General features: G+C 41.1%; 2 protein-coding genes and 4 long non-coding RNA genes across 13 annotated transcripts; 5 read left to right on the forward strand and 1 right to left on the reverse strand.

The window, feature by feature from the left end:
* Positions 1 to 3236: 3236 nt before the first annotated feature.
* Positions 3237 to 5759, forward strand: LOC117552396 (protein ANTAGONIST OF LIKE HETEROCHROMATIN PROTEIN 1-like). The gene is made up of 4 exons (XM_034225769.1): positions 3237 to 3332; positions 4137 to 4627; positions 5368 to 5440; positions 5573 to 5759. The coding sequence occupies exons 1-4, from the start codon at positions 3286 to 3288 to the stop codon at positions 5757 to 5759; spliced, it is 798 nt and encodes a 265-aa protein (XP_034081660.1). The 5' UTR covers positions 3237 to 3285.
* A 2405-nt stretch (positions 5760 to 8164) lies between these two features.
* Positions 8165 to 10769, forward strand: LOC117552382. The gene is made up of 3 exons (XR_004569955.1): positions 8165 to 8258; positions 8977 to 9307; positions 9406 to 10769. It is a non-coding gene; the product is annotated as an uncharacterized LOC117552382 (long non-coding RNA).
* A 21384-nt stretch (positions 10770 to 32153) lies between these two features.
* Positions 32154 to 33278, forward strand: LOC117552385. 2 transcript variants are annotated; one of them, XR_004569958.1, is made up of 3 exons: positions 32154 to 32244; positions 32489 to 32654; positions 33200 to 33278. It is a non-coding gene; the product is annotated as an uncharacterized LOC117552385 (long non-coding RNA). The 2 variants fall into 2 exon arrangements; XR_004569959.1 differs by having other exon boundaries at positions 32160 to 32244; positions 32467 to 32654.
* A 141-nt stretch (positions 33279 to 33419) lies between these two features.
* Positions 33420 to 36563, forward strand: LOC117552397. Its single transcript, XM_034225770.1, has 10 exons — positions 33420 to 33453; positions 33720 to 33761; positions 34256 to 34657; positions 34772 to 34873; positions 34963 to 35195; positions 35386 to 35561; positions 35638 to 35731; positions 35856 to 35985; positions 36208 to 36428; positions 36516 to 36563. The coding sequence occupies exons 2-10, from the start codon at positions 33755 to 33757 to the stop codon at positions 36561 to 36563; spliced, it is 1413 nt and encodes a 470-aa protein (XP_034081661.1). The 5' UTR covers positions 33420 to 33453; positions 33720 to 33754.
* Positions 36564 to 36794: 231 nt separating this feature from the next.
* On the forward strand, positions 36795 to 37554 carry LOC117552384. The gene is made up of 3 exons (XR_004569957.1): positions 36795 to 36851; positions 37225 to 37342; positions 37446 to 37554. It is a non-coding gene; the product is annotated as an uncharacterized LOC117552384 (long non-coding RNA).
* Positions 37555 to 72853: 35299 nt separating this feature from the next.
* LOC117552376 lies at positions 72854 to 93218 on the reverse strand. 7 transcript variants are annotated; one of them, XR_004569945.1, is made up of 10 exons: positions 93166 to 93218; positions 81752 to 81885; positions 81043 to 81142; positions 79919 to 80122; positions 79569 to 79635; positions 78309 to 78416; positions 77099 to 77206; positions 76247 to 76354; positions 74575 to 74685; positions 72854 to 74018 (listed from the first exon to the last, which is right to left on the reverse strand). It is a non-coding gene; the product is annotated as an uncharacterized LOC117552376 (long non-coding RNA). The 7 variants fall into 7 exon arrangements; XR_004569950.1 differs by lacking the exon at positions 93166 to 93218 and having other exon boundaries at positions 79968 to 80122; positions 81752 to 82040; XR_004569944.1 differs by lacking the exon at positions 93166 to 93218 and having other exon boundaries at positions 81752 to 82040.
* Positions 93219 to 144179: the final 50961 nt, after the last annotated feature.

The following is a 144179-nucleotide window of genomic DNA, read 5'->3' on the forward strand; positions in this document are numbered from 1 at the left end:
ACCAGCCTCTCCTGTCTCCCTCCTCTTTGAGGCAGCAGCAAAGACTAGTTTTAAAAGTGTATCTTGCCTTTTTTCACCTAGTTAACTTTTTTTAATTCATGCATATTTGACTAATCACTACCCCCTCAAATGGAAATATGTGTTTACATAAATGGTTACCAAACCGTTTGAGACCCACTGAGAACTTAGACTAAGTTAACTATCTAAACACTCAGAGTCCTTTACCTCACCTGAGCTGAGGTTATCCCGAGCTTGAATGACACACAGAGACCAATCAAGGGCTTTGATTTATGATCTGTATGACAGTGGCCATGTCGGCAGGCCACATCATGTAGACAGCCAGTCACCCTGTGTGAGGCAGACCCACATTTGCGCAGCATACAATCAAAACACAAACAACAATACATACAATAAAAAAATCCTCAGGCCAGCAGGCTACTTAACAGGCCAGGCCATCGGGAAAACCCCCGGTCCTAAAAATAAATGGGTCGTGAAATATACTTGGGCGGCCGTTAGTATACCTGGGCGGCCCGGAAACCCTGTAGTCGCACCGTAAGTCTGAATGACCTGACATTTTGCACACTTATCTGTATCGACCTGCTCTACAAATAATCCTCTTGGACCGCCAAGCTCCGCCTACATTTATTTTTTAATTAGCATAATTTTCAAAACAGTGAAATGTTAACTTCAATTTTTGTTTTTTCAACACCAAACTTATTATACAGCATCGGTGGAGGGTCAGACACATTACCGTAGAAAATGAGCATGATAAATATAAAGATAAATATTGCCGCCATGAGTCAAAACTTACTCGCAAAAAGGCGGGGCTTAGAAAGAAATACTCATAACTCATCAATAATGTAAATATCACAGATTTTGCTGGATAGGTTCAGTCTGTCTTTGGGAATAGGTATACAAAAGCATTTTCATTTTGGATTCATTTTTGCGCCAAAAACACCACCAATTTATAACTCGAGAACGGATGGACGAAATATATATATATTTTTAGACATACTCTGGGGGTGACTACGAACTAAGATTTCAAGTGTTGCAGAATGTGGGCGTGGCCTATACTTTTTTTTTTAATTACGATAGCATAAAATGAGCTTCGGACGCAAAACTTGGGACACATGAAACGTAATTTTTTTTTAATAAACTGCTCAGTAGCGCCCCCTATTGCATCGTAGTCACATATAGTTTCTCCGAACTTCACGAATTTTGGCACAGACATTCCTCAGGAAATTACGGACATATTTCTAATTAGCTTCCATTAGCCTCGAGAAAGTCGGACATTTTAAGGACATTTTTGCAAACTCCTCCTAGGGGAATGATCGGAAAAATTCCAATCCAGGACAAGTTCAGCCCATATTCAATGTGATGCTAAATTGCGAAGAAAATGTTTGATAGCTCAATCGTGGAGATCGTAAGCTAACGGAGAATATACAATTTGACGATTTACATGTCGCAAATTACTACAAACTACTCGCATACAGTTTTACCGATATTCACAAAACGCTGTATATACATTGCTCTTATGAATCTGGACATATTTCAAATTGCCTTCCATTAGCCCCGCCCCCCAGAAAGATTTGCGTTTTTCATGCATTTTAAGCACATTTTTGCAAACTCCTCCTAGGAAAATGTTCGGAAAAATTCCAATCTAGGACATGTTAAGCGCATATCCAATGTCATGCTACATTGAGAAGGAATAGAGAACCGCAGTGCAGTCCTAAAACCCGGAAGTAAGTTAGCATTTTTACCACGTCCGGTTCCTTCGATAAAAAGCAATGCAATTTCTCCATAGGATTTTGGAAAATAGCTCCAAATAAGGTCTGTGTTTGACACAAATTGAAGAGACAGATCACGTTTTGTTCTACGACATTAAATACATCAGCAGTGACCCCGCTGGTGATTTTTGAAAAACGATGGTTGTTACCAAGTGGCTGAATAGGACTACAGAAGTTGTCCAGGCCGTTTTACGTCATTACACCGAACACGTAAAACACTCCCGCTAAGTTTGTTTGCCCTGTTCTGCTTGAAAGCAAGTACCTGCCTCCTGCAAATTGTTAAAACCAACACTTCAACTCGTACCATTTAGAATCTGTATGTTTGAATATGGATCTTAAGTTGGCGTGACGTTGAAGCAGCGACCCTGCTGTAGTTCCTTTATAGCATAACGTTAGCATTTTGCGACTAGATTTATGCTTCGAAAATTATAAAAGTAGGGTAGACATGTGGATATTATCCGGCTGAACAAAACGTGATCCGTCTCTTAAATGTGTCTCAACCACAGACCTTATTTCGAGCTATTTTCCAAAATCCTATGGAGAAATTGCATTGCGTTTTTGACGAAGGAACCGGAAGGAGTTTACATCCGGGTTTTAGGATGCGTCACTGCGGTTCTCTATAGTCCTTTGCTCAATCGGGGAGCTCGTAGGCTAACGGAGAATGTACAATATTTGAACATTTATATGTTAGATAAGCTACTGAGACCTGCCTGTCTGCCTGGCACATCAACACGCACATCAACACACACACACACACACACACACACACACACACACACACACACACACACACACACACACTGTTAGTCCAGCAACGCCCTTTGCTGGCGGCATATTCATTACAACATACACCTATACATTCCACAACACACAGCATATCATAAATATCGGGCTACAGCCCTTGTAAATGTTATTATGTGAAGCACTATATGGCTTCATGAAAAATATCTGTGAAATGTAGGCCTGTTACATATATTCTTGAGCGATATATATTATACACACTGTTCTCTTTTTTGCACTGACCTCAGCAGCTGTTCTCACTGTAAACATCGCGTCACAATGAAAGCAGTTGTATTAAAAAGCCTAACGGCCCGTCTACACTACAGGCTTCGAAAAAGCTTGAAGCTGGGCGTGTCTGAGGCTTGGCGCTTTCTCGCGCCCAAGGCGACCAACAACCAATCAGGAATCTCCCGCCCGCCCCCAGCATACAAAGCAAAAAAAAGCCCGGTTCTTCTACACTATTGCCAAAATGGATGCCGGTTTTGTAGCAACGGTAGCGTTGGTTTATGCAATGTCTCGCAGGAGGCCACGTATAGTGAGTCGCTGTTGGGTACATACAATACTCAGAAAACGTCTGCAACGGGGGGAATACCACGTTCTTGTCCAAGAGCTCCGCCTGGATGGTGTACTGTTTCAGCAGTACTTCAGGATGAGCAAAGACGCGTTCGACGAGTTGCTCTGAAAAGTCGGTCCACTGATTGCAAAGGCAGACACCCGTATGCGTTTGTCAATCGGACCCGCCGAGCGACTCGCCATCTGCCTACGGTACGTTTTGTGTATTTCTACTTCTTTAATATGACTCTGTATATAAAGAGAGAGAATGCATGTAATGGATGAATGAAGTCTGTGATGTAGTTAAGATGAATGACATTAATTAAGATAGCTAGGTAAACACAGTATTGCTCCCCTGTGTGTGTGTGTGTGTGTGTGTGTGTGTGTGTGTGTGTGTGTGTGTGTGTGTCTGCCTGTGGTGTATGTGTGTGTCTGTGGTGTGTGTGTGTGTCTGTGGTGTGTGTGTCTGTGTGATGTGTGCCTGTGGTATGTTGGTGTGTGTGTCTGTGGTATGTTGGTGTGTCTGGTGTGTGTGTCTGTGATGTGTGTGTCTGTGGTATGTTGGTGTGTCTGTGGTGTGTGTGTCTGTGGTGTGTGTGTCTGTGTGATGTGTGTGTCTGCCTGTGGTGTATGTGTGTGTCTGTGATGTGTGTGTGCCTGTGGTGTGTCTGTGATGTGTGTGTGTGTGTCTGTGGTATGTTGGTGTGTCTGGTGTGTGTGTCTGTGATGTGTGTGTCTGTGGTATGTGTGTCTGTGTGATGTGTGTCTGTGGTGTTTGTGTCTGCCTGTGGTGTCTGTGATGTGTGTGTGTGTGTGTGTGTGTGTGTCTGTGTGATGTGTGTGTCTGTGGTGTTTGTGTCTGCCTGTGGTGTGTGCCTGTGGTGTGTGTCTGTGATGTGTGTGCCTGTGGTGTGTCTGTGATGTGTGTGTGTGTGTGTGTGTGTGTGTCTGTGGTGTGTGTGTCTGCGTGGCGTATAACTTTTTTTTTTTAAATCTTGTATATTACTTTTTTCTCAGGTACCTGGCAACCGGTGACTCGTACAGGACCATAGCATTCAGCTATCGGGTCGGGCATGCAACAGTGGCTGTCATCGTCAAGGAGGTTGCGGGTGCCATGCCGGTACCACAGACGGAGGACTGGAGAGCCATCGCTGCTGGGTTCCAGGAGCGCTGGAACTTTCCAAATTGCGTTGGTGCCATTGATGGGAAGCACGTGGTGATCCAGGCTCCGGCAAATTCTGGGTCCCTGTACTTCAACTACAAGTGCACCCACTCCTTGGTACTACTGGCTGTAGTGGATGCCCAGTACCTCTTCAGGGTAGTGGATGTCGGAGGTTTTGGAAGGAGCAGCGACGGTGGGAGCCTGCGGAATTCCGCTTTTGGAGAGAGCCTCAGAGATGGCAGTCTGCAGCTACCACCTGACACCGTCATCCCAGGAGCAGAGCGGCTGGGCCTTCTTCCCCATGTGTTTGTTGGAGATGAGGCTTTTCCGCTGCTGGACAACCTGCTGCGTCCTGTTAGAAATTAAAATCAATGTTTTGATGGCATAATGTACCTTAAATGTACCTTTAGTTTAAATGCTGTTTTATACTGAAAAACCAGTTAAGCTTTTATTCTGAAAATCCTTCACCTCCGGTTAGCATTTAGCATGAGGCTAATATACCATTTCCTATAGAGGTGAATTTAGCAGCAATATGATATGATGTTGCACACCGAAACCTACTGATTTCAACACTACAACTATAGACGTCGAGATATTATTATTGTTGGATATTAAATGAAGGTACAGTTTATTTGAGTACGTTATCGTTTACAGATGTGGGTAGCATGTCACAACATTCGGAACGACCGGAAATCAAATTGCTGTGAAGGAGTATTGATTACAGCGTTTAGAATGTGTTAAATGAAAAGTCATGAAAGAGTTAAGGAGGAGAAAAGGCGTGTTTAGATATATATTGAATGTACAATGTCTGTATCTTGTGATATGCGTAACAACGGATATTAAATACGCGGAGAGCCGGCCCCCAGGGAGGAGCCAGGAGAGGCTATATAAACAACGAAACCTGAGGCCTCTTTTCTCTGCTAGCGGGGAGCCAGAGGCAGCTGCTTTTCTGTCAGAAAATATCCTGTTTGTGACTTTACCGCGCCTTTTTTATTAATTAAAGTACCAATTTGAAAACATCTCAGAGACTCCATTTAGTCTCCTTTTTAAGCTTCTCTTTCCTGGACACGAGAATAACCATCACAGTTAACAGTCCGTTCCCCGGACGTCAGCTCACGCGTGAAAGGAGGCTGTTCAACTACCACCTCAGCCGGGCCAGGTTGGTGGTTGAATGTGCGTTTGGCATCCTCTCATCTCAGTGGAGAATGTTCCGGCGTGTCATCACCACCAGCCCGGAGGTAACAGAGTTGTGTGTGAAGGCCACCTGTGTGTTGCACAACTTCCTCCGCAGGAAGACAATAGGAAGGTCATCACGCACACCTGTCGTCGCAGAGTCGAGTGATGAAGGTCCAACCCTGCGCGATGCACCTATGATGGGCTCAAACAACGCCACACACCGATCCATCCAACTGCGGGAGACCTTCTGCTCCTATTTGAATGAGGAGGGTGTAGTGTCATGGCAGCATAAAGTGGTGTAGGGTCACCATGGCTCCTCCAAACCAAAAGCTCTTTTAAGAGCTACCCATTTTCTTTAAAGAGCAAATATTCCAAATGAGCCATTTTAAAATCAAACATTCCTAATAAACATGTTTCTTGAATTGATATTATGATATGACTAACAACCTTTTTCTTTCAGCCCTGTTTTTACTGATAAACCACTCATAATTTCAATAGGTTTTCACATAACCAATTACAGAAGAAAGCACATTATATATACCGACATACATGAAGCTTCTGGTATGTTGCAACTGACAAACCACATGAACAAGTGAAGACACAGTATAGCCATAACATACTTGAAATAATGTTTTATTTGGTGAATTTGAGTGAAGTGTGTGTGATGAGTGATGAGTGTAAAAAAATGTAATGTGGATCAGTATGTGTGAAAAAATTATTATTTTATAAATTGTCCTGCTGGTCCACGTCAAAAATTATCTGGTGTACCCCGAGGCGGACTCTTGCCCTCTGTGCCCTTGTCATCTGCCTCATGGTGGGCAAGAGGCTCTTAAAACATTGCAAGTCCTCGTCCTCCTCCACCACTGGTGGGGTTGGCTGGGCAATTGCTGGGTAATTGCTGACAGCAGACAGCAGACTTCGTTCAAACGGGGACATCTCCCTCCCCCTCCCCCGTGTTTTGCCCCGGACCTCAGCATTCTCCTCCTGGCTGACTGCTGCTGGCTGACTGGCGGACTGGCTGGTGGACTGGCTGGCTGACTCACTGTCTACCTGGCTCTCTTCCTCTGCCACCAGGGTGGATGGAGGCAGGGTCTGCCGGGGGACATTGCTGGACGTCTCACGGTCTATGATGAATGGGGTTAAAAACCCCATCACTGCCATGAAACGCCAGGGCTTGTACCCCCCTGCAGACCCTGCCCCGCTTCTTTTGGCCTCCTTCTCCATATTATTTTCCTTGCGGAACCTGTCCCTCAGACTCTTCCATCTCTTCTTGCAGACATTATCTAATAAAATGAAATGAAATAATAAAGTTAATAAATAATAAAGTGAATTTCTTGAATTTACTAAATTATTCCTCCATTAATGAATGCTATTTTTATGCTACATTCCATGCTGGCTAAATATACTGTCTATGCTTGATAGCTGTGAATCAAATCAAGTTTGATTCATATAGCACATTTATAAACGATTTTTGGTCGAGCCAAAGTGCTGTACATATAATAAAATTAGCCTACAGTAGAGACACTTTACAGCAAATACAACAGCACAGATTGTTCAGAATATCAGTATGAGAAAAACGACACCCTCTGCATGTATTATGTTATATATTATGCTTATACTTATTATATTATATATAATATTTTTTTATTAATATATATTATATGTTATGCTACATTACTAGCTGGCTAAATATACTGTCTATGCTTGATAGCTGTGCATGTATTATATGTTATGTTATATATTATGCTTATTATAATGTTTTTTTATTATTATATTAATATATATTATATGTTATTATGCTACATTACTAGCTGTCCATTCAATGCTAAAACGAAGTAAACTGGATATAAACTCCCCAAACAGTTGAAAACCTACCAGTTTCACCAACTGTCTCTGCCACCTCCCGCCATGCCTGGTTCCTCCGGTTCAGGTCCCGGTAGGTGAACAGAGTACAGTCATACAGGACTGGGACATTTGCCACGGCAATGATTAATTTGTCCTCCATTTGATGACATATGGAAAATAGTCAAGACGCGGTTTGATTGGCTAGCGCTTGTACTGGCGGGAATTGCAAAAACGGGATTTGATTGGCTGACGCCAGCTTCGAGAAAGCATCGAGCCTCAAAAGTTGAACATTGTTCAACTTTTGACGCTCGCGAGGCTTGCAACGCCTTGCCAAGCTACCCACAATGCAGTTCGGCGAAGTTTGAAAATATCCTACGTCACCCCATTCAAATGAATGGGCGAAGCGTTGAAAGCATTTTTTGACGCCTGTAGTGTAGACGGGCCGTAACTTCCAGGGGAGATGTGATTAGTGAGTAAACAAACGGTAAAGAGCAGAAACTCTGATGCACATTTCATCATCTTAAATAACTTATAATCACAACGGGAACAGTTTGCAGAGCTGTGCTTCGTTGACAGAAGTCCAGCCATGCGTCACGCCTCTTTTAAACATCACTGTTGGCTGAAATCGACTCCGGAGAATACATCAGTGTACCCTCGGTTATAGCTCCTCTCGAGACACTCCTCTCTCCTCTAAATCAGTGTATCCTCGGTTACGGCTCCTCCTGCAGTGTTGCCAACTCCATAGTAAGGAAAGTAGCTATTGGCTGTCCGAATAGTCGCCAGAAGTCGCTAAATGACGTCATTGCCTAATTTGCATATCATGTAATGGCGGCTGTAGGAGAGAGCATGGTAGAGGGGAATACAAAAAACGTTCCCAACTCTTCAGGGATCAAAACTTGAAACCACCCGAGTTAAATCCAGACGACAGTAGATCAGAAATGTCTCTATTCTGCAAGGTAAAATTACTTTTTTGCTTCCCCGTCTTAAGCAGAACATAACTCAGAATTCTTGCTAGTACTCTTTTCTTTTTTTAAACATGTTTAGGACTACAAATTACCTTTCTTCTGTTGATTCTTTTTATATCTTTATTTTGTTTTTGCCATTGAAATACGCCTAATCTCAACAATTATTTAATTACTTTAATGGTTTGTCTTGACCCGCATTACATAAATCACATTTGTTCCAATGTTAAATGCTAGAATATTCAATGGTGGAATTGCTAGCTATACATCCAACCCTCTTCTTTTATCCGGGCTTGGGACCGGCAAAGTGACCCAAAAGAGACACTCTGGCAGAGTTACTTAAGTTTTTTTCATTTTTTTTTTCTTTTATAGTTTTTTTTGTGTGGGTTTTCTTAAGTTTGGTTTACTTTCTAACCATATGCTCCACTTAAGAGCATAAAACAAGTCAGAGAAAGACATGAACACTTTTGCCATTACTATTACATTTTTTTTTTACTTACGTTTTTTTAAAGTTTTATTTGGGGTTTACAAACCATATGCCCCACTTAGGTGCCTACAACAAGTCAGAGAAAAACATGAACATTTTTGCCATTACTATAACGTTTTTAAAAACATTTTTTAAAGAGTTTTCTTTGGGGTTTACTAACCATATGCTCCACTTAGGAGCCTACAATACACTAAAACTTGAACATTTGTTGTTGTTTTTTTTCAGACCCCCCTCCACTCACACTGTGCTGGCTCACAGAAAGAGCATGTCATCATTTTGGTCAAGGCGTTCTATGGCAGGTTCAGCAACTGAGGGAGCTGACTTAAATGAGTAAGCAGATGATGTGCCAAAAAGCTGCAAAACGTCATCAGGCAGCTTGTGCTCATAGCAAGCATCACCAGACAGCTTCAGACCATATCGGACATAAAGGATGGAGTTCAGGGTCTGCAAGGACATCCGGTTTCTGAGTTTGCTTTTTACCACACTCATCTGGCTGAATAGTCTCTCGACTTCAGCATTCGAGTGTGGCAAGGACAGCACAGACACAGCAGCCATGGTAAGTTCATGAAATGGATTGTTATCAGCTGCATCCCTGAACTTCCAAACCTCAACCCAGAAGCCCAATGTGTTCTTTGTTTCATTCCACTTTCTCAGATGGATGGAACGCCACTGCTGGACAATCTTGTCTATATCTGCAGGAGAGTAGCCAAGGAGCTTGGCTATTTTTTCGATTTCTCCCAGGCTCTTACTGTGGTTTAGAGTTTTCTCTACATTGAAAACGGACATGTACTGCAATGCCTCAATATTGTCTGGCAGTCTCAACCTCAACTCGTGAGTGAGGGAGATGGTGAAGGCAACACACCGCTTTCGGACCTGGTTCTTCTCCTCAGGCGCAAGAAGGAGCTCAGCTGCCTTGGACTCAAAAAGGTAACCAAGGTACGGTGAGGGACTGATGTATCCATCAATTGGCTCTTTGAGAACATCAATATTGGCAAGTGGATTCAGCACCCTGCTACTCACAGACTTGATCAGGCTAACCAAGCTGTCAAGTAGCTTCAAAGGATCCACCTGCTCTCCCTCAAAAGCCTTGATCGCCAACTGCACCTCACCCAGCACCGACTTCAAAAAAGTGAGGTACAAAATGTTCTGAGGATCACTGTACATGGAGTGTAAAACCTCAGCCATGTAACAGTGTTCACTGGACTTGGTGACTGCAAAATGCAGTTTAAGCGCCTCCCACTGGTCCAAAATGCGTGTAACCGCTGGTTCAATGGAGAGCCAACGTGTCGCACACACCTTTGTTATTTGTAAGGGCTGCTCCCCACAGTTGATGGTCTCATATATGGCCTTATAGGCGTCCCTGCGCTTTGGAGACACCGAAAACCAGTTATAGGTCTCCCGTACCAAGTACTCCACACTACGGGGGAGGGTGTCATTGGAAGCATGAGTTACAGCAAGTTGCAGAGAATGACACACACAGTGAATAAGAACCAGATCTTTGATGCCATACTCCTCCTTCAGCACTTTATGGACCCCATTCTTATTCCCCGTCATAACTGAGGCATTGTCAGTCCCTATCCCCAGGAGTTTCTCTTTTTTGAGACAACACTTCTCCAGGAAAGCCACAAGAGCTTGGGCTATAGATCTGGCATCTCCTCCCTCCAACTGAACAAGCCCCAGAAATGTTGAGACAATTGTTTGTTTTGTGTTACTAAAGTACCTTATCACAACCCCCAGGTACTTAGAAACACTGACATCAGTGGACTCATCAAGGAGGAGGCTGAAACGCTGGTCACCCACATCTGCGACCAACTTTTTCAGGAAGTATGGTGCTCGAACACCATTTATCATCTCGGTGCACTTTGTCCGATGCATTTTGAAGTGCTTAGCAGCAGTGGAGTCCGAGAAAGAAGCTTTACATGCCTCCCCAATGTGATCACATGCAGCATTGAACAGTGTTCAGCCATAGCTAAAGCCATGATGGCTTCAGCCTTTTTTGCAGGGTCAATTGTTTTAGTTTTAAATAATGGCAGCTTGCTTTGAGTGGCTTTGCCTTTTGAGTATGTTTTTGGGTTTTAACATGCTTCTTGATGTCAGACAGTTTTGCATAGAAATCCCCCTTACAATAAACGCAGTATGCCCGTGTGTCATCTCCAATAAATGGCTTCAACCATCCTTTATACTCAGGGTTTGATTCCCACTCCTTTCTGTATTTTTGAGAATACAATTTAGACTGTGCCATGATGTTTAGCTTGTCACAGAGAGGCACACACACAGTGGACGAGGTGATTGAGTGACTGAGGCTGTGTGAGGCAAAGCAAAGCAAAGGCAGTTATTTATTATAGTGTGAAAGTGAGTGAAGAAACATTTACATTCAACATTTAAATCCCGCTCAAAACCAGGACGGCTTGGCAGTTGGCGCATGCGCAATTCATTTGCAGTCTCGACGCGGGGGAGTGTGGTTGTCTCCTCTCTGCTCTGACTGCAGCAGCAGCTCTGCTGCGGCCAGGCAACTGTCAGTCTGAGCGCCTGTGAGTACTATGGGAGGGAGGCGGGGCTCACGGCAGCACCCGCGGCTCGTTAACTGCAGAACAATGTGAGTCTCCAAACACCAGAAAAGTCGCTAATAACACCATTATAAATCGCTAGATTAGTCGTTAGTCGCTATTGACACAAATAAGTCGCCGGAGGGTTTGGAAATCTGCCAAATTTAACGAGAAAATCGCCAAGTTGGCAACACTGTCCTCCTGACAGCCTCCTCGATAATCGATCCTCGACGAGCCTTTAGAAAAATGTGTTTTCCTTCGAGACGGCACGCCGACATCCGTTTTCGGGTCGCTGCCGGAGGACCTGGGAGTCTGGGACACGAACATTTGAGAAATGACAAACGGCTCATTTCGGAGGACTCTGCTTGACACCGGGACGACCGGCTGCCCTCCCCGACAGGCGCACGGACGTGAGGGCCCGCTAATCACTGCGCGCACTTCTGTGACCACAGTTTTAATTTAAATTGTTTTACTATGTTCAATCTGAATTTACTTTAAAATAAAAACATTTCTATTGATTCTGACTTTTCTACATCCAACTCACAGGTTTATCATTGCTTTGACAAAAAAGATGATTAATTTACCCCTTTTAGAAGTGAAATTATAGTCATTTGTTCTGGGAATGTCATTTTTGAGCCTGAGACCTGACAAACAGGCTCGAGGCTTAACAGGTTAAAGGCCTGCTGTTGTGCTCCTATAAGATAATTAAGCAATAGCTCACGACAGGCCGTGGTATATATGCTCATTATATCACAGCTAAGGGGCGTGGTTCGGCCCGACGCGAAGCGGAGGGTCGACAACCCCTGAAGTGAGCTATTGCTTTTATAAAACGGTTACCAAGTGTGGCAATATGAAAGAAAAATACACACTCTAATTTAAATAGTTTGTATTAGTAAATAATGATGTTCAAAATAAAATAGTCCCTCCGTTGCCTTCTGCACGAAAAATAGTGCGAGGTGGTTGCTATGCAACAACACTAACAGCTAGCGAACATAATATAGAGAGCGTTGATCCATTATTTGACTATTTATTTACATTCATTTGTATGTTGCCGTTTATTGTGCACCCACTGAAAAACTGTCCAGCATCAGTAGCATGGCTTACGTGGTTACTTGTATAGGTTGAGGTTGTTCAAGGCTGTTGCTTGGCGTGGCGAGAATATTGCTCCACTTTCTCCGGTCCCCGAGATTTGGCTTCCAGTAGCTCTGGAGAGAGCTTTCGCACCTGTGGCCACTAACGGTCATAATTTCTCTGCTTTGTTTCAAGACCCGCATCAGAAAGCTTTTGAATGGTGGTACTTTTCCAGTTGGTCTACCTGCTCTTCACGTAGCTCTTGTTAGTGTATTCTATAACCCCGAAGGCAGGAGAGACTGCAAAGAGTCAAGGGAAGCTTATAAAAGTTAACAGCATTTAATTACACAAAAGATGCGGTGGTGTACAGAATGAAATGTGCGAGTGGAGGCGCTCTCCTCATCCGCCCGGTCAGTCCAGGTCAGCAGGTAGCAAGAGGTCAATCCTTGGCTTGCTCTTCCTGTTGTCATCGGAGGTCTTCTCCTATTGGCCGGCGTAGTCGGGGGCGGGTCCAATGCAATTTCTGCCTTTTTCTGTTGTTAAATTATATCATTCTGGTGTCTGTGGTTATTTAAACATTCCCTAATAAACGTTATTCAGTGGTAATAAATGAGTGCTAAACCCAGTGTGCTCAGTGTACAACATCACATGTCATTTCACCTTTGATTCACGGTTTGAAAATGCAGCATTTCGCCACATGCTAATGCTAACCGGAAATGAATAATTGTCAGAATAAAAGTATTAAGTTAAGTTAGTGAACTTCCGGTTTTTCAGAATAAAACTGATTTAAATTAAATAGTGTATTTAATTCAAATTACGCCATACCAACATTGATTTTAATTTCTAACAATCCCTCCTTACATACCCTTTAAGGTATGTAAATAATATTGAAATCAATTAGTTCTTCATCCGAACATTGCATGGTACATAACTCATAAAAGTAAAAAAATACAAATAAGAATACATATTCATCATAAATATGAAGTTTTTCATAACTTCTAGCTTAAACCTTTAATGTCACTTTGTAAAATAGCAGCAATTAGCTTGGTATGGAAAACGTCTAACTCCCTCCTTTCACATCATAAATCATCTTCTTACTGTATCTGGTGTAAAGGCACTTGTTCTTTTACAAAGTATAAGAAGGCTTAAACTATCTGAAAATAGCTAAATATGACTCTTTATTTACTTTTACTGTGTCTCTGGTGTAATTTATGAATCTCTGCTGGTTCTAGTAGATATAGTTCTCCCCATCCACATTCTTGTTGGTTGTGGGACAGAGGAATAATAATTCAGAACCTGCTGATATTTCAATCTTACTACTGGGCATATGTTACAAACAAAAAACATCTTCATGGTGAACTAAATAAAATCCTTGTAATATTTCTCAAATCTAAATATAACAATGAACTATTCCTGTTTGTGGTAAAGACACACACTAACGTTATGTAATACAATTTCATTATGGATTCAAAAACAACTAAAGTCATGATGCTGTCAGAGTGAATGATTTCCTGAGTGTATCTGTCCTGTAAGGTACGTCATTCTCTGCTTGGATCGTGTGCAGAAATCCCATCGATTGCACCTGGCAATACGGCTTCTACCCGTCTATTATCAAGCTGAAAAATGAATACAGAATTCCAACATACTGTCATCAAATGTCTTTCCATTATGAATTTAAATTAAATGTATATCCCCATAATGAACTAAACAATAAAGTCTATGGCTTTTACTTCTAATTCTTTACCAGGCTAGTTACAATATGTTGTCTAAATTAAATTCGGTCTCATTACATTACTATGTTTTAGCTTAATTTAACTGTAATATGTTCTTTCTACATTTCAAACCTCAGTTACTCTAATGTCTGTTAAAATATTACAACATTGTTTCATTATCACAGGTCAACTTCTTCGGTATTCTATTCTGGAATTACATCTCTCACAGTAGCCCCTTGGCCACTGCTTCTGTGTTACCTGTTATAATTCAATCAATATTTAGAAACATCTCAACATTCATCAAACAGTATCTTATCCCCAGATATGGAGCAGGTTAATTATAAAACTATCATTCAATGCTCAGTTTGAACATCTGGGTTGGGGCGGAAGGTTTCTGTCAATCCTTAAAAGAAAAATTTAAATTGTGAATTTTACAGCCATGTTGACATTTATACATTATACACACTTCCCCCTTTTACACATGAACTCATGTGTAACAAAACCCTGTAATGGGGAGGGGAACAAAAAACTGTCAGGTAATTGGTTAGGGACATAACGAACATTGTTTACAATTTGACATCCATTATCATTATTTCCACACTTCAGTGAAAAGAAGTGTTCCTCTCCGTCCTTCAGGCCTAAAAGAAACAGAATCTTCAGATTTTAGTTTGACATTTGCAAACCGCCAACTCATGTGGGAGTAAAATATCATCAAGTAGATTAGAAACGGGTCACATGTGCGGTTTCCCCTTTTTGTGGAATTTTTAGGAAACCTCTCGTTTCCCTTGGAGCTCCAAAATAATATGTTAGTCCAAAAAACATGCTTGGTTAGTTATTGTTTTAGAATCATGCAGTTACACTGATCACATGCCGGCATTCATTCACACTAACACTGTCTGGTTGTCATGTCAGGTTTGGTCAGGTACACGCCAGAGTCAGTCATGGACAGTGCTTTTGTCACACTGTCAGTCAGGGTCAAAGGTCATTTGGTCTCGGTCTTTTGGCCATGTCGTGCTCTGCAGAGTCTTTTCGGAGGTAATTCAGCATAGGCAGGTACCCTTTATCTACAAAAATATGTCATATGTGGAGCGCCATTCCTTATTCATTCACGATTTCAACTATGATTTTCAAGATGATTCTAACTTTTCATTGGGACTTCTGCCTCCCACCTTTCCTGAAACTTGGTACAAAACTCACTTCCTTAGAGTACTACTACTACTGCAATTCATTTACACCTAATTAGTATTAAAATGTCTAATGATCTATTTCAGAAACTTGTGTACATAACTATTATCTTGAGTCAAAACATTACTAGGATCTGTGTAGCTCTGCATTTCATAGCTCATTATACTCATTTATCTTTAATTCTGGTCTACTTAAAAAACAATGTTAAACTCTTTAGCAGTGTGTGGAACCTTGGGTGTCCGAACATGCAACAATTACTCCCTCCTTTATCAAGGATTTAAAACAGAAGTCGTTTTATATTTCCATCTTAAAGCCCTCCTATGGTAATAACTATGCTACAATGGTGAAATCAATACTTTAGATTGGAACTTTATATGTGGCTTGGCACCAGCTCTCCCTTTAACCTTATCCATACAAATAAAGATTTGTCCTATAGAGTGGTTCCTAAAACTATCCTTTTAATGGTGATCAATATTGTAACAAATGAGATCACTACTTTATTCACACGTGAATAAAAATCTCTTAAAGAATGATTTGTTAACATGATGAAAAGATTGAAGAATATGGTTCTACTCTGTCATGTCTTCCCCTTTATCCCTCAGTGTGTTTTAGGATGATTCTCATTTTACTTTAATAGTTTCCTCTTTACTGCTATTTTTAATTTACCAATTGATTAATTCATGGTTAATAAATCTTTCTGTCTTTACGTATTTATGAAGTTAATTCAAGTTATTTAAATGTGCGTTTTGTGAATAAGTGTGTTTATGTGTAAACTCACTTATTCCCGTTCTCCTTTTCTCCTCCCCTGGTTTTCTCAAGCCGTGAGCCCGGCCTCCTCACTTCTAATCGACCATGCCAACTCCTCTGATTCTGTCTTCTCTTCAGTCCATCAGCTGTTGAATCCATCCGCTGTAACTTTTTTAGGCAGCCATTGGCCCAGTTACATCTGCAGCCCCATCATGCCACTGTTGTTGCACTGCTTTGCATTTCATCTCCTCCTTTACAGTCTCTCTGCTGTTTTTATGGAGGGCGGCTTCTGCTCTTGTGTCCCACACTCGGCTCTTGTGCCAAATCTCGTGGCTCAGCTTGGAACTTCATGCCCTGTCTGAGGGGCTGATGAGAGTATCTCTCTGTATGTCAGCATGCTGTTTGGTTCTGGATGCCACAGGTGGAGATAGTTCTGGCTGCAGTATTGTTGTTGTTGTTGTTTCAGCTCTGGTTCTCTGTCTGTTCGATGGAGAACGAGGAGTCTCCTGAAGGGTTAGGTCTTTTGTCTGCTTGGAGAGTCGGGATCGTAGCCTTTCTAACTCAGAGGGGGAGTCCAGGTCTCGGGACGCATTACCTATAAGAAGTCTAGCACACTGAGGTTAAATAAATCCAACCCTTTCCACTCTGTCTCTTTCTAATCATACCATCTGTCTTAGTTGTTAAATGCCATCTAAACAACATAATTAATGTCTACTAATGATATTACAAAAACTCACTCTAAAAATTGTTTCATCCATTGCTACATATTTACCCAACACAACTCCGAAATACTTACATGTTTCCAGCATCACATATTCCACACACTACGAAAGAACATCTCCATATTTTCTCCAATATTTTAAATCCCACTGTTATTTAGAACAATAGTAAACCTGCAGAGCACACCAATTGGATCACAGTAATGACATTTGAATCAAGTGTAGGCCTATGTCTACTTTCCACCATACTTATTACTTTTGCTGAACATTTATTTATATTGTCTAAATTCCTTGTCTATGATGTGCAAACAGTTCGAGTGTAAAATGTGTTTTTCTCAATGTATTTACACTCTACAGATTCTTGAGTTTACTCATCTCCTGGTGCTGTCGTTGTAAAAAATGTTCAATTCCTTATTGTTTTTTGTACCAGTTTTCCAAAATCAGTTCTAACTGCCGTGCCGTTTCTGGAAAGGTGGCGGTACGGCTACACAATGTGTAAGAAGGTGCCAACATGTTCCTTTTTTAACTTTGATCCGGAGCGCATCTGCAGTGCGTTCTACAACTTCCCATGGTCCACTCCATACAGGTTGCAACAAGTTCATCTTGTGGATTTTTACATTTACCCAATCACCTGATCCAACAGAAATATTCGTCATGGCCCTGGCATATGCTTCCGCTTGAATGTTTCTGATATCTAACACTGGTTCTCCTCTGTATTGTGAGGTGCTACCTTGTGGTGGATATTGCTGAGTGGGGCAATCTCTGGCCAGATGTCTACAATCTCCACATATGAAGCAGCCATCATCCCTTCTTCCTCTTGATCGTTGCTTTCCTCTCCATTGTCCCTTTTGTTGATGCTGTATGGGAGTGTATACCTGTGCTTGCGGCTGTACTTGGGTAGGAAGATACACAGGTATTTGCTGTTGAATATACTGTGGTGCTTGTGGCTGTACTCTCGTAGGAAGATACACAGGTGTTTGCTGTTGAAGATACTGTGGTGCTTGTGGCTGTACTTGCGTAGGAAGATACACAGGTGTCTGCTGAACCTGGTTTTGTGGACATACACTTCCTCCTCCGCTTTGTTGAACTGTTGGAGGTGTCCGCCCTGCCTTCTCTGCTAGTATGGCCATCTGATTTGTCGATTTCTTGTTTTTATTAGCTTCGGCATCTTTCTCAGCTACTTGTATCTTCAAAAGTCTTAGTTTTAGTGTTTTAATTTATTCATCATTTTCCCCCTTTGTTGCCTGGTATTTCATATCGTGGTGAATGAGATGTAGTCTCCATTCTTCAATGGGTTTAGCGTCTAATCCCACCACGTCTCCCAGGCCTGCCTGCACTGATCGGGGAAGGGCTTTAATGACAGTGTTCTTCCAAAACATTACAACAGCCGGAGAAACGTCATGCCGTTCTCCAGTGCAGTCCTCCCACACTCCTTCACATCTCTTCAAGAAGGCATGCATTTCTTCCCCCGGTTATTTTCTCAAGCTGTTGAGGGCATGTAAATTGCGTGTTGTCGGGTAGATGTGACGAATAGCAGCCCAATAATTCGACCTGATATTGTTGAATGAAGTTTCATCTGGGTCGTGCGTGCAATTGGCCTCGGAATCTACTGCTCTTGCCTCTAGTCTTCCTTCTATCCGTCCAAGCAGGGCCCTCATGTCTCCCAAGCACAGGTGGTCTTGGACAGTGTACTTCTCCAGATCAGTAACCCACTTCTGACCTCCTTTCGTGAGTGGAGGTAGCTTTGACACTAATGCTTCCATGTCCCTGTGAGTCCATGATTGGTATTGAAATCCTCCTCTTCCAGCCGCTATCAATGGCATGGAGGTATTTGCACCGGTCTTGGTTCTTTTAATTGTCTTGGTTCTTCTAGTTGTCTTGGTTCTTCTAGTTTTGGGGCATGTCCCAGGGTAATGTTGCTCGTTTTCGTCACTACTATTATTCTCAGGAGGAGATGCAAAACTGCGTTGTTGCTGTGACTGTTCATGTTATGAGGAGTGTCTACTGGTTTCAGACTGTGTACCGCTGTCGTCATATTCATCTCCCCGTCCATTGGAATAGTCAGGAGAGTAGTTTGTTCTGCGTTTTCTTTGAGTTCTTCGTTCTTCTTGTTCTCTCCTTTGTCTATCTGCCATCATGTCCTGGAATCTTACATCGTCTTGTTGCCTCTCCCCCAGAAGTAGTTGGTATTTATCTTCCTCCCTTTGTCTTTCTGCAATAATGTCATTATGGGCTTCAACTGCCTTTCGTCTCTCTTCCATTCCTCTGATGAGTTCTGCTTCAATGCTTCTGTTGAGCTCCTCTTCCATTCTTCTGTCGAGTTCCTCCATTCTTCTGTCGAGTTCTTCGTGTCTTCTGCCGAGTTCTGCTTCCATTCTTCTGCTGAGTTCTGCTTCCATTCTTCTGCCGAGTTCTTCCATCAGCTGGTTGACACTGGATAGGATTCTTACCTCATACGCCAATTCTTTCTCATTTGGGGCTTGAATCGAAGCTTGGTGAGCAGGGTTGTTCTCTGATATGTCTGGAGGAGACACTTCGGTCAGGCTTGGACACTGCTTTGGAGTTTGGATAAGTGGAGCCTCTTTTGTCATTTCTGCTGTGTCTTCATTTACTGGCAGATCTTCTGCGATGGATGTCAGATGGATTAACAGACATGTAACCCTAACTTTTCTTTTTTCAGCTTTTTTCATAGCGCTTTTAGCAAGTCCATACCAAGGGGTTTGTATGGCTTTGATCCATGCTTTTTCCTGTTGTAGGTATTCAGCATTCTCATGTTCAACTACAGCTTTTCTATGGGCTTCCGTTGGTCCAGGTTGATCATCTGCTGGAATCAATCCTCTTGTTTGCCACTGTTCCAACAGTTTCTCTATTTGGTTCCATGTCTTCTGTCTATGACTTGGACACGTTAAAGCATCTGATCTGATGTTTACTCTCACCTTAATATCTGCAGTTGTGCCTGGCACTGTGAGTGCTCTTAACTCTGGCGACATGTTTCTTAAGTACACGGATAATATTATTAAGTTATCAAAATGAATTACTAATCCTCTGAATAGTACCCTTGTATTCTTTATAAAGATATCCTATGTCATCTGAACTTAACTTTAAAATCTGGTAATCTTTTTTTTTTTTTTGAAAAATAAATTTAAATGTTGTAAAACTGAGATTGGAAAATCTAAATTAGACAAATTAAATTAAAATTTTGAAATTATGCAAATTTTCAAAATCTGAACAAATAAATAAAAATGCACAGTATATGGTTTTGACTTTGTAATATGAAAATAGGAATATGGTGCAAATCCAAATAAACCGTGGACAGTGTATACTCAAGTTGAGTTCATGAAATTATGCAAATGTCATAAAATGTGTTAACTACAATACTTCAAAGAAACCACATGTAATCTTTATCTGTGTGGTGAAGAATGTATTAACTGTAATACTTATTATGTCCGCTAGGGGAGCTGTTTTATTTGTAACTCCTCTCAAATGTATCAACTAGTACTTCCGGTTCATAAACCTACTTCCTGTTTATTTCAAAATATAAAGTTCAAAGTACTTTCTTTGAAAAGCATGAAAAACAAAACAACTCAATCTACTCTCAACGTTCATCTACACCAGGGGTGCCCAACCAGTCGATCGCGATCGACCGGTCGATCGCGGGGAGATTTCCAGTCGATCGCGAGATGTGTCTAAAAATAGAACAACAATAATCTGTTTTATCGTTAACATCCTATAACATAATCTTCCTGTGCCAGAATAATGCACATGAACGCATCAAAGCTTTGTGATTGGCCGGCGTGACCCCATGTGTGGGGGCGTGGCTGGTGGACAGTGGGCACTAGTTCGCTGACGTTGTCCGTGTCAACAGGAGTGACAGTCTGCACATACACAAGACCGCAATTATGGCAGAAGCAAAAAAGCCCAAAATATATAATTTTCACTCCGAGTGGGAGGATGATTATTTTTGTATCTATTCCAATTCAAAGTCCATCTGTCTCATCTGCAATGCGAGCGTGGCTTTATCGAAGAAGGGTAATTTAGGAGCGGCATTTCAAAACAGTGCACAAACGCTACGAGACAGAATTCTCTCCTAATCTGCCCTATGCTCCCAAAAGGGGAGGGGCCTGAAAGGACAGCTAAATGCACAGCAGTCCATTTTCACCAGGCCCAACAACAAGAGCAAGGCTGCTACCAGAGCATCTTATCGTGTCAGTCACGTTCTTGCGAAACACATGAAGTCTTTCAAAGATGGCGAAGTTGTGAAAGAAGCATTCCTGGAGGCTGCCAACGCGCTTTTTGGGGTAACAGTAGCATTTCAACAGGTTTTTGATATAATAAAAACTCAAGTTAGATACCGTTATTAATCAGCTGTAAGTTTTAGTTTGTTTGAACTTATTCATTATAATTATTATACAAAATGGTATAAGAATGCACACATTAAGATCTGTTCTGTTTAAATTGATTATAGTCTATTATCAATTCAGGTTAAGAAACTAGAGTTGCTTGCATCCTATTTTAAAGGCATTTATTTGTATACTCTACTAAAATGCAACAAAAAAAGGGTTTGATTCTATTAATTTTGTCTTTTTTATTGCACTTTGGCAGCAGATTCATGTGTAGCTTGAGATCTGAGTTGTCTTATTAGTAAGCCTAATTTATACTTTTGTATCAACACTATTTTTATATAATGGCAAAGAAAGGGTTCAGAGTATTTTCTTTTTCTCCTGTGTCATATGTGGCAGCACTGTTCAATGTTTCTTGAAAACATTACCCACTGTAGTGACGTGTGAATAAACTCCAACTCCGTATCAATAACACTGTTGTGTGACTTCAGTTAAATACTTGTATTTGTGTAGATTAGAAAGAGGTAAAATAAAGGCTCTGCAGTATGTTATGAAGTATTAATCGTACAAAGGTCAGTTTTATACAAGTAGAAGTGTGTATTTATACCTGGTAGTAGGCTGTCAGTAATGGCCACGCCTCTCTATTTGGACTGGTAGATCTCGGCAGACTGGCAACTTTAAAAGTAGCTCTCGGTTCAAAAAAGGTTGGGCACCCCTGATCTACACCATCCCTGTGTATTTAATCAGTAGTTACCGGTTGTATCTTTACTCGAAGTATTTCACCATCTAGTAATGCTAACTGGCTAGCTTAGCAGTATAGCATTAACCGCATGTGACTGGGGGAAGGGGAACAATGGAAACACTAGACATCTGCATATAAATAACCACACTGATTGACAACACAATCTTCATTTATCTTAGCTCTAAATTATATAGATGCTGACCCTAAAAGCCGATCTCATACCAATCTTGTACACAATCGTTTCGGCTTAGAAGATCACACAAAAATATACTTTTTGGCTTAAAAACTCCACACAATATACGTTATTAAACCAGACTACGCAGGTTTAACACATCAAACATATAGACTAACATGAATGGACCCAGTCCAGTGTAAAACAGATCAGGTCTGGTACCTACCCAGAGGTATTTAACACAATGTGAACCCTATCCCAGATAAAATTCTGCCTCACCAGAAGGTCTTAATATGTAATATTCACATTATCGGGCGGCGCCGAAGATACAACAGAGACGAATAGAAACACTATATACAATCTCCACACCACTCGCAATCACCACGGAATTAAACAGGTAACTGTCTCACCTTTCGTTTAGGCCCAGCCAAAAACTCATTTTCTGCAGCCTAGTGTGATGCTAGTTAGCTTGCAGCATTCCCCTCTTTTCCAGCTCTATCCCGCTTCAGAGCCCACCCAGGGACGCCATGTTAGTGTATTCTATAACCCCGAAGGCAGGAGAGACTGAAAAGAGTCAAGGGAAGCTTATAAAAGTTAACAGCATTTAATTACACAAAAGATGCGGTGGTGTACAGTACAAAATGAAATGTGCGAGTGGAGGCGCTCTCCTCATCCGCCCGGTCAGTCCAGGTCGTCCGGTAGCAAGAGGTCAATCCTTGGCTTGCTCTTCCTGTTGTCATCGGAGGTCTTCTCCTATTGGCCGGCGTCGTCGGGGGGCGGGTCCAATGCAATTTCTGCCTTTTTCTGTTGTTAAATTATATCATTCTGGTGTCTGTGGTTATTTAAACATTCCCTAATAAACATTATTCAGCGGTAATAAATGATTGCTAAACCCAGTGTGCTCAGTGTACAACATCACATGTCATTTCACCTTTGATTCACGGTTTGAAAATGCAGCATTTCGCCACATGCTAATGCTAACCGGAAATGAATAATTGTCAGAATAAAAGTATTAAGTTAATAGTTAGTGAACTTCCGGTTTTTCAGAATAAAACTGATTTAAATTAAATAGTGTATTTAATTCAAATTACGCCATACCAACATTGATTTTAATTTCTAACAACACATGACTTGTTTAAGACATCCTTTGTTTTAATGTCATTTTATACAGGGAATTGTAGTGTCAGTGTAACACACCTTAGCTATGAATGAATGAATGGGTTTATTTTCGGGTCTGGCCATCCCTCAGGGATCCCGTTTTCAGCATTATTATTATTATTACACTATTATATATTTACAATATACATATTTCTTATCTATATTTTTCCATATGTATTGTTGTTATTTGTTGCTATATATTGTAGTACAATGCCCACTACATACTTAATTCTTATTTCCTATGTTTCTTTTAACTTTTCTATGTTTATATATGTATGTATTTATTGTAAAAGGGAGCAACTGTAATGTAACCCAATAAAATATTTCTGATTCTGGTTTGCAAGACAATTTTTCCACTTTCACAATTATATGTGTAACACACATGGTAAATATCCAACTCCACATAATTATTACAAAAAGGTTTTGTAATTTTTTTGCTGCCCGTCATTTTGACGGACAGGATCGTAAAACTTCCGTCAAAATCCAGAATTACCCGTCGGCCTTTACACAACTCTGACGAGGGGGGGGACAGTTCACATGCGCCGTGTTATGCATGGCTGCTGCACCTCGCGGGAGCGTGCACAGCGCCAAAACTCACAGAGATTTCAATGATTTGTACGGCACAGTTAGGTTTGGAAATGGTATGATTTCCTTTTTAAAGGGCATGCATAACACCGGAGCCTCGCTGCGGGGAAACTTTGGCGCTGTTCCGAGTTTGTTCTAATCCGTCAAAATGACGGACTGCTTTCAGATTTGTCCGTCATTGTTAAAAAAAATCGGTCATAGACGGAAAATATTCGGTTAACGCGACTTCTGATTCAGTTATAACTGCCAAAACAAACATTATTTACACTATTATGGCCCCTGTTAAAAAAAATTGTAATGTTATCTACTGTAAGTTGGTCGAACGAATGCCTTCTCATCCGGAAGCTGACCGAGCAGACCCGAGCAGCAGTCGAGAGGAGCCGAGCGCATCCGCGAAGCACACAAAATGGCGACGTCAGAGTTCCCGTTAGCCGGCAAATCTAAATATCTTCGGTCAAAATAATTTCCCTTTAGCGCAATACCGCTTCAGTTGTGCCACTTATGTGACAGACAAGAAGAGTATGTGACAGACAAGAAGAGTATGTGACAGACAAGAATAGTCAATTCTAATGTCTAACACGTAATGTGGAGAAAGAGATGTCCTGTGTGGGTTGATTGTGCGTTGATCTGTTGGTAATGCCTCGGGGTTCCGGTGGGCATGGAAACAAATGCTATACTTTGTGGCCTCACCCAGTTGCATAGCGACACTTATTGTTTAGGTGTCTTTTAATAAGCAGGTAGTCCTATCATTAGCTAGAACTACGGATCTGATCGATATGGACATAAACGCGAGTGAAGTCTAATCTGACGGGAGAGAGAGATCAGCTGCTGCTGACGAGTCGACACGCAGCGGTGAGCGGACAAAACACACACTTTAGGTTAGAATATCACACGTAGTTATTTTAATTACCTCTCAAACTACCTAAACTAGTTATAGATATGTTTAGTTTTACTGTCGGGTCACTCATTACTGGATCCGCCAGCTGCATGATACTGGCATAATAGATTGCCCGATCGGGCAACCAGCAGGTGAGGCTTCATTGCCCGAGCTAAATACTAGATGGCCCCGGGCCATCGGGCACTCGTTAATGTCGAGCCATTTTTCTTGTGAAGTAACTAAGGGCTAAGTGCCTTACTCAAGGGCACACTAGTGGTGGTGTTCCAGGCGGGATTTGAACTCACAACCTTCCGATCTTCACCCCACTATCCATTAGACCACCACTACCCCTATTTCACTGCCTTTAATGTTCTGTGACAATCGAATCTTCATCAAGTCGAAAATCATTAGTCAGTGTCATATAAGACGGTAACATTACCCAAACATATGTGAGAAATCAGGACAATTATTTAAAAAAACCTACATTTTTTTCCACCCTGCACCTTTGACCTATTGCTCCATGATCTGGCCTTGTGCCTCCCAAAGAGAGGCTTTCCTTGTCTTCTGTGACACCTGCACCATATGGGGCCCAGATTTGTAGAGCACAATTAGAGTACAGTTGAAGTGTCAACAATATAAATGCTGTGTCAGTCATAAAAGGAGCATACAGATAGTCATCAGCAATTAAGAAATATTGCTATTATAGTGGATTTTGAAAACTGCTTAAATACTGAAGCAAATGTGGAAGAAGATGCATTCCAAATATTAGTGCCCTGAATTTACATGAATCGCTACAAACCTTGTGCAGCTTCCTCCACAGAAGTTGATGCTGGCTCTCCCCCATTCACCACTTCCACATCATGGCTTTGAGATTCTACATATCAGAGCCACAAGAGCAAATTGAATTTGACCATACATATTTTACGATAGTAAAATAATTACAATAATTACGTTTTGAAATCAATGTGTCAGTGCCAATATCACTAAGTACCTTGCTCTCCCTGTCCCTCTGCATTGGATCTGTAATCCCCCTCTTCGACCACATCAGTAGCCTCCACGACCAAATCAGTACCATCCACAGGACAGAGATCAAGCACCACAAATTCAGTTTCTGTTGGAGAGAAAAAAATGCTCAAATTAAAGGTAAACACATGGCTGTTGTTAACTGTGATGGTTATTCTCGCGTCCAGGAAAGAGAAGCTTAAAAAGGAGACTAAATGGAGTCTCTGAGATGTTTTCAAATTGGTACTTTAATTAATAAAAAAGGCGCGGTAAAGTCACAAACAGGATATTTGTCCGTTGGAGAGAAAGACTGCAGCTTCCTCTCCCAGGTGCCGGCCGTGCAGAAGAGAGCGTACAAGCATTCGTCCTTCCCGCTTCCTCGCTGTTCGCTCCTCCTCTCTGTGAGCTGTAGTGACGTAAGGGACTTCCCCCTCTCGTTCGTCTGTGTCCGATATCGCGTTAAACAGAGGATTTCGACATTTTACATTCATTGCTTACTTCCACATGCCTTTTCTCCTCCTTATCTCTTTCATAACTTTATATGTAATACATGTTAACGGCGTCAATAGCCACTTTAATGATACTAATGGGCGGTAGTCCCGGATGTCGTCATGAAGGATTTTCAGAATAAAAGCTTGGTATTGAGAACTTCCGTTTTTTTCCAGAATAAAATAGCATTTAAACTGTCGGTATGTTTAAGGTACATTATGCCATAAAACATTGATTTTAATTTCTAACACTGTGCATTACAATGTATTTAGACATGCTTCTGCCCCACATAGCTACTCGTGGAATAGTCATACGTAGTTGAATGCAAATCTAGATCACAATAATAATACTAGTAGAAGAAGGAGTGGTGGGCAAGACTCCTGTAAAGCGCACACAAATGCCAATTTATTCAAGGCTCAATATTACTGAATTAAGGGCATCATTGGTTAATAAGCAAATTACCTTTAATCTAAATGCTTGCTTCCAATACATGGAAACAATAGTCATGAAGTCAAATTTTCCCCATCACCTAAACTGTCCAACAAAACAGGTCAAGTTGAAAAATGTCAACACTTACTCAGATCTGTCCCACAATCTTCAATGGTTCCTTTTTGATTCTGAAACCTTCTGAAGTGCACTGCGGTATGAAAACATGAAAGAATATAAACTTTAAAAAAAATGTAAGCTCCAATATCAGATTTTAAATTACTTTCAAAGAAATCATCAATACAGTAAAAGATACTCACACTTTAATACTTTCGCATACACTGATTTGATATCTTCTTCCAAGCAGTCATCCAGCTTCATCTGTATGCTACTGAAGACATCTGCTGTGTAGCCATTCTTATTCTTTTTCCCCAAAAGCAAAAGTGGAAAATACCCCAGAGCAGCAAGCCGGTCCAACTGAAATGGTAATAAGTAAATGCAAGTCATAAAGCCTGAATTTCACATCAGAAAAGTATATGATCCATGTGTTTAAAGGTCCCATGTCATGGCCATTTCTACTGATCATAATTCCATTGTTGAGGTCTACTAAAATAGATTTATATTGTTCAATGTTCCAAACTCACATTGGTTTCTCATACAGCATCTCTGTTAGTATGTGTAGTCACTCTCTGTCCAAAACGGCTTGTTGGAGCCCCCCCCCTTCCCTGTGAGCCCAGTGGCCTTCTGCGAGACAGCGAGACACAGCTAAACTCAGCCCGAAACCAGCCCGAACACACACACACACACCCGCAGCCTGGCTGGGAGTTTGTGTGTGTACTCAAACACCGACTCACAGCCTCGCAGCGTCCCGTCGTCTCAGGGAGGAGAAATCGGCGGAGCTGCAGCTGAGAAAAGATTGAGTGTGTGTGAGGAAGTCTGCAGATTGGTCCATTTGGACCAATCTGCAGACTTAACGTAACGGCTCCGCGGACGTAACGTAACGGCTCCACGGATTGTTCCATTTGGGAATGGGCACGTCACCATACCCAGGAAGAAAACAATGGAAAAAGAGAAATGTCCAACGAGGTGTTCTGGGGCAGCATAGACAGGTATTTTCTGTGTTAGAGTTGTACTCGCTACAGTGTGTACTTTGAGGGTTTTTGACTGCAGACCTTTTACATGCAGAAAAAGCTACATAACACACAAGGGGACGGGTGATAACCAGAAAAGCATGACATGGGACCTTTAAGAAAACATGATGAAGTATGTTTTATTTACCTGTAGATTGAACGTAAATTAATAGGAAGTATATCACTCTTTCAATTATCAATAGTTCTGAGTCCTTTATAAGTTTTATGAGCATTTTAGCCTGTGTTTCTTTCTCTAGCAGGACACTAAATAAAGAAGCCTTAAATTGATGAAACACTAAATATGGGGCCGATCAGTGGGCTGCTTTCCGACTATTTAAAGATGCATGTAGTCAACAAAGGTCCAGTGTATAACGTAAGTAAAAGTTAAAATATTTAAAGTTGTGTTACCACTTGTGCTTACCATTTTGAAGCTGGAGTCTAGGACATGTGCGCCGTTGCAGTTTTTATTTATTCTTTCTTTCCACTCCTTTTCCTCAGCTGCAAACCTTTTTCTTTCTTTAACCAGTCTGTCCTTGTGTGGCTGTTGGGTCTCACATTTAGGACATTTCTTGCATGCAACAAAAATCTTGTCCTGGCATGCCACACATTTCTTGACATTGCGTATCCCCGACATGTCTGCAACAATAGGATGAAGTTCACAGTTAGCTAGTTCTTGATAGTGACTTTAAAACATGAATGTTAGACTGTGTATTTTGTGCAATATGGTGCTGGTCAAGTGTTAGGAGAGCTATTTCTTGTATAGCCTATAATATTGCATGTAAAAATGTACAGTTTTTGTGGGTAGCCTAGCAACAAGTTATATTTACAGGTAACATAAATGTACATAACCCTTCTCTGTGAAATCTCCTCATGAAACGTCTGTATCAAGATGGACCGATTGCAAACACAACTAATGTTACTATCTAGCTCATATTACGTTCATACAATAAATGTCTTACCCGTTGACGTTCTGTAGAGTCTGGACATGCACCACAGTCCGCCAAAACTTACCGCACTCCGCCGAAAACTTACCGCAGACTGCCAAAAATGAGCAACGACTGTATAAATCCCGCGTTATTATTTATTTTTTCCTGCGGCTCTTAGGAAATTGTAGTCTTTAAAATATATTTGCGTTTTTAAGTAGCCTACTGAATTGAGAGTATTCTGACAAATCTAAGGGGATGGTTAAAACATTTGCAAATCACATTTTAAATGTCCTATTGTAAAATGGGGGATATTGAATTGTAATCATATTTGTGTTCTTTGTCTCCCTGTGGTTGCTGTGTGTCTCCTTGTAGTCATGTTGTGTCTCTTTGCAGTTGTTAACCATCTCTCTATAGTTGTGCATCTCTTTGTGATCGCTGTGTGTCTATGTGGTCTCTTATTGTCTCTTGGCAGATGTTTTGCATTTATTTTTTGTTGATTTGGTCTCTATGTAATGTTTTTGTGTCTCTTTGTAGTTGTTTGCTATAAATTGAAGCATTGATATTTCAAATGTATTCTGTTATTGATAAAAGTGTAATATAGAAAAAACTCAGGCAAACAATAGTAGCACAAACGGACAAGATATAAGTGATATCAATTATTATTCATGTTTTTGATCACCACAAATCATTATTTAAATGTGTATTTCTTAACTTAATTAAAACTGTTTTTGGTTTACTACATCGGTTTACAGACATGGGTAGAACATGACCCATGTATAAGTGTGATAAAAATGAATTAAAAAAATATATATATAATAATTATTTTGGTAAAAATTATTATTTTATCAGTGATTTGGACCAAACAATATATTTTATAATTGAAATATTTGTCACTTTGTCACACTCACACTATCATATATCATACAACCGATAACACTGATATTTAACTGTAATTGTTTCTGTAGTGTAACTATTGATCTGTGGTGAATGTATAAAATGATTGAATAAAAGGAAAGAAAACTGATTGCGCCAATTGCATCTCAGTGCAGATGAGTAGAACTTTTCTTGAAGAAATTTTCAGTATAATACTTGGTATAATACAGTATAATAATAATATAGTGTAATGTTAGGGTGTGGACACTGACTCAGAACAGTGTTTCAATCTGAATGAGTGTGTAACTAATGTAATGTAATGTAACCTCATGTGGAGGAGAGTAGTGGACTCTGCTGTTACTGTAAGGCATGTCTGTATATGGAGCTCTCTCTCTCTCTCTCTATCTCTCTCTCTCCTCTCTCTCTCTCCTCTCTCTCTCTCTCTCTCTCTCTATCTCTCTATCTCTCTCTCTCTCTCTCTCTCTCTCTCTCTCTCTCTCTCTCTCTCTCTCTCTCTCTCTCTCTCTCTCTCTCTCTCTCTACTCTGTGTACAGTAGGCTATGTGTGTGTGTGTCAGGTTGAACGAAAATGCCACTTTTAGGTTAAGGTTAATTATTTTTCACATTGCCTGAAGCTAATGAGATGCAAGGTTACAACTAGGAAAGAGACCAGTCTCTCCTCACTTGATAATGAACTTTGGTGAAGGTCAAGAAGCGGTCAATGTGACGTAACGCCTCCAGGGCACGTGTGTGGAAGTATGATCCCGGGGTCTGATAGATATTAATATGAGGATGTGCAAAACAGACAAACTAATAAGGCTTAATTTAAACATTAAAGAATACTTTAGGTCAAGGTCTTCTTTTGAATAAGAAAAAAGCTTTGGGGGTATAGAAGAATAATATGGAGGGATGAATCCCTCTTTAATGGTCACACAGAGCACACAGCACACACAGTGACATTTGTATCTACAGATAAATATTAAGCCTGACAAAGTACTTAACGTCTAATATATTGCTTTCCTGCAATGTTAACTATGTTGAAGCACTTATTTTAACTGATATTATACAGATGTATGTAGATAGTATAAGAAATGTGCAGAATATGACAGTTTAATGGTGGAGGTATACACACATATTGATAGATGTCTTGTGGACTGTTGAGGAACCTGCAAGTTTTTCATTCTGCACTGTAGTTGTGATATGTCAATAAACCTTAGAAAATCTTGAAAGGGATGTGCAAAATAGTCATTATATACAGTCTTTAACTAACTATTAGTAGAGAATAACGAGTAATGAATATATTTTATAGGGATCCTATTAATATCTAATAATAAAATAATAAAATTAAATAACATGCTTTAACCACCAGGTGTCCCTTTATATCAGCTGTGCACCGTTATGGTGTAAATACAGCCTATTTACCAATTGGATCAAATATAAAAGTCAGCCAAATTAGTGTTGATACTGCAAGGAGACGTATTGTGTGAAAAGAAATGTAAGATGTTGTTTAATTGCTTATATATTTATGATCCACGTCACGTTTTCAGTTTTGGCGGCAATTGTTCCTGTTTGTCTAAGTGTTCTCATCAGGGCTCTATAAATAGAGAACTACGGCAGATATGTAATATTTAATGCAGCCGAACCGTGTATTACAATGCCGTTGTGTGATGAATTTCAAGGAGAAAAGCAAGCACACTCGGAATAAAGTATTATTTTATTTTTTTTAAATGTTTTTGGATTTCACATCGTATAAACACCAAATCCCAGCGTGCATTGCGGCTAAACCATACAATCATCGAGCTGAGGATCTTGCGTAGGCCTAAATCTGTTTCCGGTATTGTTAATGACGGATGTATTTTGTTATACACACATTCCTTCACATTTACATTAAACTATTTTGTGAGGCCTTCTAATATAACATGTTTTTAAATATAACTACGGTTATAAATTAACATGAACCGAAGCTGTTGCCTGGCAACGCAATCTCACAATGTCACGTCCGTTAATTCCACATCCACACCCAACACGCATGGATTAACATCGATGTAATACATTGATGTAGGTAGCCTTTGTTTCTGCTAAAAGAGGTGTCGACCAGCTGGGGCAATAAGATAATCGGCGTAGTCGAGTGTGACTATTACAAAATAAATCATTATTATCTAAATATTGACAATAACAACCGACCGTCGGGGTAGCATTTCCGGGTATTTCTCCACTGGTTAACATGGGTTAACAATACCGTGTAACTGTCACTTTTGAAGGGACGAAATCGTGACAGCATGGTAAATCGTCACATGTTCACTTCTTGCCGTGATGCCGGGTTGATTTCGACATAGACATGAAGTATCTCCCTCACTACTAGTAATGGATGACATGGTCAAGTAATGTTCACATTTTATGTAGGCCTACTGTTATATTTCACAAGATATCAAAGTAATTTGTTGTAAAGATAATTACAATTAAAACTCACTCGGATCACTTTTGACCCATGTTGTGTATCAAAGGGTTAAAAGACAATTCTATGCAAATTATGTGTGAGAAAACTGGGCTACATATGCCCAGAAAATAAACATATTTAGTCAGAGGTTTCAGGGGGAAAACAATCCATAGTTTTATTATTACTTATCAGAAGTGTACGTATGTCGGATTTCTATGGTTACTACGTTATACACGCGTGACGTTACGTATTTCCTCATCCTGAAGGTTCCCGCCCCGTTGGAGGTGAATCGGACTGTAGAAGCAATATTTTAGCGGTTTATCTTCTTAGATACATTCCGAACTGTCTTTATCAGAAGTAAGTATGTATGTTAACAATTCTGTCATTCAAACCAACGTTAAAGGACGGTGTAATCAGCATTAAATGTGTTGTCTTTGAAGCTAACCTACCTGTTATATTGTTCAAGGTAAAGTTAACGAAAAGAGAAAGGAAACATAATATTTTTACCGTTAGATTTCTCTTTTTTGTTTTGTTTTACTTTGTACAAACATACTAATAATACAATTGTTTGAAATGCAGTTTCTGTTTGTGCTACCAACAGATACCACAGACCAAGCTTGATTTGTGTCTTCCTCAACGAAACCATGGCTGGGCGACAGGCAGCTCGAAGGACCTCTCTAAACTGGGATGAATATGATACTGATGAAGACAAGGAAGAAATCGACAAAGTTGAAGCTAAACTGGGTGAAAAACTACAAGCTAAAGAGGTTAAGTAATCCTTGAATTGATTGTTTATAAGATACATTCTTGGGTTTATGCAGCAGGTACTTTATGTAATATGTCATCAATAATGTTTTAATCAATGCTTTTAAATCCGTTGTGTAATGTCTGAATGTACAGTACTGCTCTAACTAGCTTTTATTGTAACCCCTGCACACACACAGTACAGTATACACATGCCGTAACTTGTAACTTTCCAACAATCTTTGTCCAAAAACATCTACTACAAATGTCCACTTTGTCTAATAGAGATTAACAAATGCCAAAAGTAAACCTATTCACGTCTGCAAACATCCTATTAATTTCACCAATACAGTTGTATATTCCAACTGTATTTGTGTTGGATACAGGAAACAAAAAAGTTTAATCTAAAGGGAAAATAGTATACTATGTCCATGGACATCTCTACGTAATGGTCTATATAATGACGAAATAATTAACTTAGTTTCAGTATTCAGCACAGTTTAATGTTCCATTTAAATGTATGGATACTTCTCTTTAACTCTCTTCTTTGTATTACCATGCTAAATAGGACCGTCAGCCTGCAGTAAAATGGAGAAAAAGAGACCAATTTGGGCGGCTGATTCTAAAGAGTCGCAGTTCTTCAAAACGTATGTTAAGCCAGATCATACTGTTGCATCTGTGTTTTTCTGTTGTTTCTTTTTTGAAAATGTAATTCTTTAATTACTATTCTTGTCTTCCTAGTGCACGCCAAACGTCAGAAGAGAACTGGTCAGTTGCAGTTACCAAATATTTCTGCAGAATATGTTGCAGACAGGACAGAAGGTAAGCTCTTTTATCAGTGTCAACATTTTGCTACAGTTTGTCCTTTTTTTTAGGTGTTTTGCATGTGAGTATGGGGCCGTATGTACCTGGCACATGTGTCACTTTGAGAGTAATATGATTTTAAATTAAGTACTACATGTATTGCAATGAAAATTATTCGTATAGTGCTAAATGAACATGGAAAATAGGGATGCAATATTGAGTCAACGGTCACAGTTTAAGTCAAATGTAGTAATGATGAATTCCCTCTATGTTTTGATATGCAGGCACAGTCACCTCTGAGGTGCAACAGACCCACAATATGATTGGTAAGATTCTATATCAAAATAGTTATGCCACCATTTCCGTTACTTTTATTTAGATAATTGTATCCATTTAATAAACTCATACTTACTCACTTCAGTGTACATCACAATATATTTAGTTTAATTATAATTTCATAAATTGAACAATAATATATTTCTGCAAGACATTTTGCAAGTACATTCATAAAACTTAATTTTGAGCAATTGTATTGTTCCTTAAAAATAATTTGGTGAACATGACATTACAGTTTTTAATCTCACTCAATTAGTTTGTTTACATGGACATGAATAACACATTTATGAGGCAATATTGTGTTCACATGTGCAAACACATAAACAGCATACTCTAATAACCCTATTATAAACGGGTTATTCATGCCCATGTAAACACAATCAATTTTAATAACCACCTGAAATTTTAAGTTGTTTTCTGACTCTTGAGGCTTTCTTTACCATCTATTCTGTCTTGCTTACACCTGTTATCCTCATTTCCCAAGACCTTCATATACAGGAACTGCAAAAGATGGTTGATGCAGTTGAGGAGGATGTTGCCGGATGTTCAAATTCCACAGAAGCCTCATCTGGTCGAACATGGACAGTACGTCAGGCTTTATCTGATGAAAGATGGCGGAAAGCAAGACCTCAGCTTCTTGAAGCCATGCTTGAGGCAGGAAAGATCCCGAAGGGTCTTTGTCAACTGTGCAAAGCTAAAGATGCAGTCATTTGTTGCACAGACTGCCTTCCACAACCCTTGTTGTGCCCCAAATGTGACATAACTGTACATCGGAAGTACAGTTTGCATAACAGATGCCTATTTGTAGGAGATAGTTACAAAGCTCTTCCTCCTACTGATATTATCACTGAAGATGCTAGTGGTCAGCCATCACCGTGTGAAGAAGGTATATACTGTATCGACCTTTTTGACTAAAATGACTTTTCAATCCCATCATAATGTATGATATACCTGTACTTGCCCAGTAGAAGTAACCATTATCCCTTTATGTTTTACATAGTTCGTCTCCTGCCATTTGCTTTGCCCAGAATGATTTGCAGCTGCAATGCAGACAATGTGTCATTGAGTGGTGGGCAAAAAGTAATCTTCATCAACATAAATGGTAACATATCTTTGAACATTTGTAAAAGTACAAATACATTTTCTTACCTTTATTGTGACTTTGATTTGACTTGGTGCTTGTCCCAACAGGTCGTTATGACCTCTCTGTTCCTCTGCTGACCTGTGAGAACTGCCACTGCCAGTGGACACCACAGATCAAAGATTTGATCTCAAATGGATACTGGCCTGGAACAATTGAATTCCAAACAGTTTTTTCCATCGATCTTTTTGCCACATATGAAGATCTCAAAATCAGTGCACCTGGTCTGAGTAGACACGCTTTCATTCGAATGCTGGAAAGTCGCTCAGTTCGTGCTGGCAGGGTAATGCACATTTTGATACATTATACAAGTTGTGTATTGTATTTTAGATTTGGCAGATAAAGTGAATTTGTGCAATAATTTGCAAAAGGACTTGGAGGAAAGATAAAGAGATATTATACTTAATCCATGCTTTATAGTATTTGCATGTTGACATGTATCTAGCATTTAATTATGAATTCCTACTTATTAGGCTTGGATAACATCTGGTGACAATTTCCAAAGAAGTTTCTTGGAATGGACATATTGCCGGCACGAAATTGATAAACTTCTTGGAGATGACCATTTCTCATGTCCTGCCTGTGGTGATGACATGGTCGCAGTGTCTCTGGACGGCAACAGACAAATGTATCGCTTCAATCGTCAGGGGTAAGTAGCAAGAAAGCAAAATGGGCTATTATCTTTATATACTATATTCCCCAATCAAATGCTTTTTTCTTCATAGGGCGGTCGAATGCCCATACTTTGAAGGAACTTTCATTGCCAAAGACACAGATGTTGAAGGATTTGTGCAAAGGATTCGAGACAAAGTAAAACCTGTGAGTTTTACTGTGACTTGTCTCATAGCATGTTCTATGTGCTAAAGTTATTGTTGTTTTGTATGATCTAAAATGCATGAGATGTAATTACTTGGAATGTGTATTGTAATGCTTTTTTCAATAGGCACCTGGACGCCCATCCTGCGGTAAATCCAACTTCAAAGCGGGCAGGGAGGCTACCAGAAAGTCAGAGGCCAGACTGGATGAAGAGGGAATGATGACATCTGTCTGCAGACACTGCATTCTATTTAGTGGTAAAATAATGTATTTTAATTGAAAATCCATTTACATATTTGTTGTACTTACAAAAATGCCATACTAAAATGGTCTTTAAATATTTGAATACCAGTTATGATTCACAAGTAAGTATGCACTTTCATGACAGTAATAACTTATCTTTGTATTTTTAGAATATCCATTAATATAGTAATGAAATAAACCCTTTTCAAAGAAATCTATCTTTGTTTTGGTTGCAGGCCTCAACATGTTTCGTGGGGAAATCTTTGCCTACCCTCTCTACCTACAGCAAGATCTTGGAAAAGAACACAAGATTGAGTTTGTTTGCACTGACGTCATGTGTAAATACTACCCATATATACAGAGGGTAGTTGAGTCCTTTCCAGAACTGCAGTATGTCCTGCAAATGCGGCCATTTCTGTCAGTGATGCATGCGAAAGGTCACTCGACAAAATACGAGGTATAAATGTAAATGTAATGTTTTTGGTTAATAGGGTATTTTAATGTCTAAACTGACATAATTCAATTTATTGTTGGTTATTCTCAGGTGGAGTGGAGTGGTCGCAACCAGGAAGGGGCAGGTATGTTACAATGATATTCTTTCGGTAATACAAAAAAAAAAGTAAGTGTCTGTTTCAAATTGCTCTAGGTTTGACAGTTGGAGAGGAAGTGGAGGCTGTCAATTCATACCTCTCTCGTGTGGCAACGACCACAAAATACATGTCCAAAGTTGTTTTAACATCTTATTGTGGCTCAAGTACAATTCTAAAAAGTAAAACAATATGTTTCAGGACGTACTGACATGATAACGATACATGCTCGTGGATGGAACTTGAGGAAGAAGCAGAACTTGCACAGATACCAGTCTCAACGATATGTGAAGGTAAATGTATCATGTAATTTAATAGCTTTTTTCCCAATATACAATACAACAATGTGCATACGTTTTGGCTGCAACTCTTTTCTTAAACATAGACTAAATATATTCGGTTGCTCGACAACAGCTTAGTGAAAATGTTTTGACGGTCATGCACTGATGTTGGTCAAACTATTTTTGATGCTTTGATGTCCTCGTTAAGTCCTGTGAATGTGTTCATTGATGACCTAAAGTATCTGTTAACTTTTAATTGATGCTGAAACTTCTAACTGCTACTATAACAACTCAAATTGAACAGCCTACTTTAGTGACAAAGAAAACACTAGTGGTAGGTGTTGTTTTCTGACAATGATACAAATGTAATGTATAACATTTTCAGACCAAGAAAAGGACTGATGAAATGGACAAGGACATTCAAAACCTGCAAACAAAACTGCAGACAACAGAGGAGGGAATGAAGCAGTGGGTGAAGGAGGTTGAGGAGTGGGCTGCATCAAGTAAGATTTTTCCTGTAGCTACAAAATATTAACTGTCAACTGTTTGTTGACATTTTACATTTAAGGAAATTGTGTTAATTGACAATTAAATGTTTACATTAAGGTCCAAAATCCACCAACTGCCAGGATCAACAGGGGCTGCAGCGGGTCATGGAGGGCCTCGCCCTCAAAATCAAACAGCGGAAAATTGAGCTGTACAGAACCATACAGATGTAGCGCTCCATTTCAGACGCCTACCCGTGCGGGTCCGTGATCGGCACTGGGTGGGCCCCTGCTGAAAAGGAAAACCCCCCCGCAGGATTTGAAACGCCCCCTTGATAAATACATTTAATTATAATGAAACCAGCTGCAATGGATCATGGATCCACCAGGGGGAGCCGTGATTAAAAAGCTGCCACACTGGAACTCATGTGAAATAAACAGCTGATCTACAGGTATCTGATATAGCGGATATTTGTTAAGATCCATATGTCACGGATAGGATCATATTCTGTGCTAAATAAGAGACATGTAATTATTTACTAAACATCTCCATGTTTTTATTTAACAAAATAATGTTTAATTCACGTTGGCGTAAGTACAAAACCATCGCTATGTTTTTAGATCAGGAAATGCATCCAGGCTCAAACAAACGATTTTCAATCATCATCCTCACGATCATTTAATGTACATATGTTCGCGAGTTGAAATGAATGCACTAAATGTAATCCACGTGAGTTTACAACAACAAAAATAATCGCTTTGTTTTTATATCACATCCGACCGGAGGAAAATGCAGCACGGGTCTCACTACCGATCATCCTAATCCCACGGGCAAACAATAATATGTACAGTGTTAATAGTTTACTGTATTATTAGTGTCTAATATTACTGGGGATTTCGGAATGGTAGTCTACTGGATTTTGATTTATTGTATCGGCTTCATATTTAATCATTCATACAAAATCATATTTCGTTTCTTTTTAACGAAATAAATGTGGTTTAATCCACATAATTTACTGTGTTAATTGTTTACTGTAGTATTGTGCACATTACTTTTCGCTGCTTGTTGCACCTGGTTAGAAGCTAAACTGCATTTCGTTGTCTCAGTACCTGCAATATGTGCAATAACAATAAAGTTTAATCTAATCTTGAGCAGGAACAAATGTATTTAGGCTACTTAGTACATATCTGACATAAACGATTAAACACATTTGTGCATTCTTTAAACCGAGTCAAGCCGAGTCCGGAGGTGGCGGCACATTAAAGTGTGCACCTGATTGTTTAACTTGAAGGTGCCTAATGACATTTAATCATTCAAACTAAATCATATTTTGTTTATTTTTAACGAAATAAATGTGGTTTAATCCACATAATTTAGGCCTACTGTGTTAATTGTTTAGTATTATTTAACTTGAAGGTGCCTGATGTGAACATTTCCAGAAGAACTCTAGCTTGAATGGCCTTTGTATGTATACAGTAGGCCTACACATAGGCGGCGCGTGAGGCTCAGCTTTGGGAAGGCTAAATAACTTTTTTGTTCATCTTACGCTGCCCGCCTCCGGTGTCTATAGAAAAGAGATCAACTTAGTGAAAGCACCATCTGCTGACCGATCAGAGCTCAGTGTGCGGAGTTTAAATCTATCAAGTCATATTACAGGAAAAAGGAAATGCAGTTTAAACTGCCGTATGCAGAGAAGACGCCGACGTGTCGCACTTATCATTCATATCACACTGACATCACATCATCAATCAGATCATCGATCTCACATCGATATCACAATATTTCCTTATCTGAGTCAGCTTCTCGAGCCGTATCTGGCCGTGCAACACTTAGTTACATTGTCACATATACTGTATGCAGACGTATTATTTTAAGCAACACATTAAGTTGACGAAACACTCAACTCAAATGTAATAAAGTCAGATCCCCTCGTGTTTTAGATGGGGCAGTATAATAAAACTGTTGTACGCTTTCAAACACTCGGTAGTTTATTTTTTAACGAGTTGTTCTGTATTCTCCTTGCAGGTGCAACTATGTGGCTTGTATCCTGGATTATATGTTTAAGTCATCATGGATGTTTAAAGTTCATATTTGTCTAATATTAGTTTACTTTTCATTAATGAAGTATGATGTTGCGCTGTCAGTACACTTGTCCCTGTTTGTGATTGGTCAAATGTAGCTAACCCCGCCCCTTTCACGTGAACGCGTTCTCAGCTGGAGAGAGAAACCCTGGCTTGATTTACCGAGTTGATAACCAGCGCCGTAGGACCGTTTAGCGAGATCGCGTGTGTTAGGGTTAGTTAAGATAACTCAAGCATATCCAGGGTCTGTTGAACTGGCTTTGTGGTACAGGGCACAGGTGGCTGCATAGCAGCGCTAATGTCAAAGACATTATATTTTTATTTTACCAGGATGCAGTTACACACATATTTGGGAAGGCTTAGCCTTCCCTAGCCTCCAGCACCCGGCGCTCCTGGGCCTACAGTATAGCCCAACCATGTACACCTTCCTTTTTTCCCGTCCAAAGTTTGAATTGGATAAAGGTAATGGTTATCGATGGTGCTTTTATAGCCTATTGTATAATAACTGTGTGATTTATATTGCTTTTCAAATGCATATGGCCAGCCATTTACACTGCTCTTCCCGTCAAGAATATGAATAGAACTTAGTTAGATCACTTTACATTTCTGCAAATTAATTTTTAATCACACACGTCTCCCCGTCCCGAAAATGATAAATAAAATAAAAAGAGGAAACCATTTTCATGTTCAGTTTTCAACGTTTTATTTAAAATGACTGACATAACACAGACACCATACTGTAGGCCTATCTGCTGCGGAAACGAGGACGAGCTATTTCGGGATCTGTTTTTCGGGGGCTCCTCAGTCTCTCATTTACCCGGCTCCTGATTAGGACACATCCTGGGGATTGTGTTTACAAACATTGACCAGACCGTTCACCAGCCCCCACCCCCCATGTTGCCCATGCTGTCCTGTGTTGCGAACTCTTTGTTTAAAACGAATTGGCCATCGGAATGTGTGGAGGAATTCTCCCAAGGGTCACATTCCACAGCTCTCCCCCCCCCCCACTCCTGTTATCTCCCATCCCCCAGTCTGTAGGTTTGTGTTTGCATATTTATATGCCGTAATTCCTACTGGTCCTCTCACGCACATACATTCTCCTTACAGTATACATACATAGGCTATATGAGTCTGTGTATCTACGGACCATTTGTTTTTCTTTATTAAAAAAGTAAACGGAAGAGCGTCTGAGAGGCGTTTTTGCCCTTTTGCTTGTTACCTTACTAAATGGTCTAATGGTCAGTGGAGCGAGGGGGGAGGCCCGCGAAACTCGCGGAAGTGATTTCAAAACAAAAAGCACTCGTTTGCTTGGAACAAAGAAAACGGCCAAGACACACATTGAGTCCAGAAAATGAATGTTATTAAGGGCTGTAAATATAATAAGCCTGTGTCTAAAATTGACAACAGGCTTATTATATTTACAGCCCTTAAGATACACTTTTGTGTTTAACAGCTGACCACTACCATGACATACTTTGTTTTAGTACATTTCGCATGAGAGCAAAATGTATAAATATGAGCATTAAATTATATGAATATGAATGTGTGAGTGACAATATATGAATGTGTGAGTGACAATATATGAATGTGTGCATTGAAATATGATAATATGAGAGCAAAATGTATGAATGTGTGAGTAGTGTGTGAGAGTGAAAATGTATGTATGTAAAAGGAGAATATATGTGTGTGAGAGTGAAAATGTATGTATGTAAAAGGAGAATATATGTGTGTGAGAGTGAAAATGTATGTATGTAAAAGGAGAATATATGTGTGTAGAGTGAAGATGTATGTATGTAAAAGGAGAATATATGTGTGTAAGAGTGAAAATATGCTGCATTTTGAATGTCCGATAGTCCACCATTTCCACCGGAAATATCAAACATTTAATAAAAGTGAAAAACAATGAACAAGACTTAACGTATTCATCATAATTAATTATATTTATTTCGTTTGGATGTAGGATTTTTGACTTTGTTTAGAGCAGTGATCTTCTACTATATGAACATTTTGGACCCAAAATCACACAAAAAAAACGTAAAAACAGATTTTGAAAATTATATTATTTTTCATAGGTAACACAAACATACACAACGAAACCATTTAAAAGCTGGAAATGGATGTCACTATGATAATGTGAAAGTTTGATTGAGGTAGCATGGGATTTCATTCTGATAAGGCAAAAGTGTTATTATAAATATAATACAAATATATATATATACACATTATGTACAAAAATCCGTTTTTTCTGTCTTTATCTGTGCCACGCTTCAAAGCGGTTTCTGTCAATACGACACAGAGGGCAACATCACAGGTTCCTCCTCCTCCATTTAAAAAAACAAGCTTAAAGCTTGACTCACGTTCAGAGTTCTCTTCATCATAGTTGAATCTTCAAAACTCTAAATCTATCTAACTATATCTAAATTCTCAATGTTTGTCTGTCACTTTGCTTCAATCGCAGTCTCCCGCCGTCTCTCTTCGTCTCCCGCCGCCTGTCTTCGTATATCTTCGTCTCTCTCATTTCCCGCCGTCTCTCTTCGGTTCCCGCCGTCTCTTTTCGTCTCGTTTCGTATCACTCCGTTTACCTGATTACCTCACCCCCTCCCTGGTAAATACATCCTGTTGAGCAGAATCTACAGTTTCCAGTATTTTCCGTTTCGTAAAATTATCAAATACGGCGAAGATATTAAAATATGTGCTTCCATTATTCATACTTCTGAAATATATCTGTATTAACTTTATATCATCGTATGTCCGTGTTTATTTGTGTCTGTTTATTGGGTCTTTTTGCATGAAACAAAGACTGGCATATAGTTTCAAGCCAGTACTTTGGACAGAAATACACATATACATCCTGTTGAGCAGGATCTACAGTTTCCAGTATTTTCCGTTTCGTAAAATGATCAAATGCGGCGAATATATTCAAATATGTGCTTCCATTTTTCATACTTTTGAAATGTATTAACTTTATATCATCGTCTCTCCGTGTTTACTGGGTCTTTTTGCATGAAACAAAGACTGGGATATAGTTTCAAGCCAGTACTTTCGACAGAAACACACGGCAATGTTGTCCGGACTGTTGTTATTATGCGGCACAGGTCATGTGATCTGATCACGCCGGCGTGACGGTTGACTCCAAAGGGTTAATATTAAATACATATAAGTATTTTTACAACTTGTATTTAGAAATACTCTGTTGTAATTATTGATGCATAAATGTGTTCATCCATTCAATGTGGCATCTGCTATAATGGGGTTAATGTATGATATTACTTAATAATACAATACATTATAATATATGATATGATAATTATATTTTAGTTTTATTCATTTCTTATTTCATAGTTTCTCATTATTATTATTTTTATCACTCATCTTATTTTTGATTTTATTAATCTGTGTGAATCTGTGCTGTCCTGTTTTTCACTCTCACCCTGTTGCTATTTGAACTACTGAATTTCCCCATGGGATTAATAAAGGTCCATCTTATCTTATCTTAATGTATAAGTTGATTTACTTCAATCTACTGTACTGTGTAAAAACACCCCAACAATATTACAAGAAATATACTGCATAAAGCAAACTATATACTTTATTTGATCTAAAATATTGATGTTTTTTCATTATAGTAGCTTGTGAAAACCATACAGTAACAAATAAGTGATTAAATGCTACAGTATTCAGCAAACACAACTGCAGAGCTGTAAACATTGCAAACAGTTGTCTTTGTGTATTTTGTGAATGAAGCGCCATCTCATGGTTAAATCCTGTAATTGAACAAATGGGGAAATTGGGCAACGCCCTCTAGCAATTTGGCAACACCCCCAGCCGCTGGCATCCGCTGGGCTTTTGACTGGGACACACCCACCTGAGTCTGATCTGGAGTGCTTCATCTGTAGGTGTGTTAATATTATTATTATTGTATTATTTTTGAAATAACGCTTCTCTTGTCACTTTCACGGTTACAGTAATTTGTGGCATGTTCGGAGTAAGAGAACAAATTATTTTGATATTTTTTACGTTTGCACTTCCTGTCATTTATAGACAATATCAAAGACCGCAAGCCCAAACGGGATATCATTGCAAAGAACAAGCGGAAACTGGAGGAGGCGATTGCAGTTTACAACAACCTTGTGCCAGACACAGAGGCTGTTGATACAGCAGATGCAGTCCTAAGTCAAGACTTCCCTATTTGGCCATGGGATTCTGGTACATGCATTTTTCTGCACTTAACAAAGCGGGTATTTTTATATCTTTGCTGTTTTTTATACTGTTTTTGTTTGACATGATCAGTCATGCAGTCTATTTAAATCTTCCACACAATTTTCCATATGCTATTTTGTCACTTGTTCTTAAGGAGTAATATAAGTTTTAATTTATTAACAACGATGGAAGTTTGTTTTCATTACTGTTCAAGAAACTCAACATAATCACTTATAGCATCCATAGTCCCCCTCGAGACAAAAAAAATGGCCTTTGACAAAATCATGCTGCTCTCTCGACTTCGAGAAGAGGATGGGATTCTCATCAAAAAGATGAAGAACCATTGCCGCTACCTGACAGGATCTTCCAGAGCTGTGCAAAGAGAGATCCAGCAGATTGAGAAGGACCTGTGTAAACAGAGTAGGTATTTCACTGGAATATAATGATCATTATCGATATAATATTAACCCTTTCCTCCTTTTAGGCTGTCCTTTTGCCATGTCCTTGGAAGCATATGAGGGGCTGAAGGATTTATTGAAAAAAAGGCTCCAGGAGATGGAGAAACAAATGGAGGAGGCCTTCAGCACATACAGGTGAGTATTTATTTGGGAGAAATACGCTGAATTTAGTTCTTGTTTTGAGTAGAATTAATTGAATTGATGATTGATTGATTGCAATCTATCTACACATGATGCGCATATAGATTGAATGGAAACAATGTCACATTAATAACTTCACATCAATATAAACCAACATTGATGTTACATATGTATATTCTTATATGTAGATATCCTTCACTATTGCTTGTACGACTGAAAGAATATTCTTGATAATCCATCAAATGTCTGTAGACAGACTGCAAACTATTTATTGACATTTTTAAATGTATTGAACTTTTTCTGGTACAGGACATAAATACTCCATACCAGACTCTACAACATAACAGACCATATACAGTATATACATTGAGTTAATTGTACATACTTACTTACTGTACACACTTACTGTATATATATCAGGTCCAACACTTACAGAACATTAGATGAAGATTTTAGTACTCTTGATATGTTTTTATTTTTTACATTTATGCAAGTTAATGCAATGTTTACCTCAACATTCCTTAATGTTACCTCGAAGGTATTTAAACAATTTAGATGTGTCTAATGTGAAACTTTCCAATGCTGTCAGTACATAAAGACTAAGAACCTGGATACTAACCATGACAATAAATAATGCTTTTATATGCAGGAATGTTTTGATGGACCCCACTGCCCTACAGGAGGAAGACAATGAAGGAGAGGAGGAAGTGTGGGATGCGGAGATCTGTCTCACCCTTGATGACACTGACTCCTCTGATGATGAGAAGCAAGATTAGCCTCTTCCACTACACTAGGATGCCGACGTCCTCGGCCGACTTTCCTATCTTGACAGGTTAAAAGGTTAAAGGTTGATGTTCCAGGCAAAAATGTGCATAGTAAAGTGTAATGGTTTGTTTGTTGTTGATGTAAACATTATGACTGAATAAAAGCACACTGTTTGATTATGTATTTGTTTTTATCTTCTGTCAGAATAAGTATTGCTATTGTTTTACATAGTATATCCTTTAACAGCCAGAATTATTTCTCGAAAATGGTGAAGGTTTGTTTAAGAGAAGGCTGTTCCTTTAATGAGAGTTCACATTTATGCTACATTGAAGGGTGGAATTGACTACACATCTTCAGAAACATAATTTGCTTCAGATATAACTCATAGCAATATGTTAACCATTAAAAAAAGCCAACTGCATTAGTTAACAAACACTAGGTAACGTATTTTCCTTCAGTAATGAAGATGTAATTCCAATGTAGACACACCTGGGGTCGCTGTTCAGACTGTTAGGCTGAGCCATGCATTGTCTGGACCGTAAAAGTGACGAAGAAGACAAAGTGAAGTGACGTACTTCCGGTTGAAAATGAAAAATATTCCCAGTGCAAAATCCATCCATCCATCTGCTCCCGCTTATCCATGGTCGGGTCGCGGGGGTAGCAGTTCCAGCAGAGAGCCCCAAACTTTCTTTTCCCTGGCGACATCAACCAGCTCTGACTGGGGGATCCCAAGGCGCTCCCAGGCCAGCGAAGAGATATAATCCCTCCACCTGGTCCTAGGTCTACCCCTTGGTCTCTTCCCAGCTGGACGTGCCTGGAACACCTCCCTAGGGAGGCGCCCAGGTGGCATCCTAACTAGGTGCCCGAACCACCTCAACTGGCTCCTTTCGACGCGAAGGAGGAGCGGCTCAACTCCGAGTCCCTCCCTGATGACCGAACTTCTCACCTTATCCCTAAGGGAGACACCAGCCACCCTGCGGAGAAAACCCATCTCGGCCGCTTGTATCCGCGATCTCGTTCTTTCGGTCATGACCCATCCTTCATGACCATAGGTGAGGGTAGGAACGAAAATGGCCCTGAAGACAGAGAGCTTTGCCTTCTGGCTCAGCTCCCTTTTCGTCACAACGGTGCGGTAAAGCGACTGCAGTACCGCTCCCGCTGCTCCGATTCTCCGGCCCATCTCACGCTCCATTGTTCCCTCACTCGAGAACAAGACCCCGAGATACTTGAACTCCTTCACTTGGGGTAAGGACTCATTCCCTACTTGGAGTGGACAGTCCATCGGTTTCCTGCTGAGAACCATGGCCTCAGATTTGGAGGTGCTGATCCTCATCCCAGCCGCTTCACACTCGGTTGCGAACCGATCCAGTGAGTGCTGAAGGTCGCAGACCGATGAAGCCATTAGAACCACATCATCTGCAAAAAGCAGTGGTGCAATCCTTAGTCCACCGAACTGCAGACCCCCTCCCCCATGACTACGCCTCGAAATCCGATCCATGTATATTACAAACAGGATTGGTGACAAAGCGCAGCCCTGGCGGAGGCCAACCCTCACCGGAAATGGGTCCGACTTACTGCCGAGGACCCGGACACAGCTCTCGCTTTGGGAGTACAGAGATTGGATGGCCCTGAGTAGAGACCCCCTCACCCCATACTCCCGCAGCACCTCTAGGGTTGGGAACCGAAACTCGGTTCCAGATGAGAACCGATAAGAAAATGCCGGGTACCGGGTACCCATACAAAATACACAATTTCGGTTCTGCTTAACGGTTCCTAAACGCGGTAGACCCTGTATTCCAGCGGGTCCGTCTGCACCGCGGTGCTGCGGTGACCCGGTGGAATACAAGGCGGACCTGGAGAATCACAGAACGGCCGGTCGTTAGCGGGCCGTTGACGGCCGGCTCGGTACGCTGACGGCCGGCACCGCCCTTCATTTTTTTAAACGGCATCATATAAATTGCGCTGACAGAGGTCCACAGTTGCCCCGCAGCGATGCTCCCCCGCCCTCCCGTAGACATTTCACGAGCTCAGTCACTTCATAACACCAAAGATAGGTCGCGGTAAACACTCTGAAGTGAGGCTCCACTACACTAAAAAAGAAAAAGAAAAGGCAAAGTGTAATGCCTGTTAATAGCTTGCCACAGGCATAGCTCAGTTAAAATAAAGCACAGCTATTGTGCAATACATTTGTATTGCATGTATATTTTTTAGTAACAATTTCAGTTAAAGCTTTTAAGAATAAATATATTTTTGTTATCTAAACGTTTGACCTCTTTATTTTACAATTTTGGAATCGAAACGGGGAATCGATAAGAACCGGAATCGATAAGCAGAACCGGAATCGAAATCGGAATCGATACATTTCAAACGATACCCATCCCTAAGCACCTCCCACAGTAACTCCCTGGGAACTCGGTCATACGCCTTCTCCAAGTCTACAAAACACATGTAGACCGGATAAGCGTACTCCCAGGCCCCCTCCAGGATCCTTGCGAGAGTAAAAAGCTGATCCGTCGTTCCACGACCAGGACGGAATCCGCATTGTTCCTCCTCAATCTGAGGTTCGACAATCGGCCTGACCCTCCTTTCGAGTACCTTAGAGTAAACTTTCCCGGGGAGGCTGAGTAGTGTGATGCCTCTGTAATTGGCACACACCCTCTGATCCCCCTTTTTAAAAAGGGGAACCACCACCCCGGTCTGCCACTCCTTCGGTACTGTTTCCGACTTCCACGCAACGTTGATGAGACGTGTCAACCATGACAGTCCCTCAACACCCAGAGCCTTCAGCATTTCCGGGCGGATCTCATCCACCCCCGGGGCTTTTCCACTGTGGAGTTGTTTGACGACCTCAGTGACCTCCCCCCGGGAGATTGGTGTTGATCCCCCGTCATACTCCAGCTCTGCCTCTAACATAGAGGGCGGAGTTGTCGGGTTCAGGAGTTCCTCAAAGTGTTCCTTCCAACGCCCTAACACTCCATCAGTTGAGGTCAACAACGTCCCATCCTTACTGTACACAGCTTGGATGGTTCCCTGCTTCCCCCTCCTGAGGTGTCGGACAGTTTTCCAGAACAACTTTGGTGCCGCCCGAAAGTCCTTCTCCATGTCTTCTCCGAACTTCTCCCACACCCGCTGCTTTGCCTCGGCCACGGATGAGGCTGCTGCCCTTCGGGCCTGTCGGTACCTTGCAACTGCCTCGGGAGTCCCCCGGGATAACAAATCCCTGAAGGCCTCCTTCTTCAGTCGGACGGCTTCCCTGACCACCGGTGTCCACCAGGAGGTTCGAGGGTTACCGCCCCTTGAGGCACCTAGGACCTTGAGACCACAGCTCCCCGCCGCGGCTTCGGCAATAGAGGCTTTGAACACCGACCACTCTGGTTCAATGTCCCCAACCTCCACAGGAATGCCCGAAAAGCAAAATCAAATCGCTAAATAAAAAGATAAAACACTGGCATGTAATTTACGTTAGAATACATTTAATGGTTTTGAATAAGCCACAGTGCCTTAATGTACCAGCGAAAGAGGCTGTTTGGATGATAACAATTTAAAAGTGTGTAGTTATGACATGAAACGACTACAAACAATATGGTGGTTATTTACCCATTAAGCAGCATAATAACGGATTTGGTAAACTGAACAGTGAGCCGCCAGCCCGAAAATAAGTTTGCTCCAAAATGATATTAACAAATTACTATTATCATTATTATAAGCAAGACAATAAATGGCAAATATATAGAACATAAACGTATTTGAGATACGTTCATAACAAACGTTACTGAGAGAAAATAGGTTTCTAGAAGATATGTAGAACTTGAACGTTTTTGAGATACGTTCAAAACAAACCTAACGTGGGAGAAAATACGTTTCTTCCTAAACGTAATTGAGAATGCAGCATGAAACGACTACAAACAATATTGTGATTATTTACCCATTAACCAGTATAATAATGGATTTGGTAAACGTAACAGCCAGCCCGAAAATAAGTTTGCTCTAAAATGATATTAATACATTTCTATTATCATTATTATAAGCAAGACAATAAATGGCAAAGATATGCAGAAAACAAACGTATTTAAGATACGTTCATAAAAAACGTAACGTGGGAGAAAATATGTTTCTAGAAGATATGTAGAAAATAAACGTATTTGAGATACGTTCATAACGAACGTAACGTGGGAGAAAATACGTTTCTTGCTAAACGTATTTAAGAATGCAGTTTAGTTCTGTGGGAACGTAATTTTTAGGAGACAGGGTTGCGTAAAGAAGTGAGTTGCAGTAGTCGAGGCGGGAGGAAATGAAGGCATGGATTAGTCGTTAGGCTGCGGGGCGGGTGAGAGAGGGTAGGATTTTTGCAATATTGCGGAGGTGGAAAAATGAGGTTTTGACTGTTTGGCGGATGTGAGGTTCGAGGGAGAGGGTGGGGTCAAAGATTACGCCAAGGTTGCGTGCCTGATTGGAGGGGGAAACAATGGTGCCGTCGATGGTGAGTGTTATGTTAGTGACCTTGCTGAGGGTGGATTTGGAGCCGATTAGGAGGAGTTCTGTTTTGTTGCTGTTCAGTTTGAGGAGGTTATGTTGCATCCAAGTTTTAATAGCTGTCAGACAGGAATCGATGTGGGTAAGAGGTGGGTTATGGAGGGATTTGGTGCTGAGGTAGATCTGAGTGTCATCAGCATAGCAGTGGAAGTCCAGGTTGAAGTGGCGGAGTATCTGACCGAGGGGGAGGATGTAAATGATGAAGAGGAGGGGGCCAAGTACTGATCCTTGAGGAACGCCTTGCGTGACTGAAGTAAGGACTGGATAAAGCGTTATATAAGTACAGTCCATTTGCTATATGTGGCAGATCACAGTTATTGTTAAAATATAATTGTGTTTTATAGTACATACTAATGATGTCTTTATTCTTGCAATTCCAATAATAATAAGTTACCGTAGCAGTATTGTTATGAGTTACTGAGAAGACATTTCATATTGGTTAGTCCAGGGTCAGGTTAGGTCAAATCCACAGTTGCACATGGTCCAAATGACACATTTGAAAATGGCACAATTGTTGTGAATCAGATTTGTGTAATTTGCTCACTTTAATGACAGGATCTTGCTGATTAATAACATATCTAAACAGTTTCTCCGAAAAGGAATTCATGGTACACTGAAAACAACTTAAACCTTGACTTTAATTACATTTATTATGTCAACAGATTTCACTAAAGTTTAGTTGAAAGCATTAATATTAAGTTTAAATACAAAATATGAGGAACAACTTAATATTATTGCTTTAAACTAACCTAATACAGTAATGGGAAACTTGTCGACATACATTTAATTAAAGTCAACGTTTCAGTTTTTTCAGTGTGGTTGCCTGCAAATAGTAAAAGAGTATAAAGAGAAAACTAAAATGCTTTTCTTTACACATCCCAGAACTGGTCAACCATGCATGAAGTGGGCTTGATGTCAGACAGTGTTTCAGAACTTGTTGAATTGAGCCCCTTCCCATTTCAGCTGTTGGACAGTTGGGTGTGGACACTGCTGGATGGTGCGAAGCAGACGGAGGCCCTAAAGTGTACCTTTCCTCTGCTTCTAACTCTGGGCTATGACATTTTGTTGATTTTCACTGACCTTAAATGCGATTACTGTAATGTTTTCCCACTTTAAAAACCAATCTTCTCTAGGTTTCCACGTGGACAAATCAATTGCCTTTACACACTTGGCCACCAGCTCGCTCAGACACTGCACACATTTCTGAGTGCTCAAGTACTCGTGAATGGCACGCTGGTCTGTTGCCTGCAGCCGTCTGAAGGCTCTCCGGGGCGGTAAATAGATATTCAATCCAACATGTCTTTAAATGTTCAGCAGCAATGACTCGTTAAATAAAGCCGGCGTACGCACGACACTGAGGCAAACTCACACGTTTCTTTATTGTTCAAGACAAGTTAATTATGCAGCAAAGAGAAAATGTTAGATAATAAGTCATTATTCTGATTCAGAATTATAACATATTAACTATTAAATAAAGTAGTTTTAAATCCTGAGGTGTCACATCTAATGAATGAGTGTGGGGAGCAGTTCTTAATTTTTACCAAATAAGCAGCATGGCTGCACTGTGATGAGTTACTTTATGCTAATAAGCACAGTCCCATCAACCACCACAGTAATGATCATAATTGTCAAGTGTCAGAGCAACACATCCTCACTCCCAGGTCGGCCTATGTTGACGTTATGTCAAGTCCCCTGTCGGCTTTTTCCAACGCAAGGGGGGGGGGGCCTTAGCGTCCATTTTCAACGCAAGGGGGGGGCCCTTAGCGTCCATTTTCAGCTTTCCGGGATGTCCATATGCTTCTATGGACGCTCATGGAATCACGGCGTTCGTTTGTGTCGGCTGCCCTTAAAGGCAATGTGAGCGTCCATTCTCATTGGATAACGGAGAATTGTACACCCGGAAGTAAGTATTCCTCTTACTGTCGATTGATTTTACAGTGATATCTGCACTACTCATCGACTAAAAAACACCAGATTATCCTTGTTAATTACACAACATTGATTGGTTTAAATTGTGTGCAATGCTTTTGTATTTTTCCCCTTCGATTCGGAGAAACAAATATTTTTTCGGAGTAAAGGATGGCAGAAGACACTACACTACCCAGAATCCCCAGCTATCGTTTGGACTACACCATGTGCTCTGTTTGACAAACCCCGTGATAGTCCTCAAGCTCTGTGATTGGAGAGTGTGCTCCGAGGGTTACGCCGAGCCTCGAACAGCACTTGAAATGGGATGGAATCACGGTAGACTGTCCAAAACTGGATTTGAACGGGTCCACCGCGTCCCTCCCTCCCCCACCCCGTCCCCAGAACTACACATGCTGGCTATTCTGTTTCGCAACATGTTCTCTATCTATGGCACGTCTCTACTGGGAGTTGTAGTTTTAAAAGACGTTTTCGTATTTCCCATAATAAGAAGTTGCCAGTATTAAACTGTGTACATCCCTGGAGGTTTAGGGGATAGGAAACACTCACATTTAAAACATATAATTAATAAATGGGTGAAAATTGCTTGTGCCCATAATGGGCAGCATTAATATATATACACACATGCCAGCTAAGGTCAGAAGAGCTTTATTTAACAGCTGGTCTTATGTTTGTGACCCCTGTTGTTAATTGATAACATTACATTACATTACATTAATTGAAAAGCCTGAAACATGCACTTGTCAAGGTTCAGAGGCACATTTTGCAAATATGGCAGTAGCCATCGATCAGATTAAGATAAGATATACTTTATTGATCCCAAGTTGGAACATTTGCGTTACATCAGCATGTGTAACAGTTAAATATGCAGTGGTATTTATTTGTAAATCATTTAGTATAATCACACAAATTCTGTGTTTTATATTCAACAATTCTGTGTTCTTTATTTATTGATTGTTCAATACCTGACAAGGCCGGAGATGAAATATCTGCATACATCTTATAAAAGTATAATACATATGTATAATATCAGTTAAAATAAGTGCTTCAACATAGTTAACATTGCTGGAGGTATGCACAAATATTGATAGATGTCTTGTAATGCACTATTGAGGAACCTGCGACTCAAGTTTTTCATTCAATGCATAACTACACCATAGTTGTGTGGGCCTATATGATATGTCAATAAACCTTGAAAAAAAAATCATGAAATCTTGAAAGGGATGTGCAAAATAGTCATTATATACAGTCTTTAATTAACTATTAGTAGAGAATAACGAGTAATGAATATACTTTATAGGGATCCTATTAATATCTAATAATAAAAATAATGAAATGCAATAACATGCTTTAACCACTAGGTGTCCCTTTATATCAGCTGTGCACCTTTATGGTGTAAATACAGCCTATCTACCAATTGAATCAAATATAAAAGTCAGCCGAATTAGTGTTGATACTGCAAGGAGACGTATTGTGTGAAAATAAATGTAAGATGTTGTTTAATGGCTGATATATTTATGATCCACGTCACATTTTCAGTTCCTCATGTTTGTCTAGAAGTCTTCTCATCAGGGCTCTATAAATACAGAACTACGGCAGATATGTAATATTTAATGCAGCCGAACCGTGTATTACAATGCCGTTATGTGATGACTTTCAAAGAGAAAAGCAAGCACACTCGGAATGAAGTATTATTTTATTTCTTTTAAATGTTATCGGTCTGTTTCCGGTATTTGTTAATGACGATGTGCCGTGATATGTGAGACTGGAATTGCACAGGGGAAAATAACGTAGGCTATCTTTAGATGCGGATTTTGTTAAACTAATATGTTTTCGCTGTGGACCAACACTATACATTGACGGGGAAGGGGGTAGCAATAAATATAACACCATTAAACAGTTACACAACATAACAGAAATAATATCGATAGCAGCGTCCCTAGCAACCACCTTGGTAACAATGAAAACCTTATGGACGCAATTTCCTGAAGTAATCTTCGTAATAACTAGCAAACTAAAGATCATGTACATCCACTGCACACATAATCTGAAATAACAACTCATATTTCTTGCATCAAATGACATCAAAACGCATTTTAATGGCCAAACTAACTTTAAAATAGGCATTTTACATCGAGAATAAAACGAAGTTCGGCCATGTTTTTTTTTTCTGCAGGGAGAAATTTGAAGATCACGTGACGTCAAACAGAGCACATGGTGTAGTCCAAATGATAGCTGGGGATTCTGGGTAGTGTAGTGTCTTCTGCCATCCTTTACTCCGAAAAAATATTTGTTTCTCCGAATCGAAGGGGAAAAATACAAAAGCATTGCACACAATTTAAACCAATCAATGTTGTGTAATTAACAAGGATAATCTGGTGTTTTTTAGTCGATGAGTAGTGCAGATATCACTGTAAAATCAATCGACAGTAAGGGGAATACTTACTTCCGGGTGTACAATTCTCCGTTATCCAATGAGAATGGACGCTCACATTGCCTTTAAGGGCAGCCGACACAAACGAATGCCGTGCTTCCATGAGCGTCCATAGAAGCATATGGACATCCCGGAAAGCTGAAAATGGACGCTAAGGGCCCCCCCCTTGCGTTGAAAATGGACGCTAAGGGCCCCACCGCTTGCGTTGGAAAAAGCCGACAGGGGACTTGACATAACGTCAACATAGGCCGACCTGGGAGTGAGGATGTGTTGGTCAGAGAGATTAATAGCCTTTAATCAGACAATGAAATGTCACACCTGCTCAGATGATTTCTTCATTGCTTGATTTATATGTTGTGTTTTATCTGATGCTGCTCTCCTGCTGTCTGTTCTCCAGCAGCCTCTGACACCCTGAGCCTCTTTAAGAACATGTATATTTTCTTCTGGGGTGCTAGGGGGCTCTCAGATCTTACTGTCACATTAGGCTGCCATTTTTTGGTGAAGGGTAAGAATGGAAAGCTGGCGTCATGGCAGATCTTTTTGACAAGTAGATTTTCTTTGTAAAATGGTCTCCTCCCCTGGTTTCTTCAGTATTGATCCAACACAAACCATTTAGGAATTTTCTTGCATTCATTTCTTTAAACATAGATGTTTCTTTTATATAAAGTTCAGAGTGGAAGGAAAACTTGTTTTCAACTGTTAAAATGACAATGTAGTTTGTGAGTTGATATGTTTTATCTCTTTACCTAGATACTGGCTGTTTCTGAGTAGATTTTATATTTAACTAGCTCAAGAATTTCACAAGGTCACATGTTACATTTTATCAGTATACCGCTTTATAATTTATTTTGAATGGCTGCTATCTCTTAGTTAGACTATTCAAATACTGTAACACAATCTGTAATAACTGTGCAACATATACTGCTATCTGGCTGCCATCACACTACTTCTACAGGTTACACTTATTTTATTAAAAAATATACTTTTACTGTACTTATTGTACTTAATTTGTGTAATTCCTATCTTTAGTAATTTAATTTGTATTTATTTATAGAAGCACCATGCATACAAAAACATTAATCTCAGCAAAGAGAAGAGATGCAATATGCCAGATTATAGCTAATAGCTCATTTCCATCTGTGGTCCTCAGGCAGGTTCATAATAATCAATACACAAATAATAACATTGCATGATCTCTATCAGTCAAACCATTTTAAAACCTGATTTAAGTACAGCTCAATACATTAATACATAGTACACTTGAAATACACTTACATGATCTCGGTCACTCAAATAATTATAAAGTCTGATTTAAATACAGGTTATTAACATAATACTTAGTACACTTCAAATACACTTAAATAACATATCTAAGATATAGTATGACAATACAGTTCAAATAAAAAAAACTCAGATTACAGTGTAATTAATGTTGGCATGACTGGTTGCTTAATATCATTTTGTTTGCACCATAGGAAAACAAGTTACAATCAGTACAGGTTTTAAGTTCAACTGGAAGAGTATTCCAGTGCTTGATGGCTGTAAACGGAAATGCTGATGGTCCAAAGGCAGTGCGCCTCAGAGGGATGATTAGATCTGCATTTGATGCAGATCTGGAGTTTCTGCAACTCTGCTCACGGCGAAACTGAAAAAAGCTCCTCAACGGTGGTGTTGTAGAATTGTGAATGATTCTGAATACCAATCGAACTCGGGAAAGTAGAACAAGACTATCAAAACTGAAAAGTTTGTATTTGGACAGTATATTGCAATGATGGTGTTTTAATGACTTTCTATCCATAACTTTTAAGGCTTGTTTATAAAGAACCTCAAGTGGTCTCATAGCAGTCTTAGTTGCTTGGGACCAGCAGGTTATACAGTAGTGAAAATGTGATAGTATCATGGCATGCAAAAATGTTTTCAATGCTTCTATGGTTAATGAGTTCCTAATATGTTTAAATTTGAAAATGTTATATTTCAGCTTTCTAGTCATGCTTCTAATATGGCTTTCAAAAGTCAAATTGGCATCCAAGATCACTCCCAAGTATTTGACCTCATTGACGTTTTCAATTATTTTACCATTCACACGAAGCTGTGGATGCGTGGTTGTTTTTGTCTTATTCGTGAAATACATTGTCACTGTTTTGTTAGTGTTTAAAGTAAGACACGAGTCATTTAACCATTGAGCAGCGTCGACGAGAGCTTAGAGGCAACCTGTTCAGCATCTTTCCCATGAGTGTAAACCACCGTGTCGTCAGCATACATCTGGACGTCCACATCCTCACAAACAGATGGGAGATCATTAATATATATGCTGAACAACAGCGGTCCAATAATTGAGCCTAGTGGCACTCCGATTGAGCATGGCTTAGTTTCTGACAGCTTATCATTTATACGGACGGACACATTGAGAACGACCAGCTAAATAAGACCTGACCCATTGTATTGTGCTAACTGACAGGTTGAAATAGTTGAGTTTTGATAAAAGTTTGGTATGGTTTACTGTGTCAAATGCTTTTCGCAGGTCAAGGAACACTGCTCCAACTATCCCTCCTTTGTCTAACTTAGCCTTGATTCCTTCCACTAAATAGCAGCATGCAGTCTCAGTAGAATAATTGGTCCTAAAACCAAGCTGCATAGGATGGAGTAGGTTGTTGTAGCTTATGTGTGACACCAGCTGTTTCGCGACTACTTTTTCAACTACTTTGGACACAACAGGTAGAATGCGGATGGGTCTATAGTTGCCTACTTCTTTCTTGTCGCCACATTAGCAGTTTTAAGAGCTGATGGAAATATATTATCTTTTAATGATTGATTTGTAATATAGGTGATGGAGTCCTTTTTTTTTTTAAGTCCTTTTTATGATTTTTTATAAATACTGTGTCTAGTCCCCAGTGATCTTTAGCCTTAGAATTTTAAAAGGTGGAAATTATTGTATTCACTTTAGCCTCATTTGTACAGTTGAGTTTGAGCACTTTTGTATCGTCAGCTAATGCAAGAAGCGGTTCTGTTACATTGAAACTGTGGGCCAATTCTGAAACAGATTCAATAAAGAAAGTTAGATTTATGCATGCCTCTTAATTTTGCCACTTTACTTTTGCTGTAACAATGTTTGAGCTGTATATTTCCCTCTGTTGGACTAATAAAGGTATTCTAATTCTAAGAATGGCACAGCCTAGTGAATTATTTACCTCCATATGTATCCAGGGCCCTAATGAGTTCTGCAGTTGTATACAACACAGTGTACAGTTAGCACATCCTAATGCAGGGGTTCCCAAACTTTTCAGCCTGCGACCCCCATTATAACAGTGCCAGTGACTGGCGACCCCTGTCAACGAGGGGGGGGTGCCAGTGAAATAATTATTTAATTTAAGTTTTCCGCACTCTCGTGGGAATATCTCCGCAATGGAGCGAGTTTAAGTTTCGATTGCATGATATAGCCCAGCGGAACACCTTCGTCACTGTTATGTGTTTGTGCCCTGATCAGGGGCTCCTAGTGTGATGTGTCATGTCTAGCTGTAGTTTCCTGTTATGGTTTTGTAGTCCTTATCGTTTCCCCTCCAGGTGTACCCATTTGTAATTAACCCAGGTGTGTCTTGTCTCGTCATTACCTCATGTATAAGTATTCTGCCTTCCCCTTTGTCTGGTGCTGATCCTGTCTGTGCAGTATGTGTTCTTGTCTGTCATTACTTTATATTTCCTTTGTTCAACCATGGTGGTAATTATTAATTAAATTCTTTTTTTGATTACTTCGGCTACCGTCTCCTTTATTATGTTGCCTTGACTCGACATTGAGCCTGCTAACAGTCAATGGTAACGTAATATGGGGGCTCGTGCCAAACTGATTTGAGCAGGAATTTGGTGGTGGCCGCTGAGCTTAGTCCACACTTTGAATTATGGTTGACAGTGTCGTGTGTGTGGCCCATGTTTTATACCCTCTTGGTAAATAATTCTCCAATAAGGAGCGTTTTCATCCAGCTAAGGCAGCTGGACCATTTTCTATGGTTCCTTCCTTCGCCTGGTAGACATACCGTCTATGCTGGTCGGGGTAGTAGGAAGACCCTGTCAGGCTCCTCCTAGGCCGGCGTATGTCAGCTAGTTAGTTATATAGGGGGTCTGATAGTGAGGGATGGAAACGTTTAAGGGATGGGCTTTAGGGGTTTTGTTTTTTTTGAACACACGACAGTTGTTAATCTCTTGCGAATAATTTTGAGTGTGGATGCTTCAGAAGGTCATACCGGTGCTCTTCTCTATTTAGTGTATAGCGGTAGGGGAGCGGTGGCCAGAGTTATTAAGAACAGACTGTACAGACGTGTAGGGTGAAGCCGGTTTTGTTTTGTTTTTTTGTGTATATGTTAATTGGTTGGTCGTATATGCTGGTGTAAGCGGGGTTGGTTCTTTAGTTTATTCCTCCCCCGGTGCGACGGTACTAGGGCAGGTATGCCTGTGAAGGTATGTGATTTTGTGGCTAGGCCAACTGTCAACTTGTTGGGCTTGTGCACTAAGGAGGAATTATCGGGGATAGCAGAGCATTACGGTGTCAGGCTTGCCCCGAGCATGAAAAAGCAGCAGCAGCGGTTAGCGCTGGTGGAGGCTTTGACCGCCAAGGAGGTTATGGAGTGCTCTGTGGGCAAATCTGAGGAGGAGGAGGTAGTCACATGTGACCCGGTTTCGGAGAACCAGGTTTTGCTGAGGAAGATGGAACTAGAGTTTAAATTCGAGCAGCTGAGACATGCAGAGCGGTTATGCGCTCGGGAAGCGGAGGAGGCAGAACGTGGGCGCGTGCATGAGCTTGAGCTTAGAAGGCTTGGGGTAGAGGCGCGGGCAGTGCATCTTGAAGCTAGGTTCGATGCTACTAGGCACCTACGTCTGGTCCCGCAATTTTCAGAGAAGGATGTTGACAAATATTTTTCTATGTTCGAAAATATAGCCACAACTCTGAAATGGCCTAATGACCAGTGGACATTACTTCTCCAGAGCGCACTCACCGGGAAAGCACAACACGTTTACGCGTCACTTTGCCCAAACACCCAGGATTACGCCGTGGTGAAGGCTGCTATCCTTAGGGCTTACGAGCTTGTGCCGGAGGCATATAGGCAGAGGTTTCGCGCTCTTAGAAAGAACAATGTGCAGACCTACGTGGAGTTTGCTTACGAGAAGGAGCTGTTGTTTGATCGTTGGTGCACGTCGGAGAAGGTGGACACTTTGGTTAAGATGCGGGAACTCGTGCTTCTTGAGGAGTTTAAGTCCTATTGTTTGCCCGATAATGTGGCGATGTACATTAATGAACATAAGGTGACTGAGTGCTCGGTGGCTGCGAGCCTTGCGGATGAGTTCGTGTTGACGCACAAAGTGCTCTTTGACAGACCTAATTATCCCGTGCGCAGTGTGGAGAGTAGACCGAGGTGGGGCTTGGGTGACAGGCCTGTGGCCTCTGGCGGTGGCAGTGTGGGCGAGGTTGCTGAGCGGGGAATGAGGGGAGAAATGCGTGAGTGTTTCCACTGTGGAAAAAAAGGCCACATAAAGGAGAACTGTTTTGCCCTTACCCGTCCCAGTAAACAAATATCGTTGGTAATGACACCCACACACACATCTCTGAGTAGGGATGCCCAAAGGGGTGAGGATATGAAAGCTTACTTACCGTTCATCAGTGAGGGGTTTGTATCCTTGTCCGGTGAAGGTTCCTGTGACCATATTAAGGGATACGGCTGCGTCCCAGTCATTTATTCGGAGAGATGTGCTGCCTTTTGACAGTGGTTCAGAGGTGGATCCTGGGATAACTGTCATGGAAGTTCCGCTTCACACTATCCATCTTACATCTGAGTTGGTGTCGGGGCCAGTGGTAATTGGGGTGGAAAATTGTTTTCCTGTCGAGGGCGTGTCATTAATCCTCGGGAATGATCTGGCAGGGGGTAGGGTCCTCGTGAAGGCAGATGTGACTTGTGTGCCAGCAGAGTCTGGGGCGGTGGACATCCTGGTGGATGCGTATCCGAGGGTGTTCTCCTCATGTGCAGTCACGCGGGCCATGGTTATTAAGGCTCTGGCCGAGGAAAAGGACGACGTGGACTTGTTTGATACCATCATAGCGACTGTTAACAGGGTGCCTGAGTGTCGTGACCCACTTATGGATAATCCCCAGTGTGAAGTTAAAACTTCTTTGCAGCAATGTTGAGCGCATCATCAAATGAGGGAAACTGGACTCGCCTGTCAATACACTGATATTTATTGAGAGACAGACAATTACACACGGCCGGGAGATCATCCTAGTTTCACACTGTCCTTGTGCTCCACCAAGGTAATCTCTGAACCAAAAGACACAAAACATCTAACCAACACGAGGAGAGGCGGGCTCCCAGAAAGCCCGCGTATAATCAATAGCCGATGCGAGACAATGGTCTGCTTGTCTCAAAGAGATGCTGCCAGGTCAACCCCCCACGGACATAGGAGAAGCGTTTGACCTGTGACCTCAACATCACAGAGGAGTCTCTGACTGACTACAAGCAGATGTTTGCAGTATCACAGATTCTATAAAACAATAAGAAAACTCTATAAACAGATCAGATGAAAATATTCTCTTACAGATTCACTCTTTTTATCAATCTATTGATAACCAATTAACATTAGTCTAAGAATATTTCAGTCAATACTTAAAATCAATAGGCGTCCTCAGAGTTGGGTGGGCTCAGATACATTCATTACATTAAAAATAGAACAAGATTGAAAAACACTTCAATCACCATGATTGAACACAGTCAATCATAATAAAAATCATCTCTCTTCAGTGCTTGGCATTTTTTGTCAAAAGGCACAATAATAAACACATGAAATACAACAATATTAGAGCAAAATATATGTTTCAAAAATAAGATATTTTATCATTTATCACTCAGTTAATCTCATTCATCAAACACAAATTCTAAATCATCTTACATCTCAAAGATTTACTTTAAGGCAATTACTTATTAAAACACAATTAGGATTTATAATAAATCCAATTGAGGTATTAAATCAGAATCATGAGAGATCCAGCTAAGGTTCCTAGTTAAGGTATAAATTCACAGTGATGAATCGATCAATCTGTAATCTGTAAAGTTACAGTGTCCTCAATCTTTAACATTACTTTACGTTTACTTCATTACGCTTTATTCAAGAGTAAGGCATGATATTTAATTAATTACATTACTTCAACTATCAATCATTATGTCATTTCAAAATCTGAAGGGAAAACTAAACAATTCTCAAAATGTTTAACAATCTGAAGAATCAAACATTTTATTGTATAACGACCTGAAAAGGAAAAATCAAAACATCTGTTCTTTATTCAGAGCATCAACTGTAATCAATATCAAAACATCTGTTCTTACCTGGTAATGATTAAGGATAGTAACATTGTCTGTTATAATATTAGAAATATCTTATTGTCCAATACCTTATAAATCTGAAAATATCAATTAATTAGTTTAGTGTGAAAGTGTAATCTGATAAAATATATTTATCACCACTATTTAACACATATCTGTTCATTGGGAATACAAAAACAATCATTAATTGTACATCTGTAATCATCTGGTCATTCAATTCAAATGTTATCTTTGTACGAGAGCTAGAAGACATGTTTTCCTCCTCTCTTTATGACACAGAATGTCTGGTGTGTAAAGGCATCCTGATACTGTAGATTAGCACTGAGGTGCTGATTGGCTCAAAACTCTTCTTCATCAGAGCGCCATATCTCAATCCCCCCCAATTGCTCTGCTTTTGTGGCTCAATTCAGTGAGCACTTTATGATCTCCCAGTGAAACAGAGGCTCATCTGCCTGCATTCCTTCTGCTATCTGCTTGAGAGCAGTGCACCTGCCTATTCCAAGTGGCACATCCAGATGCCCCCCCCGTGATGGGAGAGGTTATGAAAACATCTGCTCCTCCAAGAAACATAGAAACCTTGTATGAAGCCATCGCTCGTCCTGCGAGCGAAAATGAAGAAGCATCCCATCTCATCAGAAAGTTGAAGATTAGAATCCTCTCATCTCGAACGACCTCCTTGCCCGTGGATAAGTTGCTCTCTGCAGCCGCAGAGTGTGATCCTCTCTCTCTGACCCTTGGCCTTCAGAGCTGTCCTAGTTATTGGGTTAACACTTGATAGGGATGTTTTCCTGAGTGCAGACAACTCAAGGTAATGGATTAGCACATTATCATTCAATTACAAAAATAGGATAGGCCCCCTCAGAATGATTTGGGAGCCTTCCTGAGACATGCACATTATAAATGTAAGGTTTGTGTTAGTCATTTAACATGCAAGAATCATATACTCATCAGTCCAAAGCAGAGAAATGTTATTTGAAGTTAAATGTGAGCTAGTCCCTGTGGAATAACCCTTTCTCAATGATTATAAATGTTATATTAATTCACCATTCACCGTTTGATCAAGGATTAGTTTATCAGAAGTACATTTCCTCTTCCATAAAACATAGGTTTGAGAAATGAATGTTCCAATATGAAATCAATTTCTCAATTTCTCAATATAATTTGACTCTTCCCCTCTTTTCTTACATATTGTCACATATGAAATAATAACTCAGGAGTCTATTTAAGCATGGTATTGTCTATATAAGCTATTAATCGAGAAAACTCAGAGTGAGTATGCAACTCGCAAATATCTCTCCTCCTTCCTATCCCTCTTTACTCACTTTCCCATCTCTTTATCTCTTATTTCTGTTAGATATGAAGGAAAAACATACAAGTCCATGTAAGCATCTGAGTTACCACCGTTACCAAACGGTGTGCCGCGGCACACTGGTGTGCCGTGAGGCAAATCCGGGTGTGCCGTGGGATTTTGTGACAACCATACATTATTTTTTCAATATACAACTACACAAAAATAATCATTTATTTTTCAATTTACTATATCAGTACTTTGTAGGTTTATGTACGTAATCTGCGCGACTTGCGCGTCCACATCTCCACGTGCAGTGCTGCCTAAACATGGCTGAGTCAGCGATAACTATCGAGGGGTGGAGGTATGCCCATTATTTTTATATCACGCAGTCTATTCTTCTTCTCTGTCTTCCGGTTGTTGCCTGTATTAAATGACAAATACACACTACCGCCATGGATTTGATATGAACGAGGCGGCAGTTAGCAGCTAGCGGCTAGCTAGTAATGATGTAGTGATATCGGTAATATTAACTCCATTTAATACAACATTTACGGTACAAGATTCAATCATACAGCCCATGTAGTATGACAATGAATTACAGCAAACATGTGCAATATATCCATTATTACAGCTCCGTGGGATGGCAGTAAGACGATATGGATCCGTTCCCATTGTGCATCCATGGGTAAAGATAAACGCAACTCACATTGGTTCCTCATACAGCATCTCTGTAAACTACGTGTATTCACTGAATTTCACTCTCTGCCTTTAACGCTCGTTGTAGCTCCAAAAGCTCCAGCCAGAGCCTGGCTCCAGCACCCTCCCTGTGCCGGGCTGCGCGGTCCCGTGGATTAGATGCGCGTTCATAATGCAGAGGGAAATAACTCTCAGAATAACGTTATTAGCAAATGTTTTACAACTTGAGGAACGAATGTTTTTTAATAAGGGCTATACAAGTGTTCATACTGGGTAGTTTATTTAGTTAAAAAAATTATCCAACGAGTTACAGACCACTCTTTCCCCATGTAAGTCAATGGGAAAAGTGTTTTCGGGCCTGGCAACCAAACCGGAAGTGTAGTACCGCCGTTTGGCCAGCACGAATATGTTCATCTGAGTCCGGCGCACTACCTGGGGGCTTGACTACCGCCGCCTGCTGGTAAGGAAAGTTATTGCCATTCACGCATGCGCAGTTTGTACGTGCTCGGCGAGGAAAGTAACGAGTAAAGTACCGAGTTACTTTATGTAGATAGTAACAAAGTAGTGTAATATATTACATTTTTTTTTAAAGTAATACATTTATAATTTGTAGTTCCGGACCATGGACAATACAGCTTCCTTGCATTGACAGTTGTCTGTGCTGAATTTCTGCTGAGTTTCCTTTGCCTCATTTTCTATTTTGTGACCTGTCTGGTGTAAATGAGTGTGTTGCTGGTTTGATGAAGCCTAATTTGATATAGTTTCAAATTAATTTCGGAAATATTTCGTAATATAGTTGTCTTTGTCACATTTTATTTGGCATTAGTAAATAATTATGCACATTTACAGATACTTTACATAATATGAGTGATAACACGTGTTATAAGGGCTATCTTTTCACAATAGGTGTGCCTTGAGATTTTATTTTTTTTTTACTTGTCCTTTGGTGTGCCTTGGGCACAACAAAGTTTGGGAACCACTGGCATACATGATAGTGGGCGTCTGAGGGTGTCATTACTGAGAAATGTCAAAGAAATTCAAAACCTTACATTTTAAAACAGGTTTGCATTCCTCCACTTAAGGTGACGTTATCATTGGAAACAATAAAAACGAACTATTTTGATGTAGAATTTATAAATTGAATCGTTAGAGCAGAACAAAATGGTTGTATTGTAGCCTGAGTTCCGTGCAGCCCTAGTTTCAACAGGTGTAAACATGGTCCATATAATGTGAATACATGCAGAAGTAGACAGTAAGAGGCCCCTGACATCAGGCGTATTTGTTAAAATAGTAGGGGCTCTTCACTCTGCATAGCAGTATGAATAGCCTTAAAAAAACAAACAACCCACTCCGTGGTAACGAGAGTCATATTTCTGACCCATATGCCCCAAGTGAAGCCGTTAGTCTCATCTAACTGACCCAAGGGTTGGTGCTGGTGTGACAGTTCCAAGTGTTCAGAATTCCAGCTTCCAGTTCATGGCTCGGTGGGGGGGAGCAGACTCACGTGAGACAGTGTCAATGGCTGTATTGTTCAGTGTGAGGAGCGTCATTCTCTCTGGGAGCAGGAAATGGTGTCCATTCTCGGACCAAACCATTAATGTCATGTAGAGCAGCCATAGCATCTCTGTGACTGCACTCAGCCGGACTGTAGCAGGGTAGAACTGGGTGACTCTTAGTGAAGCTGTCCAACGCCATTAGACAAAATGGAACCACGTGCTAACAAAAAGGACACAGGGTCATAAATGTCTCTCTTTACCATTGGCCTAATCATAAACAAATTAGTGGGAAAAAATGTGGAACACTAATCCATCATGTGGAATGTTGAGTTAATTTAAATAATTACTTATGGGTTGAAATCAAATTAACATTAACATTAGAACCAAAGTCAGTTAACAAATTTGACTTGCACAGATCAGTAATCAATACACCATTTTTTTTAGCTCCGTGATGAAAACGATAACAGGCAGGGATGCAAACTTGTCATCAATAAAATATTATTGGGGTATGGACAGGGTTGCTAACTTTGGGTACCTGGCTGGAGTGAGATTTTGATATCATGGGTTTAATTACACACATGCGCACGAAGTGACTGCTATCGTGTCCGTAGCGGGACCTTAGCATATATTTAGGATATATATATATAATATATATATACAAATACACAATATTGGACACAGACTATAAAGGGCACACAGTTTCATTAAATAATGAAAGTCAAACACATGTTTGTTTCCACTGTTTTATTGTGTGCCTGTCGCGAAAAGCAACTTATTGACTTATCGGCTCCCGAGTATTTGTGTTAGATAATCTATGGTAGGGCTAACCCATACAGTGGTGGGGCTCAAATCAGTATTTGAAATGTAATTACATACACGCTATATCGCCCCCTTGTCAGTGAAACGCCACGCGTGAGGTTTAGAATATTTCCCTGTCTCAATCCAAATTGAACTGTATGAAATTAAAATAAAATAAAAACATTTGTCTTGTAGTAAATAAAAAGGCGACCTGGAGCCAATCCTGCCATTTCCTCACAAGTGAAAGAGTTCACATGCTGAAAACCCAACCCCCGCAGGGGGTCTGGGGGGATTTTCCCCCAGGAGATTTTTGAAATACTAACATAAAATACACATTCTCTCTTGAGATGAAAAAAATAAATCCATCTATTACTGCACGACATATTTAAATGAAGCTGAACCTGCTGCTCCTCCCATAGGGAAGAGGCTGTGTGAATTACTTTGAATTACTTTGAAATTACCCCATTGTTCTTTGTGTCAAAATGGAAGGTTTCTGGCTAACGTTAGCTTAGGTACTCAGATCTTGTTCTTGAGTACAAGTAGAAGTACCAGAGTGTAGGAATACTAAGTTACAGTAAAAGTACTGCATTCAAAATGTTACTCAAGTAAAAGTAGAAAAGTATTGTCATCAAAATATAGTGAAAATAGCGACAGTAAAAGTAGTCGTTGTGCAGATTGGTTTATTCCAGAATACTATATATGATATGTTTTATAATGATTGATCATGAAAGTGTTCTCAAAGCTGGTAAAGGAGAAGCTAGTTTGAATGACTTTGTATACTGCATACGGTAGCTGGTGGATTCACTCCAGGTGGAACTAAAGTCTGATTAAACACTTGATTAGATTTCACATCATTCATCCACATCTGAAAGTAACTAAAGGTATTAAATACATGTAGTGGAGTAAAAGTACACCATTTACCACTGAACTGTAGTGGAGTAGAAAAATAAAGCAGCAAAACATTTTAGATACTCAAATAAAGTACCAGTATCTCAAAATTGTGCCCAAGTATAGTACTTGTTAAGTTTATGAACTTAGTTACTTTACACCAGTGGCTATACTGATAGAAAGACTAAGCCTTGCACAGAGGCATGAAAATACATTTTGAAAATGCTCAACAGTACTGGCAAAATTATAAACTGACTGCTACAATTAGATGTTCCTCTTTGTGCTGTGGTCATAAAACCCCCAATGGGTCGCGCCGTGGTCTGCTTCAGATTATCTTCTCCTTCCAGAGGTCACGCCTGTCTCTGACCCCGTGTCTTGCGTTTTATTTTATTTTCTTCTTCTGCAGCACCAAGCAGAGTATAGAAAAGGATGTTGAACTATATTTAAAACTGTAATTGAACTTCAACTCATATCCATTATCTGATTCCAGTGGCCAGTTGGAAACAGATAATGACAAAGTTTTCATTTTGCATCAATCGTGCAAAAAGGTTCAATCACCATTGTGTCTAAGTCTTGTCTTATCTGCTTTGTTTCGGAATGTGTTCAATACATTAGGTTATTTTATTTTCATTATTACCATACAATACATAGATTAAGAATAAATGAAACAAATAATACAACATTGACCTATTTGAGCAGACAGATGACCCGCAGTTATGCCTCTGAGGTTCCCGGGTGTAAAACAGAGGCTTTTTTTTAAAATGTATTTTCCTTTTGCGGAAATTTAGATTAATTTTACCTTGGCTGTGGACTGATTAATTATTAGTTGTTAAAAAAACATGCACAAGACGGCATATACAAACAAACACGAAACAATTATACAAAACAAACATGAACCCGCAAAAAATATCAGGTGACAGCTAAACTCATCCAGTTTAATTTTAATCCGAATTAGGGAAACTTCAGCGGGGGTAGGGAAATATCAGTACTTATTTTTACTTATTGTTTTTTTTATTTTTTTTTTATTTTAATTGTTTTTTTTAAAAAACAAAATCCAATTCAATAATCCGTAAGTTTATTAAACACAGTGTGAATGTAATATTCTGCCACCACCCTTCCCATTTAATAGCTCAATTTAGTTCTTGAGCTTATGGTGTGATTAACAGAAAATACAAGTCTGTGTTGTTAAACATTAATTCAGTTGATGAGCAATAAACTACCTTATTCTCAATCAAAACCACTATGCAAATGTAGTGGTAAAACTGCTCAACCGACCGAGAGCAGAGATATTAATTAATTTAATTAATTCTAAGAACGGAATCTGCTGAAGAGTAATAACCACATTATTCTCAATCAGCAACCACTATGCTAATTTAGTGGTGCTCTGCCCTCCCCGATCCGGAGAGGCAGAGACTTTTAATGAATTCAGTACCCTTTATTTTAACAACAGCCAAATTCAACAACCCCTCAGTTTATGAAACACAGCGTGACGTAATATTTCGTATCACGTTTCCCGTTAATAAGAGTTCTGTTTAGTTCCAAAACTCATAATGGTGCGATTTAAAAATAATACGACACTGTGCTCTGTTTCGTGTGCTGCTCCCCACAGGGGGGGGAGTTACCCACACCCTCTTCCTGCAGCAGCAACAGGGTGATTTCGAGGCGAGTTGATTTAACTAGTTAAACCGTTGAAATCTCCAGAATTCGGCGATTCGTTTCAGTACAAATCTTTACATTGCTTTTAAACCGAAGTTCCACATTACTGATGCCCTCTTTAAGGTCTCTCCGAATATTTGCCGTGCACACACACAGAGGAAACCAAAAATATTGCATCTATCTGTTCCACAGGTAATTTTATACCGTCAATCACAGAGTCTGGCGAGGCAATGTCAAAATATAGATTTGAAATTACACTCACCAGCTCGACGATTTGTTGGTAACCGTTCGCGACGCCAATTGTGAAGTTAAAACTTCTTTGCAGCAATGTTGAGCGCATCATCAAATGAGGGAAACTGGACTCGCCTGTCAATACACTGATATTTATTGAGAGACAGACAATTACACACGGCCGGGAGATCATCCTAGTTTCACACTGTCCTTGTGCTCCACCAAGGTAATCTCTGAACCAAAAGACACAAAACATCTAACCAACACGAGGAGAGGCGGGCTCCCAGAAAGCCCGCGTATAATCAATAGCCGATGCGAGACAATGGTCTGCTTGTCTCAAAGAGATGCTGCCAGGTCAACCCCCCACGGACATAGGAGAAGCGTTTGACCTGTGACCTCAACATCACAGAGGAGTCTCTGACTGACTACAAGCAGATGTTTGCAGTATCACAGATTCTATAAAACAATAAGAAACTCTATAAACAGATCAGATGAAAATATTCTCTTACACCCAGGGTGCAGTACCACGGGAGCCTGAGGTGGAGGGGGCGCTCCCGGGGCAACCCGACTTGTGGTCATCGTCTCAGCTTGTTCCTGAAATTGCCCCTCTTGAATGTGATGCTGTTCTTCCATCTATTCCAGCCGGTCTCAGCCCTTTACTGCCCTCTACTTCCTCGTGTGAGTCTGCCAGTAGCGCAGCTGGGTTTTCTTTTGCTCGCGAGGAGCTTATCGCGGAACAGGGTAGAGATCCAAGCCTGTCAGGCCTTTTTGCGAACACTGTGGGAGTGGGAGAGAGTGAGGTTTCTAAAAGTTGCTATATCCTGAGGGACGGGGTATTGCTGCGTAAATGGTCTCCTAGCCTCGACGCGTCAGCGGAGAATGATTGGAATGTGGTGACGCAGGTTGTTTAGATACCGTCATGATATTCTGTGTTTGGCTCACGATCACAGGCTCGCAGGACATCTGGGGGTCAATAAGACATATGACAATTTTTTTGGCCAGGGTTGAAACGGGATGTGGTGCAGCACTGCAGGGGGGGTGTAAACCTAACGGGGTCATTCCACCGGCGCCACTCTACCCTATCCCGGCAGTGGGGGAAACTTTTGAGAGGGTTATCATTGATTGTGTGGGTCCACTCCCTAGAACCAAGGCAGGTAATAGCTTTCTTTTGACCATTATGTGTGCCAACACACGGTTTCCGGAAGCGATTCCACTGAAACGGATAACGGCCAAAACAGTGTCACAGGCCTTGGTGAGGTTTTTCTCCGTTTTTGGTTTGCCTCGCGTGGTACAGTCCGACCAAGGTACACATTTTTTATCCCGCATCTTCTCGCAGGTTTTAAAGCAGCTGGATATATCGCATAGTTTCTCTAGCCCATATCACCCACAATCCCAGGGGGCTTTGGAAAGGTTCCACTCCACGCTAAAAACAATGCTTCGGGCGTTCTGTCGTGACACGAAGGACAACTGGGATGAAGGGGTTCATTTAATGTTGTTTGCCGCAAGGGAGGTGGTGCAGGAATCTTTGGGATTCAGTCCTGCAGAGCTGGTATTTGCGCATTCGGTTAGGGGGCCGCTTAAGCTGCTGAGGGAGAAGTGGTTGGGGGAGAGCGAGCCGAAGAACCTGTTAGACTGTGTCTGTGGCTTTAGGGAGAAGCTGAAGAGGGCATGTGAACTAGCGAGGACAAATCTGAGTGACACACAGGGGAGGATGAAGGGCTGGTATGACAGGAAGGCTCGGGATAGAACGTTTGTGCCAGGGGAGAGGGTTTTAGTGTTGTTGCCTGTCCCAGGCTCCAGCTTACAAGCACGGTTTAGTGGGCCGTACCTGGTTAGAGAGAAAGTAGGGGATTTGGACTACCTGATCGAGACACCGGATCGTGGGTGGAAGACTCGCTTGTGTCATGTTAATATGATTAAGCCATATTATGTGAGGGAGCCTCTGGTGAATCCTATTGACAGTATTGTTGTTCCCTCTGCGAGTGTGTCCACTGTGCCGGTGTCAGTTTGTATGTTGGCCCCATCTAGCATTGATGAGAGTAATGACAGTCTTTGTTTTTCAGAGGGGGTTGGAGAACTGGAAGATGACGTCAATATTCCGTCCAAGGCGGTCGTGGAGGGACGGTTGACAAACACTGAGTCATTGATCACTCTTGACTGTCATCTTGGCCATTTATCAACAACGCAGTGAGATGATATCAGGGGTTTGGTTGGGTCTCATTGTGAGCTGTTCTCCGATATTCCTTCGCGCACTAACGTATTACAACATGACATCGATGTGGCGGAGGCATTACCCATTAAACAGCACGCGTATTGCGTGAACCCATATAAGCGGGCGCGGTTACAGAAAGAGGTGGAATACATGCTCACTAACAATATCGCTGAGCCCAGTTTCAGACCATGGAGCTCGCCGTGCTTATTGGTTGATAAGTCAGACAAGACAGATAGGTTTTGTACGGCTTTTCGCCAGGTAAATAACGTGACTAGGCCGTAGGGGGGGGGGGGGGGGGTGCTATTTATCCATGGGGTGGTGTGGGGGTTAGGGCTGTCCATACCATGCTGTTAGTACAATTCGTATTTGTTATTGTGCTGACAGTATTATTGTTTCTTGTTTCCTTCTGTTTATGTTCATTCCCCCATTTCGCCTTGGGGTTATGGACATAAAGTTGGGTGTGGGGGTGTTATGTGTTTGTGCCCTGATCAGGGGCTCCTAGTGTGATGTGTCATGTCTAGCTGTAGTTTCCTGTTATGGTTTTGTAGTCCTTATCGTTTCCCCTCCAGGTGTACCCATTTGTAATTAACCCAGGTGTGTCTTGTCTCGTCATTACCTCATGTATAAGTATTCTGCCTTCCCCTTTGTCTGGTGCTGATCCTGTCTGTGCAGTATGTGTTCTTGTCTGTCATTACTTTATATTTCCTTTGTTCAACCATGGTGGTAATTATTAATTAAATTCTTTTTTTGATTACTTCGGCTACCGTCTCCTTTATTATGTTCCCTTGACTCGACATTGAGCCTGCTAACAGTCAATGGTAACATAATAGTCACACATGTTTCCACTTGTTTGTACCATTTTCAGGCGATTTGTAATCTGTTCTAGAAAAACGATGTGTTTTTAGGATTTCAAGAAGCGTATAAAACAAACAATGGATGTATTTTATGAGCATTTATCCATGCTGAAAGTAGATTGAGAGGTTTTAGGAGTGAGATAGAGATTATTATCTAATATATGCATCCAATGAAGCATTGCATGAAGTCTGTTGATGATCAGAAGCTGTTGTTGGGGCTGCATAAACGTTTTTTTATTTTTGTTTTGTAGGCAGACCATGCAGGCCAGCCCGATGGTCACCAAGGTTCATGTTTTAATAGCATTTTTACAAAAAAAGCCCAGGCGAGCCTAACATGTGAAAAAATGGCTTAGACCTCAGAGAGTTTTAGGCTGTTATGTACTGTTGGAGTGGTAAGCTGGTAAGTTGTATTTTGTTGGACGAACGCACTTATTGTAAGTCGCTTTGGATAAAAGCGTCAGCTAAATGCAATGTAATGTAATGTAATGTAAGCAGGCCTATTGTTTCTGGATATTTGTGGAGTTAGGTGGTCCGTGAGTGTTTTTTTATTGGTTAAGTGGTCCTTGGTATGAAAAAGTTTGAGAAACACTGCGCTAGTGCATTGTCAACTGGGGGAGCCTCACTGCGGGGAAATTATACAGATGGCTAGTCCGCCCCTGAAAAATGTCTATGCACCCGTTATTATTAATAATAATTTAAGAAATTCAATTTTTATTTTTACCCCTGTCCTAATGCATCACTCCATATCCTCTGTGAATCCTGGGATACCATCAGAAACACTTTATCTGGGACTGATCAGAGTCAGGGTCATGGAGAACAGCAGCAGATGGCTCGGGCTAATGCCTGAGACTCTTCTTTGCTCCTGTTCCATTTCCTTGCTCTGTTCGGTAAACAGTGATTGGTGTCTGGCTGCCCAGTGTGAGGCCAATCAGCTCTCATCTGGTGTGATGAAAAGTGACATAAATAGATTTGGTCTGAAAGGTTTCCTTTGCTGTGATTAAGAGCCTCGCAGGATGCACGGAGAATTCTGATTCTAACACATTTGCTTTCCATATGCAAACCAGCCGCAAAACAAACTCATCAATTTCACATCAGCTTTCATTTAGCTTAATGGCCAGCCATTAACAAAACCAATCGCCTCCCTCCTGTGTCTCTCTCACCATCATTATTTGAGTTAACAGAGCACATGGAATCATATTCACACACACACACACACACACACACACACACACACACACACACACACACACACACACACACACACACACACACACACACACACACACACACACACACACATCCTTGTGCAACTCAATTGTGGGGCCCGAACTGATTTTACCCAATTGTGGGGTCCACCCTTTCCAACTATACTAGACCTCCGTAAAAAATCAGGCAATATAGAAAAAAAATTAGAATCACAAAAATCACTTCAAATAAACATAATTCCAAGCTTTTGTCATTATGCTAGTTTTTTACACACTTAGTGGGGCGCAGTTTCTAGCAGTCAGCACTTATGAGGTCCATTATACACACACACACACATATTTCTAGTTTTCATATCTTGGAAGGGATCAGACACACACATATTTCTAGTTTTCATATCTTGGAAGGGATCAGAGTTACTAGAGACATTATTGAGTTGAATGGACTTTCCTTGTTACCAAAGAAACTGCAGAACAGCATCATGAACATTTACATTCTACTCTGATATTTTTTACACCAACAAATTCACATTGCTGGTAAAATAAGTCATTACTTAGGTGATTAGCCTCATCTTAACATAGAATATAACTAGACAGTAGACATGGCAGTAACATTGAAACACCATGGAGACCAAATCAATAATCCCCTAAAGATCCTTTTCGTTCAACATTGTTTTTTCTTAGAGGCAACAATTAGTAATTCTTGAGAAAAAAGTATAATTCATATAAACTCTCTACAACATTATTTTAATGCTATAAATATTTATTTGTATATTATTGGGGTGTTTCTATATCGTTAAAACAAAATGTACAACTTGACCAATCCCATGACCCAAAAAACAAAACAAACAGGCCTAACAAATCAGTAGACTTTTACCTCCTTTTGAGTTACATTTAACAATGACATATTCTGGTCATTTTGAGGTTCAAATTTGTATAAAGTTTCTCTCCTGTGAAATGTTTCCATGCTTCAATGAGGGATTTTAGACTTTGAAAAACATTTACATGCACAAAAAGATATTTTCTACACTACAGGAGAGGGAAAACCCTAAAAGCAAAAAAGGAAATCTTTGAAAACATGGATGATTCTTTCTAGCAGCATAATCGGAATGCAATTGATTTCCCTTTAATTTATATTAGTTGACGATTCAAAAATGAAAATTTGGTTTGGTTTAGGTAAAGCCCCTAGTTTTGGTAGTGGTACTTGAAATCCTTCTTTCAACATTGAACGTATTTTTCCTTGGTTCAATTTTATTTCATTTACATTCGGAGAGAAGAAATTGAAATGTTCATGTAATACTTAACGGCTCCCCAGTCCCTATTTGTTAGGGCTTGAGGTTCGGCAGGGATACAATCCTCACATGCATCTTTCCCTGGAACCTGGTTCTTGATTGTCCATTTCATAACCCAAGTGTTGTTCCACAGCAGCACTTTCTGCTGACGTCCAGCTGCGTTTCACAAACGTTTGTTTCCCTAGGTGGACAAATAATAACATGTCATAGGTTTAAGAAGTTTAAGAGCCAGTTATTATCATACAGTTAAGAATCTTATAAAACATTTAAAAAGTACCCATATTGCAGATCTGAAAGAATGTTAATGGTGCGACACCTTCTGATCACTTTATTTCATCACAATCAGACACACCATTTTGTTTGATACTAAGAGTTTGATTATCAACAAAGTGATTGGTCAATTTATCTGTAAGCTCCCATTCATTGTGCAGATACAAACTAGCGTCTGGCATAATTTATAGAATTTATCAAAGTTGCAAAATGGTATTCCAGAAGATGTCCGTGTGGCTCATTTACAGTCCTGCTCCAGTGTAGTTTGTGACATCCAAGGCAAATACTTGAACATGTCTATGTTGCAGAGTAAATGAATACACTTAATTTATTACAGACAGAATACTTACTTAAATGTACATAATAATACATGTAAACATTGTAAAATGTAAAAGGTCTTATCTTGGTACATAGTGAAAAGGAAAGAATAAACATATTGTGGAGACGGCTCCATATTACTGAATTACCTCGGTAGTAGCACAGTCACTGTTTGATGCTTATGTAGACATAAAGTTCCAAGGAGAGCGTCTCGTCCTCAACTCCCTCCCTGGATTAGTCTGCCCGTTTGTCACCTGGAACTGAGATACAAAAATAATGCACTAAGAAGATAGTAACCATGCATATAATCATTAGTTGCTGAAGTTAGCTAAATGACAAACTATCTGAAACTGGATTTGGATCAAAACAAAGGCATGGCATTATTTAGTCCTGTGGTCTCAATACATTTTACAATATCAAAAAGGGGTTGCAATGGACTGCTTTCAAATTACCCTTTCAAACATGCACAGGCTCAGGAAGTGTATAATTATACATACAATGACCTACTATTAGATGTGATAAAGGTACTTTAGAAATAATTGTATTCATTTTAGGTCCTAACCAAACGGGAGGGCCCCATAAGGACAATACTAGAAACAAGTGTGTGTGTGACAGGTTTCTGTAACTACTCCCATCGAGGCTAATGTAAATGATAACCGTTTTAACAATGCTTATGCTCACAAAGTGTTAACTTACGCCTACAACAACTTGAGTTTAGATTCTAAAAGGTGTTGCACAAATGTTTTTAAATGACTTTAAGTTATAACCAAATGGGAGGGCCCCATAAGGACAAGACTAGAAACCAGTATGTGTGACAGGTTTAAGTAACTACTCCCATCGAGGCTAAGGTAAATGACAACCGTTTTAACCATGCTTATGCTCACAAAGTGTTAACTTACACCTACAACAACTAGAGTTTAGATTCTAAAAGGTGTTGCACAAATGTTTTTAAATGACTTTAAGTTATAACCAAACAGGAGGGCCCCATAAGGACAAGACTAGAAACCAGTATGTGTGACAGGTTTAAGTAACTACTCCCATTGAGGCTAAGGTAAATGATAACCGTTTTAACCATGCTTATGCTCACAAAGTGTTAACTTACACCTACAACAACTAGAGTTTAGATTCTAAAAGGTGTTGCACAAATGTTTTAAAATTATTTTAAGTTATAACCAAACGGGAGGGCCCCATAAGGACAAGACTAGAAACCAGTGTGTGTGACAGGTTTATGTAACTACTCCCATCGAGGCTAAGGTAAATGATAACCGTTTTAGCCATGCTTATGCTCACAAAGTGTTAACTTACACCTACAACAACTAGAGTTTAGATTCTAAAAGGTGTTGCACAAATGTTTTTAAATGACTTTAAGTTATAACCAAACGGGAGGGCCCCATAAGGACAAGACTAGAAACCAGTATGTGTGACAGGTTTAAGTAACTACTCCCATCGAGGCTAAGGTAAATGATAACCGTTTTAACCATGCTTATGCTCACAAAGTGTTAACTTACACCTACAACAACTAGAGTTTAGATTCTAAAAGGTGTTGCACAAATGTTTTAAAATTACTTTAAGTTATAACCAAACGGGAGGGCCCCATAAGGACAAGACTAGAAACAAGTGTGTGTGTGACAGGTTTAAGTAACAGATCCCATTATAGTCTAAAAATATGTTCAATTTAGTTTCCTCAGTCAGATCTACACAAATCACTCAATTAGTAACAGGATTAAAGCTGTATCAGAAAAGAGTTTTTAAAAAAAAGGTCCTCTCTTGAAAAGGACAACATTAACATATTGTGGAGACAGCTCCATATTACTGAATTACCTCGGTAGTAGCACAGTCACTTGTTGATGTTTCGGGGAAAGTCAAGTCTAAGGGGAGCCTCTCCTCCTCAACTCCCTCTGGATTAGTCTGCCCGTTTGTCACCTGGAACTGAGATACAACAATAATGCACTAAGAAGATAGTAACCATGTATATAATTATTAGTTGCTGAAGTTAGCTACATGATAAACTATCTAAAACTGGATTTGGATCAAAACAAAGGCATGGCATTATTTAGTCCTGTGGTCTCAATACATTTTACAATATCAAAAAGGGGTTGCAATGGACTGCTTTCAAATTACCCGTTTCAAACATGCATAGGCTCAGGAAGAGTAGAATTATACATACAATGACCTACTATTAGATGTTAAAAAAGGTACTTTAGAAATCTTTTAATTAATTTTATGTTATAACCAAACGGGAGGGCCCCATAAGGACAAGACTAGAAACAAGTGTGTGTGTGACAGGTTTCTGTAACTACTCCCATCGAGGCTAAGGTAAATGATAGCCGGTTTAACCATGCTTATGCTCACAAAGTGTTAACTTACGCCTACAACAACTAGAGTTTAGATTCTAAAAGGTGTTGCACAAATGTTTTAAAATTACTTTAAGTTATAACCAGACGGGAGTGCCCCATAAGGACAAGACTAGAAACCAGTGTGTGTGACAGGTTTAAGTAACAAATCCCATTATAGCTAGTCTAAAAATATGTTCAATTTAGTTTCTTCAGTCAGATCTACACAAATCACTCAATTAGTAACAGGATTAAAGCTGTATCAGAAAAGAGTTTTTAAAAAAAGGGTCCTCTCTTGAAATTAACATATTGTGGAGACAGCTCCATATTACTGAAATACCTCGGTCGTAGCACAGTCACTTGTTGATGTTTCGGGGAAAGTCAAGTCTAAGGGGAGCCTCTCCTCCTCAACTCCCTCTGGATTAGTATGCCCGTTTGTCACCTGGAACTGAGATACAACAAGAATGCACTAAGAAGATACAAACTATCTGAAACTGGATTTGGATCAAAACAAAGGCATGGCATTATTTAGTCCTGTGGTCTCAATACATTTTACAATATCAAAAAGGGGTTGCAATGGACTGCTTTCAAATTACCCTTTCAAACATGCATAGGCTCAGGAAGTGTAGACTTATACATACAATGACCTACTATTAGATGTTAAAAAGGTACTTTAGAAATCTTTTAATTCATTTTAAGTTATAACCAAACGGGAGGGCCTCATAAGGACAAGACTAGAAACAAGTGTGTGTGACAGGTTTCTGTAACTACTCCCAGCGAGGCTAAGGTAAATGATAACAATTTTAACCATGCTTATGCTCACAAAGTGTTAACTTACGCCTACAACAACTTGAGTTTAGATTCCAAAAGGTGTTGCACAAATGTTTTTAAATGACTTTAAGTTATAACCAAACGGGAGGGCCCCATAAGGACAAGACTAGAAACCAGTGTGTGTGACAGGTTTTTGTAACTACTCCCATCGAGGCTAAGGTAAATGATAACCGTTTTAACCATGCTTATGCTCACAAAGTGTTAACTTAAGCCTACAAAAACTTGAGTTTAGATTCCAAAAGTTGTTGCACAAATGTTTTTAAATGACTTTAAGTTATAACCAAACGGGAGGGCCCCATAAGGACAAGACTAGAAACCAGTGTGTGTGACAGGTTTATGTAACTACTCCCATCGAGGCTAAGGTAAATGATAACTGTTTTAACCATGCTTATGCTCATAAAGTGTTAACTTACACCTACAACAACTAGAGTTTAGATTCTAAAAGGTGTTGCATAAATGTTTTAAAATGACTTTAAGTTATAACCAAACGGGAGGGCCCCATAAGGACAAGACTAGAAACCAGTGTGTGTGACAGGTTTAAGTAACAAATCCCATTATAGCTAGTCTAAAAATATGTTCAATTTAGTTTCCTCAGTCAGATCTACACAAATCACTCAATTAGTAACAGGATTAAAGCTGTATCAGAAAAGAGTTTTTAAAAAAAGGGTCCTCTCTTGAAATTAACATATTGTGGAGACAGCTCCATATTACTGAAATACCTCGGTCGTAGCACAGTCACTTGTTGATGTTTCGGGGAAAGTCAAGTCTAAGGGGAGCCTCTCCTCCTCAACTCCCTCTGGATTAGTATGCCCGTTTGTCACCTGGAACTGAGATACAACAAGAATGCACTAAGAAGATACAAACTATCTGAAACTGGATTTGGATCAAAACAAAGGCATGGCATTATTTAGTCCTGTGGTCTCAATACATTTTTCAATATCAAAAAGGGGTTGCAATGGACTGCTTTCAAATTACCCTTTCAAACATGCATAGGCTCAGGAAGTGTAGACTTATACATACAATGACCTACTATTAGATGTTAAAAAGGTACTTTAGAAATCTTTTAATTCATTTTAAGTTATAACCAAACGGGAGGGCCTCATAAGGACAAGACTAGAAACAAGTGTGTGTGACAGGTTTCTGTAACTACTCCCAGCGAGGCTAAGGTAAATGATAACCGTTGTAACCATGCTTATGCTCACAAAGTGTTAACTTAAGCCTACAACAACTTGAGTTTAGATTCCAAAAGTTGTTGCACAAATGTTTTTAAATGACTTTAAGTTATAACCAAACGGGAGGGCCCCATAAGGACAAGACTAGAAACCAGTGTGTGTGACAGGTTTATGTAACTACTCCCATCGAGGTTAAGGTAAATGATAACCGTTTTAACCATGCTTATGCTCACAAAGTGTTAACTTACGCCTACAACAACTAGAGTTTAGATTCTAAAAGGTGTTGCATAAATGTTTTAAAATTACTTTAAGTTATAACCAAACGGGAGGGCCCCATAAGGACAAGACTAGAAACCAGTGTGTGTGACAGGTTTAAGTAACAAATCCCATTATAGCTAGTCTAAAAATATGTTCAATTTAATTTCTTCAGTCAGATCTACACAAATCACTCAATTAGTAACAGGATTAAAGCTGTATCAGAAAATAGTTTTTTTTTAAAAAGGTCCTCTCTTGAAAAGGACAACATTAACATATTGTGGAGACAGCTCCATATTACTGAATTACCTCAATATCAAAAAGGGGTTGCAATGGACTGCTTTCAAATTACCCTTTCAAACATGCACAGGCTTAGGAAGTGTAGAAATATACGTAGAATGAACCTATAACACAAGAATGCACTAAGAGAAGATCTCAAAAGGTATAGCTATCCAATAATAAACAAATTAATCACGTACTATAATTATTTGGACGGAAACAATAAAATGTGTTGAATCACGTGTTATTGTTGAGTTATATGTGTAAATGTACCTGTTTGCGCAAAGGCCAGTCAGCATCCCCGTAACTGCAGGTTATTTCTTCTTCTGGGGAGTTGTCTCTGCAAATAGGCAGAGATGTGGCATCCAATCAATGACAATAGTTTTCATCTTGCAGTTTGGTGTTTGCCCAGTAACTTGTCTTGAAGAGATGCATCAAGGGGTCAAGACTTAAATAAATAGAGATTGAATGTTAGTAGTATAATTTGCATACTTGGATTGGATACAGTGTTGAAAGTAACATTTAAAAAGAAAAATTATTATTATTATTATAGACTTCAGAAAACACCGTCCAGAACCCGCCCCCCTTCACCTCAATGGAGAGAGAGTGGAGAGGGTCCCCACCTTTAAGTTCCTCGGGGTTCAAATTTCGGAGAGCCTCAGCTGCACACACCACTGCAGCAGTTAAAAAGGCCCAGCAGCGACTGCACTTCATGAGGGTGCTTCGGAGGAACAGACTGAACAAGAAGCTGCTGGTGTCCTTCTACCGGGCGACCATCAAGAGCGTGCTGTCATTCTCCATCTCTGTGTGGTATGCTGGATGTTCAGCTGCGGACAAGAAAGCCCTGCAGAGAGTGATTAGGATGGCAGAGAAAACCGTCGGCGGCTTTTGCACACTGGGACAGAGTTGCACTCTGAATCTCGTTGTATTTTTTGTATAATGACAATAAAAGGCTTTAACTTTAACTAAAACCAAGTGTACACTAAAGTGCATTTCCAGTCACTAAAACAAAGATGTGCTCTGCTCCCACATAGTTTTCCTTGCAAAAGTATCCAAAAGACTAAGGGCAGCAATAGACAATGCTGGAGACAACAGTGTGAAATCTATTTGACTACACATTATTATAAATAAACTACGGTCATGTTGCCGGTTAGAATGTTATGTTTACATATTCACTCACCTGTGTCTGAGACACATTACATTCAAATGTTTATCAACAAAGTTTGATTAAAACATCCAAAGGGTTATGTTTAAATCATCACAACTGACGTCAACAAATAAGAAATAATAACCCAATTGGCCCCAGAGATGCTTATTTAATTATATATGATTTATTCTGAATAATAACTGTTTGACTAAAACAGTTATTGGGATAACTTTGTATTATTATATGGGAACATGCTCAACTTCCATGTGGCCCATTTATATGATGCCTAGAGTCTGTAACAGGCATATGGTGTTTCTTTTGTTTTAAACACTCACATTTGACTTTTGTAAGTGGCTTATTTATTGATGAATGAATATTTAGAAAATGTTACCAAATATTACAAAATTATCTTATCTTAAATAATTGCATAGCTTTTTGCTTTTCCCTAGCTTTAAATGTTAATACTGCCAGTAAAAAGTAACTTTTTGGAGTTAAGATTCCCATGGGAAGCAATGTTGGGATTATAAATTAAGATATTGTGATTTAATTTGCACTATTTGCTTGTGTTTATTTAAAACATACAACATTGTAAGCACTTACCTTTAAACGGTGTGTTAAAAATGTGATCCTGGCATCCTGTTGAAGACCAAGCCGTCTCTTCCTCACTGAACTCTGTTTTCTTAATTGTCAGCCATCTCACCTGTTAGACAGAAGAATAGCCTTAATTATTAATTACACCCTGATCCTGTTTAGGATATTTCAATGTTAGCAGGTTCTCAGTCAGTTCAGTCATTCTGATGTTTAATGATGACCATTGTCACATAACTTATTGAAGCTAATGTTATCCCAACTTAATTGAATAAGAAAGTTAATAGCTAGCTTACGTTATCTGGCTAAGAAGGTATAATATTATGTATTATTTACACCACTTTTACAAAGAGAAGTGCCACATGAAAGCCATGTGCACTAAAAGCCTGACTTAATGGTGTGCTGTTCACTCTCTCAGTCTTCTAACCTCATCATGTAGCGCTTGACTGTTTAGCTGAAGCTGTGAATATTTTTCAGCCAAACTCAACTCTTCAGCTGTTTGCTGGCTGTTCTGTGCTTTGCTCTCTGTTGTATCCATATCATCACTGTTGCCAGTATTTTTCATTATTTGCTAAATGAGTTTTAGCAATTTCCTTAGATGATACATTGAAATATCCTCTTCTTCATCATTTATTACATTATCCACGGATTCTGTTATTAGTCTTGTTAAAGCTCGCCTTGTAATGACATTTCCACTTGAGACTTTAGCTTCATCACACACCTCTTTGAGCTGATCCAGTTGCAACCTGCTGTGCGCGTCCGGTGCTCCAGCCCTGCTCGCTCCCGTCAGGGGAAAACTCCGTCCGAGTTGGTGTCACACACAGACACGGCGAAACATTAATACCTCAGCAGTGCCTCCAATATTTGTTGCACACGTGGACACAAGAGGGATTTCCAGGCGTGCATACGTTTAAAAAACAAGACGATCTTTACTTCAGTTCTTCAATTTACGTAAAAGCAAGACTTTACATCACGTGTCTGCATGCACTCCTCTCATCCCCCGAGCTGCCCCCCCCCCCCCCCCACGTGCCTGTGTAAACTTCACTAATTTAGGCATTGCACATGAATACAGTGCATAAATATCCAAAATCCTATGGAGGACAAATCACGTTGCTTACTTCCGGGTTTTAGGATGCGTCACTGCATCACTGCTCTGTCCTGTTTCTGAACTCACAGCACAGCTTAGTAAGAGTGGGGGAGGGGAGGGCAATCAGGTGCACGTGCACCATGCTCTGCAAATGCACGGGGAAACGAACCACAGGAATATTGCCGTTGTTAACTCCCTGCATCCTGATGCTATCTTTACTTGTACTCAAGCACCAGATCTGAATAATTCTACTTTTACTCAAGTACAAGATCTGAGTACTTCTACTTTTACTCCAGTACAATATCTGAGTACTTTTACTCAAGTACCAGATAGAGTACTTCTACTTTTACTACAATATCTGAGTACTTCTACATTTACTCAAGTACAAGATCTGAGTACTTCTACTTTTACTACAGATCTACTTTTACTCAAGTACAATATCTGAGTACTTCTACATTGACTCAAGTACACTATCTGAGTACTTCTACTTTTACTAAAGTACCAGACCTGGGTACTTATACTTTTACTCAAGTACAAGATCTGAGTACTTCTACTTTTACTCCAGTACAATATCTGAGTACTTTTACTCAAGTACCAGATAGAGTACTTCTACTTTTACTACAAGATCTGAGTACTTCTACATTTACTCAAGTACAAGATATGAGTACTTCTACTTTTACTACAAGATCTGAGTACATCTACATTTACTCAAGTACATATCTGAGTACTTTTACTCAAGTACCAGATCTGAGTACTTCTATTTTACTCAAGTACAAGATCTGAGTACTTCTACTTTTAATCAAGTACAATATCTGAGTACTTCTACTTTTACTTTACTACAAGATCTGAGTACTTCTACTTTTACTTTACTACAAGATCTGAGTACTTATACTTTTACTCAAGTACAAGATCTGAGTACTTCTATATGTACTACAATATCTGAGTACTTCTACTTTTACTCAAGTACAAGATCTGAGTACTTATACTCAAGTCCAATATCTGAGTACTTCTATATTTACTACAAGTAAGAGTGGGGGAGGGGAGGGCAATCAGATGCACGTGCACACCATGCTCGGCAATGCACGGGGAAACGAACCACAGGAATATTGCCGTTGTTAACTCCCTGCATCCTGATGCTATCTTTACTTGTACTCAAGTACAAGATCTGAATAATTCTACTTTTACTCAATTACAAGACCTGAGTACTTCTACTTTTACTAAAGTACCAGACCTGGGTACTTATACTTTTACTCAAGTACAAGATCTGAATAATTGTACTTTTACTCAAGTACAAGATCTGAGTACTTCTACTTTTACTCAATTACAAGACCTGAGTACTTTTACTTAAGTACCAGATAGAGTACTTCTACTTTTACTAAAAGATCTGAGTACTTCTACTTTTACTCAATTACAAGACCTGAGTACTTCTACTTTTACTAAAGTACCAGACCTGGGTACTTATACTTTTACTCAAGTACAAGATCTGAGTACTTCTACTTTTACTCCAGTACAATATCTGAGTACTTTTACTCAAGTACCAGATAGAGTACTTCTACTTTTACTACAAGATCTGAGTACTTCTACATTTACTCAAGTACCAGATAGAGTACTTCTACTTTTACTACAAGATCTGAGTACTTCTACTTTTACTACAAGATCTGAGTACTTCTACATTTACTCAAGTACAAGATCTGAATAATTCTACTTTTACTCAAGTACAAGATCTGAGTACTTCTACTTTTACTCAATTACAAGACCTGAGTACTTCTACTTTTACTAAAGTACCAGACCTGGGTAATTATACTTTTACTCAAGTACAAGATCTGAATAATTCTACTTTTACTCAAGTACAAGATCTGAGTACTTCTACTTTTACTCAATTACAAGACCTGAGTACTTCTACTTTTACTAAAGTACCAGACCTGGGTACTTATACTTTTACTCAAGTACACGATCTGAGTACTTCTACTTTTACTCCAGTACAATATCTGAGTACTTTTACTCAAGTAGCAGATAGAGTACTTCTACTTTTACTACAATATCTGAGTACTTCTACATTTACTCAAGTACAATATCTGAGTACTTTTACTTTTACTCAAGTACCAGATAGAGTACTTCTACTTTTACTACAAGATCTGAGTACTTTTACTCAAGTACCAGATCTGAGTACTTCTATTTTACTCAAGTACAAGATCTGAGTACTTCTACTTTTACTAAAGTACCAGACCTGAGTACTTCTACTTTTACTTTACTACAAGATCTGAGTACTTATACTTTTACTCAAGTACAATATCTGAGTACTTATACTCAAGTCCAATATCTGAGTACTTTTACTTTTACTAAAGTACAAGATGAATACACTGCATACATATCCAAAATAATATGGAGGAGAAATCACGTTGCGAGGGAACCAGCATCTTATTTCCGGGTTTTAGGACGCGTCACTGCATCACTGCTCTGTCCTGTTTCTCACAGCACGGCTTAGTAAGAGTGGGGGAGGGGGAGGGCAATCAGGTGCACGTGCACACCATGCTCTGCAAATGCACAGGGAAACGAACCACAGGAATATTGCCGTTGTTAACTCCCTGCATCCTGATGCTATCTTTACTTGTACTCAAGTACAAGATCTGAATAATTCTACTTTTACTCAATTACAAGACCTGAGTACTTCTACTTTTACTAAAGTACCAGACCTGGGTACTTATACTTTTACTCAAGTACAAGATCTGAATAATTGTACTTTTACTCAAGTACAAGATCTGAGTACTTCTACTTTTACTCAATTACAAGACCTGAGTACTTTTACTCAAGTACAAGATCTGAGTACTTCTACGTTTACTACAAGATCTGAGTACTTCTACTTTTACTCAAGTACAATATCTGAGTACTTCTACATTTACTCAAGTACAATATCTGAGTACTTCTACTTTTACTCCAGTACAATATCTGAGTACTTTTACTCAAGTACCAGATAGAGTACTTCTACTTTTACTACAAGATCTGAGTACTTCTACATTTACTCAAGTACAAGATCTGAGTACTTTTACTCAAGTACAATATCTGAGTACTTCTATTTTACTCAAGTACAAGATCTGAGTACTTCTACTTTTAATCAAGTACAATATTTGAGTACTTCTACTTTTACTAAAGTACCAGACCTGAGTACTTCTACTTTTACTTTACTACAAGATCTGAGTACTTATACTTTTACTCAAGTACAAGATCTGAGTACTTATACTCAAGTCCAATATCTGAGTACTTTTACTCAAGTACAAGATCTGAGTACTTCTATATTTACTACAAGATCTGAGTACTTATACTCAAGTACAAGATCTGAGTACTTATACTTTTACTAAAGTACAAGATGAATACACTGCATACATATCCAAAATCATATGGAGGAGAAATCACGTTGCGAGGGAACCAGCATCTTATTTCCGGGTTTTAGGACGCGTCACTGCATCACTGCTCTGTCCTGTTTCTCACAGCACGGCTTAGTAAGAGTGGGGGAGGGGAGGGCAATCAGGTGCACGTGCACACCATGCTCTGCAAATGCACAGGGAAACGAACCACAGGAATATTGCCGTTGTTAACTCCCTGCATCCTGATGCTATCTTTACTTGTACTCAAGTACAAGATCTGAATAATTCTACTTTTACTCAATTACAAGACCTGAGTACTTCTACTTTTACTAAAGTACCAGACCTGGGTACTTGTACTTTTACTCAAGTACAAGATCTGAATAATTCTACTTTTACTCAAGTACAAGATCTGAGTACTTCTACTTTTACTCAATTACAAGACCTGAGTACTTCTACTTTTACTAAAGTACCAGACCTGGGTACTTATACTTTTACTCAAGTACAAGATCTGAGTACTTCTACTTTTACTCAATTACAAGACCTGAGTACTTCTACTTTTACTAAAGTACCAGACCTGGGTACTTATACTTTTACTCAAGTACCAGATAGAGTACTTCTACTTTTACTTCAAGATCTGAGTACTTCTACATTTACTCAAGTACAAGATCTGAGTACTTCTACTCAAGTACCAGATCTGAGTACTTCTATTTTACTCAAGTACAAGATCTGAGTACTTCTACTTTTAATCAAGTACAAGATCTGAGTACTTCTACTTTTACTAAAGTACCAGACCTGAGTACTTCTACTTTTACTTTACTACAAGATCTGAGTACTTATACTTTTACTCAAGTACAAGATCTGAGTACTTATACTCAAGTCCAATATCTGAGTACTTTTACTCAAGTACAAGATCTGAGTACTTCTATATTTACTACAAGATCTGAGTACTTATACTCAAGTACAAGATCTGAGTACTTATACTTTTACTAAAGTACAAGATGAATACACTGCATACATATCCAAAATCATATGGAGGAGAAATCACGTTGCGAGGGAACCAGCATCTTATTTCCGGGTTTTAGGACGCGTCACTGCATCACTGCTCTGTCCTGTTTCTCACAGCACGGCTTAGTAAGAGTGGGGGAGGGGAGGGCAATCAGGTGCACGTGCACACCATGCTCTGCAAATGCACAGGGAAACGAACCACAGGAATATTGCCGTTGTTAACTCCCTGCATCCTGATGCTATCTTTACTTGTACTCAAGTACAAGATCTGAATAATTCTACTTTTACTCAATTACAAGACCTGAGTACTTCTACTTTTACTAAAGTACCAGACCTGGGTACTTGTACTTTTACTCAAGTACAAGATCTGAATAATTCTACTTTTACTCAAGTACAAGATCTGAGTACTTCTACTTTTACTCAATTACAAGACCTGAGTACTTTTACTCAAGTACAAGATCTGAGTACTTCTACGTTTACTACAAGATCTGAGTACTTCTACTTTTACTCAAGTACAATATCTGAGTACTTCTACATTTACTCAAGTACAATATCTGAGTACTTCTACTTTTACTCCAGTACAATATCTGAGTACTTTTACTCAAGTACCAGATAGAGTACTTCTACTTTTACTACAAGATCTGAGTACTTCTACATTTACTCAAGTACAAGATCTGAGTACTTTTACTCAAGTACAATATCTGAGTACTTCTATTTTACTCAAGTACAAGATCTGAGTACTTCTACTTTTAATCAAGTACAATATTTGAGTACTTCTACTTTTACTAAAGTACCAGACCTGAGTACTTCTACTTTTACTTTACTACAAGATCTGAGTACTTATACTTTTACTCAAGTACAAGATCTGAGTACTTATACTCAAGTCCAATATCTGAGTACTTTTACTCAAGTACAAGATCTGAGTACTTCTATATTTACTACAAGATCTGAGTACTTATACTTTTACTAAAGTACAAGATGAATACACTGCATACATATCCAAAATCATATGGAGGAGAAATCACGTTGCGAGGGAACCAGCATCTTATTTCCGGGTTTTAGGACGCGTCACTGCATCACTGCTCTGTCCTGTTTCTCACAGCACGGCTTAGTAAGAGTGGGGGAGGGGAGGGCAATCAGGTGCACGTGCACACCATGCTCTGCAAATGCACAGGGAAACGAACCACAGGAATATTGCCGTTGTTAACTCCCTGCATCCTGATGCTATCTTTACTTGTACTCAAGTACAAGATCTGAATAATTCTACTTTTACTCAATTACAAGACCTGAGTACTTCTACTTTTACTAAAGTACCAGACCTGGGTACTTGTACTTTTACTCAAGTACAAGATCTGAATAATTCTACTTTTACTCAAGTACAAGATCTGAGTACTTCTACTTTTACTCAATTACAAGACCTGAGTACTTCTACTTTTACTAAAGTACCAGACCTGGGTACTTATACTTTTACTCAAGTACAAGATCTGAGTACTTCTACTTTTACTCAATTACAATACCTGAGTACTTCTACTTTTACTAAAGTACCAGACCTGGGTACTTATACTTTTACTCAAGTACCAGATAGAGTACTTCTACTTTTACTTCAAGATCTGAGTACTTCTACATTTACTCAAGTACAAGATCTGAGTACTTCTACTCAAGTACCAGATCTGAGTACTTCTATTTTACTCAAGTACAAGATCTGAGTACTTCTACTTTTAATCAAGTACAAGATCTGAGTACTTCTACTTTTACTAAAGTACCAGACCTGAGTACTTCTACTTTTACTTTACTACAAGATCTGAGTACTTATACTTTTACTCAAGTACAAGATCTGAGTACTTATACTCAAGTCCAATATCTGAGTACTTTTACTCAAGTACAAGATCTGAGTACTTCTATATTTACTACAAGATCTGAGTACTTATACTCAAGTACAAGATCTGAGTACTTATACTTTTACTAAAGTACAAGATGAATACACTGCATACATATCCAAAATCATATGGAGGAGAAATCACGTTGCGAGGGAACGAGCATCTTATTTCCGGGTTTTAGGACGCGTCACTGCATCACTGCTCTGTCCTGTTTCTCACAGCACGGCTTAGTAAGAGTGGGGGAGGGGAGGGCAATCAGGTGCACGTGCACACCATGCTCTGCAAATGCACAGGGAAACGAACCACAGGAATATTGCCGTTGTTAACTCCCTGCATCCTGATGCTATCTTTACTTGTACTCAAGTACAAGATCTGAATAATTCTACTTTTACTCAATTACAAGACCTGAGTACTTCTACTTTTACTAAAGTACCAGACCTGGGTACTTGTACTTTTACTCAAGTACAAGATCTGAATAATTCTACTTTTACTCAAGTACAAGATCTGAGTACTTCTACTTTTACTCAATTACAAGACCTGAGTACTTCTACTTTTACTAAAGTACCAGACCTGGGTACTTATACTTTTACTCAAGTACAAGATCTGAGTACTTCTACTTTTACTCCAGTACAATATCTGAGTACTTTTACTCAAGTACCAGATAGAGTACTTCTACTTTTACTTCAAGATCTGAGTACTTCTACATTTACTCAAGTACAAGATCTGAGTACTTCTACTTTTACTCCAGTACAATATCTGAGTACTTTTACTCAAGTACCAGATAGAGTACTTCTATATTTACTACAAGATCTGAGTACTTATACTCAAGTACAAGATCTGAGTACTTATACTTTTACTAAAGTACAAGATGAATACACTGCATACTTATCCAAAATCATATGGAGGAGAAATCACGTTGCGAGGGAACCAGCATCTTATTTCCGGGTTTTAGGACGCGTCACTGCATCACTGCTCTGTCCTGTTTCTCACAACACGGCTTAGTAAGAGTGGGGGAGGGGAGGGCAATCAGGTGCACGTGCACACCATGCTCTGCAAATGCACAGGGAAACGAACCACAGGAATATTGCCGTTGTTAACTCCCTGCATCCTGATGCTATCTTTACTTGTACTCAAGTACAAGATCTGAATAATTCTACTTTTACTCAATTACAAGACCTGAGTACTTCTACTTTTACTAAAGTACCAGACCTGGGTACTTATACTTTTACTCAAGTACAATATCTGAATAATTGTACTTTTACTCAAGTACAAGATCTGAGTACTTCTACTTTTACTCAATTACAAGACCTGAGTACTTTTACTCAAGTACAAGATCTGAGTACTTCTACTTTTACTCAATTACAAGGCCTGAGTACTTCTACTTTTACTAAAGTACCAGACCTGGGTACTTATACTTTTACTCAAGTACAAGATCTGAGTACTTCTACTTTTACTCCAGTACAATATCTGAGTACTTTTACTCAAGTACCAGAGAGAGTACTTCTACTTTTACTTCAAGATCTGAGTACTTCTACATTTACTCAAGTACAAGATCTGAGTACTTCTACTCAAGTACCAGATCTGAGTACTTCTATTTTACTCAAGTACAAGATCTGAGTACTTCTACTTTTAATCAAGTACAAGATCTGAGTACTTCTACTTTTACTAAAGTACCAGACCTGAGTACTTCTACTTTTACTTTACTACAAGATCTGAGTACTTATACTTTTACTCAAGTACAAGATCTGAGTACTTATACTCAAGTCCAATATCTGAGTACTTTTACTCAAGTACAATATCTGAGTACTTTTATATTTACTACAAGATCTGAGTACTTATACTCAAGTACAAGATCTGAGTACTTATACTTTTACTAAAGTACAAGATGAATACACTGCATACATATCCAAAATCATATGGAGGAGAAATCACGTTGCGAGGGAACCAGCATCTTATTTCCGGGTTTTAGGACGCGTCACTGCATCACTGCTCTGTCCTGTTTCTCACAGCATGGCTTAGTAAGAGTGGGGGAGGGGAGGGCAATCAGGTGCACGTGCACACCATGCTCTGCAAATGCACAGGGAAACGAACCACAGGAATATTGCCGTTGTTAACTCCCTGCATCCTGATGCTATCTTTACTTGTACTCAAGTACAAGATCTGAATAATTCTACTTTTACTCAATTACAAGACCTGAGTACTTCTACTTTTACTAAAGTACCAGACCTGGGTACTTATACTTTTACTCAAGTACAAGATCTGAATAATTCTACTTTTACTCAAGTACAAGATCTGAGTACTTCTACTTTTACTCAATTACAAGACCTGAGTACTTCTACTTTTACTAAAGTACCAGACCTGGGTACTTATACTTTTACTCAAGTACAATATCTGAGTACTTCTACTCAAGTACCAGATAGAGTACTTCTACTTTTACTTCAAGATCTGAGTACTTCTACATTTACTCAAGTACAAGATCTGAGTACTTCTACTCAAGTACCAGATCTGAGTACTTCTATTTTACTCAAGTACAAGATCTGAGTACTTCTACTTTTAATCAAGTACAAGATCTGAGTACTTCTACTTTTACTAAAGTACCAGACCTGAGTACTTCTACTTTACTACAAGATCTGAGTACTTATACTTTTACTCAAGTACAAGATCTGAGTACTTATACTCAAGTCCAATATCTGAGTACTTTTACTCAAGTACAAGATCTGAGTACTTCTATATTTACTACAATATCTGAGTACTTATACTCAAGTACAAGATCTGAGTACTTATACTTTTACTAAAGTACAAGATGAATACACTGCATACATATCCAAAATCATATGGAGGAGAAATCACGTTGCGAGGGAACCAGCATCTTATTTCCGGGTTTTAGGACGCGTCACTGCATCACTGCTCTGTCCTGTTTCTCACAGCACGGCTTAGTAAGAGTGGGGGAGGGGAGGGCAATCAGGTGCACGTGCACACCATGCTCTGCAAATGTACAGGGAAACGAACCACAGGAATATTGCCGTTGTTAACTCCCTGCATCCTGATGCTATCTTTACTTGTACTCAAGTACAAGATCTGAATAATTCTACTTTTACTCAATTACAAGACCTGAGTACTTCTACTTTTACTAAAGTACCAGACCTGGGTACTTATACTTTTACTCAAGTACAAGATCTGAATAATTGTACTTTTACTCAAGTACAAGATCTGAGTACTTCTACTTTTACTCAATTACAAGACCTGAGTACTTTTACTTAAGTACCAGATAGAGTACTTCTACTTTAACTAAAATATCTGAGTACTTCTACTTTTACTCAAGTACAAGATCTGAGTACTTCTACTTTTACTCCAGTACAATATCTGAGTACTTTTACTCAAGTACCAGATAGAGTACTTCTACTTTTACTACAAGATCTGAGTACTTCTACATTTACTCAAGTACCAGATAGAGTACTTCTACTTTTACTACAAGATCTGAGTACTTCTACTTTTACTCAAGTACAATATCTGAGTACTTCTACATTTACTGAAGTACAATATCTGAGTACTTTTACTCAAGTACAAGATCTGTGTACTTCTACATTTACTCAAGTACAATATCTGAGTACTTCTACATTTACTCAAGTACAATATCTGTGTACTTCTACATTTACTCAAGTACAATATCTGAGTACTTCTACTTTTACTACAGGATCTCAGTACTTCTACTTTTACTCAAGTACAAGATCTGAGTACTTTTACTCAAGTACAAGATATGTGTACTTCTACATTTACTCAAGTACAAGATCTGAGTACTTCTACTTCTACTCATGTACAAGATCTCAGTACTTCTACTTTTACTCAAGTACAATATCTGAGTAATTCTACTTTTACTCAAGTACAAGTTCTGAGTACTTCTATATTTACTACAAGATCTGAATACTTCTATTTTTACTCAAGTACAAGATCTGAGTACTTTTACTCAAGTACAAGATATGTGTACTTCTACATTTACTCAATTACAAGATCTGAGTACTTCTACATTTACTACAAGATCTCAGTACTTCTACTTTTACTCAAGAACAAGTTCTGAGTACTTCTATATTTACTACAAGATCTGAATACTTCTACTTTTACTCAAGTACAAGATCTGAGTACTTTTACTCAAGTACAAGATCTGAGTACTTCTATATTTAATACAAGATCTCAGTACTTCTACTTTTACTCAAGTACAATATCTGAGTACTTATACTCAAGTACAATATCTGAGTAGGCTACTTATACTTTTACTAAAGTACAAGATCTGTGTACTTCTACTTGTACTCATGTACAATATCTGAGTACTTCTACATTTACTACAAGATCTCAGTACTTCTACTTTTACTCAAGTACAATATCTGAGTACTTTTACTCAAGCACAAGATCTGAGTACTTCGACATTTACCATAGCCCTTAGCTGCTATGCTTAACACTTTGCTGCTTTGCTTAGCAATTGCTGCTAAGTAGCTGCTAATATTAGCACCTCTGACTTCACCCACCTCGGACCAAAAGCCTAAATATGGTACACAATGTCTCTTAATTCACCACACTGTAGTACCCCGATTGTAAATTCTTAGCACTTAGCTGCTACACTTAGCACTGCTAAGTTGCTGATAATATTAGCAGCTACAAAGGTAGCTAAAGCCTACTGAGCAGTTACAAATATTACTTACTTAATCACAATTAGAAACATATCAAGAAACAACTGCAATAAATGTGGAGGGAAACTTTGTTATAAACCAAATAATTACAATATTAAACCAAAACATATTAAATAACTTACCTGTTGCTCAAAGCAAAGTCCATGTGTTGTCATTCATGTAAGTAATTCAATGCATGGGAAATGGCTGCATGAGATCTCGCAATATCTCGCGGGATTACGCACATCACACGTGATTTGGTTGCCGGCATCTGATTGGCTTAAATGTTACACACTTTCAGGAAGTGTGTATAACTGTAGTTACACCAAATGGCCTCCGGGGAAAAAAATAGTTTACACACTTTTCTAATTTTTGTGACATTGTGGGCCAAGTGAAAAAAAAGCAAGAGGCATATAAGGGGAAGCTCTAGAGCTCATTTATAGCTTTAATATTTGTGGGGCCCACCATTTTGGGCCCCACAATGCACCTGGGCCCCACAACGTGAGTGTTCTCCCTGTTTACAGGCCTCACAAAGTAATAAGAACAAGTGCACACACACACACACACACACACACACACACACACACACTCCAGACTTACCAAGCAGCTCTGTATTTGTTGTGGCACCAGATGGCAGAGAGTGTAACCAGCACTTACTCCGGGGTGAGAGGCATGAGGAATTTATTGCACATGTCCCAGAGTCAGGTACATTACATCTCAATGCATTTCAATAATGTTGCACTTTGCATATTGTGCACTGAGCAGCCATGCAAAGGAGGCCGTCATGAATAAATGCAATTTTTAACGTAATCTAAAAGACATAACAGTGCTGCTGCGACTGTAAGTAGCATGATTGCGCTGTTCTCAAATTGTTCCTGTCTTCAATCCCTCTTGTTTTAAAGTGTTGCAGGGATGGAGAGATGGCTGTGGATGGGGGTTTCTGATTGGGTTATATGGTGTTTATCACTACTGTTTTTTTACAGATGATTTTATTGCATTTTTGTCTTTATTGGACATAGTGGTAGGAATGAGAGCAAATATGGGGAGATTTTGTCTCCCTCTGTATATCTACAGCCTGTCTAAAGGAGGAGTTCCAGTGGCTGAGGGTCACATGGGTCTTAAAGCTCTGTTACCATAAATCAGAGAGGGGACGATCACACATATCAACTGCCTTTGACAAATGAAGAATTAAACTGAAGGAGAGAAAGCAAATATATGACAAGTTGTGAGTGTTTTTTCATGTTAAACAGGGAATAATGCAAATGTTTTAGTCCTGGATTAGTTTTGTGTAACTGTCTCGGACATTTACTGTAAAGGATTTTTGCCTTGTTAGCATACATTTGAAGTGGGTATTATTTATTGGCAGCATCACTGGTGTGACCATATACTGTGGCTGACCCAGTCGATATGCCCTTTGACCTTTGGTTACGGTCAATAGCCTGCATTTATATAGAGCTTTTCCAGTCTTTGCAAACCCTCTCTTCTCCACTGAAATTAGTTCTGTTCTGGTTCCGTGTCGTTCAGTGCGCAGTTGGTAAAACTTCCTAAGAACCAGCAGATCTGAGTGGCGCCGTGTCATGACGTCATCTTTCTGCTGCAACGCCAGCGAGGAAATCCCTCATGACAACAACAATGGTGAACATCATTAGAGCTGGGGGGTATACTACGAAGCAGGATTTTCGCTTAGCCGGCTAACTTCAGGGAAAACTCAGGGTTTCCGGTCCTACGAAGCTGGTTCTCTTTTTAGCAGGCTAGATCTCCATGGTAACTCATGCGGCTAACCTGCTCCGGAGCAGGTTAGGTTGCAGGCTAGTTTAGGTTGCGGAGTTTAAAGCGATCAAGTCATATTACAGGAGAAAGGAAATACAGAAAAGCTGCCGTTGCTGGAAAGACGGCCGGCAAAAATCACCGACTGTGTAAACGTGAACATGAATAGAATATCACCTCCCATCTTCAGAGCAATCTGACTATTATAACATTGGCGTTAAGAAAGCTTACTTAAATATCTGCCACAACATAAGTAACCGGATCAGAGTAACATTAAGTACAGTCCGCGGCATATCACATCATAATGTATCATATATTTCCTTATCTGAGTCAGCTGAGCCGTATCTGGCCGTGCAACACTCACAGTGTCACATACTGTATGCAGAAGTATTATTTTAAGCAACACATTAAGTTGACGAAACACTCGAGTCAAATGTAATTAAAGTCAGATCGTGTCTTAGACGGGGCAGTGATATCATAAACCTGTTAATGTACGCATTCAAACACTTGTTCTGTTACCAGCTGTATTCACCTTGCAGGTGCAGCTATAGGCGCATTCACACCGCAGTACTTTTCCCACAAAGGTTCATCAGAACTTAGTTCATGAGAACTCTTTAGTTCTCATGAACTAAGTACAGATCGCGTTCACACCGGAATAAGTCCCTGGGGGAGGATTAGGCAAATGAAGCCGCTGACGTCACTTCTTCTTCTTCTGCTTTGGGTTTACTGGCAGGCCGCAAACCACTTCACGGCGTATACTGCCGCCCAAAGTCCCCGGCCGGAAGTCCCCGGAGTTGGGGACTGGCTTCAGTAGAAGCTGCTGGGACTCCCAGCAGCTTCTACTGAAGCCTTCCGAGTAAATCGCCAGAACGCCGACACCTCCTCATCTCCACCACTCCCATGTTTTATTTTGTGTTGCCATAAGTTAGTCTCTCTGCGTTTCTGCGCTGGGCTAATGCTAATGCTAATAATGCTAATGCGAGGATAATAAAATGGCGGCTTCACAAAACTTTTTGGGAGTTTTACAGGGCGTGGTTTGCAATCCTTCCAGCCAATCAGACATAGGAACCTTTTTCTCCCACGAAAGTCCCTGCTCTCTAGCAGGGACGGAAAAGGGGGTGAAAAGGTTCTCATGAACTAATTTTAATTCCGGCTCTTTTTGGTGTGAACGCAACATTTCGGAACTATATCGGAACTAAAGTGGGAAAAGTACTGCGGTGTGAACACGCCTTATGTGGCTTTGATCCGGGATAAAGTGTTTAAAGTCATGGATGTTTAAAGTTTAACTTCTTCATATTTGTCTAATATTATAGTTGACTTTTCATTCAGGAAGTATGACGCTGCGCTGTCATTACGCTTGTCCATGTTTGTGATTGGTCGAATGCTCCAGATACCACCCCTTTCATGTGAACGCGCACCTAACTAGATAGGCCACGGCTGGCTTGAGCGATCCACTTGATAACCCGCGTCGTAGTACCGTTTAGCGAGAGCGCGTATGTTTTGGATTAGGCCAACCGGCTAACTCAAACATATCCAGGTTAGGTTGAACCAGCTTCGTAGTACAGGCCTCTGGACTCATGTTGCTATTCAACTTAAAGTGGACCTATCATGCTATATTTGAAAAACATATTGTAGGGCCATACCTATACAAAACATGTCTGTGACGTTTTTTTTTCAAAATACCAAACAGATCCCCCATTGTAGCCATGCCTCATACTGCTCAAACCCCTCTTTTGCAGCCCTGTTAGAAACGCGGATCTTGGGTCCTTAGCTTGAAAAAAAGAAAAGAAGAGGAGGCGGAGCTAATGCCTGATCAGAATTCTACCGGAGATAAAGTTAAATTCGGTTGTGATAAAACGCCATCCTGTTTAAACCACGTCAAGGATTATTTCTGAAATAGTATGGATCTCAAATGCTTTTTCTCTTGCAGGTTTATGACAAGGTGAGTTCTTTTTTTATTTCCTGCTTTTTAAACACATGTGCTCTCCAGTACAGGTTAGCTCTGAGTGTTAGCGAGGCTTGCTAATGTAAACAAAGACGTCCAAAACACGCCAGGCATTGTTTCTTCTGTGGGTCCGCTGCCGATTTGACGTCAGTTCGGATGGAATCTGTATCCGCTCATTGTACACCCGTTTTTAAAATATTTGGGTTCCCCGACACACCGGGGACACATATTTATGTATAAAAGACATCACAAAGTGCATTTTGCATGATAGGTCCCCTTTAAGAAACCAGATTGAATTGCAGTTGGAGGGTTATATTCAGGGCTGCACATAACTGGTGCGCAGGTGCGCATGCGCACCTCCGCCAAAAAAAGAGCACCGGGTCATTTGAAACAAAGCGCATTTGCGTACCAACATTGAGAGAGGGAGAGAGGGAGAGAGAGAAGAGAAAATAGAGGAGAGATGAGAGAGAGAAGAGAGAGAGAGAAGAGAGAGAAAGATATTTGCGAGTTGCATATGAACCATGATATGAACTCAGGGCCGGCCCGTAGCACTGGCTAGATGTTCGACTAGGGCGCCAGATCTGTGGAGGCGCTGCGCTGGCAGTTCTGGGAGGGAAAAAAACATTTTGACCGTTGGGGCTCATCCTAATTTTCGGCCTTGATGTAACAATATTCATAATTAAGTAAATGTAACACCCTTTTCACCCCGATTACACGTTTCATTTGCCCTGTGCGATGGGCGCTGTAAGTGATGAAAATGGGGGATGTTGGCTTATCTGGCGCCCGCAGCTCACAGCCAAAATGCGAGTGAGCGTGGGAGAGAGGGAGGGTGCACCGGTACCAGCGCTGTTGTTATTAGAATCTGGTGCCGTGCTAGCTGCTCTAACGGATATAAGAAGAAGATGTTTCTACAATAATGTGGAGGGAGAGTCCTCTCCAGTCAGACTTAGAGGTTCTTAGTCTAAGTTCTAACGGTTTGGTCACAATTTATGTAAACACATATTTCCAAGGCACTCCTTTATAATTATTGGGATAAACAGGTTTGAAATCATTCCAATGTATACTATAGGACAGTAACCAAAAATATCCTTTAAAACTGGAGAGATAAAAAAATTAAAAATAAATAAATGTTAAGGTAAAATAAGATATGAATGAACAACACAAATAAAATAAGTTACATTAATTTGTTATTGGCTATGGTAAGCTATTGGTTATGTTCACATACTTATTTGATTACATCCACTTGTCTAAGATGACAACAGAGACTTTCGACCCAAACCCAGCTGTTGACTTGTGGATGCAAGCAGCTAATCGCAGACTCAACCAGAGAGAAAGTAGTAGGCCTACATCATCAGCTACCATGTCTGACAGAGAGGAAGACAGTGAGGAGAACAGTCAGGAGGGTAGTGATGACAGCTTGTAGGATTACTGGTCGTGCTAATGTTGTCTTGTGTTCGCCTCTGCATGTGTGTTCTGTGTTCACCTCTGCATGTGTGTTCAGTGCCGTGTGTCTGGCAAATAAAGTCAAGACCCCCTCAAAAGTTATGGTTTACAGTATTTCATTTTAAGGATGAGCACCAAGCAACATCTCCAGGTGCTCCTTTGAGAACCAGGGCAAAAAAGTTATGTGCACCCCTGGTTATATTCCTTGAAGAGATGCCAAACAATTCTCTAAAGCTTTTTTTTTCAAATGATGACTTTGTAAATAGATCTGTCAGGGAGCAGACAGTTAAGATCATTGAAAATTACTTTGATAATACGTTTATTGCATCAGTTTATTATCCTTTTAAAATATGTATAACCAATATTAGCTACTTCCTGCCTCTCTATTGTTAGATTGTCCGGCTTTTCTTGGTCTTATATCATCTTATTAGAATCAGCCTTGAATCCCAGTATACAGTAATATATCAATATGAATGCTTCCATATAATATTAGAGCTGAATAGTGAACGCTGTAGCTGTAAGGATTATAAAACTAAGGAACTGTTACCTTCCTGTAAATCAGTGGTTCTCAAAGTGGGGGGCGTGCCAATAAAAAATTATTGATTCGAAAACAATATGATGCAGTACAGTACTATTACGTCTTTCATTAAAGCTCGGCTGTGTGTGTGTGTGTGTGTGTGTGTGTGTGTGTGTGTGTGTGTGTGTGTGTGTGTGTGTGTGTGTGTGTGTGTGTGTGTGTGTGTGTGTGTGTGTGTGTGTGTGTGTGTGTGTGTGTGTGTGTGTGTGTGTGTGTGTGTGGAACGAGCCATTTTGTGTGCGCGAGAGAGAGAGAGAGAGCGCACCGGGACTGGAGATCGTTGTTGTTAGCTTCTGGTGCTAGTGAGCTACGCTAACATATAAGGAGTTTTTTCAACAACAAAGTGGAGGAGAGTCCTCTCCTGTCAGACTGAGAGACTCAGTGAGCTAAAGGACTCTGTCAGTGTTATCTCAGTGGGTCTCAAACGTGTTGGTCACCATTAATGTAAACAATTATTTCCGAGGCACACATTTATATGATCATAATAGTTATAAAAAAATAAGAGAATAAATGAAAAACAGCTATGAAATACTATATGACAGTAAAACAAGAATAAAGTTTAAAAGGGTGATTTGTAAAATATCCATAAAGAAAAAGTAAATCTGTTTACAGTTCTGTTTCAAATGGGTGTTGAGAGATGTATCCATAGATCTCTTCATGTTGTTCTCAAAGTGCACCAGATTGATGCTTTTAACTTCAAGATTGAAAAAAAGATCTTCCCGGGGGAGCATGGCCCCGGGGCCACTCCCCTATGTGAGGTCCACACACCACCTATAAAAATAGCACTTGACCCCTGCTTACACCTATATGCCTCGAGCCTTCATTGTAACAGTTGCGGGAACACTGTGTATTTGCGTGGGGAGTGTTGCAGTAGAAAATTCCACTGTAGCGCCCGGTACATTAATGGGAAACCCTAAATGTTTGAGCACCCTCTATGAAACGTCAAGCTACCCTACAGAACCCCCAAAATAAATCTCTGGCGCCGCCACTGAGCCTGACTATTTGTGTTGGGGGGGGCCCGACTTTTTTTTTTCTCCAAAGGGGGGGCCTGACAGAAAAAGTTTGAGAACCACTGCCATGTCACCATTCTCCCTCCACATTAATGAGAACAGTCAGCAGAAGTCTAAATCCTGTGTCTGACTCCTGGTTCAAAGCAAGTTTATTTCAAGTAAAGCTTTATAACTATTAGCACTGAACCATACTGTTGCAGCCTTACCTTTATTTAATATTGCACAAGTGGTTTGTTACTATGTGCAGGAGGTTATGGGTGTCAGCAGACAGACACTCTTCATAAAGCATCCACTACACTGAGGGAACTGATGTGGCTCCACGATGCTTAAATTCACATTCTGTGCACAGCCTGGGTGATGGATAAGAAAACCAGATTCCATTACGCTGTACTATATCGCAAGTAAATAATTTGTTTCTCTGGTTAAAAAAGAATGAATATAATTACAGTTTGATACAGTGCAAAATAGGAGAAACCAAACCAAGACTTCAGAACGAAGAAAACACTTTCTCATTACGGCTCAAAGAAAACTGAACATGGAGGGCTTTATAAAGAGGGCTTATTATGTTAAGTTGCTGTCGGTTATACACTCTGTAGGTGAAGATGCCCAGAGTCCTGATACAGCAAGAGCTGTGCTCTAGTAAATACTACTACTACTACTACTACTACTTTTATTTAATGTGTTACTTGAATTTGCAAGTAATTTTGTATCTTTATTTTGATAAGTACATTTAAATCATCGCACCAAGTAAATGCTAACTGAAGTAATGTGTTGACCTACTACCTGTGAAAAGCTAGAAGAGTTTGTGCACGGTACAGACATTTGAAAAAAAGCAAATGGACACTCGTCTAATATGAATACTCGTGGATTTTGAATCATGAAAGTATATTTTTGTACTTTATTAACTCTGTACATACCCGTTAGCTTGTCAGCTTAATGTGGATATCAAACAAACGTTAGCTAACGTCAGTGTTTCAGCTTAGCAATTTAGCTAGTTAGCGTGCTAGCTCATTTAGCCTGCTGTCATGGACGAGGCACACACCACATGTAATACTTAGTGGCTTAGTAGTTGCTTCAAATTAGTTAACAGCTGGCGAAATTCACCGTTTTGAATAAAACATGTGGCACTAGTAGTTCAGAAGAGTTTTTTTGTTGGTGGTGTTAGCGTAAGGTGACCAGATTTTCAAAATTAAAACCGGGGACATTTTGAGTTTTGCGGTCAAAATATCACTAACATATCCAATTTTCTTCATTGTTAAAGAAAAAAGGGAGACTATTCTGGTTCAACTTAATTTGAACATTTTAACTGTTGGATACAAACAGAAGGATGATAGCTCATATATGAGACATCCAAGGTCTTTTATTTTTAAACTGTAGGCCTACATCAGATTGTCCAGATTCTCTGAGTGATTAGATGGGGTGTCCTGCTATCACCCTGGAGTGAAATAAGTCTTTGATAATTTGACAGTTTTTTATGTATTCTTGTATAAAAACAGAAGGACGATAGCCATATGAGATTTCAAAAGTATTTTATTTTGAAACTCTACATCAGATGGTCCTGATTTTCTCTGATTGACTAGATGGGGTCTCTTGCTATCACCCTGAAGTGAAATAAGTATTTGATTGACTTCGAATGACTCTTTGATTATGGACCGTTTCCATTAAATAATAATAAAAATATAGATGGACAATAGATCTAATTTGAGATTTTAAATAGCATACATTTTAAATTGTGCTTCAGAAAGTAATGTTATTTTAGGAGTGTTGTGAGATGGTGTCAACATCAATTGAAATTAGTCACCCAGTGGAAATGTCAGATATGTCTTCATAACTGTATACTTACATTTTACATTCACTCAGTTATAATGTGGTAGTTATACGTAGTTTGTTTTAAATTGATGATTTTGCCTCCTTTTTCACTGACAAAATTCAGAAAATCAGACAAGCAGTCAGTGCCTCTGCATCAGGAACAGCAAATGTGTTGTCTCTGTGTCCACTTAACACCATGACACAATTCCATCAGATTAATGATAAAAACCTGGAGGACATTATACAACTTCTGAAATCCTCCTCCTGCGGCCTTGATATTATTCCAACAGGATTTTTCAAAGATGTTTTGCCTTGCATGGCCTCAGATCTACTTCATATAGTAAACACATCTCTTCACTCAGGTATTTTTCCACAGGCCCTGAAAACTGCAGTCATTTAACTGCTCTTAAAAAAGAATAATCTAGATGCTTCAGTAATGAACAATTACAGGCCCATATCAAACCTCCCATTTCTAGGTAAAATCATTGAAAAAGTTGTTTTTCAACAGTTGAGTAATTTCTTGCATTTAAATAACTGTTTCAATGTGTTCCAGTCAGGCTTTCGTCCAAACCACAGCACTGAGACTGCTCTTGTAAAGGTCTTCAATGACATCCACTTAAACACAGACAGTGGCAGAACTTCAGTGTTAGTATTATTAGATCTCAGTGCTGCGTTTGACACTGTTGACCACAGCATATTACTAGACCGACTGGAAAACTGGGTGGGACTTTTGGAAACAGTTCTAAATTGGTTTGAATCCTACTTAAAGGACAGAAACAACTTTGGTTCTATAGGTAAATACTAGGGCTGTCAAGTTAACGCGTTAATAACGCGTTAACGCAAAAAAAGATTAACGCCACTAATTATTTTAACGCGATTAACGCATGTGTATTTTTTTTCCTCGGCCGCCCCGTAGTTTCAGAGCGCATCGAGTTTAAAATACCATCTACAAGCTGATGCTGACAGCCCCGCTCCTGCCGCCCGCTTGTGGCAGACTACACTTCCACGCTCACCGGCAGGCACCGACTGGCTATTGGGAGGACCGGGAGGGTGTGTGTATGTGTGGCCCGAGCGAGCGAGAGAGAGACCTTACGTGCATTGTTGTTGTTAGCATCTGGTGCTAGCTAGCTGCGCTAACGGATATAAGGAGCTGTTTAAATGAAAACAGAGGAGCGACATTTCGCCACAACTGCGCCGAGCACTTGACTTTATGCAGGAAGCCAGACAGTGGGACATTGTACGAAAAGTCAGCACACTCAGCACGGATAGTGCGCGCAACATGATTGCAGCGTCCAGGCAGCTCCCGTTCGAGCATATGCCTTGAGTTGCACATAGCTCCAACGCGCACACACACACACACACACACACACACACACACACACACACACACACACACACACACACACACACACACACACACACACACACACACACACACACACACACACACACACACACACCATTTGTATTGTATTATTGTATGAGAGAGGTTCCAGATTGAATTGAGGCGAATATTTGTAATGTTCAGAGGTTGCTGTGTTTAATATTCATGAGAATATTTGTCATTGTTCAAATGATAATAAACATTAGCATAAAGCATATTTGTCCACTCATATGTTGATAAGAGTATTAAAAACTTGAAAAATATTCCTCTAAGGTACATTTAGAACAGATAAAAAAATGTGCGATTAATTTGCGATTAAATATTTTAATCGACTGACAGCCCTAGTAAATACACATCTGAGTTGACAAATATGACATGCGGGGTTCCTCAAGGCTCCATCTTGGGGCCTCTTCTCTTTAACATCTACATGCTACCACTGGCTCAGATAATGAAAAACAACTAAATAAGTTACCATAGCTATGCAGATGACACACAAATGTACGTAACAATTTCACCAGGAGACTATGCTCCAATTCAAACACTGAGTAAGTGCATTGAACAAATCAATGACTGGATGTGTCAGAACTTTCTCCAATTAAACAAAGATAAAACTGAGGTAATGGTTTTTGGAGCCAAGTCAGAACGTATAAAAGTTAGCGCTGAGCTTCAGTCTGCAATGTTCAAAACAACAGATAAAGCCAGAAATCTAGGTGTAGTCATGGACTCTGACCTGAGTTTCAACAGTCACATTAAAACAGTTACTAAATCAGCCTACTATCACCTACAGAATATATCTAGGATTAAAAGACTAATGTCACAGCAGGATTTGGAAAAACTTGTCCATGCTTTTATCTTCAGTAGACTCGACTACTGCAATGGTGTCTTCACAGGTCTCACTAAAAAATCTATTAGGAAGCTGCAGCTGATTCAGAACGCCGCTTCTCGAGTCCTCACTAACACTAAGAAAGTGGATCACATCACTCCTGTTCTGAAGTCTTTACACTGGCTTCCTGTGTGTCAAAGAATAGATTTCAAAATACTGCTGCTGGTTTATAAAGCACTGAATGGTTTAGGCCCACAATACATTTCTGACCTCCTGCTAAATTATGAACCATCCAGATCTCTCAGGTCTTCAGGGACTGGTCAGCTTTCTGTCCCCAGAGTCAGAACTAAACATGGTAAAGCAGCGTTCAGTTATGATGCTCCAAATATCTGGAACAAACTCCCAGAAACCTGCAGGTCCGCTGCAACTCTGACTACTTTTAAATCCAGGCTGAAGACTTTTCTTTTTGTCGCTGCTTTTAATTGAACTATTCATATCTTAGACTGCACTGTAACTTTTATCCATGTACTTTTTATTTTAATGTTTAATTGAACTATTCATATCTTAGACTGCACTCTAACTTTTATCCATGTATTTTTTCTTTTAATGTTTATTTTATTAGCTTTTCTTTTTAATGACTGATTTTAGATGCCATTTTCTTAATGTCTTTCATTTTTTGTAAAGCACTTTGAATTGCCTTGTGTTGAAAAGTGCAATATAAATAAACTTGCCTTGCCTTGCCTTAAATTATTATTGATCACATTATATAGTACATATTTCTTAATTTAAGCTCCAGTATATATGATTATGTTTGGTGTGTTTTTTAGGTATATTTGTTATTGATCGAGTAAGCGCTTTTATTTTGAAGGCAGTTTTTACAGGCCTCTACCGTAATGCATAGGATATTCGCGCACCGCAATACAATTTGTGGGCTGGCTTGACTGTTTTCCGAAGTGGGGAATAGCTTGACCACAGTCTGTTTCCCCATTGTTTCCTGACATGAAACGTTGGGTTACGTATTGTAACCCTTGTTATATTAGCACATGCGGAGCCCTCTACTGGACTCTATGGGTACTACCTTACCCTGCGAGCATTCTCCCACTGATAATTCTATAGACGTAGCCGGCCTTGGGCGGGCCTACCTGAATGTGCGCGCATCACACCGTATAAAAGGAGGCCTCGCCTCCTGACTATCATCCTACACCTCTCTTCAGCGAGCGGAATAGGACAGACAGTGCCCTGAGTAGAGGGCTCCGCCTGTGCTAATATAACAAGGGTTACAATACGTAACCCAACGTTATATCTCTCACAGGCTCCGCCCTCTACTGGACTCTAGGGTGGAGCCCCGATGTATACGCGCACTGTCGTCCAACAACATTCCACCCTACTGCCCCTGACCGTCTTTTCTGGTCAGCAGCTGCTGCCCCACATTCTCCTTTAACCCGGTTGTAACCGAGGAGAAATCTGGGCTGTGGCTGACAGAGCACATCCTGCTGCGCTTACCTCGCAGAAAGTGTGCTCAAAAAACAGTGCCGGGGGACCCCCCCCCCCCGCCCATAGACGGATGGGGAGAGCCCCCTCGGCCCCGAATGGGCTTACTACACGCCTGCATCCCTGAATCCCTAAGGATAACAGGGAGAGCGCCAGAGCCCATGCCCCACACTCAAACACTGACCCCGTGCAGAGTGTGTGGACTAAAGTGTGGAGAGCAGCCCTCCAGCCCTGTAAGGGCCCAGCGCGCCCCTCGCCCATCCCGGGACCCTCAGAGGGCCCGAGAACAGCGAAGGCACATTACGTCCGGGGAGGGGGTCAGATGCCAACTGACCCACAAATCCCCCCCCCCCCCCCCCCTACCAGTCCTGTGTTGCCCCCGCAAGCACAGACAAGGAGAAAGAGCCCGACATGTCCAAGAGATAAAACCTTATGAAGGGGCCTGGCATCGACCAAGACGCCGCTGTGCATATATCCTCCACACTCACACCGTTGAATAAGGCTGTTGACACAGCTACAGCCCGTGTGGAGTGCGCACGAGCCCCCGTGGGGCAGGCTCTCCCTGCCTGTCCATAGGCATGTGCAATGCACTCGCAGAGCCAGCCTGCCAGGCGTTTCTTGAACAGAGCTTTCCCGATCACCCCGCCCCCGAAGCACACGAACAGCTGTTCGGTGCGTCTAAGGGCAGCCGTGCGCTCCACATAACATGCTAGCGCACGCACCGGGTAGAGGAGGTGCAGTTTTATGGGCTCAGAACAGTCTCATAATACACACATGTGCACAGAAGGATTCACACTTGTATTTCATGATCCGCAAAAGGATTCACACTTGTATTTCCGGATCCACACTTGTGTTTTTCAATGCACACACAAATGTATTCCGTTTCATATACATGTAAATCAAAATCCAAATACAGAAAAAAGTTTTACATGTGTATTTTTGATCCTCACATATTTGTTTTCCGTTTAAAACCTCTGAACCTGCAAACACAAACAGCTTTCTGTGCATTCGTGTGTGGGTTTTTTGAGACTCCCCTGACGGTCAGCCGATTCGTACTTGTAATTTTTTCTATCTATAGCCAATCAGATGTCTCCTCAATTCTAAGCCAATCACATGAGCGCGCCCCCACGAGGGTAGATTTCTTGCGTTCATGACGTAGCGCTTCATGTACGCATTTTGCGCAGTCCGGAGCTGACAGATCTATGGAGCCTGCCTAAAGGCGCTAATCTCAGGACACCCTCCACTCTCAGTACAGCGCCACTTTCCGAACAGGAAAAGCACGCAAATACAAGCCTTTATATTATTAAGGTACAGCGCCACTTTCCAAACCATTGATGAATGCTTGTGTACACAAAAACGGCAGGCAAACCCGTTTTAAATGTGTGTTTCCTGTATGGTGAATACAGCTGCTTTATTTATGTCTGTATGAAGTTGTTGTGAGTGTGGAGGGAGCAGCTACAGGTTAGCTTAGCCTAATCGATCAGTGCACTACGAAGCCAGTGCTAGACAGTGACCTGTTAACCGGGGGAGCACCGCCGGTCATTATCGGCCGATATTCACTCTTAATAGTTTGATCGGTGCTCTCTATAAAGGCCGATCAGGAAAGCTGGATCTGATCGATATGGACATAAACGCGAATGAAGTATAACCGGACGCAAGAGAGAGATCAGATCAGCTGCTGAGTCTGATGGAGACACGCTGCTCTGCATGATCACCTGATGCTCCGCCCTCTGTTTAGCGAGCTGACCGGACTGCGCAAAATGCGTATATGAAGTAATCTTACCCTCGTGGGGGCGCGCTCATGTGATTGGCTTAGAATGAAGGAGACATCTGATTGGCTATAGATAGAAAAAATTACAAGTACGAATCGGCTGACCGTCAGGGGAGTCTCAAAAAACCCACACACGAATGCAAAGCGATCCGTGCACAGAAAGCTGTTTGTGTTTGCAGGTTCAGGGGATTTAAACGGGAAACTAATAAGTGAGGATCAAAAATACATATGTAAAACTTTTTTCTGTATTTGGATTTTATTTACATGTATATGAAACGGAATACATTTGTGTGTGCATTGAAAAACACAAGTATGGATCCGGAAATACAAGTTTGAATCCTTCTGTGTGCATGTGTGTATTATGAGACTGTTCTGAGCCCATACAGTTTAGCTTCCCTGTCCCCACCATGGGGGGGAAGACTAAAACCCACTAACTGAATATCCCTCGACCTGAACGCACTCCTTAGGCTCTTGGGCACAAAGGAGGGGTTCGGTCTGAGTGTCACGCTGCTCCGGTCACCCCGAATCAGTAAACAGCTCGGGTGCACCGACAGAGCAGTTAACTCGGACACTCTTTTGGCTGACGTTAAGGTAAGAAGCAAAGCTGTCTTCCACAACAGTGCTTTTAGGGAGGAGAGCTCCAGAGGCTCAAATGGTTCTCAGACCAGAGCTCCGAGCACTAGGGGCAGGTCCCACTGCGGGGTAGAGGCGTGCACTACTGGGCGCAGCCACCTGACCCCCTGTAAAAACCGCAACATCAGTGGTTGACTAAAGGCTGACCTGCCGCCAAATCCCTCATTCAAAACCTTTATTTATCCAGGTAAAATCCCATTGAGATCAATGATCTCTTTTTCAAGGGAGACCTGCAGCAGTAGGTTCCACAAGAAGACATAAACAACAGAACAACAAAAGGACATCATACAGCAAAATGTACAGGGATTACAATTTACATATTTAACCACAAGTACAGGTACCAACAGCATCTGATTTTGTAGCATCCAACCGAGCTTTAAAACATGTAGTGGTACTAGCTTGGTAATTTTCCATTCTTTTTGCAGACTGTTCCATGTTAGTGGAGCTGCACATCTAAAAGCTTTCTTCCCTAAGACAGTCCTAGCACTTGGCACATTTAATAAAACCACAGCATGCGATCTCAGGCAATAAGTACTTTCAATTCGCAGAGAGATCAGGGAGCAGATATAAGATGGTAGTTTATCCAACATGGCTTTGTAAATGAAAAAGTACCAGTGACTGAGCCTCCGTACAGTTAGTGATGGCATAACCGCCTTGGTATACAGGGTACAGTGATGCGTAAGTGCTTTACAATTTGTTAAAAATCTCAGTGCACTGTGATACGCAGCATCTAACTTGCTCAGGTAATTGGCAGGTGCATTCATATATAACAAATCACCATAATCCAGCACAGGTAAAAAGGTCACAGTGACTAGCCTTTTCCTGGCCTCAAGCGAGAAACAGGACTTATTTCTGTAAAAGAAACCTAGCCTAACCCTCAGCTTTTTAAGCAGGTTATTGACATGAAGTTTAAAAGTGAGACAGTCATCAAGCCAGATACCCAAGTATTTGTAACAGGTAACCACTTCAAGTTGTATTTCTTGCGTAGTTACAATATCCAAGCAGTCTCTGGTGTATTTTTAGCTTTAGCTTTAGAAAAGAGCATTACCTTGGTTTTATCCACATTTAAAAGAAGCTTAAACTCAGAGAGCTGAGCCTGAATAATGTTAAAAACAGCCTGTAATTTAACAACAGCCTCGTTAATCGAGGGACCTGCACAGTACATAACGGTATCGTCCGCATAAAAATGTAAGGTTGCTCCTCCGACATTTTCACCTAAACTATTAATATAGATAGAGAATAATAGCGGACCTAAAACTGAACCTTGTGGTATACCATTAGTGATGTTTAACCACTCAGAAGACAGCCCATCAAACTGAACACATTGGGATCTTTCAGAGAGGTAGTTTACAAACCACCCTACTGCATGGCTGGACATGCCTATACTGACCAGCCTTTGCTTCAAAATGCAATGATCGACAGTATCAAAAGCTTTGGATAGGTCAACAAATAGAGCTGCACAACTCTGCTTATTATCTAAAATACTCGTAATAACATTTACCACTTTCATTGTGGCAGTGATGGTGCTATGTTGCTTTCTGAAGCCTGACTGATGTTTAGACAGGATGTCATTGTTACATAAAAACTCCTTTACCTGTTCACTCACTAAGCGTTCAAGAACCTTGGCCAGAACTGACAACTTAGAGATGGGTCTATAATTGTTTAATAAGGTGGCCTTAGTAGTGGCAGGACATAAGCTGACTTCCATACTTTTGGGATTTTGTTCGTGCTGAGGGAGAGGTTAAAAAGAGTAGTAAGAGGTGGAGCAATAAAATCTGCAGCTATCTTTAAAAAGAAAGGTTCTACGTTGTCCGGACCAGCTGGCTTTTTAGGATCTAGCTTGGTTAAGACTTCACGAACAACATCAACAGTAAAAGGAGTAAACTGAAAGGGTTTTCCAGAACACATTGTTCTGAGTCACCGACTGTGGTGTTCACAGAAGCAGAATTAGAAACAGAATGAAACAGAGAGCCACAGGACACAAAATGCTCATTAAAACAATTTAGTATAGTAGCCCTGTCCGATATAGAGCCAGATACTGTGGTAAGGCACGGAGGTAGCTCATTACGGATATCACCGGTGGATATCGATTTTATGGCTTTCCAGAATTTTCTAGGGTTGTTCAGGTTATTTGTGGTAACTGACAGATAATACTTAGATTTAGCACTTTTGACATGTGAAGTGAAGATATTTCTTAGCTGCTTAAAACGCAGCCATTCTACCTCTGAGCCTGAATTCCTAGCCTTTGCCCAGGCCTTGTTTCTCTCATGTAGGAGAATAGATAATTCAGCAGAAAACCAAGGATTGTCTCGTCCCTTCACTCTAAATTTACGCAGGGGTGCATGTCTATCTATAATTTCCATAAAACCAAGATAAAAATAAGACCATGCGGTTTCTACATCAGCACACAGATCGATTTTTCCCCAATCAAACCCAAACAGATCATGCACAAAACCCTACTCCACAAAATGTTTGATGTCTCTCTTGATGATAATACGAGGTTTAACCTTTTGGACCTTAGTGTCCCTAATTGTGGCTACAACACAGTGGTCACTCAGATCATTCGCAAATACTCCCACAGCTGAGTATTTATAGGGAACATTAGTTAAAATGAGATCAATTAGGGAGGATTTATTTGGGGACTTAATATTAGGGCGAGTAGGACTGTCAACAATCTGAGTAACATTTAAAGAGATACAAAGGTTTTTTAAATCCTCTGACACTGCAGTTAACCAGTCCCAGTTAAAATCTCCAAGTAGCACTATTTCCTTGTAGTCTAGTTGCGATAAAATATTTGCTAGTGAAGACAAGGAGTCTTTGACAGCTGAGGGGGGTCTGTAACAGCCCACGACCATGACCTGTTGACCCTTTGCCACTTCTATATTTAAGGCTAAAAATTCAAATTGCTTACTGATAGATTTGGAAACTACAGCGGTTACACTGAACTTATTCTTAACATAAATGGCAACGCCGCCACCTTTATTAGGCCGGTTGGTACGATACACATTAAAACCATTTAAGGCAATGTCAGAGGCCAAAATAGATTTATTTAGCCACGTCTCTGATAAGACAATGACGTCAGCGTCAGTCGAGCTCGCCCAGATACGGACAAAATCTAGTTTACCTAACAGACTGCGCACATTCAAGTGGATGAAACCCAACCCAGATCTAGCTTTAAAATCAGCAGGAGTAGCGATCTGACTACTACTACTGGGCGGACCAGGGTTAGGTTGTACATTTCCTGACAGTAATAACAACAAAAAAACCAGGCATCTTTTCCTCTTAAGCGACACACATACATTGTCATCTACTTTAGAATCACCGGAAAAGTCTGCGAGAGTGTGATTAGAGCTTAAGAAGCAGTCCTGAAGAACCATCATCGCAGGAAAACAAAAAAGACAAACATATTTTGTTGAGCAGATTGACTGTGACAAGGCAACCGGTAATTGTTTGTGTAACACATCCGAACCTTTGCAGGGGATGCCCACTGCGGGTGGCAGAACAGACCTGAATCCAGTAGACTCCTCAGAATGATTAGAGATCTTCTCATAGTCCAAAATAGTTAACAGGCACAGCAGAATCCCGATATGGGCCATTTTCCCAGACCAGGGAACCGCGATGTTCCTGGAGCAAAATCAGCACAGCAGCAAAGGACAGGCGAAAGCAGCAGCGTGGTATCCCCGGGTTGAAAGCAGGCCTCTGCTACAGCAGAACCAGGACAGGTGGGAAGCAGGCCCCAGCCGTGGTAAAATCCTCCTCCGTACAGCAGCACACGCCCGGTGGAAGCAGGCCAAGCCCGAAGCGTGGATCCACTCCGTCTCTCCGCGACGACTCCGGGGTAAAAACCTCTCCAGTGCAGCCGTGCAGGTGGGAGCAGGCCTCCGTAGATCGCAGATCGCAGACAGCAAACAGGTGGAGCCGCTCCGTCTCTTCGCGACGAGCAGGCCTCCGTAGATCGCAGATCGCAGGCAGCAACAGGTAGAGCTGCTCCGTCTCTCCGCGACGTCTCCGGGGTAAAAACCTCTCCAGTACAGCCGAACTTAACAGGTGGGAGCAGGCCTCCGTAGATCGCAGATCCCAGATCGCAGGCAGCAACAGGTGGAGCCGCTCCGTCTATTCGCGACGAGCAGGCCTCCGTAAATCGCAGATCGCATGCAGCAACAGGTGGAGCCGCTCCGTCTCTTCGCGACGTCTCCGGAGGAAAAACACCTCAGTACAGCCGTACTCACAGGTAGGCCTCCGCAGATCGCAGATAACTAAAACTACTACTTGTATAAGCAGGGATGGCTAAAAGTTTGTAAGCAGGAGAGCTAGATGCTAACAGGTAGTGCGAGCCAGTAGAAATTGCGACTGCCTCCAATGACTGTTGACGTGTAAATTCAAATTCATCTTTTGGTATATCTGACTGAATAGGACGACTTTGATGCACGTTCAGTCTGCCTCTTTGTTTTCCCTTTTGTGCTCTGAGAATTGCTCAGGCAGGACGAGATGGCTGCTTCATACACTTTCACTGTTGAATGCAAGCCCTCTGTCCACCAGTAACTGTAAGAAGGAAAAAAATAGAGCCTAACTCACAAGATAGGAGCTCTATTCTCCTCTCCTCACACCATCGCTGGAATCCTAGCCACCTCGGCCTGTAACAGGCTGTGGTGGATCCAAATCTAGCTGCCTGGATAGACTGAATAACGCTGTCAGATAATCCACCCTGTCTCAGCCTGTCCCTCTCAGGAGCCAAGCCTGGAGAGGTTGGCCGAGAGTGGGTAACGCCCCGATTGCACCTGCCTCTTGAGACATCGCCCCCCAGAACTGGGGAACCGCCCAGGGCTGGCCCACCTTCATCTGTGTCATCTCTGAGTACCACGGCGGTCCGGAGCCACTAGGATGACTGACAGACGTTCTCGCCTCACTCTCCCCAGGAGCTTCCTTGGCCATGGCATGTGTACAAACGCGTCCACCCCCAAGGGCGGGTCGTCGCCCAGGGCCATGGAGAACCACAGGGCACAGTGGTTGTTGCGCCGGCTGGCGAACAGATCCACTTCCGCTCTCCCGAACTGGGCCCAGATCTGCTTCACCACCTCCGGGTGAAGCGTCCATTCGCCTGGCAGGGGACAGCCCCTCGACATGAGGTCGGCCCCCCTGTTCTCCAGTCCCGGGATATGGAGGGCTCTCAGGGCTAACACCGCCTCTGATGCCCATAACCACAGCCTCTCCGCTGTGGTCAACAAGGCGGCGGAGCGGACTCCGCCCTGCCTGTTGATATAAGCCACTGTGGTGCTGTTGTCGCTCCTGACCATTACATGTCTCCCTTGAATTAGGGGCATGAAATGCTGGAGGACTAACACTACCGCCCGTAGCTCTAGGAGGTTGCTGTGTCGAAACTCTGTTAGAGCCCAGCGCCCACCTATAGCCCTCTTCAGGCAGGTCCCTCCCCATCCTGTTCTGGATGCGTCCGTGAACACTGTGATGTAGGAGGTCATCCGTCCCAGTGGAGACCCCTCCGGAGGTGATCCGGGGACCCCCAAAACCGGAGGTTGCCCTCCACTGAGGGGGGGATGGTCACCAGCCGCCGTTTGTGCCTCTTGGGATCCAAACGCAGGCTGGAGAACCACCTCTGCAGGCGGCGCATATGCAGTAACCCCAGCGGGACCACAATGTGAGCAGCCGCCATGAGACTCAAAGTCTGCATGACAGTTAAAGCTGTCACTGTCGCAGCCTGTGAATCGCCCGGAGAAGGGACGCACTTCCGCTCTCTGACAGGGTGGCGCGTAGTGTAGAGTTATATTTGTATTTATTCATGTTAGCAAACTATGGATAAGCTTAAAATGAGAATCATTTGGGTAAAACTGTGAGCTGGATATGGGGCCTGTTGACATGTGTTTTTGAGGACAAAGGAAGATGGGGGAAGGTGAGAGCATGTCCTGATTTGCATTCAACTTAGATCTAGCTACAGTGGTTTGTGATATTAAGAGAGGTCCCTTGGGTTTCTCTGGTGGTTATCAACAGTAGCAGTTAAGTGAATACTGTTCAAACAATACCTGTGTTTGTGTTTTGTATTGATTTCTCTGTTTTATCCTTTCATAAATGTAAGGACTACAAATGGCTATAAACATTCTGGGCTGGTTGGAGTAAACAGGGTTTTATTGCTCTGTGGGGGAGGTGTAGGTATGCAGGCCTTGAGACCTTTTGTTGGAAAGTGAGCCTGTTTGGTTTCCTGCTGCGTTTCCTGCAGCGTTGCGTCTCCCAATGAGATGACCTGAAAAGATGACCAGCTGACCTAACACCAAACCCCTCCTTCTTACTCTGGTATATATCCGGTGGATCCCTGGCGTTCGCTCTCTTCTTCACATGCTGCCCTCGGGTGAAAGTAGCTCTGCAGTATGCGAACCAGGGCAGGAGTAAGCCGGCATTACTCTTTAAGCATTACAATATAACTGTAATATATCATGTTGTATTGTAATGATTGTATTGCATTGTCATATTGCCATTAAAGTAGATTATTGTTAACTGTTACTTTGTAGATATGGATTCCTTCCTGTATTATAACCAGCTTCATAGGAACGCGCGGAGATTTGAAAAGCGGACCAGTTATCCCTCCAAATCTCCAACAGTAGCGCGCCTGCATCGAGCACCACTCTCAACTACAACGCCTGTTCGTGAGGTATGGGGGTGCTCTTTTTTCAATTGATCGCAAAGCCTAATTTGGTTAGGTGTGTGATCAATTGTGCTGTGCAAAACATTGCCTGTTCCCGGGACCCAGCCATGACTATGAGGTCGTCTAGTAAAAGGAAACTCTCATGCCGTGGGCGCGCAGCGGTTGAAGCGCTGTGGCCACACATTTACTGAACGTGCGTGGGGATAGGGAATAGCCCAACAGTAGTCTGTTGTACTCGTAGGCTATCCCCTGGAAGGCAAAACGCAGACACTTTCTGTGCTCTGGAGCAATCTCTACATGAAAGTACGCGTCTTTCAGGTCGATGGTGGTGAACCAATCGCCTGGCTGCACAAGCCCCAGTAACTGTTTCATAGTTAACATGCGGAATTTCCTGCAGGAAATGTGGCGATTCAGGCCGCGGAGATCTAGAATAGGTCTGAATTCTCCTGTCTTCCTGAGAACCAGGAAGTACATGGAATAAAGATCATTTTCTCTGTGCTGAGGGTGCACAACAGACACAGCCTGTTTCGGCACCAGAGCCTGAATCTCTGCTGAGAGGAAACACATCTCCTCCTGGGTGGACAGATTTACCTCTTGCATGCCCATAAAAGAGGTGGGTGTGGGACACCCACAAGACAGTGGTCCATGTGATACAGTGGTACAGTGTATAGACATGTGGTACAGTGGGACGCTGCAAAACTGGAGTGAATGGCCCCGTTTCAGCGTCCTGTCCCTCCACCTTGTTAGCACACCGCTGAGTTTCCATTCCCCAGAACATTGTGTTAATGGACAAGCCCTCAGCCGTGGGGCCGCAACTATAAAGCTGTGGTACTCTCTGGTGACCCGTTCCGCCGCAAAACTACCCGCGAAGGGAAGATTTGCCCATGGAGGGTTGACACAGAAAGGGCCGATTATTTACTGAGGACCCTGAACGCACCGCCGCGCGCTCTTGTGTGAGCGCGCTCCACCCTAATGCTGTTCTCACCACTACGGTAAACAGCATTCATCGGAGTCTTTATAGGCGTAGTGTGTTTTACTAAGGTCCCTGAATGTACCGCCACGTGCTCTTGTGAGTGCGGGCTCCGCCATAATGCAGCCTTTACCACTACGGTAAACTGCATTGGAGTCTTTGTTCTAGGCGTAGTGTGTTCCCTGACAGTAATACGCTGGCCATAATGTCTCTGTACCCGCATAGTGCTCTCCTTTAGATAGCACTCCCTGCGGTTCATCCCTCTCATCTGCGCATGCCCACTAGCCACCTCCTTTACAGGAGCTACAGCTGGGGCAGCGAATGGGGAATTTGTACGGTTAACATTGTGTGTAAGTGTAGCCTTTGTGGAAACAAAAGACACTTAGATTTGGATACAGATCAACCTCATTCTTATTAGAAAACGTAGTGATCTGTGCATTATACAGGGAGGAGGCGGGATTCGCCCCCTCGTCCCGGGCGGAGAGATTTTCTCCCCCCGCCAGCCAGATCCGTAAAGACGGAAAGCCCGTCCCCGTGAGTGCCGGCACGCCGGTTCCACGGTGTGGGCCAAAGAGGTGGAGGGCGCCGCGGGCACGGGATCTCCGTGCCGGCACCTCTCCCTTCGTCTCACCTCTCTACTGAGGTCTTTGAACGCACCGTGGCCCGCCCTCGGGGGAGGGGGGCCGCGCGCGCCGTCACAATGCCGTCTCTTTGAAACGGACATTATGGGGAAAAGTGGAATTGTGGAGAGAAATGACTCTTACTCTGGGATAAATGCAATAGTCTTTACTGAATGCATTTTTCCCACACACACACCTCACTCCAGAACTAGAGTTTACAAACCTAAACCACCGCGCGCCCACGTATTAACGCTGTATTACCCATTGCAACGGTGAAATGCATTAATCGGAGCTATTATACCAGGCAAGGTGTGTTTTCTGACAACAGCACGCCGGCAATAGCGTCTCTTGAACCCGCACAGTGCTTTGACAGCACTCGGTTTATTCCACTCATGTGCACACGCCCACCTGCTGGCTCCCTATACTGGGGTTTACAGCAGGGGCGGGGAGTGTAGGACAGTGTTTCTTCCTCTGGGAATGGGCAAGAAGCAGCCACGCTGCGACTACTCCTCATCCCGTGAGCAAGGAGATCGATCCAAAGAGCCCTTCCGTAAACACGGGGGCTCCCAGGAGATCAACACGATCCTCTTTGGAAAGTGCCACGCGGCGTGATATCCCAGGGACATCACACGGCGGGCAGCGGCGGCGGCCTGTGATGAAGTAGGGTCGACCCTATATCATGTGAAGCCACCGAGCACCGGTCCCCGGGGGAACCGGGCCTGGGGCAAGGCCCGTGGACCAAGCTACTTATTCGGCCTTGCGGCCCAATAATCGCTCTGACCTGGTGAGGCGGGGGCATCTCTCGCAATGAGTGAGAAGCCCACACACCCGCCGCCATGATCATCATCCAGGGAGAGTACAGCCCTGGGCGGTGGACTTCCATGGACGCCAGACCCGGAAGGAATGGCGAACGTGAATGGCACCGCCTCGGCCATATCCTGGTCCCCCAAACACTCGAAGCAAAGGTGGTGGGGATCGGCGCCCGCTATTTCAGCCAGGGCACGAAGGACAGGCCCGAGAAAAGGATGATAGTCAGGAGGCGAGGCCTCCTTTTATACGGTGTGATGCGCGCGCATTCAGGTAGGCTACGTCTATAGAAGTCTCAGTGGGAGAATGCTCGCAGGGTAAGGTAGTACCCATAGAGTCCAGTAGAGGGCGGAGCCTGTAAGAGATATAACGTTTTATTTCACCTTGCTATGTGTTTTTAACGTATATTAAAAAACGGGGACATTTCCGGGGACAGTTTCAACACAAACGGGGACTGTCCCCGGAAATAGGGGACGTCTGGTCACCCAGTTAGTGCTACATTTTCAAATGCTGCTCGGTAGTAAAGCAGTGTGTCACCAAACTGAGTTTTCCTTTACTGTGGGAGTCAAGTCAGTTCACTCACATGCATCCGACTGTGTGTGATGCACATGTGTGCTTTTATTTCTTGTGTACACTGAGACAGATAGCGGCACCAGATTCCTAAAAAAAGGGTCACATTCACTGCCTAAAGAATGCGAGGGGTGATCCAGGAAGACTACCGTTGAACTGTTGGTGCCTCCTCTGTAGCGCGTTAAATTGAAGTTAAAGGTGGGGTAGGTACTGTAAGTTTGAGAAACCGGCTCTAGATACACTTTTTGTTATATTCCATGGAATGCTCTTAATATCCATAGTGCTTTGACAAAAAATCCATAAAAAATCTCATCAGTGAAAGCCGTAGTACTGTAAAAAGCACGACCAATTATTTTAGCTGGCCCGGCTAAAATAACTGGATGGCCTACCTGCCTGTCAGCCTTCCATCTGTGCACAAACCTATCTCGTGCCCTCATTGGTCATGTGCACGTTCGTGTGTGTTGGAGGAGGGGCTCTGTAAGGAAGTGGCTCATTTTTTCCGGTTGTGTATTTTCAAATTCTAGCGCATTTTGGAGCTGGTTTCTCCAAAATGACCTACCCAGGGGCGGACTGGCCATCGGGACGTTCGGGACGAATCCCGGTGGGCCGGTACTGAAGTGGGACGGTCGGACGATGAGGGCCGGCCGGTAACCAGCAGGGCTCGACATTAAATGGCCCGCTGGCCCGGGCCAGCATAACGTACTTTCCACTTGCCTGCTCGGGCCACTAAAAATATTGCTTTAAAAAAAATTGTCCTGTGGTATTGGTATTTTGACAAGCAATTTAGTTAAATTGTTTTGTTTATTAACGCTACAACATAGCGTTCCGTGAGTCGGTTGTCATTGTTGGGTGAAAAGCAAACAGCTGTTTGCTGAGGAGCGCATGTATGTTGTAGTCATACTTTGACCGTAACAAATAAGAGTTCATATAAATTCCCATATCCACACTGTAGCTACTGCATATGATATCAAAGCGCTTTACAATGACATATTACACATATTAGACATGTAATGCTGTGGACATTACCCACAGGAGCAAATGTGGGTAGAGTGTCTTGCCCCTTGATCTGATGATCAACGCTCTAACCACTGCGCCAAAACCACCCAAATAATAATAACGCCCTTTGAACCATTTGAAGCTTACCCCTCTGCTTAAAACGAACATGTAAAATCAATGGCTACTTAAATACTAAATTAAATAGCTAACCCAACCCAATCAGTCTTAGTACATTCACAGAAAAGTGAGTACTGTATGTTAACACTGATTTACATGTTTTGACAGAATGGAGGCAAAGATATCGTGGAAAAAGTACTATGCTGAGTGTTGTGAAGCTCCATGTCCCCCATGAAGTGCAGCAAAAGAAGACACCACACCTCCAATCGAGGGGTCGGCAGGGCTTGATGAGGGTGAACGCCTGCCTTCTGCTCACGGACATCATCCATGCAATGAACTTAAGTAACACACCAAAGTTGAAATACGCTTCTGTCGTTTGCAAAAATCTTTCTTGAACTTAATTTCCTCAAGATTTCTCTTGAAAGTCCACATGTTTGCAGAAGCAGAGGTGGAATGTTGAGGTACTTGAGAATGTTCTTTTCATTGCACTTTATACTCCACTACAAATCAAAGGGAAATATTGTACCCCGTCAGAACTACACCCTTGTCAGACGAGACATATACCACGTGATGACACGTTAGGCTTGTGTTGTGTTCAAGGACCCTGACCTTGGCCAGGAAAAACAGGCACTCACTTGTTTAATTATTTTGCGGTCTAGATTTCTTTAATTTTTTTCTTTTTTGCGTGTGTTTATAAATTACCTCGAGGGCCACACCAAATGGTCTCGCGGGCCGTATACGGCCCGGGGGCCGGAGGTTCCCCACCCCTGGGCTAGAGCTTGTACTGGCATATGATTCGATTGGCTGACGCTTCCGCCGAAGCTTCAAAAGTTGAACATTGCTCAACTTTCATCGCGAGCAAATCTACGCTTCGCTCCCACAATGCAGTTCGGGAAAAAAGGTGTGGTCACCCCATTCAAAGTGAATGGGCAGAAGCGTTGAATCTTCAACGCACGCCGCCGTGTGGACGGGCCGTTACATTAGGGGTGGGCGATACCACAACATCTGGATTCGATCCGATACCAAATATTTCAGGGCCAGTATCGCCGATACCGATTTAAAATTAAAAGCGTCTTATGTACTTTCATATAGGGGAGAGCTGCATGACATGATTTTTGAGCTGAAAGCATCATAACTAGACTAAATCTGAATTCATTTTCATGATTAAAGACAGGGCAGTTTTTATAGACAAATAAACGTTTTACTTTTGCAAATGTATAGTGCAAACATGAAAAATACCAATACAAAGTGGGCTGCTTGTGTTCCTGTTCCTCAGAACATCATATGACCAGCAGATCCTGTGTGAACGCTCTACGTTAGTCAGTGGACGTCCGACAACATGCACACTATCTTATATTGCAGCTATAGGCTAAACTTTGGTTTAAATTGAGTGAATAAACTATAGAGAGCTACAGTTAATTACATTCATCCAATGTCAGAAGGGTTACCTGTTTGAAATGAATGTTGACAATATTTTGTGATCATTTTAGCCTCTTCTGCATGTCCAGATAGTAGTAGCAATCAACTGATTCTTATGTATTACACTTTCAAAAATAATGTATGCTGCAGCCCACTGACATGGTTTGAAATCAATATATTATCCAATATGTGACCCCCCACAGGACTTAAAAAGCACCTAACTAGATCATGAAAATCCCAAAAATCTTGGGGGTATACCCCCGAACCCCCCTAGCATGTTTGGACCTCGGTATTTAGGAAATCCTCGATACGGCCCTGTTGGGAACCTGTTGTCTGTCTGCGCAGCCAAGGGAGCGGGGGCAGAATAGTGTTGTTTAAAAGTGTCTACTGTCTCATGTTTTGTAGTAGCCTTAGTGTAAAACAGTTTTATTGAATAAGAATTGCATTTGATGATACTTAATAATTATATTTAAATATTGCCTACATATTTATTAAATAAAAGATAAAAATAGCAAGTAAAAACAACCTGAAAAGCCAAATATTTTGTACTGGAGATTTGTAATAAGATGCAAATGTAGTCTTCAAAACATGTACTTACAAAAACTGAGTGTGACAGTAAAGTTTACTTAAGTGCCTTTAGTAACAAACACTTCTTAACTGTAAGTAGAAGCTACTTGAAATATACGTTGTTCAATTTACTAAGGTTTTCTGAATGCGTTTTCTTACCTCGATTTTCCTCAGTAAATCTTAGGGTAAAGGGTTAAAAACAATGGCTTCATATGGAGCTATAGTCCCCTCCAAAACTATTGGAACAGCGAGGCCAATTGTTTTATTTTTGCTGTATACTGAAAACAATTAGGTTGGACATTAGAAGATGAATATGAGACAAAAAGGTCAGTATTTCAGCTTTTCATTCCAGGTATTTACACCTAGATCTGTTAAACAACTGAGAAGATAGCACCTTTTGTTTAAACCCACCCATTTTTCCAGCTCCCTCAAGTGGGTGAAGTAGCAGAAAGTGGAGGTGGCCACGTCATCTGAAAAAACTGCCAGCTTTCCAACAAAAGCCTTCCATGTGTCAAACATGTCCAAAACAGTTTGACCTGCGCCTTGCAGTTTAAAATTGAGCTTGTTGAGGCGTCCAGTAATATCTGTGAGAAACATAAGTTTCACGACCCATTTCTCGTCCTCGAGCTCGGGAAAGTCTTGGCTTTTTTCGGCCAGGAAGGCCTTTATGGCATCAAAGCAGCCAACAAACCGCTCCAAAACCTTTCCACAGCTTAGCCACCTAACTGCCGAGTGGAGAGGGAGACCTTTGTATGAGCTGTCCATTTCCTCCAGCAGGGATTGGAACTGTCGGTGTGTCAGAGCAGATCGCTTAACTATGAAGTTAACAATCTTCACCACTGTGGCCACGACCTCGTTAAGATCTGAATTTGACATCTTTGCACAGAGGTTTTCTTGGTGTATTATGCAGTGGAGTCTCATGATGGGGTGACCGACTTGTTTTTCAATTAATGTGACCGCTCCCTTGTTTCACCCGACCAGCGCCATCTGTTGCCACAAAAATCTCGCTTATTTCAATCCCTCGCTCCTCAAAATGCTCCATAAAAACTTTGGCTATGTCCTCACCTTTTGTTGTTTCAGGCATTGGTTTTAAGCAGCAGAGCTCTTTTCTTACAGTCGAATCACAGTATCTTACCATGACTGCCAGCGTGGTATGTCGTTCACGTCCACGCTCTCATCCAGTGCAACGCTGAATACCGTGGGTTCTTTCAAACCAGCTGTCTGCTGCGCGCAAATGTTTTAAGCCAGTTCCTCTATGAGTTGTTCAACAGATCTGGCTGACACTGGAATTGCTTTTATTCTTGATTTTATTGTCTCTTTGTTTGGTAAGGAATTAAACAAAACCTCTGAGCTACAGAGGAAAGCCTCCTTAATATATTCACCGTCAGTGAATGGCTTTCCATGTTTCGCGATGCAATGAGCAATGCGATAGCTTGCTTCGGTAGAATCATTGTTAGCAGTGGCAAAGGCTTTGAGAGTGTTTGCCTGTTTCCCATAACCAGACACGGCACGTTTGATGGATTCAGCCTTGGCTGCCTCATCTTGTGTTTGGTCTTGTTAGTGTATTATATAACCCCGAAGGCAGGAGAGACTGAAAAGAGTCAAGGGAAGCTTATAAAAGTTAACAGCATTTAATTACACAAAAGATGCGGTGGTGTACAAAATGAAATGTGCGATTGGAGGCGCTCTCCTCATCCGCCCGGTCAGTCCAGGTCAGCCGGTGGAAGGGGTCAATTCTTGGCTTGCTCTTCCTGTTGTCATCTGAGTTCTTCTCCTATTGGCCGGCGTCGTCGGGGAGCGGGTCCAATGCAATTTCTGCCTTTTTCTGTTGTTAAATTATATCATTCTGGTGTCTGTGGTTATTTAAACATTCCCTAATAAACGTTATTCAGCGGTAATAAATGATTGCTAAACCCAGTGTGCTCAGTGTACAACATCACATGTCATTTCACCTTTGATTCACAGTTTGAAATGCAGCATTTCGCCACATGCTAATGCTAACCGGAAAAGAATAATTTTCAGAATAAAAGTATTAAGTTAATAGTTAGTGAACTTCCGGTTTTTCAGAATAAAACTGATTTAAATTAAATAGTGTATTTAATTCAAATTACGCCATACCAACATTGATTTTAATTTCTAACAGTCTCAAAATGCCGTTTTACACTTGACGTCCGGCAAACAACATTTTCCAGACATAAAGTACACACAGCACGGTCCTTCTGAAACACAAAACCCCACTCTTCTGTCCACGAGGGCTGGAATGTCCGAACATTTATTTTAGATTTCTTAGGTAGCGGACCTGCCATTGTCTACCGGGCCTGCTCCGTCACTGAATAAAACAATCTTTAGGCGGGAGTCGTAAATCAATTTACCGTAAATAACACGTCGCGCATATCTGTCATGGGGAGAAATCTGAGGCATGAACTCAAACGCACGACTCAAACTCAGACTCAGATAGTGTTAAAAAATAAAGACTTTACTGGAATTGGCACAGTAGTAAAACAGGGAAAACAAAAACACTCTTTCGAGGAAAAAACAAGAACTAAGATCAAGAGCTTTAAAGGTCCGTGAGAACTGGCAATGGAAAGGAGGGAGCAAGCACAATATATACACCGGGTAAGGTGGAAACAATCAGGGCGGGAAAAACAATCACAGACGCAGGAGACAGATAGGGGCGGGGAGCATGGAGGCCTGCAATGAGAGGGAGAATAAATTAACGAGCAAAACATAAGGCACAGAACAAAAGGTCATGACAAGACTAACATACATAATAAACTTTCACAATAAGTTTCTTAGACATGACAATATCTGCCAATTGCTGTGAAAGAGGTAATTTGGCATGCAGATGAGAAAGCACTTCAACATTTCCACCAAAACAGCTCATTATGGGTACTGCAATTTGTGAAGTGCCGGCGCGGCAGCAGTGCGTTCCTCCGTGGTGAAACGATCAGCACTACACCACAGTGGAAAGCAGCAGCAAATCGCCTGGAGTTAAAGAGAGCGGGGCTGCGTTGCGTGCATGGCTTCCTTCTGCACGTAACGGGGTGACGCGCTCTGGCGGCGGTCTCGTTCAGGATCCTACATTTAAATATTTTGCACACTTATTCCACTTATTCCTAGCGTGCCAGGGGTTGCCGACCCCTGGGATAGAGGCTCTAGACTCCTTCCTTCACACCACCGCTGCAGCGCCATATAGATAGAAGAGTTACGACAACGGAAGTCCAAAAATGGTTATCGTCACGTGGTTCATGTAGACGAGGATCGTTCCCCGGAAGTTCATGGCGGGCAATGTGAATGAATTGATAACAGGAGATAGAACTACGATTCTTGGTAATTATTAGTGAATAAAGGTTTTGATTTGCAATATTTATACAACAAATCGATATGTGTATGTATTTACATCAATATGTTTTAAAAAATAAAATAGAATTTGCTAATATTAAGTGATAATATTAGGATTAGTGTGAACAACTAGTTTACATGTTAGGCTAACAGTGCCTTGGTTAAAGAGCCTGTTGCTGTTTATTTATAGCTTTGAATTCTTTAAAACCAATATTATCTTCTTAAACTTGTATGGTAGTCAGGAGCATCACTTTCTAATGTTTATTGATATATTTAGAGGGAGGGGATCTAAAGTAATGCTTTAAAATTCAGATTAGATTAATGTCTACCATTTTCTTAAATTCATGGTAGTTTCAGTAATCCCATGGTAATTGAGGACACAAGTTATCTAAATGACTAATGTCATCTTTATGGCTTTCAGAAAGGACAGGAGACTGACAGGTGACTATCAAAGGACTAGCAGCAGCAGCAGCATGATGATGATGATGTTAAATGTGTTGTTTTAGGAACATCCATTGCAAATACATGGAATTCAATAAACATTGAATAGCATATCATGCAGTTTGTCTGTGCCTTTTCCTCCGTGTTGTCCTGGTTTGCTGTGCTGCCTCCTAGTCGCCACCATGGTTTGCTGTGCTGCCTGGGGATGCTCCAATCGCTCAGAGAAAGGAGTACGAATGTACGGCTTCCCCACTGACACAGAGCGGAGGAAAAAATGGCTGGCTCAAGTCAGCAGGAGCAATTTCACGACCAACAGCAACAAAATATGTGATGTCATTATATACAAACACTGCATTTGCACTTTTTCACAAAACGAAAACCACACCATTGGGAAAGCTTAATGTTTTGTTTAATACAAAAAACAGGGAAAGCTTGAAAAACACAGAGTTGAGACTCAGGGTGCAGGGTGAGGGTCTCAGTGCAGGTATTCAGGCTCCATTGAATCCCCCTCTGGTTCTTGTGCTGAAAGAGGGAGTAACAGACAGGAGAAAGGGTTATACACACCTATATAGCACACCTATTGGATGGGAAATTGCCTTGGGGAGATAAGGTGTTTACTTATATAAAACAGTAGTATTAAACTTACCTTGTGTTTTCACTCTCACTTAAGTCCCTCTCCCTTTGCCATCAATCCAAAATCAGCTGAGCTGCAACATAATACAGACAGGTAATAATCAACATAATCACAAGGACACAATATGGCTCTGCTAAAAACACTCTCTCTTACACGCACCAAAGTTAAATGTATCTAATATTTAACTCCCTCCACCCCCGCATACAATCCCGTTTAGAAGCCCCTCTTCTCTAATTCAACAACGTTGGACCAAATGACATTAAGAGAACGGAATTTACAATTAAAAGGCTGTTCAACGTGTGTTGCTAACTTGCTTCGGTATGCTAGCTTGATCTGTTATCTGTAAACGTTCCCTAAATCTACTAATTTAGGGATAATCCACTGACATCCTTTAATACACATGTTAATTTGAATCAGATGTACTGATAATATCCGCAATATAAATCTTTAAACTTCTTCTTACCTTTAAAAGTCGGTCACGAACGGTCTATTATGCTGCAACTCTATAGCTTGGCTAGCCTTGGCGCTAACTTCCGGGGAACGATTGAGAGGCTCCACGATCCGCCATTGCTGTAAAAAAGTGGTCCATTGGAGTGAACGGAGATGACATAACTCTCAGTCTATATGGCGCTGCACCGCTGGAATCCCAACCATTTCGCACTGTAAAAGGCTGTGGTGGATCCTGCTCTTCAGGGGCGGACTGGCGCTAAAATTCAGCCCTGGAAACTGACCCAGACCGGCCACATCCGGTGGGGGGGGGCGCGGTGAGTCCCAGCCACACATGCGTGACCCCACTGTGGCCAGGGACATTACACGGCCAGCTGCGGTAGCCACACCATGGATCAGCGACACGCCCAACACACCCAGATTATTTGCTGCTACTGCCATCTGTGCTCAGAGACGGAATATTTTGTCAAAATACTTAAAACCCTAGGACACAGAGCCTTCGCAGCAGCTGGCCCCAGGCTCTGGAATACTCTGCCCCTCCATGTGACGTCGGCCGAGACACTAGGGGTTTTTAAATCCTCACTAAAAACACACTTCTTCTCCCTGGCCTTCTATTCAGAGCGAAGCATGACACCTGACTATTCCCTGTGTTTTTTATATTTCTGTTGTAAATTATTGTTTTTTATTACATGTACAGCACTTTGGCTTGACCAAAAATCGCTTTTAAATGTGCTATATAAATAAAACTTGATTTAATAATTCATCACATTTTTAACATGGAAGTCAATGGAGAAATCTTCAGACTTCAACAATCTTCATGCAACTTCAACTGCAAACTGCTCCTTCTTCAACTGCTAACGGCTCCTTCACACTTTCACTCAGAAACCTCATTCCAACTTTAAAATGTTACACATCTTTCTGACATCATTCGTGTATCACAACTTTTAAATCTGATTCTTACTTTTAGAGATATTAAACATTGTTCAGACCTTGGTAAAGAGGCCTTCTTCAGATTTTAGAGTGCGTGATGTCACAGCTAGAGTAGACGACCGATTTAATTGTGCCTTCATATTTTCTTTTAAACCTGCCATAATTCCCAAACTCTACATTCCTGAGACGTAATTTTTCATGACAAACGTAGGAAAACATCTCGTGACTTGAAAGATAAAAAAAGAATTAAACAAAATGCCTCTTGAGGGCAACAACTTTCAACATGTCTCCATTAAACCCCATTGTAAATTCAGCCTCACCTTTCCCCACCACAGCAGCCGCACACCTTTAGTTAATCTGCCAAAAAGGCCACATTATTAACCCCAAAGTACACAAACAGTACACTTCAGATGCTCAAGTTCCTTGACATGCTTCACACTTTGAAATTTCACCGATATCTGTTACGGTTCTTCAACAAAACGTTCACATGTTAATCTCTTATTCAGAACAATGAACATGCTCTCCTCTCACTGATCACCATGGAAACCTTTGATCTCTGGACACATCGTTAGCTCAAATATAAACACCTGTGTCATGGAACACGATGATGTCATCACTCCAACTGACATCATTAGAGCAGCAGACTAATGACGTGGTCACTGGAGTTTAACAGACTGTCTCAGCCTATTCTTTTCTGTCTGATGGAGACTTCATACTGACTTCAACATGTTCCACATATTTTAGACATTATTGGTGACGTATGCTTTTAGTTCTAAAGTTTTCAGTTCAAATATTCTGCTGCTTTTTCATGCATTTAGACTTTTATTTTCTTGTTCTTATTTAGTTGGATTGCTGATACAGCATTCCAACTATCTGCTATGCTACGCACACAATTATTTATTATTACGCTGGGTTATTTTGCGCCTCTTCTTCTCCCACATTCCACATCACAGAAACTCCGTTCAAACATCAAAACGTTCAGCTCGGTCGGGAATCGATGGCTATTACTTTTCTTATTCATAACTTTCATAATTCCAGAGATACATCCCATAATACATCACATTTTTAACATGAAAGTCAATGGAGAAACTCTTGTGACGACCCCTCCACACCACGTGGTTGTGTGTGTGTGATTGCAGGTGCCTGATGAGCTACACCTGCCTGACGAGCTGCACCTGCCTGACGAGCTGCACCTGCTTGAAGCATTTAAGAGGAGTCCAGCCGGTTACGTCGCTCTCTCACTCTTCTGGGCACTCACTCCGGGCCAGCTTCGGGGATCTGTTGCTGGTGCCGCTTGATCATTTTTGTTATGGAAATAAAACATCTTCATTATTCACAACCCTTGTCTCGTCTCCCAGCTTTATGTTAGCCCACGAGCCGGGTTGTAATACTCTTCAGACTTGCAAATTCTTCATGCGACTTCAACTGCTCCTTCATACTTTCACTCAGAAACCTCATTCCAACTTTAAAATGTTACACATCTTTCTGACATTATTCGTGTAACACAACTTTTAAATCTGATTCTTACTTTTAGAGATATTAACCATTGTTCAGACCTTGGTAAAGAGGCCTTCTTCTGATTTTAGAGTGCGTGATGTCACAGCTTGAGAAGAGGACAGATTTAATTTTGCCTTCATATTTTCTTTTAAACCTGCCATAATTTCCAAACCCTACATTCCTGAGACGTAATTTTTCATGACAAACGTAGGAAAACATCTTGTACTGTTGACAGTTCTGCCGTGTAAGTGGCCGTGCCATACCTGACCTTTACCTCACCTACCTCTATTAAGCTTACCATTGATAAAAAGATGCTAAATTGGCTGTGAATGGAAAGGATGTATGTTTCCTTCTTTGTTGTTTCAGGCATATGAAACCAGCCATGTGAAACTAGATGGAACATTCTGAACTTTTGACGTATACACACAAACATTTTAGACATTTAGACACCTGGGGAGGGACGCCCCCCCCCCCCACCGAGCCCAACACCAGCAGTGGGCTGACTGACAGCTCTCTGCAGCCCAACCCTGAGCCGGAACACTCCATGGAGGGAGGAGGACAAGAAGAGGAGGGAGAAAGCAGTAACTAAGTACATGATGTACTTTTCCTCCACTACATGTATTTAATCCCTTCAGTTACTTCACAGATGTGGATGAATGATGTGAAATCTAATCAAGTGTTAAATCAGACTTTAGTTCCACCTGGAGTAAATCCACAAGCTACCCTGCAGTATACAAAGTCATTCAAACTAGCTGCACCTTTACCAGCTTTGAGAACACTTTCATGATCAATCATTATAAACCATATCATGTATATTACTCTGAAATGGACCAATCTGCACAACGACTACTTTTACTTTTGGTACTTTAACTATATTTTGATGAAAACACTTTTATACTTGAGTAACATTTACTGTACATTTGACTTTACTGTAGCAGAGTTTTCCTACTCTCTGGTACACACTCATATCATTTTTCGTTGGTTTCTAGGAACAAACATAACCCAGCACTTTGCTGATGGTCAGACAGGAGCAGGCTTGTGTTGCTCAATATGAATGGATGTTGCTATTCTTAGCAAATCTTAAACTGCAATTATAACATCTCCGTCTGGTCTGGCCCAGAGGAAAGTAAGCTAGAGAAGAAGAGGAAATAACCTGTTTATTCTGCTAACAACGACATAATGTAATATATTTTGTGATTTAAGCCAGGCTGGGCTGCAGCCACCCATGGCGAAAAGATGGATGAATAAATACAAAATAAAATTATAAATTAAAACATCATCTGAAGGCGTCTGCCTTCACAGCACTCGCCTGAGTCTGGTGACGCTGAATTGATTTCTAAAAGGAAGGGTCAGAAGGAAAGCACAGTAGTAAACACTGCTTTGGAACATTTAATTGAAAATCTCCCCGAGCTGTCCCCTGTAGTTTGAGCACGCTGTGATGAACACAGACTGTTCAAGCTTTAGTGTTCTTCATTGTTGGTGTAAGACAAGGGTTTACTTTCATCGCACAGAGTTCAAGTACTAAGACAACAAATGTGGTTAGCATCTTACCAGAAGTAGTGCAGAGTTATTCATGGTATAATATAATTATATACATCTGATAGTATATACACTATGAACAGTATAAGGCAGTACTATGAATAAATATGAGTATGCCATAGAACATATAGTTGTTAGGACAGTTTTATTTATGTGTATATATATATATATATATTAGGGCTGTCAGTCGATTAAAATATTTAATCGCGATTAATCGCATGATTGTCCATAGTTAATCGCGCTTAATCGCAAATTAATCGCACATTTTGTATCTGTTCTAAATGTACCTTAGAGGAATATTTTTCAAGTTTGTAATACTCTTATCAACATATGAGTGGACAAATATGCTTTATGCTAATGTTTATTATCATTAGAACAATGACAAATATTCTCATGAATATTAAACACAACAACCTCTGAACATTACAAATATTCGCCTCAATTCAACCTTATCTCTCATTCAATAATTGTGTGTGTGTGTGTGTGTGTGTGTGTGTGTGTGTGTGTGTGTGTGTGTGTGTGTGTGTGTGTGTTGGATCGTTGGAGCTATGTGCAACTCAAGGCATATGCTCGAACGGGAGCTGCCTGGACGCTGCAATCATGTTGCGCGCACTATCCATGCTGAGTGTGTTGACTTTTCGTACAATGTCTGGCTTCCTGCATAAAGTCAAGTGCTCGGCGCAGTTGTGGCGAAATGTCGCTCCTCTGTTTTCATTTAAACAGCTCCTTATATCCGTTAGCGCAGCTAGCTAGCACCAGATGCTAACAACAACAATGCACGCAAGGTCTCTCTCTCGCTCGCTCGGGCCACACATACACACACCCTCCCGGTCCTCCCAATAGCCAGTCGGTGCCTGCCGGTGAGCGTGGAAGTGTGGTCTGCCACAAGCGGGCGGCAGGAGCGGGGCTGTCAGCATCAGCTTGTAGACGGTATTTTAAACTCGATGCGCTCTGAAACTACGGGGCGGCCGAGGAAAAAAAATACACATGCGTTAATCGCGTTATTAACGCGTTATTAACGCGTTAACTTGACAGCCCTTATATATATATATATAATCAATCATTATAAAACATATCATATATTATTCTGAAACGGATCAATCTGCACAACGACTATACTTTTACTGTCTTTCACTATATTTTGATGAGAATACTTTTCTACTTTCACTTGAGGAACATTTTGAATGCAGGACTTTTATTGTGACAGAGTATTCCTACACTCTGGTACTTCTACTTTTACTCAAGTACAAGATCTGAGTACTTCTACTTTTACTCAAGTACAAGATCTGAGTATTTCTGCTTTTAATCAAGTACAAGATCTGAGTACTTCTACTTTTACTCTAGTACAAGATCTGAGTATTTCTGCTTTTAATCAAGTACAAGATCTGAGTATTTCTGCTTTTAATCAAGTACAAGATCTGAGTATTTCTGCTTTTACTCAAGTACAAGATCTGAGTGTTTCTGCTTTTAATCAAGTACAAGATCTGAGTACTTCTACTTTTACTCAAGTACAAGATCTGAGTATTTCTGCTTTTACTCAAGTACAAGATCTATACTTATACCACCTCCGTTTATATATATATATATATATATATATATATATATATATATATTAGGGCCGGGACTCGATTAAAAAAATTAATCTAATTAATTAGATGCTTTGTAATTAATTAATCGAAATTAATCGCATTTTTAATCACATATAAATATTTGACCTAAGAACAGTGAGAAGCAATTTTTTTCCCATGGATTTTAGTATACCATTAGGCGCATTCACACCGCAGTACTTTTCCCACAAAGGTTCATGAGAACTTAGTTCATGAGAACTCTTTGAACCTGGGGGAGGATTAGGCAAATGAAGCCGCTGACGTCACTTCTTCTTCTTCTGCTTTGGGTTTACTGGCAGGCCGCAAACCACTTCACGGCGTATACTGCCACCCGGAGTCCCCGGCCGGAAGTCCCCGGAGTTGGGGACTGGCTTCAGTAGAAGCTGCTGGGAGTCCCAGCAGCCTTCCGAGTAAATCGCCAGAACGCTGACACCTCCTCATCTCCACCGCTCCCATGTTTTATTTTGTGTTGCCATAAGTTAGTCTCTCTGCGTTTCTGCGCTGGGCTAATGCTAATAATGCTAATGCGAGGATAATAAAATGGCGGCTTCACAACACTTTTTGGGAGTTTTACGGGGCGTGGTTTGCAATCCGCCCAGCCAATCAGAAATATAGCTCTTTTCTCACAAGAGAGCCGTACGAAAGTCCCTGCTCTCTAGCAGCTCTCTGCTCTCTAGCAGGGACTTTCGTGGGGGTAAAAAGGTTCTCATGAACTAATTTTAGTACCGGCTCTTTTTGGTGTGAACGCGATAAAAGAGGCTAACGTCCACGCTAGCTGCTATATGTTTTGCATTGAGGTGATACTTGAGGCTTGATGTGCTGCGGTGGTATGCAAATTCCTTTTTGCATAATTTGCACACAACCGTGCTCTTATCGACGCTTCCATCCGTCCGTTTTTTAAAATAACATTTCCCACTGTTGTTCACTGTGGTTTGTTGTTGTCTGAAGTCATGAACGTTAGTTGATGCTCCAGTATAATCGGTACGCCTGAAACTCATCCAGTGAGAAACGTTCCGCGGTGCAAAAATAAGTGCGATTAAAATGCGTTAATTTTTTTAACGCGTTAATTTTTGTGTAATTAATTAATCTTAATTAACGCGTTAAAGTCCCGGCCCTAATATATATATATATATTATTGTTACATGCTTGGTCAAGATCCATTGGCCTCCCTTTTGAATGCTCTGTGTTCCCTTCTTTAGGTCTATCTGCGCACACACAGTAGCTATGTTTAGTGAGTCTGGGGGTTGGGGGTGTGGCAAAGTGGGGGTGTATGAAGGCTCCAGGGTGGAGTTCTGGCTGTTTTTTGCTTTACCCAGACACTGACAACAACACATATGATATCCCTCTGAATGTCCCTCCTTACCTTTGATTGTCATATTTTAGGCGTTTTTGTTGATGGCAACAACAGCCTGAGTTTCCTTCCTGCACAGAGCAGTCAGATCCTGAACTCGTTTTTCTATCATCGACACTCGTTTAGATATTTTTGGGGGATGGCAGAGTGGTGCAGCGTTTTCAGAGAAGCGGAAAATATTTTCCAGTTCGGTAACACTTTATATTAAGGTACACAAATTAACCATCAACTAGTTGTTAACCTGTTATGCCCGAAGGTCCCCGCCGGCGGGGACCCTGGTTTTTTTTTTCACGACACTGTGTCTCAGGGTATCTTAATATTTAAAAACCTATTAATGTGTTATACCAGATTAACGAGAAGAATCTCAGCTAACTGACTATATGAACCATTTTTACCGAAACAAAACACAAGTCTCACAAGAAGCGTTAGCATTAGCTAAAACGGGCAGATGCTACTTCCGGTGCTAACTAGCAAAAACGATCTTTAAAACTTAATATTTTCTGCACAAACTACATATTATCTGAAAGCTGATACTCCACAGATTATTTTGTTATAAGTATCATCACTGTAGGACACAAACTCACTGAGATATCAGCCAGAACAGAGAAGAAAAAAAACAACTGTTTTCAAAACCATAACAATAATGATGTCTTACCGTTGCTGTTTTGTGATCAAAGCTCGTGTTCAAGGGAATAACAACGCTGCTTAATCCAATGTCTATTAGTCACTTTAGAATTGTTCCTGATAATCTATCATTACATTCATGGCAGCAGAGTAGGTAAAAAGTTTCGCAGTCCCGAGCTAATGCTGTCTCACGTGCTGTTTACGCAAACCTCTCTCTACTTGACGTAAGTGTTTAGCGGGACTTACTAACTGTCACTCGATTATATTGGCTCTAACGGTTCAGAAAAGGTGTCAATCACCCAAATCGACCAATGGGTTCCAAAGATATGATCCTGCGTAGTATAAACTATGCCCGCTCCGGCTTCATTACGCATTACGCAGCCAGAAGGGAGAGCTTCACCACCGAGCAGGTGCTAGAGATGCTAGCTGACGATAGCTCATACCAGATGACTCGTCGTCGGATGATGAAGATCTCCTCCAGCCAGACCTGGATCCGGACAGTAGTGACTCGGATGTTGAACTTCCACCACGGGAAAGGAATGTAATCTCTCTGTTTTTATATATTACTTATGTGTTTGGTGGAACTGCGTCACAGTGCTAGCTTAGCCAAGAAGCTACAGGAATGATTAGGCAAAATGCTAAATAGTGTTACATTTTCTAAATGAATGGCCAGTGAATGAATATATATATATATATATATATATATATTCATTCACTGGCCATTCATTTAGAAAATGTATATAAAAAAAAATATATATATATATATGTATATATATATATATATATATATATATATATATATATGTATATATATATGTGTTTACTTATTTATTTGGTGTAATATTATTCATTTATAGTCCAATATTATCCTATAAGTATAAGCCAGTGAATTAATCTAATCTCTTTGTTTTTCCACATTTGTTAGATGAGGAGTGACCCCAGCAGGACAAAGCCACACACCCAGAAGACTTTCAGGGAGCAGCTTGCTGCAGAATTGTTGGAGTTTGCTGAAGGCCCTGCTGAAGGCCCTGCACCTCCACCACCCCCACCCCCTCCTCCACCACTCACATGCATGTCCAAGTATTATGTGGAAGATGCCACCAAGGTCAGGAAGAACAGCAGGTGCCTAGATGCTGGACTCAAAAGGGTGAAGACACCTGTGTACTGCAGGAAGTGCCAGGTCCCTCTGTGCTTCACTGTCAAAAAGAACTGTTTCAGGGAGTGGCATGACCTAAATACTGGAACATTCAGGTAGGTATAAAGTTCAGGTAGGTATAACGTTTTGCGAGTGTTTATTTTAAAAAAAATACTTATACTTAAATATTTGTTGTTTTTACAAACCTACAGTGTGGTTTTATTGTATAGTACATTGGTAAAATGTTTGTTTTTACATGCCTATAGTGTGTTGGTAAAATGTTTGAAATAAATCTGCCCCAGTTGGAGTCAAATGTTACCTATGTTTCTGTTTTTTTTTATTGTGCAAGTACACCTACACACACTGACCTACAGTGTGGTTTTATTGTATAGTGCGTTGGTACAGTTACATACACACAGCTACACTTACACATACACACCTACACATACCCACACAGCTACACACAGCTACACATACAGTACCCACACAGCTACACACACACACACACACACACACACACACACACACACACACACACACACACACACACACACACACACACACACACACACACACACACACACACACACACACACACACACACACAAATATATTTAAAAAACAATTATTTAAAAAACTATATATATATATATTTTATTTTATTTTTTTGGGTGGAATGAATACCTATAGTGATTATTCAATGTAATACAATAATTTGTATAGTCTGGTACCTGAAAAAGGTCAAATGGCACTGATGGAACCAAATGTGCCCAAATGTGCCCAAAGCTTATTTCCGCCTGGACTTTATTTTCATAAATCTCTCTTAAAAAGGGCAAATGTCACTTGTTTTGCCTCAATCTTGATACAGGGTACTTATTATAATTTATACTTTGGATTCCTAAAGCTTTTAGGCTACTAACCCATCATTCAAGGTTGGTCTTCACTAAAAGTAATGGGTTTTCTTTAGGCGGAGACAGGAATTTACATTTTTTTGCTATGTTCCATCTGAATTTACTCTGACACAGAAAAATCTATATTGATTCTGACACTTCTACATCCAACTCACAGATGTAACCTTGCTTTGATAACAACAATTATTCATATAAACCTTTTAGAAGTGAAGTTATAGTCATTTGATCTGGGAATGTTATTTTCGAGCCTGAAACCTGAAAAACAGGCTCGGGGTTTAACAGGTTAATTAGCATGCATATTAGCTCTTTATTAGTCATTATAAAACACTTATTAATGCCTTATTCTACATGACCATATTCTACAAGTAATAAGCCATTAGTTTCCTCAATAACCCTCTAATTCAGCCTTTCCCAAACTCAGGGTCGGTCGCGGACCCGTTTTAATTGGGTCGCCAGCATTGCTACACACAGTCAGAGCTGATGGCTGCGTTGCAAATACAATTTTTTTATTATGAATTTTCCTGTTCACACCGCAGCGGAGCAGCCTCTTAGCTCCGGAATCCGGTTCGTTTCAAGCACCACATTTTTTTCCTGCTAGAGCAAAAGCACCGCATACGTCACACTTAAGTCGAGGCGGGGGCAGGGGCGGGATCAACTCTTTGTTTGTACACAACGATGGAGAAACTTAACAAGCAGCAGTGGTCCACTGAAGAGACCAGCTACCTACTGGGAATCTGGTCTTCCGAAGAGGTACAGAGGAAGCTGGAGCACAATCAGCCATTGTTGTTGTTGTCGATGTGAGCTGTGAGGGGTTTCCGCGCGGTTTGGCTTTATGAAGCAGGCACGCAAACGGTTACCTCATGACGCAAACGATGACGCGATGACGCAATGACGCAGCATCAGTCGGACTCTGGGCGGTGTGAAAAGAGCCGGAGTTAAACCGAAGAACCGGTTCTGAACCTGAAAAGCTCTAGCACGGAGCTTGAACCGGAGTTGCGTTGGTGTGAATGAGGTATCTGAGGAGAGAAGTAGCAATGTCCAGCCTCAGCTCGTGCACTGCCTTCTGTGAGGTTTCAAACTCAATTGCCTCCCCCAGTAAAGTCTTCTCTGCAAACTGAAGAGAACTCTGATTAGTATAGAATGGACTGCATGGTCTATGATTTTACCCTCAAATGGAATACAGACAAATTACCCAACAGATTTAAAGAATGACATGTTGTATATGTGTAGTTTTACACAATTCAATACATCTTTGATCAAGATGTATAAAAGCAAGTCAAGATAGTCAGTCTAATTGCTACTGAGTTTGAGAGTAATGTTTGGGTAAATGCATTTCACACTCACTTTTAAGGCCAGGACACCACAGGATGTGCTGTCTTGTTGGCGATTATGGGGGAGGGTGCTGCATGTCCACCTTGACACCTTGCAGCCTTTCATCCTCATAAAGGCTCTACAGTATGTAGATAGTACATGTGTCAAGATGCAGCACATCATTGTCAAAAAACTCATACAACACCGGAACTAGTACACTGTATCAAATGTACCTTGAAGACTGCAGGCACACCTTCGTTTTGCCTTTCCCTTCTCCAAGTGGATCCAAGAAGAGGGTTTTCTTCTCATGGGGGTACATTACCTTTTATTATTCACTTGGAAACACAACATGCATTAGGCAGGTACGATGTAGGGTATTGTTTAGATGTTATTAATAATAAATGACAGCATGTATGTGTGGCCCAGTTATCTTGCAAATCACAAATTATATATGGTGTATACAGCACTATAAATACAGATTGGAGCTTAAAATATGCTCCTATTCTCACCACCAACATTCAGTGATGGTTCTCGTTCACAATTCCCATGATGACTGTGTGCCATTGGATCAACCTGAGAGTAGTTGCAAAAGTATTACATTCCTGTTGAAAAATGTACAAATGCAAAGTCATTCCAATCATGTACATACCCGGATTCTTCCAAATTTGTTTTTCCAGATGGCGGTCATAGCGTAGCTGTCAATAACAGCTGCTTGACCGTCATTGCACTGGTTGAATCTTCTTACAATGAGTGTAAGGTAGGCATTGATCACCTATGAGAAAAATGATCACAATGTATTAAAAAGAGGCATGTTTACTGTAATACTATCAACTACATTGTTGTGACGTCACTGAATTTCCTTTTACGATTTAAGTCAATAAAACTGTAATACAATGTTTTGTGACTTTCATTAAAACAAATATTGCCCATTAGGGAACGGAATTCAATCCAATCCAATCCACTTTATTTATATAGCACAGTTTAAAAACAGAGGGTTTGCCAAAGTGCTTCACAATGAACATAACATTATAATAAAATATAATATTACACGAATAGATAAAAAGCACACATAAGAAAAGATAAAAAAGCACACATAAGAATAAATACAAGGCACATAAAGGCTATGGACAGACAGTAAAAGCATACAAATAGGTAAGACATAGCTCAGACTGACTGGTAAGCGAGGGAAAAGAGGTGGGTTTTTAGGCGGGACTTAAAAACTTCAAGAGTGGGCGACAATTTAACCTGAGGGGGCAGGTCGTTCCAGAGCCTGGGGGCTACCGATGAGAACGCTCGGTCTCCCCTGGTCTTTTGTTTTGTTTTTGGGACTACAAGCAGCAGCTGATCAACCGACCTCAAAGCCCTTGAGGGGGTGTACACCTGTAAGAGGTCGGAGATGTACTCTGGGGCCAGCCCATTAAGAGATTTAAAAACAAACAATAAAATCTTAAAATGGACTCTAAAATGGACAGGAAGCCAGTGGAGCGAAGCCAGAACTGGTGTGATGTGGTCAAACTTGCGGGTTCCTGTAAGCAGCCGCGCCGCAGCGTTTTGTACAAGCTGCAGGCGGGCCAGCGAAGTCTTATTTAGGCCGGCATAAAGTGCATTACAATAATCTAAACGAGTTGAAACAAAGGCATGAATTACACGCTCAAAGTTTAAAAAGGATAAAACCAGTTTAATTTTGGACAGGAGCCTCAAGTGATAAAAACTGGATTTAACCACAGAGTTGATCTGTTTATCTAATTTAAAAGCACTGTCGATTTTGACACCCAGATTTGTGACCATGGGTTTTGCAAACTGTTGCAGGGAACCCAGGTCAATGGAAGGGACATCACCATTTGGTCCAAACATAATTACCTCCGTTTTGCTCTCATTTATATTTAAAAAGTTTAGCGCCATCCAGGCCTTTATGTCCTTAAGACAGTCAACCAGGGGCATCAGAGAGCTAGTGTTTTTTCTTAGGGGTAGATATAATTGGGAGTCGTCCGCATAAAGGTGGTAGGAGACGCCATATTTTCTAAAAATCAGTCCAAGGGGGAGAAGGTATAAGGAAAATAAAATAGGCCCCAAAATAGAACCTTGGGGAACTCCACAGGATAAGGGGGCAGAAGAGGATGTAAAGTCACCAAGCGTAACAGAGAAAGATCTCTTGGACAGATAGGACCTGAACCACTCTAAGGCAGCGCCCCTGATACCCACACAGTGCTCTAGACGAGAGATAAGGATGGAGTGGTCAATCGTATCAAAAGCAGCTGTGAGGTCTAAGAGCATAAGGATGGCAGAGTCACCAGAGTCTGTAGTGACCAGGAGGTCATTGAATACTCTTAGAAGGGCAGACTCAGTACTGTGGAGCGCTTTAAAACCGGATTGAAAAATATCGAAAATATTGTGTGCATATATAAAAGACTGCAGCTGTAAGAGTACGGTTTCCTCCAATATAAAAGGAAGCTTCGAGATGGGTCTGTAATTTGAGAAGACAGAAGTGTCCATATTAGTTTTCTTTATCAGGGGTGCCACAACCGCTTGTTTGAAATAAACTGGCACAGAACTGGACTCTAGGCTGCTATTTATAATGTTATGGACATTAGGTCCAATAGTGTCCCATACCTCTTTAAAAAGTCGAGGAGGGACTGGGTCTGTGGGACAAGATGAGGGTTTTAATTTAGCAACAATGTCACAGAGATGACAACGACACAGGTCCAAACTGCTGGAAGACAGCAGTGCATGTGAAGTCAATGGAGGGGTCAAAAGAGGGTGGTGAGATACTGGCTCTAATAGTGGAGATCTTGTCTATAAAATAGCAGAGGAATTTTTCACACATCTCAGTTGAAGCATCAATACAAGTGGATAAAGGAGAGTTTAACATAGCATCGATTATTTTAAAGAAAACACGAGGTTTGTTTAAATTACTAGAAATAATATCAGAAAAGTAACTCGTCTTTTCAGCTTTTACAGTGCTCTGATACTTTCTCCAACTCTCTTTCAAAATGTCACGAGTTACATGAAGCTTGTCCTTCTTCCACCTGCGTTCAGCCTGCCGGCACTCACGCCTGGCAGCACGAGTGACGTCATTGAGCCAGGGTTCAGATTTAACTTTGGGGCGCATGAGTTTCAGGGGAGCAACAATGTCAAGAGCTCCAGTGCAGGAAGAGAGAAAGGCTGAGGTTAATAGCTCAGTGTCCATGGAGTCAGCGGACATATTATCAGACTGTGTTAATTTAACAAAGGCAGGGGAGAAACTAGCAGCAGTGGAAGGTTTCATCATACGACCGTGACGGACAGGAGCGCATGATTTAAGACTATGACAGGGCAGAATAAAATCAAATAGCACAGGCAGGTGATCCGATAAAGCTGCCTCACACACATTGACATTTGAAATGGGCAGACCATGGGATAAGACAAGGTCTAATGTGTGCCCATGCTCTTGCGTGGGGCCAGAGACATGTTGTATGAAGTCAAAAGCATATAAAACATCAAGAAAGTCTTTAGCTAGTGGTTTCGAGATACAACAGACATGCACATTAAAATCCCCGACAATTAAAACGCTGTCATAGTTTGTCACGATACCGGCCAATAGTTCAGAGAACTCCTTTATAAAGTATTTGTTGTACTTGGGCGGTCGGTAGGCTCTGGGTGTTGAGGGACTGTCATGGTTGACACGTCTCATCAACGTTGCGTGGAAGTCGGAAACAGTACCGAAGGAGTGGCAGACCGGGGTGGTGGTTCCCCTTTTTAAAAAGGGGGATCAGAGGGTGTGTGCCAATTACAGAGGCATCACACTACTCAGCCTCCCCGGGAAAGTTTACTCTAAGGTACTCGAAAGGAGGGTCAGGCCGATTGTCGAACCTCAGATTGAGGAGGAACAATGCGGATTCCGTCCTGGTCGTGGAACGACGGATCAGCTTTTTACTCTCGCAAGGATCCTGGAGGGGGCCTGGGAGTACGCTTATCCGGTCTACATGTGTTTTGTAGACTTGGAGAAGGCGTATGACCGAGTTCCCAGGGAGTTACTGTGGGAGGTGCTGCGGGAGTATGGGGTGAGGGGGTCTCTACTCAGGGCCATCCAATCTCTGTACTCCCAAAGCGAGAGCTGTGTCCGGGTCCTCGGCAGTAAGTCGGACACATTTCCGGTGAGGGTTGGCCTCCGCCAGTGCTGCGCTTTGTCACCAATCCTGTTTGTAATATATATGGATCGGATTTCGAGGCGTAGTCGTGGGGGAGGGGGTCTGCAGTTCGGTGGACTAAGGATTCCACCACTGCTTTTTGCAGATGATGTGGTTCTAATGGCTTCATCGGTCTGCGACCTTCAGCACTCACTGGATCGGTTCGCAACCGAGTGTGAAGCGGCTGGGATGAGGATCAGCACCTCCAAATCTGAGGCCATGGTTCTCAGCAGGAAACCGATGGACTGTCCACTTCAAGTAGGGAATGAGTCCTTACCCCAAGTGAAGGAGTTCAAGTATCTCGGGGTCTTGTTCTCGAGTGAGGGAACAATGGAGCGTGAGATGGGCCGGAGAATCGGAGCAGCGGGAGCGGTACTGCAGTCGCTTTACCGCACCGTTGTGACGAAAAGGGAGCTGAGCCAGAAGGCAAAGCTCTCTGTCTACCGGGCCATTTTCGTTCCTACCCTCACCTATGGTCATGAAGGATGGGTCATGACCGAAAGAACGAGATCGCGGATACAAGCGGCCGAGATGGGTTTTCTCCGCAGGGTGGCTGGTGTCTCCCTTAGGGATAAGGTGAGAAGTTCGGTCATCAGGGAGGGACTCGGAGTTGAGCCGCTCCTCCTTCGCGTCGAAAGGAGCCAGTTGAGGTGGTTCGGGCACCTAGTTAGGATGCCACCTGGGCGCCTCCCTAGGGAGGTGTTCCAGGCACGTCCAGCTGGGAAGAGACCAAGGGGTAGACCTAGGACCAGGTGGAGGGATTATATCTCTTCGCTGGCCTGGGAGCGCCTTGGGATCCCCCAGTCAGAGCTGGTTGATGTCGCCAGGGAAAATAAAGTTTGGGGCTCTCTGCTGGAACTGCTACCCCCGCGACCCGACCACGGATAAGCGGGAGAAGATGGATGGATGGATGGGCGGTCGGTAGACCACCGCACACAGTACAGGATTAATCCGTCCCAGCTCAAACAGGCTCAGTTCAAAGGAGGAGAATGAGATAGACGGCGTGGGTTTGCAGTATAAACTGCTCCTAAAGACAGTCGCTATACCTCCTCCACGACCCGTGGTCCGTGGAGAATTAATGAAACTGCACTTCGGAGGCAATAGCTCTGTAAAAGCAGCAGACTCACCCGCAGACATCCAGGTTTCTGTTATAAAAAGCACATCCACAGCATGTGACGTGAAGAAGTCCTGGATGATGAAAGTTTTGTTTGCGATCGATCTCGTATTTACCAGCGAGCCTTTGGTTGGAACCGGGGCAACAGTCGCGTGAGTTTCACGGCCCAGCAACCGAAGGTTGCGGTGGTTCACTCCATCAGGGGGGGAGGCGAGACCACTGGGGGCGCAGGATATGCAGATCTTGAGTCGGGTCAGCGACAGGTACCAGCCAGGTGCCGACCATGGCAAGGGGGCGTCGGGAGTGCTGAGCCAGCTCAGGAGACCACGCTAGCCACTCTTTCACCCTAACCAGCCGGCCACTGCGTGTGCCTCGGCGTCTGCGTCTCCGGGGTAACGAGGGCCCGGCCCGCAGTAGGTGTGCAGGTACATCCGATAGAAGGGGGGAGGGGAGTTTGTGTGTCCACCCTGGCAAAAAAGCCCACATTTTCATCGATCTTAAGCAGCTCGTGTCGGTTGAATACTAACAGAGTCTATGGTCCTTGTCACTGAGCAAAACAGACACAGAACAAACACTAGTACTAAAACAGAGATGCTTGGCCAGACAACCCAGCGCCATCTTTATTATATAAAATATAAATTATAATATGACAAAGCAATACCTCACTCTCCAGCTCGGACCAGTCTTTGTGATATCCATGGCCGTATCCACCATTGAGGTCACCGAGGTCCGGACCTCGGTAATTTTTTTCGAGCTGTATATAACTAAACTTGTGAAATAACTGCACTAAACGGGGTTCTTTGTAGTACTCCCATTTACTGACCATGGGGGCGCTGCATAACTACGTAGCCTCGGTTAAAGCAAACAGAAGAAGACGACATGTATCAACCATAGGTATCAACAAACCACCGCAGCTCGGACTTGTACCGGAGCAGCGAAGGAGTGATGAGGTATCTAGAGATCTGAGTCCAGCGGGCTGCTTGTGTTTCTGTTCATCAGGACATCATATGACCAGCAGATCCTGTGTGAACGCTCTACGTTAGTCAGTGGACGTCCGACAACATGCACACTAACTTATATTGCAGCTATAGGCTATACTTTGGTTTAAATTGCGTGAATAAACTAGCTAGAGAGCTAAAGTTAATTACATTCATCCAATGTCAGAAGGATTACCTTTTAACAAACGTTGTAATGCTTTTCTTTCATTTACATTTGAGTAAAACATTGAAGATATAACATTGTATTGTTTTCTTTTTACACTGACTCAGATATAATGAAAAGACTACGTCAGTCGAAGCTCAGCTTTGGTAATGAAGAGACAGGACAGGCAGAGAGAGAGAAAGAGATGGAAGTCAGGGAGGAACTGCAGGTACAGTCACACAAAAGAATGTAGGCTTAATAAGCCCATCTATTTATCTATATATAACAATAGTCTTCATTTACAATATAGACAATAGGCATAATTGTAAAACAACATACATCTATTGCAGTTATGATAATAATAACATAACATATAATTTGCTTACATCTTTGTTCTCTTTTGAGAATTAAACAAAACTGATTTAAAGTAAAAAAAATAATGCAAACAAACAAGTGAAATGAACTAAATGGCTGAATTGCTTTTAATTCACTGGCAGGAGCGACAAGTGAGGAGGAGCAAAAAGTGAACAACGAGGGAGAGATTAAACAAAGAGAAAGAGTAGAGGACAGAGAGAGTAATGAACAGGAAGAAGACGGAGAGACTAAAGACGATGGAAGAGAGGCTGCAGGTTATGGAAAGGAGAGAGACATGGAAAATGAATGTTGACAATGTTTTGTGATTATTTTAGCCTCTTCTGCATGTCCAGATCATTAATAGTAACAATCAACTGATTCTTATGTATTACACTTTCAAAAATAATTTATGCTGACATTGTCAGCCCACTGACATGGTTTGAAATCAATATATTATCCAATGTGTGACCCCCCACAGGACTTAAAAAGCACCTAACTAGATCATGAAAATCCCAAAAATATCAGGGGGTATCCCCCGAACCCCCCTAACATATTTGGACCTCGGTATCTAGGAAATCCTGGATACGGCCCTGGTGATATCCCAAAAAAAGGTTTGTATGGCCCTATTTTCGAAAGGAGGACGTGTACATCCTTCCCAGCCCATACCTCCTGCACATCTGAAAAAAATACATTAATGCATTTACTTACCAACCGTGATATAGTTAAAGATTTAGTTCATGTTTACATAATTACTATTCAAATGTAACACTCAATATCAAAACACCTACATTTGTCAGTTAGAGTGACAGTATATATTGGAGCTGATGGGGCAGCAGGTGAGGCTGATGGGGCAGCAGGTGAGGCTGACGCTGATGGGGCAGCAGGTGAGGCTGGCGCTGATGGGGCAGCAGGTGAGGCTGGCGCTGATGGGGCAGTAGGTGAGGCTGGTGATGTGGAGGGTGCTGCTGTTGTTGCTGTTTTTTTAATTTGGTGAGGGATTCGGGGCAGCTCTGGATATTTTCAAGTGATCCACATTGATTTTTTTTTTTAAACTTTCCCATCCTCCGACAGCAGATCAGCACTTTTCCCCTCTAGTGCTGTAATTTGGAAAGGGCCAAGGAAGTTTACCTCAAGCTTGCCATCTTTTCTTTGTTGGCTCCTCACATTCTGTCGCCACACCTGGTCACCTACTCTGAAGTGACATTTAGGAATGCCCTGTCTCAAGCGCTCCCTGGTGCTTTTT

This window comes from Gymnodraco acuticeps, unplaced genomic scaffold (assembly GCF_902827175.1).
Source record: "Gymnodraco acuticeps unplaced genomic scaffold, fGymAcu1.1, whole genome shotgun sequence".
NCBI classification, from domain to species: domain Eukaryota; kingdom Metazoa; phylum Chordata; class Actinopteri; order Perciformes; family Bathydraconidae; genus Gymnodraco; species Gymnodraco acuticeps.

Coding starts and splice junctions, on each gene's coding strand:
- LOC117552396 (XM_034225769.1), top strand. CDS start 3,286: ATGCGTTTGTCAATCGGACCCGCCGAGCGACTCGCCATCTGCCTACG. Junction 3,333..4,136: donor CGACTCGCCATCTGCCTACG/GTACGTTTTGTG, acceptor CTTTTTTCTCAG/GTACCTGGCAACCGGTGACT. Junction 5,441..5,572: donor TACCACCTCAGCCGGGCCAG/GTTGGTGGTTGA, acceptor CTTCCTCCGCAG/GAAGACAATAGGAAGGTCAT.
- LOC117552397 (XM_034225770.1), top strand. Junction 35,562..35,637: donor TATCGCTTCAATCGTCAGGG/GTAAGTAGCAAG, acceptor TTTTCTTCATAG/GGCGGTCGAATGCCCATACT. Junction 35,986..36,207: donor ACACTGCATTCTATTTAGTG/GTAAAATAATGT, acceptor TTTTGGTTGCAG/GCCTCAACATGTTTCGTGGG.